Genomic DNA, 122,077 nt, shown 5'->3' with positions numbered 1-122,077 from the left:
GAACTTCACTTGAATTTAGCATCCAAATGAAGGCATTCTTTGGTATATTTTAGACATGGCGCAATTCAATTGAGGACTTGTTTTGATGGTTGGTCGGAGATATATTCTGAGATGAATGGAGTGTCTAGGAGAAGATATTTTCAAGTACAAGGCCTAGTGGATCAGAGCATATCTGCTCTATCACCTTCCATGTTACAACTGTGAACTTCCTTGGTCAAAAACTAGATGATGTAGACCTCTGGTCAAAACCTCAGAATTAACCAGTAAATCTTAAATGAAATAACCAGACTCTGCAGATGTTAAGCCAACAGTACAGGATTTGAAAACATGAGATTTCCTGATAATGCAGACCTCTGGTCATAAACTACATGATATTTTCTAGAATGAAGGTCTGGATCAAAAGGTTATAGTTGCTTAAAGTTGACTCAATGCTCATGGACAGAATTTTGCTAATACTAGAAATGATGCCCGCGCGTTGCCGCGGGGTGATAAGTTGATGTTACTAATTTAGTACACACTTCGACGCTAGGATATCTAGAACATAGGCTGATATCTGGTACAAACTCAAAGTCAATTGATAAGTTCATCACTTGTGGAAATTATTATTCCATTGGACTACATTGTTTCAACCTTTGGGTACGGTAAACTGTTCTTGATTGAACTTCGGTGGTGTTTGTTTGGTTCATTTTCTCTTATTATTCTTCGTATGACAATCTATTTATTTCAGCAACAGTGATGATGTGTAACTCAACGTCTCCAGCGCTTGTATTCTGAATATTTGTTAGACGATGAACTGGGTAGACAACATGTAGTTTTAGATTACCATATCTGTCAAAACTAATCTCCCATATACATTGTTTTAGTATATGGTCTTGGATTTCTTGTGGCATATTATGTCGTCATTCACTCTTGTATTATGTGACTAACCCCCTCGCACTTGATTCCAAAGAGTTTTTCTACTACATCTACGGTGGGTAAGAGTTTGATTGATCTAGTGTCATCTTTAAGAGATAGCTGAAACAGATACCTATTCATCCTGACATATGAGCCAAATTAATACTTGTTTTTCTATCTAATATTTTACGTGTCATCAATATGAAGCATAATGAAGGTAGTTCTTACTTATATTGCATTTCCAACTTGTTCACCATGCACTGAACAACTCAGTTGTTGTGGAGAAAGATCTGTTGTAACTTATATACTGCATATGGTACACACGATGTAAAACCATCCCCATTGTACTCACACATTCAATTGTAGCTTTTAGACTGGATACTTTTGTCTAAGATTTAAGATTATATCAAAGTGATTAAGTCTGTATCGTATTGTAGTTGGTAATGTACAACCATAGATATGGAGCAATATTTGGGGTAGCAGACCTTAATCTATTATGGAGCAAGAGGAACATGTAGGAGAAATTAAATGGTGTATAAGTTTTTACAACAACAGTATTGTATTTGTAATTGTTTTCATTGTCATTATTTCTTTTGAGTTCTAAAATTGGAAATTACCATTGTCTTTACTCTTCTGTCTAGTCGATGGTTGGATTGATGAATAAGCAAGTGTTTGGGGTGGCATGTAGAAAAATGCTACATGACATTGTTGAATCATTTCTGTTGTTTGTTATACTCATAGGTTAAAAATACAGTTATGAGTATGTGAGTTTCTTTTTTGTTTCACCTTGATTTGATTTCACTTCCAAGCTTGTAACTACTTCTATTGGTTGTGGTTTTATTGTGACAGCATCAGATTTTTCTACCATGTCCCCATATAAGGTTATAATTATGTCATCATTCCTGTGATTTACATCAGTTGATGTATTAATATGTTTAGTCTTCACTTGATTCTTGTTTTCACTAAATATATATATATATATATTAATAAATAGACAAATTTTGTGTTCTTGATTCTGACATAACGTCTCTGAGAAAATATATGAATGTCTGAAACTTTGTGACAAAATACTATAGTCTTCATCTGATTTTTATTTTCATTCAATATTTTTATGGAAGTTTGTGAGAAAATTCAAGGAAAGTAGACATGTACACCTTTATTATTGGATCAATTTGCCATTTAACGGTTACCGTTTAATATTGTTATAGATGAGTTAAGAATACATGCGTAGCTAACTTGTCATTAATCATAAAAAGTTTAATATAATTAACGATGAGTAAGAATGTGAGTGAATGTGTGATAAAATATCATGATGAGTTGTTGAATGCTATATTAATACTATGACACCTCTACATCTTTACTTGCATGAAATGGAGAAACTTATGAATCGGGGTTGATCATGATCACAGCTCCTATTACCTTAGTTTCAATGAGTATGGACTCTGAAAATATGGTTATGACTTATTTGTACCCTACTTCGTTTGAGGTGATTTGAAAGAGTTGCACGTACATATAACCTTGAAATTCACTCTAGATAGGAAGACTCAATAACATTACAATAATGAATCAAAATAGTGGAGGATTTCAAATTCAAATTCCGATTCAGGAAAGAAACTCGATTTTCATTGTATATAACTACCTAATAAAATGACTATAGCATATCAGAATTAGAATTCCACAATTAATATGAATTATGAATTTTAATAAAATAAAGATTGACAAAACAATGAAACATTTGCGTTAAGTTATGAATCAGCAAATCAAACATTTTCGCTACCCTACAAATCAATCAAAAATCTCTACCTTTGTCTGAACAAAAACATAACCAACATAAGGATAATTCAGGTCCGGTCCAAAATAAAATATGGGCATAAATGCCGATTTGCACCCCAAATTTGGCTGAAATTGTCAATTTGCACCCTGAACTTGCATTTGAGTCAATTTACCTCCTAAACTTGGTAAAAATTGCCGATTTACACCCCGAACTTGTATTTGAGTCAATTTACCTCCTAAACTTGGTAAAAATTGCCGATTTGCACCACATCCGTTAAATTTAACTGTTTTTATCCAATTTTGCATCACATGTCATACACATGAGGGGTAATGTTGTCATTTTCTATTTATATTTTTCTTAAAAATAAATAAAAATATTCTTTAAAATGAGGATTATTTTGTTAATCAAATTATTTATTTACATCTTTTTTTCTACCTACTTAACCCTACTTTGAATTATATATTCAATATACTCACTCATTCAAATATAGTGTGTTGTATATAAATATATTTTTATATGTACACATTGTTGGAGGATGAACAAAACGAGAATAATAACGACGTAATAGAACAAAACGTAACCGTTTATTGATTGATAATGAGGTCAATATATAGGCATTACATAACCACAATCCCGTAGGATTCGGAGTCCTAATCTATTACAGAGATGTGAATCTATCTCTAACAGGAAACATAATAAGGCTAAGACACACACAATGGTAGAATAGTAATTCTCTCGGAACACACATTTATTTTTAATTTTCAATGTATTTATTTATTCATATTTTTTCTAATATCTTTTAACATACCATATCACATAAAATAATAAATATATAAATCAATAACATGTTTCAAAAAAACAAACATTGTAGCAAGTGTTCCTCTTAAGTAATTTTATTAATTTATTTCATTATTCAATATGAATAAATATATAATGACAATACTACCTCTTAAATGCATGACATGTGACGCAAAATTGGATAGAAACAGTTAAATTTAACGGATGGGGTGCAAATCGGCAATTTTTACCAAGTTTAGGAGGTAAATTGACTCAAATACAAGTTCGGGGTGCAAATTGACAATTTCAGCCAACTTTAAGGTGCAAATCGGCAACAAAAGAATATATTTTCTCTTATATACTTTCTCTTTACCTCAAAGGCAACAAAAGAATATAGTTTTTTTTAATAAAGATACAATCAAAACCCGTGCCCAAATATAAGATAACATGTCTTATTTCCAGTTGATTACCATTAAAATTTCTATGGTCAGGATATAATTTTTACAGCATGATAAACTCTGTGATTCTCTTTGTATTATACACGTCGAACAAAAATAACATACCAAAGCCAAGTGAGAACATAAGTTATGTAGTGAACAAACATCCAAGATACTGCAAGATATTAAATAAGCGCAGTGTAAGATAAGCACAACAATATTCCAGTAATTATGGAATCAGAAGTTATATCCACACTGAATTGATTTATTGTTCAACAGCTGAAAATGTACATTATATTAATACACTACAAATGAAAAAGTTAAAACAAACATTGTGTGTATCAGTAGCACGCAGCTAAATTAAAAACAAAATTATATGAATGTAGAACGTTATGTGTATCAGTAGTACTCAACTGAGGTAAAATAAATTATTTGAGTGTAAAAAATTAGAATCTTCAATTGTATCCTATTGTTTGTTTTTCAATTTATTAGTTTAAAAAAAAAGATTACCTAGATGCAAATAGACACAACGACCATAAATTAGATATATAATTTCACAATTTCTAAATACTAAAATAGAATAAAGTTTATAAAGAAAACAATCATCCTCGCACTAATCTCTTTACTACTCTCCCTCTCCTCTGAATTTCATTAACTGCTCATCCACCATCATTTGATTTATAGAATGGGCTACAATGATCATATTATATCTGGATGAGGGAGAATGAGCTGCTTAGTGAAAATCAAATGACGAAATAGAAAGATACAACAGAATCAAAAAAAACTCCACCCCAACTAATAAATTTCCTTAGCTTTTGATCCCCAATGAAGACCAAGTAAGAAACCGAGAACAAAATGAAGATTAAAAAATAAAGTCCTCCCTCTCTCCCCGCACTTGAAACCGCCCATCCCCATGACACCGCAAACATAAAACACCTAACATAAAACCCAAAACAATAAAACGGTGACAACAAAGCAAACGCTGGAACCGGAGACAATGAAACGACGACACATATGCATACCACACATCAGGAATTCAAACGAACCCATGAATGAAAATAACCAAGGACAAATGAAACATAAACCAACCAGACTCCACTGCAATGCCTTAATGATGTTATTGTTTCATTTGTTGTCACTTGGATATATGGTATTCTAAAACAAAAACCGACCAGACTCCACCGCAACTAATGAATCACCTTAGCTTTTGACAACAACGAAAACCAAACTAAAACAACCAACAATCTACATTTAGAAACATAGAACAATTATAAACAAAGTCTTAACAACTACCAATGAGAATATGAGGATAAAGCAATAGGAAAAAAAAAACATAGAGAAAGAAGCAATACATACTTTGATCTTCATGACAATGCAATCGGGGCTCCACTGTAACTCTAGTGCGCTCTCCAATGCTTACAGGGAGAAGAAGAACACCCCATATCAAAATTAATGAGAAACTAACACACAAAATAATAAATATATATATATATATATACATGTATATGAAAAGGCTAGACACAACATAGATTTCCTGCATGACACCCCTATTAGCATAAACAAATCAAAATTCAACATGTATATCACACCTCAACTTAAATTCATCACAATCAATATCATATTTTTCAAGGACCTCCATGTACTTAAAAAAGAAGCGAGAGATAAATTTATCCAAGACAAAAATAATGCTAGATATATTTCAAGAGCTATTACCTTTTGCGAATTTGTTATTTAGCGGTGAATAGGCTAACAATCTCTACTCTTGTTACAAAACTGTTTTTTGTGCACTCATGTCAAGAGCAAGATTCAGGTATATAAAACCTATTATCAACAGTGAAAATAGAACATGAGATTAAACACATCAATAAAGACGCAACATTTTATTATTAATCTTCCATACATGCCACTTTAAAATAACATTAATAATAATAATTGAAAAAACAAACAAAACAAAATTTAGAAGTGATGAATTCCTTAAGGACACACCAAACGATATACTCTAGAATAGATCAGTAAGAGACCTACGACAGATTTCTTCCAAAACCCTTGCTAGCGTCTTCAAATCAATTGTAGCGAAATACATTTGTAGTAGATAGAAGAATATAGTTACAAATAAAATTCCAAGGTTCCTCCTTATGGGTGCATAAATTCACAAATCCCTCTAAATCTATTTCTTTTGAATTACTGTAATCCCACACATTTCACCACATGCAACACAAAACTGTGAAAGTCGAAGATCTGACTGAGAGGAGAATACATGCAGTATTTGATAACAAAAAAATTGATTATAGAATAAAGAGCCATAAAACAACCATCAAAACCAATGTCCTGCTTTTTCGATAACTGAATAATCCTAAACCAAGGATCAAATTCTTTTAAGTTATTGCCTTACTGGCTAACAGTTTACCTCGTGCTAATAGTGATTTACCAAAATATAGATTTCTTTGTATAAGAACATAAATCAGTTACAAAATATGAACACCTGAAAATAATATCCCAAGTAAAATCCAATATTTACCCAGATCAATCATCATTCTTATATGAATCCTAAGGCTGTGTATAACATGGTGTCACTACAATGTTACAATAACATTCTTACACTAAAGCACACAAATTTCTTTATTTTTAATACAAAGTCAAAGTAAAATCGATAGCAGTTGAATGCACCACCTCAAACAGTAGATTAAGAATAGATAAGAATCTATGCACTCTTGTTCCCTTCATAACAATGAGGCACACCATCCTCACTCAAAACCTCCGAAAAGATCAAACTCCACAAATCACTCATAAGGTAAGACTCTCACTGGTGCAATCTGCGCAAGCTATATGGCACTAACTGGTTTAATTCAATTAGCTAGAACGCGTTGACATTATTGCGACTTTTTAAAAGTGGATTCTCAAATCTAAGATAAAACAAAAATATTTACTTAGATCAATAATGGTTGTAATTGTTGGAGTGAAACAATCATCAAATTTTTTTTTTGGCTTCATGTTTTTAATTTAGAGAAAAGCATAACCGTTTAATACACTATCGAATGATAGAGTTAACATAACACATTGATATATCATTGCCAGATAGACATACCATTGTTTACTTTTCTAGAACTGGATTGATTTGTTACATCCCAATGTTGGGATCCAGACAATTAAAAGAACAATAAACATATATACCATTACATGCAGTTTTGAGTAACGGCTTTCAAATTCCTGCTCCATGATTAATCCTCCAGCCACTAAATCATGCTTGTGGAACTTTTCAACCAACCTTTTTAGCATTACCCTTTATTGTGATCATTCCTCTTGTAACCATTCAATCCCTGTCAACTATTAACATCATTTTTTGCTTGTCCAACAAAAGAAGGCATCACAATGGATGTCTTAAAGCACCTTTTCTTAATGACCACATGTTGTCTCACTTTCTTTTATGTACACTCAGTCCTAACTCGATTTAATCTGGAATCTCTTTAGCCTATATATGTCTTTTTACGGAACAACTCAAAACACTTGGGATACTTTTATGAATTCAATACTTCTCAATTCATCCAAATGGGGAGTTATGGCAAAACATAATCAAGAATTACATTCCACCGTAAGCATTCAACAAATTCAAATTTTCCAGAACAAAAAAAAAAGACCAACTCCAACTAATTAAATGAGATCCCAACTCTGGACACGTACAATCACTTGAGAAGAAGGGGAGAACAACATTTGGCACAAAAATATCAAATTAAAACCTAAAAATAGAATTGGAAGAAAAAAAAACCATGGGATCCATACTCTTTCCATCATTTCTCCCTCTTTTCATCTCCTCCTCATTTCTCTTCCTCTTCTTCCTCCTCCTCTAACTTTTTCTCTTTTCCCCCTTTTCCTCCTCATGTTCCTCTCCCTCTACCTTCTCCCCCTCCCCCCTCCCTCTCACTCTCCTTCTTGCTCTCTTTAGCTTAGAAGCGTGTGTTGTGCTGCACATACTTTTTTCTGTTAACTAAGATGAGCCCAAAAATGCATAATATTGCATTTACAAATCTGTATTTCATTGTGCATTATGTGTCACATTGAATGGACTGAGTATTAATGTGTCCTCCACAAACCAATGAAGCTGCACATATGCTTATAACTTCTATAAGTACTCAGTTGATCATGACCCATCACCAAAGAACATGTTCATATTCAAGTATCCAATGTATAGTCTAGGCTTTGAACACTGATGGGAAAGAGTTGAAGCCAGCATGCACGTGAGAGCAAGACAATCATCCACTCCGACTTGAAAATCAGCATCCCACTTCACAATTGCAGTATTGAAGAAACTTTTATGTTTTGGCTGACACCTTATGACGACTTAAACATGTTTCTGCCGAACCAAATAGACAAAAAATAAATTTATAGTATATGTTTCGTGGATAGTCTTAAGTCAGCTCTTTTACCAACATGAGGAAATAAAGAAGCATTTACTTACTTTAAATCAAAAAATGATATCCATCATTATTGAACAAATTTTATAGTATTGAGTTTTAAGTTCAAGGAGTTATCCAAAAAGTGAGGCACCTCTGAATGAAATATATACCTAAATCCAAGTTGGTAGCAGTAAATAAGTTATGCTTCAGTTTGAAAGAGTTGCACAATATGTGATGGCTCTCTCTTAGTAGAACCTGCAAAAAGCCGAAATTCATTAAATAAGTTGATGACATGAAGATGGTGAAAAAACTTTTCTATATAGAAAACAAATCTATCAGTTTCTTTAATTGTTATCATTTTGTTTGTTAGTGTAACCAAACATGAAATTGATCAAACATTGTTCTCAGTGCACCATTATCATCAACATGGTCCTCAACACTGGATCTTTTTGCAACCAACTGGCATAAAGATTGGTGACTACTAAAACCTTAAACCCAAAAAAAATTGATCATGAATGGGTTTGTGGGTATTACTTTGTAACTATGTTTAAGTTCATAAATATTGGTTATTGCTTCATTTCACCATATATTGTAATCATTAAAAGCTGCAACTTTTATGGATACTAAGAACTTTACACCTACCAAAAACAAATTCATACACCATGTATCATACAACACATCCAATTTCCATTTTGTTCATACCCCTGTCATGACAGTGCAAGCAGCGTTATGTCAGACCAAACATTTATAACCCACCCCTCATGTTGTAAGAAGGTCTACAACAAAGAACTGGCATACCAACACAATAAGTATAACATAGCAGGTTAACATGTTATCAGTGGCAAAAAGAGCCAACCTCATAAATACAATGGAAGTAAAATAAAAGGAAACAAAACCAAACATTAAACACGTAAGAATAAAGACTAATTCACAGATTCACTCTGGAGTGGAGGCAAGTCTAGTACTACTCAATATTACTGCTCTAACCAACCATCCTCAACAGTTGAGGTCACATTAACAATTGAAGGTATTGAATCAGTCTTAAATTTTGAGCAGTAGACTGCCTTCTCACTCTGTACTATAACAATGAATTAAAAGTGATAAATGAGAATGCCATGTTTTTTTTGTTTGACATATCCCACCGACTTTAACTTTGTATAATATAGAAATAAATGACATGCATTTTAGTTTGCATGCTTGATATCAATGTTAGAACAAACAGTGACAGTAAATAGTTAATCACATTTTTTGTTTACTAACATGATCATATCTATCACTTCATTTCCCATCCCAAAATAATGTAGTCATGCCACACGGATTTGATCTACCTGTATTAAACTTTTGCATTGATCATTATACATTCTAGTTATATTTATATCATAGTACAAATCTCATTTCACATTTCTACAAACAAAAGAACTTAGGCATCAAAAGCACTAACCTTAAAGTGGTTTGCCATTTTATGCCAAACTGATGCAAAAGATATGAATTCTTATATATAATCGGTCAATGCCAGAAGCAGTGGCAAAGGATAATTTATCAGCTTTTTAATGCTTAAGACGATACCGTCATTATATATATAAGGAAGAAGTAGTATATAGGATATTACCAATAAGTAAGAACAGTTATATAAGTATCATGGCTAAAAGGGAAGCAGTAGCAAAGCTTCAAACCTCCTTCGTATATCATCAAACCAATTTATCCCAAATACTGAATGCTCCATAAATACCAAATGCCAAAGTTTTAAAAATTCAAACATCAAATAAACGTTACATTTGAGTGGAACAACATTCTTTACACATAAATCAACCCCTTATCACTATGAATAAAAAAATCTATAATTAGGCCCCGAGTCAAGTTATATACTCTTTAATATATAGTTAGTGAGTATCATTAATATATAGTTAATACATACTCATTCAAAAAGATATAATTAGGTCCTGAACTATGCTTGCTCATTCCTTTCGATAACATTTTTTAATCACCATCATGACACTTACAGTTTCCATCAATATATAACATAATCACTATGTTGTGAAGACATCAAGAGTAACAGTTACTCTCATCTGGTGTAATGACAACTCTAATTAGGATCTAGAGTTTACTTATAAGGCATCATCAAATCAACTTTGATTATTAATCAATTAGAAAAGACAACCATAAAAAATATAGATTCTTAAACTGAACAACAGAAAGGTCTTCAAATTAAACAGTAGAAAACAAAAAAACAAAATAAAAGAATAATGAATATCCCAAAACCAAATTCAAAAACAATGACGATAGAAACTAAAAAAAAAGAGTAATGAATAAGCATACATTCTTCCTATTAAAAAAAACATACATGTGCTTCCTTAGTAACCCAGAAAACCAGAATCGAAGTCCTCCTTCTACATTCTTGAAATCATAAACCCCAACATCACCAAAATGATAAACCTGATATCTCAATTTAAAGAGAAATTTTTTTTCCTAAAAGAGTAAAAGAAGACGATCAGAAGCCACCCATAATAAAGCACTAACATTAGACCTTAAATCCCAAATCAAACCACATTTCATACCAAATGGTCCAAGCAACACAGATACCCAAGGAAGAAGAAAAAAATACAAACAGTATAAATAGCAAATTGATAAAAAAAATACACCACCATGAGGAAACCCAAATCAAAATTGAAATCTGAATTCAAAAATATTAAAACCCAAAGTTGATAATCTCATCTGAAATAATTGGAATTTCAGGCAAAAGTCATTACCAGTACCCATAAGAGGGAGGGAGAGAGGAAGAAAAGATGGCATCATTGATCAAAAGCCCCAATACAATTGCGCCTAAAATTAACATGGAGAAACCATAAACGAAATTAACAACAGATGAAGAAGAAGGGTGAATTCCATCACCACATGACGATTAGCAGAGCCTCCAAAATTGGTTTTATTTGACAGTGACATCTTATGAGTTATAATAATGGCTGATTTTTTTTAAATGTCCTGATAAAGTTTCTTATGAATTATAAGCCGGTAATCATGAAAAAGTTGCTTACTTTTAATCATCTCAATGATACTAACATATACATGAATCCATAACTACATGATAACAAAAAAATTCAGAACAACTATAATTTAATAAAAAAATGTAACCCATATTGAAACTTAAAGCAAAGAAGATATAATATAAAAAAATACTCTCAATGGCATTTAATCGAATACCTTTGTTGCAACACCTCCAATTCAAACTACTTTTTGGTCCACCATGCAAAAAAAACCCTCAGCGGCATTATGTCGAACACCTTATATTCATCATTCACACCCCTGCAAAAGACCAGATAATGTTTAGGCAGAGGAAGAGGAGGTGACAATCATTTCATATTGATAGAGACTACTCTGCGATAATTCAAATTTGATAAGAAAGATACGAAAATGGTCCCAACAAATGTAATGATTACAATTTCGAACCGCAATCATTCAACGCCATTCAAAATTTACAGTGGTATTTCACCAAACACATGAGTTTTCACAAAATTCACTTTGAAACCAAAGTCGGAGGAGGGTAAATCTGAGGCAGGAGAAACAAAATGAGAATCTCACCGTAACCCAAAAACCCATAATCACCTTATGGAATATCCGATATTTGGCAATGCATAGTACGATACCAAGTTGCAAAAATGGAGGTGACGAAGAGCGAGGGGAGAGGAAAGAGAAGATGACCGAGTAGAGTCTGATTCGTGGAGAAATACATGCATGTATGGTTTCTGGGTGGGATTAGTTAAACGAATCTCTTTTAGGCTACGCCCGCTGGCCGCATCAGATAAAATACGACGAGATCTTCTTCTGAATTTGGGGCTAATACCTCGTCTCTGTATCCCCTCCATCTAAACCAAAAGAATTGATCTCAAAAACAACCCCCAACAGAAGACACGTTGTGCCTTCATGGAGACACGGGAAGCAACCACGCGACAATTAAATGCACACGCGTCAGTACCCCAACAGTGATAGACTTGCCATTATTTGTAAATAGAAGAAGATTAGGGGGCAGAGAGGGCCAAAAACCGCAATATGAGGGCACACATGTATTTAAACCAAATTAATGAAGAAGTGTTGTGGTTTAGTATATAGAATATATTATCTCATTTCCTACCAAGTATAAGGTTTCTGATCAGTTTTATGGTTGTGTGTGCAAATGATGCACAGAGGTTGGTTCATCACTCTAATCTTCTGTTGTCAAAACAAAACAAGAATTAGAACCTAACATCAACCTAATGATTACTGAGGACACCTAGCAGAATTAAATCTGCATAGAAATAAACAAGTCCTAAGTCCTATCTCTGACTAGAAATTAAACATTCAAAAGTAAGCATTGTAGCACAGAAACAAACAAGTCCTAGCAGAATTAAATCTGCATCAAGTTAAACAAGCCCTAGCAGAATATGCATTTATTCTTAGCCATCACTTTATGTGACTCGGTTACCAAGCATTCAACAAGTCCCATCTCTGAATAGAAATTGACATTCACAAGAAAGCATTGTAGAGACATGTATGAGAGTTTGTATCCCTATTCCTTAAAGACCATGCTTATATGTAGAACATATATGAAGATCATTAATCTTGGTTTTTATAATCTGGGGTGTCAAAATGATAACTTGATCATATACACCTCAAGCTAATTGGTGTGACACCAAGTGACTACAGTAAATTAGAAATGTTATGATGGATTAAAGGTTATGGTTAGGCTATATGATGAATTGATATAGCTTAAGCTACGAACTGAGTGGTGCTAAATTTATTAATATGTAGCCAGCTACTAGCTAGCTTAAGTTACATATCCATAAACATCTGTGATTCCCAACTTTGCCTGGTAACCCAAATAGAATGGTTACCAACACTGGTAAAAGGATGACTATAAAGTAGAACTATAAAAAGGATGTCTTAACATTGTCCCCTTCCCTAGTTGGATGTACACCTCCAGACAATATACCACTAATCTTGGAACCCTAGCTTGCTCCAATCTAACATGTTTCATAGACCTAATAACAATAGTATACACATTCAATGCATAGAGAACATGTAGCGAGTATGCAAACAAAATATCCCACCTGACCCTACCTACATTACCATTCTGCAATGTTTCAAGAGTTTTATGACCCAAAGTTCTTTTAATATTAATCATCCTGTCAGGGTACGAAATAATCATAAAGGAAAGAGCAAGATGACTACATGAAGGCAAGGGTTAGGGTTCAAATATAATAACTTCCAGCATCATTCAGTGCCTTAACTTCCCTGCTTTTTCTTCAGCACTGCCGAAAGTTGCAATCAATTCTAGAAAATCTGATATGCTCCAAATTTTCACAGTGAGCTGAAAATATGGAATACGTTTAGTATTTCCCTCGAACAACAAATGTTAAATGATCGTGAGGGATTCACAAAGCTTTTGGATCCTTAAACTTATCTACATTATGCAGAGCTGGTCTATTTAATTACTCTGGAATGGTATAAATAGTACCCTGATTGGTGCATCCTCATAGAAAGTTCAGAATGCTTTTATATATATGAAATGCACAAAGATAGTCTGCCTCTGCTAAAACCTTGTCTCTTTCTAGTACTAAGAGAGAGTAAAGCAACTGCTCTTTAATTATACACCCATTGCAACAATTCTCCACCAGAAAAAAGAAAATCTCATACAGCTGTCAAAAAACGGCTAAGGAATGACAATATCTGATGAAGCTAAATGGCACAAGGTGCAAATAGAAGATATGGTGGTGGAGATATGAGAAAATCTCATGACGCATACAAAAATGGCTAATTGTTCAGACTAAAAATGACAGTTTCTGATGAAGCCAAATAGAACAAGGTCAGGACTCATAATATCACCTGTGAACAGTGAAGTGTGAACTATTGACTTGAATCAATGTCTGGTGAAAACATTGATCAATACCTCATAATCAGATCATGCATTTGATACTAGCTTGTGACATAGGCTGATGTATGAGTCACAAAATTAACTCTAATTAACAACAACTACCATTCTAGCAACCACAATATGTAGCGAACCGACCAGTTATTTAAAACAGTAGGAACAAAATCTACCATGTCATGAAGTTGAATAACTTCAAAAAAAGATTTGCAATTATGGAAAAGAAAACTTCACAACAATCAAAGCATGACCTGAGGCGCCACTAGGAAAAATATTTCCCCAATTAGTAAAAAAACGTAATCACTGCTCATCGACAAGCACCTTGTCCAGGATTATAGAAATACAGTTGTTCTCTTGTTGATTGCTCTGAGAATAAAAAACCCCGAAAAATAAATATCACCAAGCTCTGAAGGAGATACAGATTAATCCAGACTTAAGTATAGCGGTTGGAACCACCAAAAGTTTTACCACATTTTCTAGCTAGTAATCAGTTAGAGTTGACCACAGTTATGACCAATAACTTCATTATTAAAGACTACGCTAGATCCACCAAGGAAAATTTACAATGAACAACCTGACTTGCAGACAATCCAGACAATTTTAGCAAATTTTAGCAAGGTTTCATTAAATCCAGACAATCATGTAGTCATGACTGCAGTAATTCTCAATGAGACTCCACCTACTGATCGAATATAAAATTAAAACAAAAGCAGCAGTAACCTCCTTATTCTCAACCAAGCAACCAAGATAAAAACAATGAAGGGACACCGTTTTTAAACTCAAGATGCTTTATTGAGTCATGAAGGCAACAAATATTCCAACATCTAATATTTAACATTAGGATTAGAGGCCTACAAAGTAACATTCTCTTTCGACTACAATTTGATATGTCTTTTCTTTTATTGTCAACTTGTATGCCTACTGCTGATCACTGATCATTGTAATTCATACATGCAGAACTTGAATTACCAACAGGGCAACAATATCAAAAGCATATGGCATGGTCTCAATGGTTAAATACCAATTTAGTTGAAACTTACAACCACAGTACATAACAAAACTGAGATTCATCTTTAGATCTTATTAATATGAACATATAGGCAACAATCTCATTAGTATGGAATAGTTTCATACCAACTGCAATTTCATACCTTGCTAAACATGAACTTTTAGGGGGGAACAATCCCATCAGTTTGCAATGGTATGAGTGGTTCAATGTCAATAGCAGTTTGAATTTGTAGAACATGAACGTAAAAATGCAACAATCTAATTATTTGGGACATGGACCACATCATAGGAAGAATACAATTAACTCCTTGGTTTTTCAACCATTTAATTTCTTAAGACAAAGACAACATAATTGGAAAAATACAATGAGCTCTTTGGTGTTTCCACTTAAGCATATTTCAACTATTCAATTTTCGAGACATGAACAACATAAACAAAAAAAAATACAACCAACTCTTTGGTGTTTCCACAATTTAATTCTTTAGGACAAGGACAACGTATTTAGAAAAGCATAATGAGCTCTACCGAGTTTCCACCGTTTCATTCTTATTGGAACATGAACAATATATCCAGAAAACACAATCAGGTTTGCAGTGTAATTACACCAAATGATTTCTTTGGGACATGGACAACATAATTGGAAAAGCAAATAACATCTATGGTGTTTCCACCATTTAATTCTCAGGACATGGACATCATAATCGGAAATATAGAATCAGCTCTATGGTTTTTAACCTTTCAATTATGTAGTGGGACAGGGACAACATAACTAGAAACATACAACCAGCTATATGGTGTATCAACCATTTGGATCCTCGGAACAAGGACAACATAACTAGAAATATGCCTCATCATTTAGCCCGCGGACCCGAAAAACCCGCGGAGGCCCGCAAGCCCGACGGGCTTTTACTCGGCCCGGCCCGTGAGAAAGCCCGCCAAAGCCCGCTTCCGTTGGTAGAGGGCCGGGCTTAAATTAGAGGTGTGAAACCCGGCCCGCCCCGCCAAAAGCCTGTAAGGCCCGTGAGGTAGGCCCGGCCCGTAAAAGCCCGTCAAATAATAAAATATTATACATACATATTTTATTAGGTTTAGAATAAAACTATTGCATTATGAAGCAACTATATTAAATAAACTTTTTGGGATCGATCGACACCAGTAGATATGATCAGTATATATATTTAGTGACCCTGTAAAAATTTCATCCAATTCGGAACTCGTTTGACCGTCGAAATTTCCGGTAAACCGAAAACAACACTAATATGTCATAATGGAAGACCCATTACCAAAGTGCGAACACCAAAAGTCGTTTGCATATCTGAAATCACCTAATTTTTGTCACCGATTGTATGTGGTCGCACCAAGGAAACCAATTTGGCAAAACCCCGGTCAATGAGGATTTTAATATGTCAAAATGCCTTTTTTGTTGTTGACCGTAGGTGCGGACGGTCAAACAATATCCAAAACTGACGAAATTTTTACGGGTTCCCTAAATATATATACCGATCACATCTACTGGTGTCGATCGACCATATTTCGAACTAGAGTTATTGATCGCCGAAGCGTCTACTAACGTATCATAACCTTTTATATTAGGTTTATATTAAAACTAACACATTATGAAGCGACTATATGAAAGAAACTTGTCGGGATCGATCGACACCAGCCGATGTGATTAGTATATATATTTAGTGACCCTGTAAAAATTTCATCCAATTCGGACTTCGTTTGACCGTCGGAACATTTGGTAAATCGAAAACACCACTATTATGCCCTAAGAGAGGACCTATTACAAATATGCGAATGCTGAAAGACGTTTGCATATATGAAATCACCTAATTTTTGTCACCGATTGTGTGTGGTCGCACCAAGGAAACCAATTTGGCAAAGCCCCGGTCAATGAGGATTTTAATATGTCAAAAACGCATTTTTTTGTTGACCGTTGGTACAAACGGTCAAATCATGTCCAAAACGGATGAAATTTTTACGGGTTCCCTAAATATATATACCGATCACATCTACTGGTGTCGATCGACCATATTTTGAATTTGAGTTGTCGATCGCCGAAGTGTCCACTAATGTATTATAACCTTATATTAGGTTTATAATAAAACTATCACATTATGAAGCGACTATACGAAGGAAACTTCTCGGAATCAATCGACACCATCCGATGTGATCAATATAATGATCATTTTAAAATTTCATCTAATTCGGACCTCGTTTAACCGTCAGAATTTCCGATAAACAAAAAACAACACTAATATGCCCTAAGGGGGGACCAATTACCAAAATGCGAATGTGGAAATTTGTTTACATATTTGAAATCACCTAATTTTTTTTACCTATCATGCGCGGTCGAACTGAAGAAATATATTTGGCAAAGCCCCGGTCAATGAGGTTTAAATATGTCAAAACACCTCTTTTTTAGTTGACCGTTGGTACGAACGGTCAAACCATGTCTAAAACGGACGAAATTTTTACGGGTTCCCTAAATATATATACCGATCATATCTACTGGTATCGATCGACTATATTTTGAATTTGAGTTGTCGATCGCCGAAGTGCCCACTAATGTATTATAACCTTATATTAGGTTTATAATAAAACTATCACATTATGAAGCGATTATATGAAAGAAACTTCTCGAAATCGATCGACACCATCCGATGTGATCAATATAATGATCATTTTAAAATTTCATCTAATTCGGACCTCGTTTAACCGTCAGAATTCCCAGTAAACCAAAAACAACACTAATATGCCCTAAGGAGGGGACCAATTACCAAGATGCGAATGTGGAAATTTGTTTACATATTTGAAATCACCTAAATTTTGTTACCTATCGTGCGCGGTCGAATTGAAGAAATCTATTTGGCAAAGCCCCGGTCAATGAGGTTTAAATATGTCAAAACGCCTCTTTTTTAGTTGACCGTTGGTACGAACGATCAAACCATGTCCAAAACGGACGAAATTTTTACGGGTTCCCTAAATATATATACTGATCACATCTACTGGTGTCGATCGACCATATTTTGAATTGGAGTTGTCGATCGCCGAAGTGTCCACTAATGTATTATAACCTTTTATATTAGGTTTATAATAAAACTATCACATTATGAAGCGACTATACGAAGGAAACTTCTCGGAATCGATCGACACCATGCGATGTGATCAATATAATGATCATTTTATAATTTCATGCAATTCGGACCTCGTTTAACCGTCGGAATTTCCGGTAAACCAAAAACAACACTAATATGCCCTAAGGGGGGACCAATTACCAAGATGCGAATGTGGAAATTTGTTTACATATTTGAAATCACATAATATTTTTCACCGATCGTGCGTTGTCGCAACGAGAAAACCATTTGGTAAAGCCCCGGTCAATGAGATTTTATTATGTAAAAACGCCTCTTTTTTTTATTGACCGAAAATTCCGACGGTTAAACGAGGTTCGAATTGGATGAAATTTTTACACGGTCTCTAAATATATATATCGATCACATCTATTGGTGTCGATCAACAATATTTCGAAACTAGAATTTATTTGTGACTTTTGTTTTAGAATGTTTTCTAATAATTCTTTTATTGTTTCAAACCCTTAAATTAGAGTATTATATTGTTTTTCTAATACAAGCCCATAAGGCCCGGCCCGCAAAAGCCCGCAAGGCCCGCCTTAGGTGGGCGGGCTTAGATCTTCGTATTTTTGAAAATACCCGGCCCGGTCCGCCACTTATTTAAATTTATTAAAGCCCGGCCCGTTGACGAGCCCTAAACTGGGTGTCACGAGTCGTAATTTTAAAGAAAAATAGGGGTAACAATTTAAGAAATTTAATTGGATGATTTTTTTTTTCTAATTTCATACAACAATTGACTTTTTTTTATAAGAAAGCCCTTTAATCAGTTAACCCGTACACCAATCGGTTCAGTAGACCCGTACCCGCCCCGCCCAATTAGTTAGGCACTTCTTTTGCCCCATTTAACGTTCTGGTCCAGACGCGAAGTCATAAAACTTGACTGAAGCGCCATTTCTAAACTCCGATCGATTTCTCAATTCCGGAGATCGGAGCATCATGAAGCATTTCCTCTGCGATTTTCGCTTCCTCCTACTTCTCGCTGCTGTGGCCTTCATCTACATCCAGGTCTCCCTAATCCTCTCTCTCTCTTTTAATAACTTTAATTCTCAAATACTTGAAACACCCCAGCTCAAAATGACTCAATCGAATTCGTGTTTCTGTTAGATTCGGCTTTTCACGACGCAATCGCAGTATGCTGATCGCCTCGCCGACGCTGTAAGTGTTTCCGATCAGTCCTGCTTCGATTTTGCTCGCTATTAATTTTGTTTATAAATTAGAATTGAGAATTGGCCGCTTTATTTTAGCTCAGTGTTTATTTCCTAGCTGAAATTTTGAGGATGCGAGTAGGAATTCGTAAGCAGGATCGAAAACTGAGGATTTCGGCTTAGTTAATGGCTTATTTGACTAAAAATTGTGCTTAGTTAGATGTAGTCATCAGAATATAACTATTTATTGCTTTGAGATATACATGTTGGAGTCATTTTTATCCCTCGATGAAGTTTCGGAACGATTTGTGTGCCCTTCTGGTCACTGCTGCCACTTGTAACCTTGATTTGTAACTCGTTTGATGCAATGGAAGCTTCAATGTCGTTTGCTTTTGTTTGTTTAGTTCTTCAATTTTTTGGGATTGTGTTTCTTTTAAGAGTATGTTCAATCAAACATCTGTTGTTATGTGATAGATAGAGTCAGAGAACCAGTGTACATCTCAGTTGAGGTCTCTAATTGATCAAATAAGCTTGCAACAAGGCCAAATAGAATCCATGAAAGGTATTATGTATTTCTATCGCATGGGGACTTTGATATGTTTGTTTCAGACATATTTTTCTTTTATAAGTATTCATTTACCACAAGAAAAAACGAAAAGGTGTCTAAATGAACTTTTTTATTCCTGCACTAATGACTGTTTAAAAATTTATCAAACTTTGTGCTGGCAATATTCCGACACGTTTCACCATTTTTTCTTTTTCATTTAGTGGGTTAAAAGCAAAGAGTGAGATGCTTAGCTACTTATTGGCTTCTTTGTCTATAAATTTCTGACACTAGATTCAATTGTAGAACAAAAGGTACAGCTAGAGGAGGAATGTGGACAACTGAAGGCCCTTGTTCAACAACTTGAAAGTGAGTCCTTGAACTTTAAATCAGCATCTTTTTCTTATATGTTGTACAGAAAGTACTTTCATTTTCTTACTTGTATTCTTGGATACTCTGATATGCTTCCATGGAATGCACGTAGTCATATTTATGGTGTTTGGTAATTTCAGGGGAAGTAAAACCTAATAAGTGGGATATATGAAAGAAATAAATAAATAACCTTCTATGCACAAGTATAAGGATCACAAGTCATCAATTATCTAGAATCAAGGATGGGAAATATTCATCTACCAAGATTTCTATTATTTGAGTTGCCATGATTAACTTCTATTGTCTCTCCATCTTCCAGCTGGAGAGATGCCAAGTGGAAGATATTTTGGAAAGTTTTTGTTTGTTTTGTTTTTGATATGACACCGGCCACTCATTGTTTCCAAGTGCACTAAATTGAAAACAAATCTTCTACAAGTTCATGCTTTATTATTGTCTTGTGCTGGAACTGCAAGTTCTTGGTTGTGTGCCTTACTGTTGTGGCCATGCTTTATTACTCATCTGTAATCTACCAAAATGTTGTCCTCCATAAAAATTTAATTGTTCTGCTCCGTAGTCAATTTACTCTGTGTTTCACTTTCTTACAGTCTGCTTGATTTATTTAATAAGTTAGTATTAGTTAGTATAAGAGACTCATATACCATGATCTATAATGTATTATTTTTGCTGCAGTGTTTTTCATAGTTAGCTGCCAGGCACACTCCACAATATTCACCTTTTTTGGCTACATGTACCTTAAAAACTTAGGATATTCCTTTTGTTTATTTTTCAGGGAAAGATGTTGAAAGGTTGATTAACAAAGAACAGGTAGGCATAGATGTGTCGTTTCCAGTTTTTGTTCTTATATATTGTGACTTGTAATATACTTACTGTTATTTGGAAGAACATGTCAGGTGCCAGTGGCAGCAGTTGTTATTATGGCATGCAATCGTGCTGATTATTTGGAAAGGACCATTAAGTCTATTTTGAAGTAAGTTTCTTGTTCTTGTGTAAAAGAAAAAGAAAAATCTTCATTTCAATCTGTTTCCATACCTTCTTTAATTTGTTCACCATTCATCTGACTACTGGCCCAATCCTATTATTTAGATACCAGAGTTCTGTTGCCACAAAGTTTCCTCTATTTGTCTCACAGGTACTGATGTATTTTTCTGTATAAACACATTTTTATGATAGACTTATGATTCTTTAGCTAGGAGGGAATCACTAGCTAACCACAGAAACTTTGTTTTTCTCAGGATGGATCACATCCGGGTGTCAAAGATAAGGCTTTGAGCTACGACCAGCTCACATATATGCAGGTAAATTGTACTTGCCGCATTGCATGTCATTGAAAAACATCCTTCACTATTTGAAACACGCCGCAGTAATCTTTTGTCAATTTATGGCAGCATTTGGATTATAAACCAGTTGAAACTGAAAGACCAGGGGAATTGATTGCATACTACAAAATTGCACGTAAGGATTCTTTGATTTGTCTATTTTTCATGTATTAGCTTCATTGCTACATCCCTGTTTGTTTAGGTCATTACAAATGGGCACTGGATGGATTATTCTACAAGCATAAATTCAACCGAGTAATCATACTCGAAGGTGAACACCGTGTTTGTTAGGTTATCTTGCTAATTTTTCTTTCTGCCCCATTTTATAACAAAACTGTAAGTGTTCAATGCTAATACACTCCATCAAAATTATGCTCAGATGATATGGAAATTGCTCCGGATTTTTTTGATTACTTTGAAGCTGCTGCAGATTTGCTTGAAAAGGATAAGTATGTCTTTCAGATGAATTTAACTATTAGCTTGAATTCTTATATCTAGAAGGCTGGAACTCTGACTCTTCCATCACTTTGTTAATATCAAAATTGTGGTAGATCTATCATGGCCGTTTCCTCATGGAATGACAATGGACAAAGACAGTTTGTGTATGATCCGGGTGAGCTATCTTCAACCTTTTTGGTTAATCTTTCTAATATTGAATTCTAGCTTAATGAAGCTTTAGTGTCAAACATCTGGATTAATTTAATATTACGATATCTGCCTGACAACTCCACCCCTTTCGTTGTGTTCTTACACTGGAAACTGCGTTAAATATTTTGTCGTGTTTTGTTTTCTGTGGGCTGTTTGGGTGAACAACTGGTTTACTTATGTGCCTGGGCCAGGTTGGTTTAAAAATATATAGGTACCTTTGGGCCATGATTTTTATGTCTAGTTCTAATCAGTTTATGATTTATCAATCAGTTACTTTCTGGCTATATGTTTACAATCCCCAACGTAGGTATGAAACACAAGCATCACAAACAATATCCGCAAATACTTGGACACAAGATATTAAAACTTTCAGGCGTTGAATTTATGAGAGATGATCTCTAATCTATTATTCCATTTGATGTGCAGAAGCACTTTATAGATCTGATTTCTTTCCTGGACTTGGGTGGATGCTGACTAGATCGACATGGGATGAGCTATCACCAAAGTGGCCAAAGGCATATCCTTGTTATTCTAGTTAATGTTGTTTTGTTAAGCTTTTCCTTGTCTTTCACAGTTTTCCAAATTGATTTCTTTCACAATGGTTCACTTACTGGGATGACTGGTTGAGATTACAAGAGAATCACAAAGGTCGACAATTTCTTCGTCCAGAAGTGTGCAGAACTTATAACTTTGGGGAACATGTATGCGTTCTTACCTTCTCTTTCTCATCTTACCTCCTGATCTCTGGTTATAATTAGTTTCTCAACAAATTAGTGAACAAGTGTATTTTACTGGTAAAATTTTAGTTCAGTGTATCGATTGATATGCAATTCTACTTTGAATTTACTTTATATGCATCAGTGATTCCAGTAAATCTGGTACTAAACTGGTTTTTTGTTCCTTTAAACTGCAAATATGATTAGAGGATTAACTTCTCAAACCAACTCTGAGTTATAAACTTACAATAGATTTCATCTTATTTGAGTAGTAGCAGTTTATTAAAATGAGAAAAAGAATTCCAACTTTTATACTCCAGTCAATTCAATTCGAATAATATTATCAAGTTAATGGCAATTGAAGTTGAGTGTTCAGCATATAGCACTAGGTAAGATATCTAAAAAATTTCATGTCTCAGTTCTAACTTTTTTGTGGTTTTCTGCAGGGTTCTAGTCTGGGGCAGTTTTACAAACAATATCTTGAGCCAATCAAGCTGAATGATGTCCCTGTAATACCAGTCTCTCTTCTGTATTATTTCATCTAATTAAGGTTTTCCCTGTTTTTAATTCCACGTTCTCATATTGGATTTTGTTTTTTCTGCATTTTCCTTCCCAAAGGTTGACTGGAAAGCAATGGATTTGAGCTACCTGATCAAGGTGTGTATGCCTTAATTCATTTGGATGGAGAGCTGCTTTATTATATCTATAGTCACTATATCTTTTCTATGTGTGTGTAGGACAAGTATATAAAGCACTTTGCTGAGATTTTGAAAAAGGCTAAACTGGTCCAGGGAGCTGATCTTGTACTGAAGGCACGAAATATTGCTGGTGATGTTCGTATACAGTACAATAACCAGCCAGACTTTGAACGCATTGCCAATGAATTTGGAATCTTTGAAGAGTGGAAGGTCATTTCTGTTATTAGTTGGCGAATTTGGGATGATTTTCCTCAATTTTACAAGTAGCTCTAGAGATAATAATAAATCAAAGGCATAATTTTAAACCTAGATGTTAAATTTTTTTCATTCAGGATGGGATACCAAGGACAGCCTATAAAGGAGTAGTTGTTTTCCGACACCAAAACCCACAGCGTATATTCCTTGTTGGTCCAGGTTCTCTCAAGCAGCTTGGAATTGATGAATCTTGATGCAAAGGTTAGTTTTATTTAAGATGCTCCCATTTGCTTCAAAAAAAATGCAGAGGTGTTGGTCCAAGTTCATATTTTGGATCGCATAAATAGCTTCTCTTATGTAACGATCAAAGTTGAACTAATATCTGAGAGTTTCCTCTTTTTTGTAATTACAGGTTTTATGAGGCAAAAATGTTTTTTCAAGGCTTCAACATTGGGGTTTTTTTTTACAAAGACGACTCAGTACAAATAGATGACTGATATAAGGTAAACCTAGAGGAGCTGTATACATTTTTGTGTGAGTTGAGTTTCGCTGCTGGCAATATCTACTGTAATTGAGAAGCTTAAACGAGATAGCACATCCACCAAGTAGTAGGTTTCACATACATGCCATCTTTAAGGTTGGTGGTCTTCATTGTGTACAATGTGTTGTCTTCGAAAGTTGTATGCATGCTTGTTGATCTTCACAAACAAGAAAGAAGATGCTCTGATTCTTGATAATTTTGGAAGATTCCATTGTAATTTTGTTTCTTCTGTAGAAAACATGTAACTCTAATCCTTGTAAGGTATCTTGATATATGATATAGATACACCAAAAGCGTAGGAAATATTCGAATGTGAAATGAAACTTTAGTATTTTGCAGGCTGCTTTCTTAGTTCACCATTTTTATCTTGTACACTCCTGTTATGTACAAAAGGAAAGACACTTTCCAAGACTGCGTTCTCGTGTGCCGCTTTGATTATTTGATTATGTTTGAGGTGGAGGTAGTCAATTTTAGGGGTAAATGGCTTAGGCTATGCTCAATTAGTGATCACATCTAGAGGTAATCCTATGCTCACGCCGTGTTGCATTGCATGTTTACCTACACGAAAATGGAGAAGTGAGATATTTAGTTACTTTTGGGTTAAGATAAAAAAATCATGTACCGAAATCATTTCTCCTTATCCTTCTTTAAACGAAAATATCATCAAGTTTGGTTGAGTTTTGGAGACCTTGTGAGTGTAGAGTAATTTCTGTAGGGGTTAAATGAATATATATATATATGATATATATTTTTTTTTTCTTGTTACAAAATGGTGGCTGAGTGAGCTACCACTCCGGGGCTGTTAAGCAATATAGGTATGACCCCTCTCCAAGAAGAGTTTTTCACAAGTTGGGGTTCGAACCATAAACCTTGTGGTTAAATGAATATATTTTAATTGACTCTGCTAGGTTAATGCAATTGCAAGGGATACAGCCGTACAAGCCATTGAAGCCAACTTCAATTGGCGCTCAAGAAGGCTCACGGCCTAGACTTGCCGCTTCCATTGCACTAAGAATGGGTGCTCCTCTATGATATAGGAGAGCTTTTTGCGCAACCTCGGCATTTTAAGTAAAATAAATAAATAAATTATCAACTTTAGCGTAATCTGAGAACATGTCCTACGAAGTTAATATTGCAACCCACCAACCCTTTCTGAAATTTGAACTAAAACTTGTCACCCTCTCTCTCTCTCTCTCTCTCTCTCTCTCTCTCTCTCCAAACTCAAACGGCTTTGCAGAGAAATCCACCCAAACTTAGGGTTTATTTTATCCATTGTCCGAGAAACAAAGGGTGGAAATACCATAGGGTTAGTTGTATATTTTCGGATATAATGTCCATGTCCCAAATATTTAAATGGCGAAAACACCAATAAGATGATTAGTGTGTTTCTGGTTATTTTGTCCATTGTCCCGAGAATCAAATGGTGGAAATACCATAGAGTTGGTTGTATATTTCCAGATATAATGTCACTGTCCCAAAAAGGTGAAAACACTAATCAGGTGATTAGTGTGTTTCTGGTTATTTTGTATTTTGTCCCGAGAATCAAATTGTGGAAACACCATAGAGTTGGTTGTATATATCCAGATACAATGTCCATGTCCCAAAGATTTAAAAGGCGAAAACACCAATCAGTTGATTGGTGTATTTCTGGTTATTTTATCCCTTGTCCCGAGAATCAAATGATGGAAGCAACATAGAGCTGGTTGTATATTTCTGGATATGTTGTCCTTGTCCCAAAGATTTAAAAGGTGAAAACACCAATCAACAAATTGATGTGTTTCTAGTTAGGGCTCGTCAACGGCCCGTGTCTTAATAAATTTAAATAAGTGGCGGGCCGGGCCGGGCCGGGTATTTTCAAAAATACGAAGATCCAAGCCCGCCCACCTAAAGCGGGCCTTACGGGCTTTTGCGGGCCGGGCCTTGCGGACTTTTACGGGCCGGGCCTTACGGGCTTGTATTAGAAAAACAATATAATACTCTAATTTAAGGGTTTGAAACAATAAAAGAATTATTAGAAAACATTCTAAAACAAAAGTCACAAATAAATTCTAGTTTCGAAATATTGTCAATCGACACCAATAGATGTGATCAATATATATATTTAGAGACCGTGTAAAAATTTCATCCAATTCGGACCTCGTTTAACCGTCGGAATTTTCGGTCAACAAAAAAAAAGAGGCGTTTTCACATAATAAAATCTCATTGACCGGGGCTTTGCCAAATGGTTTTCTCGTTCCAACAACGCACAATCGGTGAAAAAAATTAAGTGATTTCAAATATGTAAACAAATTTTCACATTCGCATCTTGGTAATTGGTCCCCCCTTAGAGCATATTAATGTTGTTTTTGGTTTACCGGAAATTCCGACGGTTAAACGAGGTCCGACTTGGATGAACTTTTAAAATGATCATTAAATATATATATTGATCACATCGGATGGTGTCGATCGATTCCGAGAAGTTTCTTTCATATCGTCGCTTCATAATGTGATAGTTTTATTATAAACCAAATATAAGGTTATAATACATTAGTGGACACTTCGGCGATCGACAACTCAAATTCAAAATATGGTCGATCGACACCAGTATATGTGATCGGTATATATATTTAGGGAACCCGTAAAAATTTCATCCGTTTTGGACATGGTTTGATCGTTCGTACCTACGGTCAACAAAAAAAATGCGTTTTGACCTATTAAAATCCTTATTGACCGGGGCTTTGCCAAATTGGTTTCCTTGGTGCGACCACACACAATCGGTGACAAAAATTAGGTGATTTCATATATGCAAACGGCTTTCAGCATTCGCGTATTTGTAATAGGTCCTCCCTTAGGGCATAATAGTGGTGTTTTCGATTTACCAAATATTCTGACGGTCAAACGAAGTCCGAATTGGATGAAATTTTTACAGGGTCACTAAATATATATACCAATCACATCGGCTGGTGTCGATTGATCCCGACAAGTTTTTTTCATATAGTCGCTTCATAATGCGTTAGTTTTAATATAAACCTAATATAAAGGTTATGATACATTAGTAGACGCTTCGGCGATCAATAACTCTAGTTCGAAATATGGTCGATCGACACCAGTAGATGTGATCGGTATATATATTTAGGGAACCCGTAAAAATTTCGTCCGTTTTGGATATTGTTTGACCGTCCGTACTTACGATCAACAAAGAAAAAGACGTTTTGACATATTAAAATCCTTATTGACCGGGGCTTTGCCAAATTGGTTTCCTTGGTGCGACCACACAAAATCGGTGACAAAAATTAAGTGATTTCAGATATGCAAACGACTTTTGGTGTTCGCATTTTGGTAATGGGTCTTCCATTATGACATATTAGTGTTGTTTTCGGTTTACCGGAAATTCCGACAGTCAAACGAGTTCCGAATTGGATGAAATTTTTACAGGGTCACTAAATATATATACTGATCATATCTACTGGTGTCGATCGATCCCAAGAAGTTTCCTTAATATAGTTGCTTCATAATGCAATAGTTTTATTCTAAACCTAATAAAATATGTATGTATAAGATTTTATCATTTGGCGGGCTTTTACGGGCCGGGCCTTGCGGGCTTTTGGCGAGCCGGGCCCACGGGCCGGGCCGGGTTTTACACCTCTAATTTAAGCCCGGCCCTCTACCCACGGAAGCGGGCTTTGGCGGGCTTTCTCGCGGGCCGGGCCGGGTAAAAACCCGTCGGGCTTGCGGGCCTCCGTGGGCTTTTCGGGTCCGCGGGCTAAATGATGAGGCATAACCCAGCTTTTCCGCGTCTCAGTTTCGCCTTCAACGACTCTGCCTCTTCTAAAATCAACCTTCATCTCCAATGACCACAACCTCGATGACGTCAATGGCCACGACGTTGATCTCCAACAGCCAAAACCTAGACCAATGCCTGCAATCTTATCAGTCCTTCTCTTCTCCAATGGCAATACCATTGCCGTCTAATCCTTCCTCACATTCGTTTTCCGCAAGATCCATGAAGCCCCTCCATCAAAGTCACCAATCTCCGCTCCCTAATCCCCAACACTACCATAACAGCTTGTCACCAACGCACCGTTCAGCTCCATAACCACATCGACGTCTCCACTCCTCTATCGGTATTCATGTTGTGCTCCGCCAACACAAATCCAAAGCCAAGGATGTCCTTGCCACGCAGCTCTGTCCACCACTTCATCACCCAGCCTAGGTGAGCCTCAAGTCATGGATCATTGAGTAACTGGGTTTAGGGCGTGGACCGTATCAATGGCTGAGGAGGGGACGACTGTTGCTAATGTATGGCTTGCCGGAAAACATAGATATGGAGAAGATTGTGACATGGGGTGCCCAAAGCAGCTTTTGGGTGCCCACATCAAAAATCCATCGCTAGAATTGTGATTGTTACATAAAAGCAAGATTTTGGATGCATAGTTCATATTATCCGTCACACTACCCGTCACAAAATAACGTTAGTGTGACAAGTAGTGTGAGTATCAATTTATCTATCACATTATCCATCATAAAAAAAATGTTTGTGTGACTGGTAATGTTGCTGGTAGTGTGATATTTGGATTGTATGAGTTTATTTGAGAAGTTCAAGATCACATAACAGTAGATAAAGATTCATTATTTCTAGTCATTCTTCTTCTTCTTCCTCTTCTTCTTCTTCTTCTTCTTATTCTTCTTGTCACAATATAGTCACAGAAAACAATGTGATAATTAGTGTGATAATGTGTGACATGTAATGTGACAAGTAATTTGGCATAAACCCTAAATCTTAAACGCTAAACATAGTCATAGAAAACAATGTGGCAGTTAGTGTGATAGATAATGTGACAGGTGGTGTGCCAGGTAGTTTAACGCTAAACGCTAAACCCAAGAAGCTAACCCTAAATGCTAAACATTGGTCTACGCCAAGTAGTGTGACATGTAATGTGACTAGCAGTGTGACAGGTAGTGTGCTGACAGTGTGACAAGTAGTGTAACATATAGTATGACAGTTAGTGTGATAGATATTGTGACAGTTAGTGTAACATGCCGAGAGAAATGTCTAAATAAGAAAAATTATGTTAAAATTCAAAGGATATAGGTATGAGTATGCTTCAAATGAAAAGAATAATTAGAATTAGGGAGCCTTGAGCTCCAGTTTCGCCGGAATAGCTTGGAGTACCACCGTAGACGGTGACAGCCCCTTGTGAGGGTTGTTGTGCCTTGTACGGTGGTCAATTCGGTATGAGTATGGTATCAAATGAAAGAGAGGAGATATATATTTTCAATGGTACAAACCACGCTTAATCCATTACTAGATGACAAAGTTATGGCCAGAATTAGAAGAAAAAAAAAGTGTAAGAAAAGGCAAAATAGTTCGGAAAATATAAAAGAAATTATTATTTTCTAATTTTGTTTAAATTTTGTTTGACTATTTTATAATTTCAATTAAAATGAGATTTTTCTAATATGGAAATAAGTAGGGACATTAATCTAATTTATAATGTGAGATTATACTATTTCTAATTTTCCCTTGATTAAACTCTAACTTTCTTATTATTATTATTATTATTATTTTTTAAAAGAGACTGTTTTTTCTTCAAAACATTGTTCTTTACTTCTTCTTTTTTCAATAAAGGAAGAGAGATTATTCTCAAAAAAAAAAGGAAGAGTTATCTCACTACAGAAGTACAGATCCACATGACCACATCTTAGGGACATGGGGCATTTTTGTAGATGGTATATTGTAAGGTTATCCTATTTTGTACCCTGTAAATCCGTAATTGTCAAAGTCTATGACTTGGGTAAGGATTCAGCTCAATGGATATTTTTGGCATAAACGAATGATGTTGGTTTTAGTATCACTTGCGATTTGTGTCAACTGTCAAGTTAGTATCACTTGAAAAATTATCGTAATAGACTGCGTCTTTAAATTGAAAGTTTGAAACACTTGCTGGATTAAGATGGTAAGTAATTCTGCTTATAACCGGGAATTTTCTACTACTAATAAGCATAATTACTTACCAATCCTTTCCTCGTTAGTTTGATGGACCCTCATAATTAGACAAATTAGTGTTTTTGGCTTCTTACCCTTGTTGGCTTCTTTGTATATGCAAAGTCGTACAACGACAGAACTCTTGATGAGTTCCACTTTCACCACTAGTTAAATATCATTGGGTACACATGATAAGATCAACTCCATCTCACAATCGATTATCATCATCCATTTTAGCTTTCAAGAAGGGACAAGTTCAGCCAATCAAAATAATAATCCTTTTGCTGCCCATAAAAGGTTCCCTTCCAAATGTATCAATCAATCTCCCTGGCACAAAATATCAAATTCAGGTGTCAAATTCATACAAGCAAACATTAAGCGTGTATCATATAAAGCCGTGCTTATAAAACTTTCTGACATTAATGTCAATTCAAACTCTCCCACCCTCTTCTCATTTTTCTCAACTACACGAGAAATCTCATCCACCCCTTTCCACCATCTCACTCAAATCTTCCCAAATCAAAGCCAAACCAGATCACTCGAAAGCCCTGTTCTTTTCATCTTGTTCATCTCAAACCTCTCTGTTCTTGTTCTTCTAGTTCCTTTCAGAGTTTCAGGGTCTAGGATATTAATATAATAATAATATTCCACCCAGAAACCAATAATCCAAAAATGGTGTTTGAGAAAGAAGCAGACTCGTCCTCCAAGCGCCTCCGATCACCGCCGGCGACGGAGGAGACTCCTCTTATCGGGAAGCCGAAGCCACTCTCGTCCCAATCCAAGATGTTCGCCAATGTCTTCATCGCCATCGTCGGCGCCGGCGTTCTCGGCATGCCCTACTCGTTCAAACGCACCGGCTGGATCATGAGCCTCCTTACCTTATTCTTCGTCGCGTTTCTGACCCACCATTGCATGATGCTGTTGGTCTACACGCGCCGAAAGCTCGAGTCGTCCGACGCGGCGACGAATATTCCGTCGTTCGGGGACTTGGGATTCAGCGTGTGTGGCTCTGCAGGGAGGTTAGTCGTTGATGTTCTCATCATTCTTTCCCAGACTTGTTTTTGCGTTGGTTATCTTTTGTTTATTGGTAATACAATGGCCAATTTGATCAATCCACCGACCTCAACCGATTTGAGCCCCAGGATCATGGGTTTGGTTCCAAAAAGCTTTTATATTTGGGGTTGTTTCCCGTTTCAACTTGGATTAAATTCGATTCAGACGCTGACCCATTTGGCTCCTTTGAGTATTTTTGCTGATGTGGTTGATCTTGGGTCAATGGGTGTGGTGATCATTGAGGATTTGTTGATTATGATGAAAGGTGTGGATTTTGGTGGATTGAAGACTTTTGGGGATGTGTCCTTGTTCTTTTATGCTTTGGGGGTCTCTGTGTATTCATTTGAAGGGGCTGGGATGGTTCTGCCTTTGGAGTCGGAGGCGAAAGATAAGGACAAGTTTGGGAGAGTGTTGGGTTTCACAATGGTGTTTATTGCTTTGATGTATGGGAGCTTTGGAGCGTTTGGTTACTTTGCTTTTGGGGAACAGACTAAGGATTTGATCACGGCTAACCTTGGGAGAGGGGTGGTTTCGACTCTGGTGAAGCTTGGTCTTGTGATCAATCTGTTCTTCACAGTGCCGATAATGATGAACCCGGTTTATGAAATCGTGGAGAGGCGGCTGTGGGGTGGGAGGTTCTGCTTGTATTTGAGATGGCTGCTTGTGTTGGCAGTGTGTTTGGTGGCTTTGTTGGTTCCTAACTTTGCTGATTTCATGGCTTTGGTTGGGAGTGGTGTCTGCTGTGTTCTGGGGTTTGTTTTGCCTACTTTGTTTCATCTCTTGGTCTTCAAGGGAGAGATGGGGTGGAAGCAATGGCTCTCAGATGTTAGCATAATGGCACTGGGAATTATTCTTGGGGTTTCAGGAACATGGTTTGCTCTGCAAGAAATTTTCGCTGCCAAAGTATAGGATGTTATTTGAGCAATGAGCATCAGCTATGAACTTCTCAGTATAGTAGCATGAAACTTTTCTTAATGTGCTGCCAAAAGATCCTTATTATCTTTCTTTCGGTTGCAATGGAATTATGAATCATTTACTATAATGATGTTTTTGAAGTTGGTTCTTATAGTTTAGAAAGATTTACGATTGTACTCCTATCAGATTGTTTTTCTCTAAGATAGGTTCTGCTGGTTTTTGTAATAATTTGATCTATGTCCAATTAAGGAATAAAAAACGTTTAGTGTTGCTTGCTTCTTTTGCTATAAATCACAGGGAAGATGGTATTGGATTTGAAGTGTTGGGAACATGGAATTTGCTTGAGAACTTATCAATCACCTTCCGAAATTGATATACTAATTACCAAGTGTACTTGTATTGATAATTAGTGAGGTGCGTGGCACCAAAAGCTTAGGAGTGCTAGTTCCGACTCTCCTTAAAGCTTTGCCCAGTCGAAGTAGACTTTCAAGTGGTGTCATCCCTCGGAGCATGAATGGCGTATAAAACTCTTGTCATCCCTCCCTTTGTATATCCAGCCCTGAATACAAATAATCTTTGAGTTTTAGCATTCCTCACTGGAGGTCCTCTTACATTCCGTAAGAGAGGAGAAAATAGCTACCCTCGTATAGAAACAAGAGGAGCGCAGTAAACCGAACGCTATATGTTATAAAAGATGTTTCTATGCAATTGAGAACTTTCTTGCATGTTTTCTTTCGTTTGATGTTGAAGAAACCAAGTGGCGTGCACTTCAGATTAATATATTCGAAAGGCGTTCATATATATGGCTTATATTTGGTAGAATCAACTGAGGGAAATCTTTTATGTCTTAATAGATTTGTGGAAGATATTGATTATGATAGGAGGGAGACGACGAGCGTCAAGGTGATGACGAAAGACTTGAATGGAATTCTCAAGAGAATTGAGCACGCCATTTGATGAGCGCTGGCCTATTTACAAATGAGAAATTTACACGATACTGGAACTTCAATCAAGTTCTGTTTATTGTTGTGGTAACGGAACTGAAATGACCCAAAACATGGCAGAAAATTCGAAAATTCTTTAGTGCTCTGAGTATCAATAGTCTGTCACGTCATCATTAATTGGAGACCATTGATTACATCTTGTGGTTCTCAGGCATTTCATCTCATCTCATTTTTAAAACAAAAATGTCACATAGAAAAGTGCATAGTAGGTGTCAGGTTACCAGTGTCATCCACTTGGGTTATTCAAATTATACCCCGAAGGTTAATTTTTTTGTACTAATATAGTAAGTAGATGAGGGTTAAAATTTTATATTTTTCATCTTTAAAACTATTCCATTATTTTTTGGGGTTCTTACAAAAAAGTCACATTTGATATATGTAATTATAAAAAAGTCAAGTAAGATTTGAAAATTATAAAAAAAAATCACCTAATTGAATTTCTTATAGCGTTGCCCATAATATTAAACATATTTACGATTTGTGCCATTATTCTCAACCATAACCGATTTGTTAAAAAAAATCAAAACCAATTTCAAATTGGTGGCTGCAGAAAATCCACAATCTACTGAGGCAACTTCGGAGGTGCGGGGATCGTCGCCTGAGGTTCGGTGACTGGATGACTTCAGAGGTGTAGTGACAGAAAGATGTCGAGGCGCGAGGATATGCAACGACAGAGGCATAGTGACTGGAGATGCGGGGATAGGCGACGATGGAGGAGGGGGGATGGCGTTGGAGGCGAGGTGACAGAACAAGGTTGGAGGTGCGGGGATGACGTAGGTGCGGGGATAGGGACGAGGTCGAGGCACAGTACTCTTGCTTGGGCTCAGTGAGTGGATTCGATGTGGTTGCCTGATCTTGTTCAATTTGGTTATATTGGGTTTACCAACATGCCGCAAGATGGAAGCTTTGGTTGGTTCAATTCAGGTTGATTAGTAGCTCAGATTGAAGCATTTGTTAGCTTGAATTAGGATACCATAATGATTAATCAAAGGACTCGCCGACAATTCCATGCGCCGAGCCTAATTCTTATTGTAAAAGGGAGAGTGGGAATGGGTGAGGCACTGGCTGTGTGGAAGGAGGATTAAATTTGTCCAAGTGTTGACAACAGGTGTGACAACGTCTGTGATAGCGGGCGTGACAACGGGTGTGACGGGGGCGTGCCAGATAATGTGATAGGAAGTGTGACAGTGGGTGTGACAGTGGGTGTGACAGTGGGTGTGACAGCGGGTGTGATAGGTAGTGTGACAACGCTTGTGATAGGTAGTGTGATAGCGTATGTGACATGGGCACCTCACAAATCCAAGTGCTGACAGCAGGTGTGACAGTGTCTGTGATAATATCTGTGACAGCGTCTGTGACAGCAGATTTGAAAAAACCACATGAATTACAAGTGAAGATCGAGACTATTGCAGTTTCTAAGGTCAAACATGATGTCGTAAGGCAATGTTGTAGTTGCTAGAGATATGGCAGAAGGAAGGCATATGGGAAATTAACATGAAGTCGGCGATAGTGTGACAGCATGTGTGACAGCGCCTGTGATAGGTAGTGTGACAGCGTCTGTGACATGGGCACCTCACAAATCCAAGTGCTGACAGTAGGTGTGACAGTGACTGTGACAGCGTCTGTGACAGTGTCTGTGACATCAGATTTGAAAAAGCCACATGAATTACAAGTGAAGATCGAGACTATTGCAGCTTCCAAGGTCAAACATGATGTCGTAAGGCAATGTTGTAGTTGCTAGAGATATGGCAGAAGGAAGACATGTGGGAAATTAACATGAAGTCGGCGATAGTGTGACAGCAGGTGTGACATCGTCTGTGACAACGTCTGACCGATCTACCCGTCACATTACCTGTCACATTACTTGTCACACTACCAGCCACATTATCAGTCACACTAACTTTGTACTGTGACAGGTAGTGTGACAGGTACTGTGATAGGTAATATGATAGGCAGTGTGACAGATAAACAAAAGGTTCGTTATTTATAGTATTCTTCTTCTTCTTCTTAAAAAAAGTGTAAGAGGTAGTGTGACAGTGTCTGTGACAGTAGGTGTGACATGCCGAGAGGAAATGTGGAAATATGCGAAATTTTGTTAAAATTCAAATGAGATTGGTATAAGCATGCTCAGAATGAAGAAAATAGCTATAATTAGGGAACCTTAAGCTTCGGTTTCGCCGGAATTGCTTGGAGCACCGCCATTCATGGCGGCAACCCTTTGCGATGGTGGTTGCGCCTTGTATGGTTGGTCGATTCGGAGTGGGTAGTATATCAAATGAAAGAGAGGAGCGAGATCTTTCTAACGGTACCAATTTCGTCAAAATCTATCACCGGACGGGAAAGTTATGGTCGAAATTAGAAAAAGAAGAAAAAAAAAAGAAAAAAAGTGAGAAAGGGCAAAACAGTCCAGAAAATATTTTTAAAGTGACTTTTTTTCTAATTTTGTTGACATTTTTCTAATTTTCACTTAAATATGATGACCATTTTATAATTAATTCATAAGTAGTGACTTTTTTCTAATATAAATTGGGAGATGGTACCGTTTTATAATTTGCCCTTATTTTTTTACTCTTTAAAGAAAATATTTTATTATTTTGACATCATATATATTTAATGAATATTGATAAATCAACGGTTAGAGTTGGACCACATGAACAATTTTGAATTTGTAACAAAATTTTAAATATTAAGATCTAAAAAATTATAATTAATACTTTAGGTATTAAAAAAATTCCACAAAAATACATACGCGTTGCTAGTATCGCGCTACCAACTCATGCAAAACATTTTGGATAATTATGTTTGTTTAACATAGCTCTCCTTAAGTTGGTATGGGGTATAAAGAGCTAAACATGTGGAACCAAACGTTACCAAAAATTAGTGATTATCTACAACGGTCATAGTACTTTAGCAACGATTTCATACGGTCGATTGTGTCAAATTGTTATTTCTCAGTATAGTTAGTTTATAAATAAACGCATTTACATATAACTTAGTATGAATGTTATGCAACATTAATAGGCACATCATGATTCACGTGACTAAAATTTATAAAATAAAACGTTGACTGTTGGATGTGATCAAAGAAAATTACAGAGATATTGATATGGTATGAAATTCACCAAATTTCGTAATCATTTGGGTCTCGATCTACGCGATCAACTCTAATTTAAACACTACCTACTTAAAGGATCGAGAAACAAGCGGCTAGGATCGAGAACCAAACGTTACGTAAAATTAGTGAATTTTCTACCACAATCATAGCACACTATAGAGACGGTATCCTATGGTTGATTTTTTAAACAAATGCATTTACATATAACCTAATATGAATGTTATGCAACATTTGTAGGCACGTTGTGATTTACGTTACTAAATTTCACAAAATAAAACTCCGACTGTTGGATGTGATCAAATTACTAAGATATTGATACGGTACGAAATTCACCAAATTTCGTAATCGTTTGTCTCAATCTATGCGGTCGAGCATAATTAACACACTACCTCCCTAAGAGCAATCGTATCGCGCAATCAAAATTATTTTAAAACTTTTACATGTGTAAATAGAGTTAAGTATCCTGATTGCGTGGTAATGTTTGGTAAATTTTTAAAGTGTTTGAACTATTTTTTTGCGATTTTTAGAAAATGTTAGATCCTTTAAAATAAAAATTAAATAATAGATATGCGGCGCAATTCTGGCCACTTGTTTGTCCATGCCCTTGTGTTGATTAATTTAAAATTTTAAAAAATATTTTATATGTCATGTGGTCCTCTCCTCATGTGGTCTTCAGTCTTCACCTCTTCTAATGTTGAAGGGTCAAGCTCTCATCAGGTATTAAATCACACACATAATATATTTATTAGGATCTTATGGTTGACAATGAATGTGATGTGTTACTCTGAGTACTAAAGACGTTGCCCAGACCATAATGTCTGGAAGGTCCTCTCAGAAACACAAAAGGAAACAGTTCTCCGTAGTAAAAGACTGCTCCACAAGCATCCAAACAAACCACCATACAAGCGTTCGACTTCACCAAAACAAGCAACTTGAAAGTTGAAACCACCGAATGGAACCGTGAATATGGCGAAGCGAAACGTGTTTGAGGTATAGAAAAATCAACTATAAGTTTTATTCCAGAGAAGTATATGGCGAAGCCAAAAAAAAATACATCTCAATCAATAATACAATCATCAAGTGTAAAGAGGTGGAAAGAGATGACTAATTGGCAATTTGGCATCAGCTTCAACATGATTTAGGAAAATTCAGAATTAAAAAAAATAGAAAACTCATACAGCCAGCTGAACATGAACAAAAAAATTATAAAGAAAGAGGCATACACAAGATGAATACAAAAATACAATACAAGCTCTCAGTAATTTCGAAGCGTCGGAAACAAGGGCAACCAACCAGTCCATGAATATCATGCATTTGAAAACTTCCCACTTGCTGAAACGCACTCCAATATCGGAGTCCAACTCTCCATTGATAATTTAAAGACCCTGAAGACCTGAAAGGACCCGAATCGCTTCTTCGAGTGTGATTGTCCATTGACGGCCTGAATGGAACCGAAAATCCAAAAGATTTTATAGAGAAAACAAGGGAAAACAAACTAGTACAAGAATATCCCGCACTAACAAAGCTTCCCAGAGCTAAAATGCACTCCAATTATCGGAATCTCTTCTTGGAGTCTGGCTCTCCATTGATAGTTTAAACGGCCCTGTGGACCCAAAAGGGTCTGAATCCCTTCTAGGAGTTTGACTGTCAAATGATGTCCTGAATGGTCCTGAAGATCCATAAGGGTCAGAGTCTGCTCTCGGAGTACCATCGAATGATGACCTAAATGGAGCTGAAGACCCATAAGAGTCTGAGTCTCTTCTAGGAGTTTGACCGTCAAATGATGTCCTAAATGATGCTGAAGAACCAAATGCGTCAGAGTCTCTTCTTGGCGTTTGACTGTCAAAGGTTGTCCTAAATGGATCTGAAGAGCCGTAAGGGTCTGATTCTCTTCTTGGAGTTTGACTGTCAAATGATATCCTAAATGACGAGGAAAAACCAAAAGGATCTGCGTCTCTTCTTGGAGTTTCACTATCCAGTGATGTCCTAAATGGTGCTGAAGACCCAAAGGGGTCTGGGATATCATCAAACGATGGCAACCCATGACCCTGATCAAAGTCTCTACTACTGCGCATAGAATCAAATCTTCCAAACCTTTCTTGAGGGAAAAATCCACTATCATGTGATCTGAAGGAATCAAACCTCGAGAAGCTGTCAAATGAGGGTTCTGCACTATCTTTGAACCTTGGAGGAGAGAATCCTGAATTTAGTGGTGTACTAGGAACAGAATCATCGAAAGTAAATGGGCGGCTCTTCTGGGAAAAGCCACTTGTTTGAGATGACCCTGTCTTTATAGGGTTGAGGCCAAACTCCCCAGACCCACCATAGTAGTAGTTGTCTATATTACTGTCATGATCCGCATCCTACACCATAAATGATCAAGAGTGTCAATGGCACCATTAAGAAAAAAGAGGAAAAAAAACATTTTTCCAAAAAATATGCAACACCATGCACTTTCAGTCCTTCACTATGAATAATACATAACATCACACAAGATGATCTTGATACGTAATTACTTTCCAATGCCAGATTTAGAGTACCCTATTGAGATTTTAATTGAACCAATTCCAATAGCAATCCCGTAACTCCTAATATATGTACAACAAGCCAATACAAAATCTGAAGCTCAATTTGAATGTGTGATTGGGAAACTCTTGTTGCTACTACAGGGTTTTACATAAATATACTAAAATATCACTGAAGAGAATAGCAATACGAAGATTACCAATGCTTATAATGACCTAAAACTTGCACAACAGAACCAATTAATTCAGATTTCTTAGGTCCCCAGAGGCAATCCTTGTAGTAGAACAAAGAAACAATAAATGATCACCCCACCTCCACAAATAACTAGATAGTAGAAGATAAATCATCCATCCAGTAACCACACGAAGTCAACTTATTTCCATTAAATTAATATTGCTACAAAATGCAAAAGAATTGGTTTACCTTGGTGGTACTAACTGCATTAAATCCCCACACTGAGTCAACATCATCATTGGCATCAAATGTACCCCATGCTGATTCGTCGAAACTCTTGTCACCAGAAAACACAGACCCAGCACCCCCGTGATCACTGCACATGAAAAGTATGTGACTGCAACAATTATACACATAGAAGATGGGCACTTCTCCACCAACCCACCAATATGACCTAGATTTGGAGGGTAAACATATTTTTTGTGAGGACGGAACTTTCTGTGTATTAACTTTTAAGCAGACAGTGTTTTTTGGCAATAACAAAACCTCCTCTCTTAAGTGCAACACACCAACAAACAGTAATTAAGCAGATCTTACATATGTGGACAGTTAACATATTAAAAACATACCTTTGTGTTTCCTTGTCACGGGGTGAGACTGTAGTCTTCCCAAAGTTAGAATCTGGAAAGTCTCTAGACGGGCTTCCAACAGTACTCCTAGCTAATGGACTATTTGGAACACTTTTTCCTGATCCATTTTCATTCTTATCATAAGCTGCTCCATTTTCAACAACATTTTCATCTGTACTTTGTGGCTTTTCTGACTCATCATCAACCTTCTTCTGAGATGCAGCTGTTGGACTCTCAGTTTTAGAAGCTTTATCTTTCTTAGTTGATGAGGAATTCTGTCTTGGGGGAGCTAAGACATTTTGTACATCAAGAGTAAGCTCCTTGACAAACGTGAATCCTGAATAGCAAAATTATGTGTTAGCCACCTTCAATAATTAGAAACCAATCTTCAACTTAGCAAATTTATTAATGGAACTAAAAACACTAGTAAAATACTACATTCACCATGCAGAAAGGAAAATTATATCTAAATGCCTACCACAACAACCTCTTTAGCAAAGGATGCATGGAAACAAGTGCACTACTCTTCTGAACCGAGTGAACAACATATCAGATATTATGAAATGCGCAAGAGTATACATATGCATTGGACTATTTATTCGATAAGAGACATGCATTAGATGAAAGAGTAAAACTCTGAGGACAGGACTGTTCTCCCTGACATGATGTAGCAATGCATCTGGTAGATTAGGTATGAATTGCTTATAATCACACTTATAAGAGTTTGGCATCTTCATGTTCTATTTCTAGTCTAACACTAATGATGATTGATGAAACAACCGACTTAAAAATATACCTTCATCTTCGAACTTATCCCAATCTTCATCCCAGTCGGCTGCTCCTTCTTGGATGCCCACTTGCCAGCCTTATTTGGAAAACCAAAATTCAAATCATGAGCCAGATGTAACATAATCAATAATTATGGAGTGAAGAACAAAAAGGAAAATATGGCAAATTCATGAAACCCTTTCAGTTACATCACAAATTTAATAACATTTAACTCCCAAGAATTATATGACACTGATTTTATTTTATTAAGTTTATTATTACCTACCATTTCTATTAGTTAGATTTTAATCCCCAGCACTGTCATACTTACATATGATTCTGAAATTCCCAACAAACAAGAGGAGGAGACCAACTTACCAAAGGGAAGCTCAGTTAACGTTGTAGGTTTTGCACGTAATCCATACTTTTTGCAGCGGTCATTGAGAGTTTTCACAAGCTCATCAAGGTCAGATTGAATGTGATCAACACGATCCTGAAATTTTAGCAAAAAAATTAGCCATATTCTGGAACGTTAATACATTATTTATAATGTAATTTATATTTGTAAATATACCTGAAGAGTGCCATCTCCACTACCTTCTTGTTCCATCTTGACAATTGCCCGGTACAGGTCCATTTTCTTCTCCTGCACATACATCCATAAGTAATTAAAATCTATTACAGTAGATGGAACCATACGCAATTCATGAGACAGAATGCGTCTGACAGCTATTGTAAGCCAAAATAGGGTAATTAAGCTGAACTTTGCTGATATCTTCACCGTTAGCTGTTTTGTTTTTTCATCTTTTTTGGATCAGATACATCCTTTTATTAAAACCGAAACAGAAACGAGATTACCGACTACAACATACTTTTTCTGTTATTTTTGGAAAAAAAAAATTAATAAAGAAGGAAATATCTAACTTTCGATTCAATGTTGGTTGTACATAATCTCTTTATTACAGAACAACTATGATGAATATCCCACTAGTAATCACCCTTTAACTATATTCCTCTTTTCATCCTATTTTCTCTCTCTACTCTTTACCATCCACCCCCTCTATCTTTCTACTTCTAATAGTTAAAACTTTATCTGCTAAAAATACAAAGTCCTAATTGTATTTTCAAGATCCAGTTATCTAAACCGAAACACTAAAGGGAACCACCTCCACATGTACACAGTAGCATATGCCCTTTTTTTTAAGAGCAAGATACCATAACATGAGCCCGCTCTATGAAAAATTACGGAACAGGTACCTGTAGATCACGAAAGGTGGCTTCTTCAATAGTCAACTTGGAAGCTACATCTCCAGTTTGTTTGTATTTCTCTTCATATTTCTTGGCTAGGGACTCCGCCTATTGTAATATTCAATATGTCAGTGTGCAACTAAAGATGATTGTGAACATTTGCATAGCCTCAAGCATACCAGAATATACCTCACGTTTATCCAACGATGCCCTTTCTGTAATCTCATTGAGACGATTGTCACATCTGCTCTTGTACAAAACCTTACGGAGTAGGGTAAGATAGGTTAGAGAAAATTTATCAAAGAAAAGAATGTGAAACTTAGATGTACGTGTAAGGATTCTTCCTTATCAACAGTTCACAGTTGACAGAAAGAAGCATAATTTCTACAGATTAAGCAGTAGATATATATTCAGATATATATGATGACATGCCAAAACTATCGTGGCCTAATAGATTAGTATAGTGAGGCCACCTTGAAATGCAGCAAAGTCTGAATATAATCAGAACACACATGATCTAAGATCATATACTCTTCTTCAGAGTTTACTTCGTCAAAGTTTAAGTGAATATGAAAAATTAATTCCTTAACCCCAGCGGTAAATCTGAAAAGAAAAACTAAATTAGATCTTTATTTCATCATTATTGTGTTTCATATGAATGAATCTTCTCATCCTCCAACTGACACGTGTTTCTTTTTTTTTATAAACCAGAAATCCTCCGACCCCATTGTGGATACAATTTCTAAGAGACAGGAAACTTGGCAGGTAGCTGGGCAAGTGCCATGAGAGAAATTCAAGCCCCAAGACCACAAGAAACACATAACACTTTGTTTCTTAAGCTGCTCTACTGTAAGAATCCTCATCAAACTATGGATCAAATGAACAACAAAACTATCCATATCTGTATATTTCAAAAGGAGAAGAGCTTTGTGAATCTCTCTAACAAGTCCAACCTTCCAACCTAGATGGATACTAATAATATAATGATATCCAAGTAATGACATATTATCTATATTCTCTTTCCCTGCAGTAACATCCCTGGAACTTATTTCACTCCCTTATATCAAATGAATGACATGCAAGAAATTTCTAGTTTTCAGAGGAGATAGTAACAAGAACAGGACTAACCATAACTCAAAAGAACAAACGTTTGGACATCCAAAATAGTTTATATCTCATGTGACAAATAAATGCACACCAATTACAACAAACAAAGAAGGTTAAACACTCACAAGTTCCTGCATTTTGACGCGAAAGTACTCGATTTTCTCTCTTGATTCCAAAATTTCTTTCTCCAAATCTTGTACCTTCAGGGGAATAGAATAGCGTCAAAGGGCATGGAAAACCACGCAGCAAGGACAAAATTTTTCACTGACGTCCAATAAATGACAAACCCCAAAGTAGGTAGAAATAATAACTTCAAGAAAACTAATCTCCTCCTTAAATTGAGTGTTGTAAGCCTGTAACGAACTTCTAAATAAAACTCACTGGAAAAGTTCTCCAAGAAAACTTGATCAAAACCAAGAAAAAGATATTCAAAAACAAACAACAGCTCGCCGAACTTGCTATATATCTGAGCTATTTAATGATTGTGTCAGAAAGCAAAATTAAGAAATAAAAACTATGCCAAAACGTAGAACGTGCAAGAGCAAATGAAATACTGGTGGTATCCACAATGAGTATCAACGTATTTAGACATGCATTGAACATAAGAACTTTAAAAAGTAAAACAGGCAAAGCTCAATCACGCCATCTGACATGGTAAACATCTTGCTGAAAATTGGGAAGACAAGGTATAAATTAATACACTAAGCACCTTTTTATCAGCTTCTGTTGCTTCATTGAACTTTGAATTTAGTGACTTAATCTCCTCTTCACTCAGTTGATCTACAAGATGTTTCTCCAACTCTGGCACTCTTGGTTTCTGCTGATTGATCTGCGGCCTTTCCTCAAAATGAGAAGCAGGAACTGGTTTTGGTGGCCTTCCTCCAACTGGGGGCCGGCCACCAGGACCAGGCATCCCTCCAACTGGGAGACGACCGCCAGTACCAGACATTCCTCCAACTGGGGGTCGAGCGCCAGCACCAGGTGTTCCACCAACTGGGGGTGTCATGTGTGGAGGAATACCAGATGTAGGTCTCCAAGCTACATTGCCAGCATTGGTGTAATTATTGGCAGGTGGAATAATACCAGATAAATCAAACAAAACACTGCTTGGAAGAGCTGCTGGGAGAGGACGGCCCTCCCTATACCGCTCCATCAAGTATAGTGCAATACAGAACTCCTTGAGAGAAAGCATGCTATCGTTATCTTGGTCCGATAAGTCCCACACCTGCTGTAAAACCTCTGCCAGATGTAAACAATAGCATATTATGTAAACATGTAAACATGTTTATATTCATCGTCATATTAGAAATATAGAAAAGCTAAACAAGTCTAGGTAAGCCTACAAGGTGCACACAAATGTGAAGTAGTATGCTATATGACTTGCAAAAACAAAAAGTAACAAGAAACAAGATTTCACATTTTAGAATAGTAATTGTTATCTTGCCCTACATTCTGAAGTGCTATAATTCAGAATACCATATTAAGACATCCAATTACAATGGTCATCAGTATCATTAGTAACAGTTGCTCAACATGTTAAATTGGCTGGCAAGAAAAACTGCTTCCAAAATTCAAACTGAGATTTCTATCTGTAATACATCTATGCCACGAAAAGAGTTTTTAAAATAGCATGTGCACATGGAGGCAGTAACCAACAAAGGAGAGACCAAATACATCAGGAAGAAAAAAATAATAACAGCATCATAGCTGCACATGATAGAACATTATATGACCTTTTCTTTTATGGTAAAAAAAATTGAAGCTCATTGCATAAGGTAAATGCTGTCACTCAACCACCGCCTGGATATGTGGATTTAGACAAGAAAATTAATGGAGTTGCTATTAACTTAGAACTTAACATCTAACTTAAATACTGTTTTCAGGTTCAAATACACACTACAAAAGAAGCAACCAAAAGAAACAGAGTACTGTAGTAAATTTATAACATCTACTAAACTACAAGGAAACAGATAAATTAAATGCAAATAGCCCCACCTCTTGGTAATCCCCACTTCAAAAATAAGTCACGAGCTTGTTCACCAGTGATTTTCCCATCTCTGTCTGTGTCGACTTTCACAAAAATATTTGAGTACTTCTGAACATCAGTTTGGGAGATCCTCGGCCATGGCATTTGGGACTGACCAGAAGCAGAGTTCCCAGCTCCATGTGAAACTGCAGGTGTTGTAGTCAGAGTCGGGGCCTGATTGTTTGATGATGCAAATGACCGAGGCTGCTGAGGTTGGCCAGCAACAGACGGCATGGAAGAAATGTTACTTGGCCTCTCTGTAGACTGAGGCCCAGAAGCGACTGGAACTGTGGATGATGAGTATGGTACACTGCCACCCGGAAATGCATGAGCAGAAGATTGGGGTCCAACAGATGCTGGTACAATGGCAGATGAAACTGGTATGCTGCCAGATGGGAATGAATTTGTAAAAGAGTTTTGCTTTGGTTGAGATGGGATAGCAGAAAACACATCATCTCCAAAAGATGAATTGGAATCAAAGCCATTCCCAGAGACAGATAATGATTTGGAATCGTTAGCTGGTGGTCCTGATGGTATTATGCCAGCAGCTGCCTGTGGTCTAGATGGCACAGAAACTGTTGGTCCAGATGTTGCCAGCCCAAATCCATCCTGTGTGGCAGAGGGATTGAGACCTCTGTTCACGACTTGAGAGAGCATCCCTGCCGGAGCGCCACCTGCCCTTCCTCCAACCCAATCATTTGGCATACTCGAGTTCGGTGGACGTGAATTCACCACTGAAACTCCCTGAGAGAACCCTTGTGAAGAGACACCCGGCATTGGTTGAGAAGCAGCAATAGTAGATGGAGGCACTAGTGGCCTCATTGACTGACTTTGAGAAAAAAAACCTTGGTGGTTCATATTTACATTTGAAGGAATTTGCGGCCCCCTTAACCCAGGATTTTGGGAGGATGTGGGAGCAGCACTGCCTGGGGTGGAAGATACTGCAGGAGCAGAACTGAACTGAGATGCAGGTGCAGGTGTGGGCGCAGGTGCATGTGTACCCGTCAAATTTATTTGTGGTGCAGGAATTTTAGATGCAGCTGGACCATATAAAGCTGCACGAACAATATCATCAGTAAGGTCTCGCTTACTTTGTGCCACAGTAACAAGTCTAAGGGCATTGTAGAATTCTTCTCGGCCAAGAAAACCAGTAAGCTTCCGATCTGCACATGCCCATATCTGCCAGAAAGACAATAAGACAATCCATCTTGAACTAATCCAAACCGCTGTTATAAACACAAAGTAGCTTAAAATGACATTCATATTGATCTAAAGCTAACAGATGACTAATCCACACTTACTCTTCTATATATGCATCACTCCAACTATACAGATGCCAAAAACCTATCTTCATAGCATCAGTTACCAGCTAAAAACCTGTCAGTTATAGGCTTCATTTTGTACTAATTCGGCATCGTCTTATATAGTAATTCATGTCTGACCTAAACAAATGCCGCTCTACGTTTACACCACAATCTGCTAGTAACTTTTGGATTCAATTCCCCGTGTTTCATCTAAGCAAACAAGTCGAATATTACTAGCAGTGCAAATAACAATAACTAAAATGCTCCACCTAGATCAAACCGGAATCACCAGAAAGACAAATCAGTGGAGTAACAGCTACTTCCAATGTTATTTGATCTTCAAAAGTATACAAAGGTTAATTACACAATACCAAAACTCACAGTACTTAGTTCCTATCAATTGTTACCGTCGTAGCATCGAAATTTTCAACTGAATAATTCTAAATACTCCATATATAACAATGCCAGATACAAAGCTCAGCTCTGATCATAGAGCTACGATGTCCGGAGCTTAATTCAAGCACTTCAATCACAACTAGACTAGAAAAAATCCAATCAATCTGATTCAGAGCACATTTCCCGATCAAGACTATAATCACAGACATATAGAGATACGAAAGTTACCGTCGCAAGGACCGGTTTAGGGAGACCGGTGGCTTGGAAGAAAGCGACGGCTTCGGCGCCACTGATTCGACCGTCGCGGTCCAAATCGGCTCGTCGGAAATACGCATCGAATAGATCGACATTCGCCGCTTGGTTCTGCGCCGACGACATCGCCACCGTCGAATTGCGAATCGGGCTCAGATCAGGACCATGAATCAATCAAGCATCTCCCCACAAATCAAGAGGCACGCCGTGCTAGGGATACTTCACACCGGAGGAACAGAATTTCCGAGCAAGAATTGAAAGCCCTGCGGAGATATTAACAGAGATTTGTAATCGTTTTCTTCTCCGATTCGGAGGAAAAGAAGAAAGAAGACGACGACGGAGAGAGGTGCCACGAATTTAATAAATATTAAAAATAAAACGATCGTCTGCTGTATTACTTTTCTTAAGGACAAAAAAACTATTGTTTTGTTAATATATTTCAGGACTGCCACTGAGATTAGGACCAATGCCATTGGCCATACGATTCCACAAACATCTCCAGCAAACAATGCTTACAAATAGTTTTTTTTAAGAGGAAATAAATTAACACTCGAACCGTTTGGAGGAGTCAGAGTTTACACCATCAAATAAAGAGCTCTATAAGAAATAGTTGTTACTTGTCGCTGAACGAGAATTGCTAGAATCACAAACTAAATATTCTTTGCTAGAGTTACAAAATGAACAAAATTTACTACAATCACATATTAAACAAGAATTACAGTGATTATAAATTAAGAATAAACTAACTCAGTCGAGAGCGTACATACACCTTGATGCTTGGAAAAGATTGCTTAACTCTTCTATCACCCAAGTTGAAGAGTAGTTATTTTGTGTATCCAAAACACTACGTGGCACTGTTATGTAATGTATTAGTCAAACTGAACAAAATTTACTACAATCACATATTAAACAAGAATTACAGTGATTATAAATTAAGAATAAACCAACTCAGTCGAGAGCGTACATACACCTTGATGCTTGGAAAAGATTGCTTAACTCTTCTATCACCCAAGTTGAAGAGTAGTTATTTTGTGTATCCAAAACACTACGTGGCACTGTTATGTAATGTATTAGTCAATCATATTATTTCATAGTATGATAAACATGCACGTGATAAGAGAAAAAAAATTATTTAAATATAAGTAATCAATCAGAAACAAATACAGTAAAAAATATACCAATAAAATTAAAAAAATAAGCCACGTAAACTATGTACCGGATACATATAATAATTTTTCTAAGTTGAATATGTCAATTTCTCGACTCATATATGTAGGCGGATATAATCTCGAGACATAATTTGTTGCAAAACAAATACAATTTCCGTCCAAATTATTGATCTCACTTGCAGGGAGGGACAATGCAGCCGAGTTCGACAAAGACAATAAGTGATCCTCCAAGCAGCGTGCACTAACAAACTTGTTTTTCTTTGGGTGAAGCTTGTACACATAGAAAGCACTTGTACGCAAATACACATACCGGTCATGCTCTTCTTCAACAGTAGCAACATGACCCCAGTCATTCTCATTACCTTCAAAGTCGTCGTCTTCCTCATCGGCAGAATGATCATCCCAGGCTTCAACATAATCATCCTCCTCACACCATCCAGATGTTGTCTTCCTCATTCATGCCCTCAACATTACCATCCTCCTCATTCGCACCACCTTCACCTTAACCCTTAGGGTTCTCGTTAATTGTCATACATTTTCTTAAATCTATCTTGCAATTGATAGATCAAAAATATCCCACCATCTGTTGCTGACTCTACCAGATATGAGTCTACTGAGGAGTTTGATATAACTGCTTAATCCTCATACTCATGACAACTTTGAATAGGTGTGTAAATGAGCCGATCCAAACCGAATACTAGGTTGTTCTTTTTTGATTCGTTTTCATTCGACCGAGTTTGAGCCGGGCTAAAATTTAATTTTTGTGTTTTATGTTTAAGCTCGGCTCAGCTTGAAAAAGTTTGAACTAGGCCGGCTAATTTTATTATATAGGATCGAACTCGAATCAAGCCAGCTTGAATTATATGAATTTAAAATTTTAAAATTAATAAATTTAAAATATAATATCACAGCATCACACAAAAAACTTTTTTTATTTGTAATAAACTAAAAATAACAAATCAAAATTGTTATTTAACTTAAAGTTTTTAACTAATTATTATATAAAGAAAATATTCAACTCTTTCAAACAAATATAATATTTTTAATATTATTTCTCATATAAAATTATACTTTTATATATATATATATTATAAAAGTTAATAAGTCAACCTTAATTAATAAACGAACTAAGCTTTTAACAGGCTCGAACTAGGTCGCGAGCTAAACGAGTCGAACGAACTGAATACATATTGTTCAACTTTGGCTCATTTTCAAGATCGGGCTTAATATTAAACTCAAACTCGGTTCATTTAACTTTACGAGTTTGAGCCGAACGAGCTAAATTAATAATGTATTCGATTTTGCAAATGTAGCTGCTACAATACATTGTTCAGAAGTGGCATCTGAGGTAGACAACACGAGGGAATAGCTGAAAATGGGAGACACCATCTATAGCGTTTCCAATTGGTCATACGTCTGGAAAGATGGAGCCGTGATTGGATGGAAGTTGGTGACATGCTCATGAAATTGGATTTACAAGAAACATTGTAGAATCTAGATCTTTTTCCATGATCATGCATGGTTATCCAACCTTTAGAAGATCCTTGGAACCAGCCTCCTTGAACTCGTTCAGGCAGGTCCAATTTGCCAACTTTGCCTTCATAGATGTCGAAAAAGCTCAAGTTCTCACGGCAAAACCAGGGGAGTTGGTGTGGAGCACTAATGTCTGTGCGCATAGGAATTGTTTTCCAAGGCTTGCAAACACTGCTTAATCGTAAATTCAAGTTTCATTGATCTCTTCTTATCAACCTGTTTATACAAGTTCAACGTACTAGTCCTGGTTTAACATTCAAATTTTGCAACTTCTACCAGTCCTGGTTCAACTAGCCCTGTTTATACGAGTTCAAATAATGTATGAAGTTAACAACAAGGAACAATTTGAGTTCCTCACATCAGTTGTTGTATACAATTATCAGAAAAGATAAAGATTATTAGTCTAAATTGAAACACAAAATTAAGAAGTATGTTTTCGTATGCTTCTCTGCTGCAATAAAGGACCGGAACAAACAGTTGATAGATCCCATTAAATGAAACTAATAGAAACTTATAGGTCATAGATATTTCTGTTTGGTCAAATTATTCACATATAGTCACATAAATATTTACAGATGCAGATGCCGCCCAAGCAATTGTAGATATTTTCATTCAGTGAAATTATTTCTAGGTCGACGTTAATGTGAATTTGCTTAGGAGTGGTCGATCTATCTCCGGTCGTTTTCAGATTTGGTCATGCCCTCATGGGTGCCCTAGCTACCTTAGCTTAGCTTTCGAAACTGTGACGCTGCTATAAACAGCCCTCCGTTGCTCCTTAAAGAACCCAAAGAACAATTGAAACTTCTCTTGAAATTACTTCCATGCAGTTTGTAGGATATTAGAATAATAAAGCGACAAGTGTGGGGATATGTGATGAAATGTAAGATACATAATAGATCACTTAATGACAGAATAAATTATACACTTGAATTAATTGTATTTTTGTTTTCTTATGTATTGATTAAGATAGTAACTTGGGTGATTGTACTGATTAGTGAGTACAATTACAATGCTTGTTGATGTAGGAAAAATTATTAATGAGACAAATTCAACTAAATCTATCAACATCACAGTTATCTTCTTAATCCGAAAATTATTTCACGTTTTGAATTGTGTAGACATTTGAAAAACCCAAAAAACAATCATTTGATTCATTTCCATACTAAAAAATTTGAAAACTAAAGCCCCAGCTTCCCAGTTTTCCAGAACAAAACACAAAAATCAAAAGAAGAGAGACAATGACTCAAACTAAAGACTAAAGACTCTGTGCCCACATTGCCCTCACCACTCCTCTACTCGCTCTCTCATTCCCAGCTAGCTGTCTCCAGCCCATTTCCCTCCCATTCTCCCCTCCCCACCTTTATATCTCCCCCCTTGTCTCCTCCTCTCTCTCACTCCCTCACTCCCCCACCTCAGCTACCCACCACCACAATGTCACCCCTCTCCCTCCTCCTCCTCTTCCTCCTCCACTCCTCCGCCGCATCCTCCGCCCCCTCCGTCCAGACCCTCACCACAAATCCCACCCTCTTCAACCCAAAGCTCCCTCCCCCCACTCTCTCCTCCTCCAAGAAATTCGAAGGCTCCTCAGATCTAGTCCACCTCCGCTACCACATGGGCCCCGTCCTCTCCTCCGCCCCCATCAACGTCTACATCATCTGGTACGGCCGCTGGTCCCTCCCCCAGAAGCTCCTCATCAAAGACTTCCTCCTCTCCATCTCCACCTCCACCTCCGACCCCCGCGCCGCCCCCTCCCCCTCCGTCGCCGAATGGTGGCGCACCGTCTCCCTCTACACCGACCAGACCGGCGCCAACGTCTCCCGCTCCCTCGTCATCGCCGGCGAGCACGCCGACCTCAAGTACTCCCACGGCAAGAGCCTCACGCGCCTCTCCGTCCAGCAAGTCATCGCCAACGCCGTCGGATCCGCCCACTTCCCAGTCGACCACAAGCACGGGATCTACCTCATCCTCACCTCCGATGACGTCACCATGCAGGACTTCTGCCGCGCCGTCTGCGGCTTCCACTACTTCACATTCCCGTCGATGGTGGGCCACACTCTCCCCTACGCCTGGATCGGCAACTCCGCCAAGCAGTGCCCGGAGGTCTGCGCCTACCCGTTCGCCCTCCCGGCCTACATGGGCGGAGGCGGCCCCGGGGCGATGTCGCCGCCGAACAGAGACGTCGGCGTGGACGGCATGATAAGCGTGATCGGGCACGAGCTGGCGGAGCTGTCGACGAACCCGCTTGTGAATGCTTGGTACGCCGGGGAGGACCCGACGGCGCCGACGGAGATCGGGGACTTGTGCGAGGGGCTGTACGGGACAGGCGGCGGAGGAGGGTACATTGGGCAGGTGATGAAGGATAGAGAAGGGAGGACGTTCAATGTGAATGGGAGGAAAGGGAGGAAGTTCTTGCTGCAGTGGCTCTGGAGCCCTGAGCTCAAGGCATGTGCTGGGCCTAATGCTATGGATTAGATTCAAATCTTATTTGAAAATTCTAGGTTTATAGATAGAGAGTTGGAGATTAAGGGAACTTGGTGGCGGAGAAGGATAAAGTAAGCTCACCTTGAGCTTATTGTAATATTCTTTTTTGTAGGTTTATTAATTAGTGTAATCCTAGATATAAAAATTTACAGTATATTAATTGCTATGTTCATATGTTGTTTTGGCATTTTAGCTCAAGTTTTATTCGAAAAATTACCCGGTTCGTCGAATAAAACATATTTGAATTTTTTGAAGAATTTGAAATTTTGTTTTCTCGATCATGAGTGAATAACAAAATTTAAATCATTACTTTTAAAATGCATGAATGAGCCTGAGGCATGAGCTGAAACTAATTCAATCTTTCTGTGTTTCACTATTTTTGACACTCCGCACCTTTTTGGTTTGATTTGCTGCTGTTAATTAAGAAAAAGAACCCTAATTTGTAATTATGTTGTAAAATGTCCATGATCAACTCTCAAAAGAAAGTAAGACTTTAACACATAACCTAGTTTCTTTAATGGGAAAAAACAGTAGCAATGGGTTTAGTAAGAGTTTTGATCAAACAAGTGGAAAACAGAACCTAAATGTCAAATTTTGAGGGTCATCATCAATCATCATTCTGTCAAAAACTCTGTGCTGGATTTTGGAGGCACCAACTCCATCAATGGTGGGGTTTTGAGCATGTCTCACTGTAATGTGGTGGACTTTGATTAATACCTCACATCATTACCCCAATAAAGTAACCCCTTCCAAATTTTCACTAGTGTCAATTTGTAAGCAAGGGATGTATGGAATCATCCTTATATTGAATGTTAAAATTTTCAAACATTTATATATATTTTTCTGTCAAAATGTAACACGAATTTTTCCGTCCAAATATAACATGAATCATACATAATTTATATCGTTAACCTTATCATTATAATGAAAAAAAATCCAAAGTAATTTGGTATGTTTAATATCTCAATTGCATATGATTGTCAAACATATACAAGGACTTGGTGTGATCACTGTGATAGTATAAGCAACTTTCTCATTTGGTAGATTTAATCTTGAATGATGCAAGTAGAGGAGCAAGATGAAAAGTAGGGAAAGGAAAGGTTGCCTTAATTAGTAATCACTCCACTAGCTCCACCCCCTTGGAAGCATGTATCAATGTCACGTGGGTTTTGACGTTGTTCTGACTTCTGACCACTTTCTTTATTTGCACTCGTTTCTACATTTATTTTGCTCTTCTCAAAACAGGTCATGAATTTATTAATGCCGGGTTGCTAGATTTTGGTAATCTCATTAACTCATTTGAACATTATTTTGAGCATGTATAATTTTTTAATGATTTTTATGTTTAAGATTATATTGACTTTATCCTATCAATTATTTGATGGAGCTGACGAAACTAAGATTTGACTTTGTTTATTTGGCAGCGGAGAGCGGCCTACTGACTCTTATTAGACTGAGTGGTGGCTGAGCATTGATGATCTGCTCCTTAGGAGACATCGGGGTTCGGACCAAAGTGGTGCGACTTGGGAGAGCTTCGCGGCGACAAATCTCACGAGTGGTTGTGCGGATTGGGGGATTGGAGATGACCGCTTAGGGATTGGTGGTGTTATGGGCAGCAGATGCGGTCGGCGTCAGCGAGGACGTTGCTCTCCGACAGTGGAGCCGTCAAGGTTGGGCACGTCAAGTGGAGGTGATGCAACCAAGACAATAAGGTTATGACAATCGATTTAGTTGGCGAAAATCTCTCAGGAAATTTAGTGCCAGAAGTGGGACAACTTCCAACTCTACAATATATGAGTTAGCTAAAAATCATGTCGCATGAACCATTCTCTGCTTGGGAACTTGAAGAGTCTTGAGGTACTTGAATTTGAGAAACAACAAATTAACTGGGAAAATTCCCTCCCAAATTGCAGCTATTCCGCGCCTCCGATTTGTCGACTTTTCTAACAACAATAATTTGTGTTGGAATTTTTGGGCCACACTAGTGTTTAAAGGTAGTTACAATTTTATGTCAAAATAAGAAAAATTAAGTGTTATAGCCTTTCTCAAGTTGCTATGAATTTAACCAATGTTCGAAAAAACGCTAAGAAGTACTCAGGCGGACAACTACGTCCTAAAACCAGACGGCTAAGCATATTCGAATTATTAAATATTTTTTTTATACATGTATTTTCAAAATACTTATGAATGAATGGTGTATCATATGATCTTATCCCCTATTTAATTATTAAATATTAATTATGTCTAGTTATGAAAAAGTAAAGATGTGAGAGAGGTGTATTACATGATGGACACAATATTGTATTTGTTACTCTTTAAACTTTACCCCTAAAAATAGTTTTGTTCCCCGCCCTTAAAATTAAACAAATTAGTCCCTAATGTCTCAATTTTCAAAAATAAGGTCTATTTCATTACATAAGAGTCAATTAAATTAATAAAATGACTAAAAGACCCAGTTAAAATTAATGACTATATTTATTTAGTCCTTGTACTTTTGGTCGGTCGTTTATTCAATAACTGTAGTTTCAGTTCATCTAAATAGTCCTTGAAGTTGCAACTTTTAATTTGAAAAGTACATGGACTAAATAGATGACCGACCAAATGTACATAGCTTAAACAAATGTTAGTCCTTCATTTTAACTGGATATTTTAGTCATTTTATTAATTTAATTGACTCTTATGTGATGAAATATATTTTATTGTTGAGAATTGAGAGATTAAGGGCTAACTGGTTTGATTTAAAAGGCGGGGGACCAAACTATTTTTAGGGGTAAAATTTAAAGAGTAACAAGCTTTTGTCCAAAATCATAATATACAATGTTCTTGACCATAATAGATGTTTATGTATTCATTTCTTTAAGTTCCCGATATTTATATCGCTAAAACAATCAGTGCATTAGTTCATTTACAGCTATAGTTGTCTTCACTAATCACTATTTTGCGTTTTTGTACGAGTTTGTCATCATTCCTTGACACCAACTTTGAAAAATTGACTAGATTAGTTACTAAAATGGAAAAAAAAATATCGTAAACACCAAACACGTAAAAAACCAAACTTACCAAATCATAATCACAAGAACAAAAAGAACTTGACCCAAGCAATGTACCTATGTCAATTAAATCATCAAATGGGTTGCTTAATAGCTAGTTGGTAGATAGGGACTTGGGCAATAGGTTAAAAGCCAACTCCCAGTCAAAAATTCTGGATCGGGGTGTCACGCACACACACAGTATCTGATGAATGTTTCTGGTATCTTAAAACAACTAGGAACTTCTGAAGTGAAAGATTATGGAGATGATTGAGTGATCCATAACAAGGTGTAATGGTGGTATTATGAATTCCATGCTTTAAGTACAATTTTGTATTTGTTATTTTGATTAATTAATCAGGTTCTTGACGTGCTAACTAGATTTCTAATACAATATTATGTAGCTATCAAGATTTTAATATGAAGTTACTCAGGTTTAGTCTTTGAAATAAAGTAGTTGCGCAAAAAAAAAAAACGAGTATATTTTTGCACTGATTTTCGAATCATAACATGTTTGATAACGTCTATCATTCTATGAAGTAGGACTGGGCGGGATTCTGTTTTGATATTTCATTTTCAGATAAAATACATTCAAACTAAGGTTTAGACCTAAAAACGATGATGTGGCACATACATTTGATATAGGTTTTACGATATAGTTTGTAGCGTACCCGACCCACCTCTAGTCCTCTACTTCAAAACCCTAAAAACCCCTCCAACTCTCAACGCCGTCTCGCATTTCAGTCAATCCACCATGGACGGCAGCGGCGATGCGAACAAAATTAGCAAAAGGTAGGAGTTTTCTCTTCTCCTATGCGTTGTTGTTCGTTTGTATAATTCAATCGAGTCTGGACTTTTGGTTTTGATTGCTTTGTAATCTGTTCCGTGGGTTTTGACTGTTTGCAGTGCGCTAAAGAAGGAGTTGAAGGCCAAGCAGAAGGAAGAGGAGCGCCAGCGCAAAGCGGAGGAGAAAGCTCTACAGGTATTACTCCCTAATTTTCGGAATTTTCCGAGTTTAGAGCAGTGAAAAGTATCAGGAAATTGATGCATTTTTTTAGGGACTTGTTTTCGAATTGTGTTTGGGATACAATGTTGTGGACGGTTTGAATTTTGGCACAAATTGTCTTGTTTTGTTGCGCTCTGTGATTTTTATTGGTTCAGTGAAGAAAGGTTGGACAATGCAAGCTGATAGATACTGATACACGATAAGTTATAATTCATTGTGAGTGAATGAGTGATGGTGTGTGATTGATTGCTTTGCCGCATGTGATTGTGATGATGTGTTAATGAGCTATTTAAATTTTGTATACCAGGCTGCTGCAAGCGGTTCACAGCCAAAGGGGAAAAATGCAGCTGTGGACGATGAAGAAATGGACCCGACGGTATGCACAGTTTTTCCAGTTAATATTTACTCATGGTATTTGATCTCGCTTGGAAATAACTTGGTCCGTATATTTCTTTTTCTTCTATCATTGTTTGGCTTGCAGCAATATCATGAAAACAGGCTCAAGTATATTGCTTCGATAGAAAATGCATATCCTCACAAATTCCATGTTACAATGACTGACCGTGAGTACTTGGAAAAATTTGGAGGCCTAGAGAATGGGGAGCATAAGGAGGATATCACTGTTTCATTGGCAGGTAATAAGAAATAGTAAATTTTGTTGTTGATGGGTATAATTTGTCCGTTTGTCGCTTCCATTATGTTTGTTAATCTGATGAATTTCTATATATTAGGGCGAATCCTGCGCAAAAGATCGTCAGGCACAAAGCTATTGTTTTATGATTTGCATGTCACCCCTGGTGGTTGGAAGGTCCAAGTTATGGCAGATGCCAGGTATTTGCTTGTTTTATATGGAATCACCCTTGGCTTGGAAATATGTTTATCACTTTCTAATGGCTGTATTTTTGTATTGGCAAATACAATTGTAGCATGTATTAGGCTCGTGAGTAAATGACTTGTTTGGTTTAAGTGATGCTCTTTTTTCTGTGCTTCAGTTTGTAAAACTGTACTAAGTGGATTAATTTTATTTCTGACCCAAGTTGTTTAATTGAAATACAACTCACTTAAGGAAAGGTCTAGCTAGTGAGAGAGAGAACTACCCACTAGCATTTTAGGCTCTCTTTCTTTCTCCCGTAGTGAAGAAAAGGAAAGGCAAAAATGCAAAATGGTAATGGGGTACCATGGAAATGGGGGTGGCCTTTTGTTAAAATGATGTGAATCTGTGAACTTTTGTCATGCTTTTTTTCTTCATTCACTTTTGGAGAAGGGAGGTGGAGCTATGTGATTGTGAAGATGTTGGTTTTGTTGCTGTAACTGGAATGGCTTTTATCAAGTTTTCTCAGTTCACAATTTATTAAGCAACTATACTGTGAATAGAAATGTTTTGGTCTATACGAGTGAAGTGAGAGTCTTGTATATCAGAGTTAGACTCCTAATTGTTTTAAAGTTTTGTTATCAACTCCAATGTTCCCAGAAGTGATTGGATGTGTCTATTTCTGAGCCAAACTCGTATATGCATAAGTACTGCATGTCTTCAGATTTTATTTCCTTTTGATATCAATCTTGCTAAAAGATATGTAATATAATACATGCAGGATATCAGAGTTGGATGAATCTGAATTTTCTAGGTTCCATTCCAGTGTCAAGCGTGGTGATCTTGTTGGTATTAGTGGGTTTCCAGGTTTGTGATAAATGTCAATTTACTCTCCAGTGCATGATGTTATATACAAACTGTTATGCAGTTTTCTCTGGGACCTGGACAGAAAGGATTGATTAGTACTTCATTTTTTTACTTGCAGGGAAAACTAAGAGGGGGGAGCTTAGTATTTTCCCAAGATCATTTACGGTGCTATCACATTGCTTGCATATGTTGCCAAGGCCGAAACCAGAGCGTGCTGGTGTTCCTGATAATGCCAATCTGGAGGTGAGGACAGTTTATCTTATGATGATTTAGGAAAATGTGAAAGTTATTGTTGGTTGTAGTGGAAGTTTAGGGTAATTGACACTTGAAAATAATAAAGTTGAAATAAGACTGATGCCATGATATTGTTATGAATTTATAATGATATGTGATGCTGTACAATTCTGCAGATAGCTAGTGGATGGGTCCCAGGAACTCCTAGGAATCCTGAAACATACACTCTGTTTCAGGTATTGGCTGATGAAGCTAAACTTTTTGTTTTTCTCCACCAGTAATGTGAACAGCAGTTCTGCAAGTTCAATTTTTATGCAGTTGTCTTGTTAACTTGTCATCTTTATTTTCTTTTTAGGAAACTCGTTATCGACAACGTTACCTGGATTTAATAATGACTAGTGAGGTACGACAAGTATTCAAGACCAGATCCAAGGTTGTCAAGTACATCAGAAAGTTCCTTGACGATCTTGATTTCCTGGAGGTAAGTTTCAGCAGCCTGCTTCTCAGGTTTCTGTGTTCTTATGGCATCTTGATAGCGCCTCACCTTGGGGTCGTCTTATTTTGTGTCATGTTCTTATATTTTCTCCCACCTCTAGGTTGAGACTCCGATGATGAACATGATTGCTGGTGGTGCAGCTGCCCGACCGTTTGTCACTTATCATAATGATCTCAACATGAAGCTTTTCATGCGCATTGCACCCGAGCTCTATCTCAAGCAGCTTGTTGTGGGTGGACTGGATCGTGTATATGAGATTGGAAAGCAATTCAGAAATGAGGGTATTGATTTAACACACAATCCGGAGTTCACCACGTGTGAATTTTACATGGCCTATGCTGATTACAATGATTTGATGACGATGACTGAGGAAATGCTTAGTGGTAAGTTTTGATCGATCCATATCTGACTCGTGCTTCCCTGCATCTTTCGCATGTCCTTGAAATCACTTGGTTACTTTTACTTCTGATATTTTGAATTTAAAACAGGGATGGTTAAGGAAATAACAGGAGGATATAAAGTAATGTACCACTCAAATGGGCTTGACAAGGAACCCATTGAGATAGACTTCACTCCCCCTTTCCGAAGGATTGACATGGTCGAAGAACTAAACAAGATTGCAAATCTGAACATAAACCCAAAGGATCTTTCCAGTGCAGAAGTTAACACTTATCTCAAGGAGGCGTGCAAGAAATTTGAGATCCAGTGTTCCCCTCCTGAAACAACCACACGTTTATTAGACAAGGTAATGAGTTTTTTATAGTTGAAATAAACTCCTGGTTCAGTGGTTATGGTATAGAAAATTGACTAATGCTTTAAAAATTTATGATTATCTTTGCAGCTTGTGGGACACTTTTTAGAGGAGACTTGTGTAAATCCGGCATTTATAATTAACCATCCAGAGATCATGAGTCCGTTGGCCAAGTGGCACAGATCGAAGCCTGGCCTTACTGAACGGTTCGAGTTGTTTATCAATAAACATGAAGTATGCTCACCAACTTAAAAGACTCTACTATTCTATATCTGATTAGGCACCTTTTTGTCCCCTTTCATTACACTCACAAATTTTATTACTGCCCAGGTTTGCAACGCATACACTGAATTGAATGACCCTGTGGTACAACGGCAAAGGTTCGCTGATCAACTGAAGGTACACTTCGGTTAAGATTGTTATCTTATAAGAAAGTGTTTCATCATCTTTTTCCTGATGATATGTGATGTGAGTTTCAGGACCGACAGTCAGGTGATGATGAGGCCATGGCTTTGGACGAAACATTTTGTACTGCGCTCGAGTATGGTTTACCTCCTACTGGTGGCTGGGGTTTGGGTGTTGATCGCCTATGTATGTTACTAACGGACTCGCAGAATATCAAAGAAGTGCTTCTATTCCCAGCCATGAAACCACAAGATGATCAACCTCCTACAGAACAAAAAACTGCAGGTGCTTAGCTGTTGGACTGTTAGTAGCATTGGTTTCGCTACAATCAATTTTCCTTTTGTGCTTTGATTAAACTTGAAGCAGTTGTGGGCTTACTTTTCTAGTTTTCTTACTACTGTTCTGAAGTTATTGCTGAAGTGCGGATGGTTAATTTCTTTTTTGAGAAACATCTAAAATGTACGCATATTAATGCGGTAGATACCTCAGTCTCAATATCAAAGTACTTTTTGAAGTTGGGTCCAATTATTTGTCGGATCAAATTTGTGAACCTTTTCCTTGTGCTGTATGAAGAAGATATAATGTGCCTCAATTATTGAATGAATCATACTATCTATTTTGTCCATCATATCGTTACTTTTCATCAATTTTTTTTCATCAAATGCAATGACTGGATGAAAATATCAAGATATTTCTTCGATCAGTGGCCAAAAGTCCCAAACCTAGAGACATTCGTTCAGTGAGATATAGTAACAGTGGACCCTTATTTCTGCTGGCATAAATTGATCACTTCACAAGAAAACATCCTTAAACAACGCATAGGATATATGTCTTCTTTCCTAGGTCAATTTTTTTTTGATAAAAAAATAATAAAACTAAACCAAACAAACAAAGACTTTTTTTTCTCATAATAAATATAATGAGCTGCTATATAAGCCGTCTACTGTCATGGACTACTGGCAAGATTCAATAAAAATTTAGAGATGTGGACTTGGACATTTGGTCGTATATGCATGTAATAATCTAATTGTTTTTTTTATGCGATAATAATCTAATTGTTCGATCAGTATTGTTTAGTTCGTTAAAACAACCAATAGGAATGTAAAAAACTGGGGATCAGAAACAGTAGTTGTTTACAACGAATCGGTGATGCAAAATTAAAAAAATCTGTGTAAAGATTAGTTGAAACACCAGGATTGAGATATACATAAGAAAATATTGAAAACTGATATTAGGGTGGTAAATTGGTAAAGGAAATTGATTGGCCAGAAATGCGAACCGGAAAAAATCTGCGTATAACGCCATTGGAAGTTTATAACATTACTTAAACCCTTTCGGTATCAGATTGGCATTTTTATGTGTCATTTGGCTTTTTTGACTTGTCAGTTCATATCCGCTGTTTGAGATCCAATCAATAAAGTACTACAGAACAGAGCTGTAATTATCAAGAACATCCTTCGATCTTACTTCTTAAACCCTTTCTCTTATCCACATAGCGCATGTCATTGAACTGAACCTAGTCTTTCGACATCGGGCACTTACCGAATCGGTCATATGATCGAGATCAACATTGTTTGTGAAAGTTTATCTGAATACATACAGATCGAGATCAACTAGCTTTGGCTACGTGGTGAAAGCTATAAGAGATGCATGAAAAGATATTGCCAGCTCCACAAACCCTAAGACTACTTAATTATGCCATTTGGCATCACACATGCATATATATAAGACTTTCGTACTCTTACGTACGTACTATATATATCTAAATTGAAACAGTATATTAGCTCAACTCTTTCAGTGAAGAACTTTGAAGCAGCAGCAATGGCGGAAACAGCTGGTGGTGTGAAGATGTCGTGCAACGAGAGCTGTGGTTGCCCTGTTCCGTGCCCCGGCGACGTCTCCTGCAGGTAATATATTCAAACGTCACTGCCTCACGCACTGTGCTTGGGTCGAGTATAGTTCTGAATCTGACATATGAAGCCCTCGCCCGAAAAGGAAATAACCTTAAATATCTTCAAATTCTTCAGTTAAGCTAATTTGAGTAGAGTTTCAACTTTCAACATTAGTATATATGTATAAATTGGATAAATGGATCAGTTTATTAGAACTTTAGAGTTTCTTGAAACCCTATTGTTTAACTGTTAAGGGTTTACCCCTCCATTTCCGAGCAATCAGCTCTATATTTGCGAGTTAAAATACCCAAAGAAACTAGAATCTCCCAGTTAGGAAACAACCACTGGCTTGTTCGGTTTAGTTCCGAGCCATTGATGGAGTTGGAATCGATCTGTTTATGAAGGAAGATACTCCCACCTCTTTCTTCAAAGTTTATTTGTGTCTCCTTGGGTCTCTTGTATGTTAGTAGTTCAGGAAATTTAACACATTCTGTACTTGTTTATGACGAACAGGTGCGCAACCAGCACTGAGACCACGAGTGGGGATGGACACATGAAGTGCTCGTGCGGAGACCACTGTGGCTGCAACCCGTGCACTTGTAATATTAAGAGCGTCGTCTCCACCGGGGTAGGCAAGGCCTACTGCAAGTGCGGATCTGGTTGTACCTGTGTTACGTGCTCTACCTAATCAAGAATATCCGATCGATCACAGCTGCTAGTGTGTACTACTGCCATGTAAAGTGACATCTTCCTTTTCGAGGTCTAGTGTTGTTTATTAATAGACTAGCTGTAAATAAACGAGCCAGTTTCAGTGTTTGTATCAATCTTGTATGATCGACGTTCCTACGCGTTAGCTATTACTATAGCTGATCGAGAGCTGAGCTATACAAATTTGTATGTAGGGTCGTCATAATCGAAGAGCACTGGAGTTGAATCTTTCTAAGGAAAGATTTTGTGCATAGCACCAACGTTTGCACGGTAAAACCTCTATAAATAAATAATGTCGGGAGAATAAATTATTATTTTAACGAAATTATTATATTATCGATAAATAAATAAAATAAATAAATAATTAATTTATAGAGAGTTTTGCTGTTATTCTAACTGAATGATGATAATTGTTTAACTACTATGTTTATTTTTAATTAAAATTTTATATTTATTCACTTTCTAAATTTGATATAATTTCAACCTAAAAGTAATTTTAAAATGATAAAATTTAATAATTATTTTTGTAATTTATATTATGAATTTTTTTTATATTTGGTCAATTATTAATTATTTTAACTGATTTTTTAAATTTTTTTAAATTAATTATTATTTTATATATTTAATGGGGCCTATAAATATTTTTAAAAAATATTATTTTATAACGAAGTTCCTAGTAATATACATTGAGATTTGAGACCAGTGAAAATTATCACTTAAATGAGATTATTAATTTATTGAATATTTATTTATCAAGATTATTAATTTATTGAATATTCATTATCGAGGTTAGACCGTAGTAGTTTTAAACTGGATGCCATTGATATGATCTAATTTAATTTTCACTTAAATGAGAATATTAATTTATTGAACATTTATTTATTGAGATTATTAATTTATTGAATATTTATTATCGAGGTTAGACCGTAGTAGTTTTAAACTGCCATTGATATGATATAATTCCAAATGTATCCGATGTACGTGGTGTGGCAAAGCATGCGTGGTTTAGATGATAGGAATTAACGAACATTATTACCTCGAAAACATGTTTACGATTTTCTTTTAGGTCTTGCACTTGTGTTCATGAGAATATAACCCTATACTGTCATCGAATGCAGCCTATATTAGCAGTCTTCATTCGGATCGAATCTTGCAATCCAAGAATTTTAAACATAAGAACATATGGATCTCAGCTGGTTGTATGTGGCATGGAACATTTTGCTCTAAATCTGCTCTACAATAATCTACGATGTCATAACAATATGAACATCATGGCACTCGCTAAATGAATTTATGTAGTGATTATATGATAAATACGGTGTTCGTAGCTGCCAATCTATCCGGAGTTCCGGACCATAAAAATTTCAGTGCAACACCGAAGATTAGACAGCTTGGTATGACATATTATTCAGTCGATCAGTCGGCCTGCTACTCCTTTGTTCATGTTCCGATGTGATCCTTATTGTTCAATAACAAGTTTCGGAGCCTTTCCAGTAACTTCGACACATTACTAGTATCTCTGCTGGTCCTCTCCAATGTACTTGAACTGCATGTCTTTGCCTTTCTCTTCATCAGAACCCCACTTACTAGCTCATCGCTCTCCGGCCAGTCGTAACTCTCTAGTTGTACATCGAGAATGCTACGGCTGGCCACCTTCTCCATATATACTTATCATCTCTTGTTGCACTGAAAAGGATATGGGATTACGGTAAGTATACGCTAACTTATGTAACTAACATCCGCTACAAAATTTGCTTCACAAAAATTGCATCTACTCATTGAGAACAAAATAATTACACATACAAAAATAGGACATTAGAAAATTTGTTGTGCGATTAAATTTGGGAATGCGCATAAGCATTGCTGTAGAACTTTCTGATCTGGAAAACACATAAAATCAAGAAAGAAAGAAAGATCTACTAAATACCTAGCTACGTGGAGCGACATTAGAAAATGCATGAAAATATTTTGCCACCGTGACTACACACATGAGAACTTCATTCACCACCATATTATTACTCTCTTGGTTGTCTATACTAACACCGCTTGTGCCATTTGGCTTCACAAATGCATGATCATAAGACCAGTACTAGACTACTAGTACTATAAATATGAATGAACACTGCTCGGCAAGCTCTCACAATCAAAGAAACTAAGAACTAGGAAGAAGAAGAAGAAGAAATGGCTACACTGGGAGGTGCCAGACTCACCTCCTGTAACGATAACTGCGGCTGCCCTACTCCATGCCCTGGCGGCCAGTCTTGCAAGTAAATCCCTATCATTAGCTCAAGTCTTCAAACATTAATCGATACAGTACCGTATATTCATTCTTATAACTTTAACTATGTATATCCTAGGGGATTCCTAGCTCCCTTTAAACCTGAGTGTTCTGATTAAGGTAACAAGGTTCTATAAGTTGAGCTGGAAACTATTTCAAGGGATGTAGAAAAAGTTGGGTTCTCATATTTGTCTAATGGTAGTTTTACAACCTGAATGACAGGTGCGCAGCCAGGACGTCGGACCCTGCGACTGCCGCCGACCACAAGAAATGCCCATGCGGGGCGCATTGTGGCTGCAATCCGTGTACTTGTTCTGGCAAAGTTGTGACCACTGGGGTTGGCAAGGCCTACTGCAAGTGTGGCTCTACTTGCAACTGTGTCTCATGCGCTGCTTAAAGAAGTTCAATAGTATCTTCATTACTGGGATGTGAAGTTCATGCCATAAAGTTGTTAATAGACTTCACCTGTACTGTGTCTTAGAAATAAAAAGAATCCACTGTTTCTGTCACTGTGATTCTCCATCTTTAGTCCTACTCTACCTAGCTATTTGAGTTCTGTAAATCGACTTCGACATCTCACTCAATGCCTTAAATCAGTCATCAATTTAAGAAGTGTGTACTTGGCTGGGTGTCACCAGTATTCCCAGTTTCAAATCTTTAAGCACCCTAAAGTAGTAAACACATGGATCTAATTTCGGGTCTGACATTATGGAAAATATTAATATTTTCAGGGGTGATCCGAGTTCTCACGCTGAAAACAACCCCTTTATACTCGAGCATGGATCTTTATACATTCTACCAAAAGATACAAAGAAAGAATTTAAGTTTCTGAACTAAGGTTAGTATATTACGGTCAGTTATGTCATTTGATACCTATCTCTATCCCATATATAGGACCTAATGTACTGAACACAATTCAAGGAAGTTCTGTTGGCGGTAGTTCTTCATCATCTTCGTCGATGCCGAGGCCACCCACCAAGATCTCGGCTTGTGGTTCCTAGACCAATCCCACCTCGGCTCTCTTCGCGGTCCCACCAACATGGACGATGACTTCACGGAGCTCAACACCATCAACAGCTCCGACAGCTTTCTCGTCGTCTCCCCTGATAAGCTCTCCGCTAGGTACACCAACGTCGTTCAGGCCAACAAGCTGGCGCCGGTGAAGCGGCTCTTCTACTGCTTCGAGATTTATGTCAAGGATGCCGGATTTCCATTGGATTCACTAATGAGAATTTTAAGATGCGCAAGCAGCCAAAATGAGGAGATGCAAGTCAACTTTGGGCAACAACCTTTTGCATTTCGAAGCACAAGAGCGAAGCATCAAATGATAAGAGCGAAATTTGATAGATTGGTGATTGAATTTGTTGCTCCGGTTGTGTATGATCTTGCCTCTTCTCCCGTGCAGCGCCGTAATTGTCCATTTGTAGGCAGTTTCAACAAGGTGACGAGGTCGGTTCTTCCAACAAATTGGGTAATATCTCTCTGGTTTTTCATTTCTGCCACCTGAATCATGGCAAGCTCGACAAAACATGACTATTGTTCTTCATATATGATCAATTTTGCTTGCAATTGCTCCTTATCATCTGGATTGTCAAGTCACTTTGTTTGGATTATGCTATCTGGAACATTATCATCTCTGTTGTTTACGGTTTGATCATACTATGGTTTTGGTAATTCTGATAGTGTTGTTCTGCATTTGCTTAACTGGAATTTGGTGGTATAAGGATGTGTTACTCATATGTTGATGATTATGATTCCATTCATCTCTCTGCCTCTTTACAGCTTATGATAGTGGTTGGTTGGTGATATTTGGTGTTATAAGGTTGGTATATTGTTATGACGTACTCTGGTGAACTATGTTCTTATGATGCTTGAAGATTACAATTGTCCTATGCCACAGCCTTTCCAGTCTCTTGATTTCCTTGAGTTTTTCCTTTAATTTTGAATCTCTAATTACCAGTACAATTACCATTGAAATCAATATGTACAATTATCAAGTTCCTTCTTGTTTCTTTATGCTTTTCCTTTCTTAGGCTTTCTTTTTTGCTTCTCTTTCATTTTAAAATCGGTATAATTACCAGTGCGTACAATTACCAGATGAATCAAAATTTGTTCAATTACCAAGTTTCTTCTTATTTTTCTTTCTGCTTTTCCTTTCTTAGGCTTCATTTTCTGCTTCTCTTTCATTTTATAATCTGTACAATTACCAGTACAATTACCAAATGAATCAAAATTTGTTCAATTACCAATCAAAACTAAATTCTGTACAATTACCAATCAATCTTCTTTTATATTCTACTTTATTTCCTATTTCTTCCGGGCTGTGGCTGTAGGGATTTCCTAAGATTGTACTATCATAAGATTCTGAAGAGTATTGACAATGAGAAGAGGCATTTTGGATGAATTGGTGCTATAATAGAGATATTTGGCGACTTGTGAACAATGATTGTATATCTTTTGTGGCATATTGTGTATTGTCTTTGAAATATATGGTGGTATGAATATTACACTGAAGCACAAATTTTCTCTTGCGGATGATGTTTTTCATGAATGATTATGAAGAGTGGGATAGCTTTGGCTTTTGTGAAGATTAAATGATATGGAGATCATATTTCTAGTTGGTGGAGATATCCCTCATGGTCTTACTCGGGCTCAGATGCGAGCTGTAGTATCTCAAGCTTCACAGCCTCCAGCTAATTTGGTTGATGGGGAGGATCGTAGTAGCAGTGATAGTTCTAATGGTATAAAAGGTCTGAAAATAGTGTCAGAATTGATAATGATGATGTTGGCAATGGTGATGGAGAAGGGAATCGTGTGACTGAAAAAGATGGTAATGGTGATAGAGAAGATAACAGTGAAAATGTGAATATAGGTAATGAAAATGAAGATGGTTGTGTTAACAATGAGTATGTTGACAATGAGGGTCTACCTCAAGAGTTGATGTTTGTGCAGGATGAAGCTCAAGGGTACAATCGTCACTCAATGTTGACCCGAGCAAAGAATGGAATAGTTAAAAAGAAGACTTTTACTGATTTTTGTGCTTTCTCTAGTATTGCTCATCTGAGTGTTATTGAGGAATTACCATTTTTAGTGGTTTTTCTGCTGTCTTGGATATTGCTGATCCTATTGAGCCTAAATCTTTTAAAGCAGCTACTGGACTAAAGGAATGGGATGATGCAATGAAAGAGGAAATTGATGCTTTGCAAAACCAAGGTACTTGGGAGTTAGTACCTTTGCCTAAAGGGAAAAATATTGTTGGAAGTAAATGGATTTATAAAGTGAAGAAGAATTCAAATGGTTCCATTCAGAGGTACAAAGCTCGTTTAGTTGCACAAGGATACAGTCAAGAGAAGGGATTAGATTATGATGAAACATTTAGTCCAGTGGTGAGACATAGTACTGTCAGACTTGTTCTTTCTCTTGCTGCAATGTTTAAATGGGATCTCAGACAGCTAGATGTGAAAAATGCTTTCCTTCATGGTGATTTAAAGAAGAAGTCTATATGCATCAGCCTCAAGGGTTTGTTGATTCTGTGCATTCAGATTATGTTTGCTTGTTGAAAAAGTCATTATATGGACTGAAGCAAGCTCCTAGAGCTTGGCATGAGAAGTTCACTAATTTTCTCCCTGGACTAGGCTTTAAATTCACTCATTCTGATCCGAGTTTGTTTATGAGACATTCTGATCATGGCATCATTATATTGTTATTGTATGTGGATGATATAGTCATGACCGGTTCAGACAAGCAGGGTATAAATGAGGTCATTTTGGAACTCGGTTCTTTGTTTGACATGAAAGATATGGGTGTTCTGTCATACTTTCTTGGAATTAATGTACAGTATCATAAGAAAGGCTTGTTTCTGTCTCAAGACAAATATGCTAAAGATCTCATCTCTAGAGCAGGAATGAGTACATGTACAGGATGCAACTCTCCTTGTTTGCCTCATGTTCATCTTTTGAAAAATGAAGGTACTCCTCTCTCAAATCCTTCTCTCTATAGAAGTCTTGTTGGTGCACTGCAGTACTTGACTTTCACTAGACCGGACATAGCTTATGCTGTTAGTACTTGACTTTCACTAGACCGGACATAGCTTAATCTCTCTCAAGACAAATATGCTAAAGATCTCATCTCTAGAGCAGGAATGAGTACATGTACAAGATGCAACTCTCCTTGTTTGCCTCATGTTCATCTTTTGAAAAATGAAGGTACTCCTCTCTCAAATCCTTCTCTCTATAGAAGTCTTGTTGGTGCACTGCAGTACTTGACTTTCACTAGACCGGACATAGCTTATGCTGTTAATACTGTTTGCCAATTCATGTCTGCTCCAACTGACATACATTTTGCTTCAGTAAAGAGAATTTTGAGATATCTTCAGAAAACAATGCACAAGGGATTATTTTATAAATTTGGTGAAAATAATCCTTACATAACAGTATATTGTGATGCTGACTGGTCTGGTGAAATAAATCAAAGAAGATCAACTACTAGTTTTGTTGTTTTTCTTGGTAATTGTCCTATCTCTTGGCAGTCTAAAAAGCAAGGTTCTGTATCTAGGAGTTCAACAGAAGCTGAATACAAGGCACTTGCTAATACTGCAGCTGAAATTTCTTGGTTAAGACAAGTATTATGTGATATGAGAATAAGAGTTCCTGCTCCACCTTTGTTGAAGTGTGACAGCCTTTCTGCTCTTGCTCTAAGTACCAATCCAGTGTTTCATTCTAGAATCAAACATCTTGACAATGATTTTCATTTTGTCCGGGAAAGAGTTCAGAAACGTGATCTTCTTCTTGAATATGTTCCAACTGAAAATCAGACTGCAGACATTTTCACAAAAGGTTTGCACAGTCCTATATTTCGAAATCATGCAGGCAATCTCAACCTGGTCACTCTTGCTGAGATTGAGGGGGAGTGTTAGTGATAGTTCCATCATGAATAATTGAGCTTGGTTTTCAGTGTGATACAGTTGTCCTCTTGTGTGTGGCTGACGTGGTTTTTAGGGAATAAAGATATTTTCACTTGTAATAATTGTAATAGCTATAAATAGCTGTAGTTGTATCAGTTGTTGTGTGTAAAAGAAAAACGTTTCTGCAATTGCTAAGAAAATGATCTCCAGGTTCAACTTCTTCTTCTTCTCTCTGTTTCTCAGTATTTCGTATCCTGATGTGTGTGAATGAGCTAGGGTTTAGTGTTATGATAGCTATGTTATCAAACTACAATAAATCATCATTAGTATGTCAAACCATGTCATGTTCAGCAACGCAGATTTGCATAAATAGTTTATACTTCATGACAATATCATGAACTTATTAACTTAGAATGCATGTAAACACCAAAATACACAGTATGTTAACAACAAGCTGAGTCAACAATTCACTTCCCTAGGCAAGTAACTGAAGTAAACAACGCAATACTTGCTTGGATAGATTGAGAAAGTTAGGAACATGGAAATGCCTGATCTCAGAACAAGTAGCAAATTCATATATCTGAACTGTATGTGGTACAAACTTTGATTAAAAATTCACACACGCAGTCACATAACAGATAACAGTGTAAACTTGGGCTTTCAATCAAACACATAACATAAGCAAAAATGGAACAGAAGCAACAGACCGACAAGAAACGAGAAGGGAGTTCTCCTCTGCTCTTGCATTCGCCAAGTCTCTTGAGCTCCCCGACATTAGTGAGAGAGGCCACCTTACCATCCTTGGAACAAGCCAGCCATGTCCCACCTGCCACCGAATCTCTTCCACCCAAAACCCCGCAGCTATACACATTTACCCGAAAGCATAAATTCGTTGTTACTTTTACGGTTTTACCTGTACAGGCAGTTGAATGACAAATGCACCAGTGCAAGAACAATGAATTTGAACTTTTTATAACAGAAGAACAGAGTTGTACATGTAAAAGTTAGCTGCATATGATTAAGTAATGAGTCAGTAACGGGCACAATTTACTTGTTTGAAGTGATATGTGTTTACCATTCATTATAACTAGCCTTCCGAGAAATGACGCGTGTTAGAATTTATTTCATTTTAGATTATGTCGATATCAGTCAGTATCAGACAGAGTTTAGTACATTTTTTAAGTGATATGTGTTTACCACTCATTATAACTAGCCTTCATGCATGTTCTATTCATGTGGAGAGTTCATGCAAGTGCAGGAAACTACTTGGAGATATGCATTTTCCCATCATTTTGGGGGAGTTGGAATTGGACGTGATAACATTTGGAGAGTTCATGCAAGTGAAGGAAACTACTTCATAGTGGAAACTGTTTTAATCCTCTTACTCTTTTAGGCTCCTTATAAAATTTTCTTTAATATAAGCAATCTTATAAAAGAAGGGCATAGTAGAGAATATGCAATTGGCAGTTCCATAAGGCTTATTTCTTTAATTAATACTGACTAGCAACCACCACCCATTACGTGTATGCACAGACAATGAGCAGTTTTAGGGGAAAATTATTTGCATAGAAATTTTTTTTTATTTCTATTCTGATTTTAAATTTTATCTTCTTGTCCCTGAATTATATAATTTCATTTAAAGATAACATATGATGGAAGAGTGTTCATGTATTGGTTGACAAACTCTCTTCTGGTTATTATAGTAAGCCACTAATGCATGGATTCAATTTTGGAATGAAACTGATTATCATTACGTTCCTTATTTTTCTCAATTATAATCTCATATATTTTTGTGTTTGTTTTATCATAATACCTTCCAACATATTTGTTCCATGGACTAATTTATTCATAACAAATATGGTTTTTCAAAAATTTTGAAAAATGGGTAAATTTGTTGACACCAAAAGAGAAAGGCCTTCCAGTAGTGAAGATTTGCTCTAATATAAGTGGGACTTTTTATGTGAAGCAGTGGTGGAAGTGCTTGGTGGCAATGTCAATGGGAGTGGTAGGGCCGGTAAGATGAAGAAGGGCGAGAGACATAACCAATATGATTCTTAGACACAACGAAGATGATTGTTAGAGCATCTGCACCGACGAGCATCTACAAGCGGTGTGCTCGAGTAGGAGAAGATGAAGCTCGCACCGGCGACAGGAGGAGGTAAGCTGCTCGCCCAGTCAACCGAGCTGATTTGCTCGCCCGATCGCTCGAGCAAGTTTTGATCCGGCGTTTGCTCGTCCGCATGGCGGAGCCCACCGCCCGTGGGTGACGTCAGGCATGGGTCAAAATTTTTTTCTGTTAGGCGCGTGCAATGCACGCACTAGTTAAAAAAAAATTGCGAGCTAATGAATAGCTGACACGTGTCTCACCGAATGGGCCAACGGTTTAATAGATATGGGCCTTCCATTTTGAATCAGAAATTTCGATCAAACAACCAGAATTAATTCGCAACGGCTACTATTTGATCATAACGGAAATAAACCCAAAAAATTGTAAACAAATCCCAAAAATTTCAAAACTCTCCCAAAAAATTGCCTATAAATACTACTTCAATTTGTTATGAACTCACACCAATTTGTGGACAACAAATTTCACATCTTCCTCCATCTCCTCTCTCATTTCGTTTAGCATTTTTTTCCAAAATAATGGGCACCAATTGGCTTCCTTCCGAAGATTTACAAATGTGCATTTCTTTTGTCCGTCATAGCATTGATGAATATGACGGTAACAAACAAAAGAGGGACAAATTGTGGGAGACAATTCATGGCGATTATATGCAAAATTGGGTGCTAGCACCGGGTGAGAAACCTCCGAAGGAGCCGAGGACCCGAATCACGCTTGCTTCTCACTACAACAAGTTCAAGCTATTCTTGCAAAAATGGGGCGAATGTTTGGCGGCATCATGACAACGTATAGCTAGCGGCACTTCGCTAATGGACGAAATAAGTACATTGTTTTATCATATATTATAATTTTTATTTGATTATATGAATTAAATTATGTAATTTATATCTAATTTGTTTAAATATGTAGCACTGTTTACATATTTAATTATTTTAATATATCTAATTTTTTTACATTATTTTATTTTATTTTATTTGTTTAAATATGTAGCATTGTTTATATTATTTGTTTTAATATATCTAATTTGTTACATTATTTATTTTATCTAATTTATTTAAATTATGTAATTAAATAAGTACCTAACATAAGTTTTTTACATCATGAATTACAAGCTCAATCATGTTACTATAATGTCAAGAAGAAAAAGTTTACACACTTTGAATGTTGGGAAGTGGTTAAAGATCATCCATCTTTCGTTGCGGTGCTACCTACTACTTCATCTCCATATGCAAGTAGTTACTACGGTACTCCTTTCGCAACTGAATCATCTCTAACTATCAATTTGGATGACGACCAATTGAATGAGACACCTCAAAGCAACACGGCAGCTCCATCGAGTCCACCTAGACTAATGGGAACCAAGGCGGCAAAGAAAGCTAGGCGCCAAAAGAAACAGGGTAAGACTCCTATTGAGAACGGGTGGAGGTTTTGCATACCATTGCAAGTGACTAAGCATCATGGCATACCAAGAGGCTAGTCCATAATGAAAGTGAGCTTAATTTTTATGCGGAGTACATAGACATTCAAAAGCGGAAAGAAGCAAGGGCGGAAGAAGAGTTACGATTGAAGAAACAAGAGAATGACACAAGGATCATGACAATGGATTTGGAGGCTATGACCCAATCTCGAAAAGTATTTTGATGATTGCTCGATTACTCGACATCAATATTTAACCCTGTAAGCATCGTTAGTAGTATAAAGCAAGAGGGTATCGTTCATAAACCGGGGATCCAACCAGGGCTTAGAATCACATACATTTAACAACGAATTCATAAATATATAAAAGGTTTGATATATAGGATCATATTGAAAGATAAAAACAGAAAATAAAACCTAAACTAATATATACATGTGATCAACCAACCAACACATAAACAATCACCAAAACAATTCATACAAAGCTAACGAAAACAAGTTCTAGTCCTCCTTTAAGAGTCATGCCGAGACACTATCATGAATAACTAAGGTTGGATCATGCAATTAGGGTCCTAAGCAGTAACCTAAACACATAGACACTTAACACATTCGATTCATTCCAAGCGGTCTTAATCGAAATCTAACATGCTTATCTTACCATACAACTCCAAAGCCATGCATATTGAATTCATTAAGCATGTCACCTACTTAACCAACAATCATGCAATTTCGAAAATCACATAGGAAAGATAATGTTCATGGCATAAGTCTTTAATCCAACAACCTAAATATCATGCTACAAGCGTATACATAACACATAGATACTTTCGAAATCATGCAAGAACAAAGCACGGCAGAAACTAAAATCATAGAACTAAAAACCTAAAATCGCAACTTTATATAATTTGAATCAAGTAGCTATTTCATAGACAAAATCAAAACAAGATTACTCTACACAAATTGCAAGCTCATCCAAGAACAAGAAAAACCAAAAACCGAAATAGAAATAGAGAGAATCATGGTTACACTTTATCAATCAAGCGATCTCACAAAGTATAGCCGTGGCTTTCTAAGGGGATGGAACTTCTTCACAAGCGTGCTTCGAAGCTATAGATTGGTGGGGAATGGTGGAATCGATTTTAGGATTTCTTGGAAGGGTGAGGGACTGAGTCGGCAGAGCTAGGCTTGTGCTTGTGTCCAAGGTTGATGATGATCTGAATGGGGAGGCCGAGCCTCTATATATAGGAGTCTAGGAAGCCCTCTTTGCCGTCCCTTGTAGGAGATAGAATCCAATTGGGAAGCTGAAATCTTCTTTGATATGGATTTTGATTCATGTACTCCAAATCCAACTTGATGTAGGAAACCAAATCCAATAGGGAGACCACATAAGGGCTGCACGGCATCTCTCCATGTCCAACTAGGAATAGCTAGGCCGGCCTCTTCTTCTCCTTCTTCCACTCGGACATGATTTCCTTATCTCACTAGGAATGCATCACAGCATCTCTACTCCTTATCCAAGTATGATTTGTCTTTCCTGAAAAGAAATCGACGATTAAGGAATATGAAAGAATGACAATAGGAAAGTAGAGTCCTAGTCGAGTAAGGAATCCTAGCTCAATAAGGATTTCTGACACTTAGCACAATTTCATCATCAATTCATCTAAATTCGGCATAGCTCTCCTTAGAACATACAAATATCAAATATGAACCTAAAACAACTAAATAAGAAGTAACAAAGCATAAGAATAGGGCATATAAACATTAAGAACGTCACACTTTGTGCTCCTATCATATTTTACCAAGAGGAAACTAGCAATCCTTAATGAAGGAGAAGCTAGTCAAGATCAACCTACCGATGAAACATATTTGGATTGTTATCACCCAAGTCGCGTGCTTTTTCCATAGTAGTTATAGTATTGTACTAAGAATAAATCTGGGCTTGGCTCTCATTTTATATAATTTAAATTTTTCGAGAAATAAAATGTAATTTATTTATTAAGTTGAAATTGAAATACACATTAAATTAAAACACATAATGAAATTAAACACAAGCTTAGTAATTAAACACAAACATCATGAAAACACACAATAAAACATATTTAAAGTATTTCACCGGTTTCCACTCTCCAAATGTGTTTCACCAAGTCTCTCTGGAGCTCTCGATGGATGTAAGCGGATTCGAGATCGGCAACACGGTCGTGAAACCGTTGTATATTAGCTCCATATCTACTGATTGGCTGAAAAAGAACTCGATTCCCTTATGCATTCACCGGCCCATCATAAACCCAGAAACCCCTCGATGGGTTTTGCAAGTCTTCTTCTTCTTCCTCATTATCATCCTCAACAATCATGTTATGCAATATAATACAAGCTAACATGATGGTAGTTATTACCGATTTGTGGTGCAATGTACAACTATGACGTATAATTGCCCATCGAGATTGCAAGATGCCAAATGCCCTTTCCACATCTTTCCGGTATGCTTCTTGTTTCTTTGCGAATAGCTTATCTTGCGGTGTCTAGGGATTGGAAATTGTTTTGACATATGTAGAGTACCTTGGATATATTCCGTCAGCCAGATAATAAGCTGTGGTGTACCTCTGTCCGTGGACTTCGTAGACGACAGTTAGGCCTCTTCCGGCAAGGATCTCTGAGAACACATTCGATAGGTGGAGCACATTAATGTCATTTTTAGCTCCAGGACACCCAAAAAAACTGTGCTATATCCACGTATCATACGAGGCCACTGCCTCTAGGATAACCGTTGGGCGACCCTTTCGCCCCGAGTATGCCCCTTGATAGGCGGTTGGGCAGTTCTTCCACTCCCAATGCATGCAGTCGATGCTTCCAATCATACCTGGAAAACCTTGGCGTTCGCCTTTAGCTAGTAGTCGCGTGAGGTCTGCCGGTGTTGGACTGCGGAGGTATCTTGGACCATAGAGATGAACCACTCGGCTGCAAAACTCCTTCATACATTCCAGGGTAGTCGATTCCCCCATCCTTGTAATTTCAGTACACTGATCTGCGGCTGACCCGTACGCTAGCATTCGTAGAGCCCCGGTCATCTTTTGTTCGGGAAGTAGCCCTAGCAAACCAGTGGCTTCTTCTCTTTGATGCCAAGACATGTTGTGGTTACAGAGGTCCGTCATGCTAATGTTGAATCGGTCTCTGCTCATCTTGTACCTCCGGCGAAAGTCTTGAGCGTTGAAAATTGGACGTTCGATGAAGTTATCTTCCATGAGATTGCGTCCCCTAGATAGCCTCTGACGTGGCTTATTCGGTTTTTTACCCAAACGTGAACCGCTTGGTCGTGTTGATTCATCGTGTTGTGCTTGCGCCATGACCACCTGATTCACAAATGATTGCTCCATATCGTCATCTCTTCTTGTTGATGTTGTCTCCGCCTGAAAAAATTGTGGAAGCTGAAAGGATTCCTCAGAGTGATGAACAATGAAATGTTGCTAAGTGTTTAGATTGAAGGATGAGTTATATGCTCGGATTCTTCACAATGGTGTGAGTATAGAATGAGTGATATTAGACGTTTTATAGCAAATTGGTCGAAAATCTTATCAGAAATTTGGTCCAATTATTTTGCCGACAGAGACACGTGTCAATTTTCTACTAGTCGAAAATCTTTTTCGGAAATCTGCTCCAATTATTTTGCCGACAATGACACGTGGCAGTGACACCTGTCAATTATCTATTAATCGAAAATCTTATCGGAAATTTTGGATAATATCGAGTCGATAATGACACGTGGCACATTATTATTGGTTGTTAATATATCTGGTAAAAAAAATTAATCATTTCACAACAAGACAAAATTGAATTGCTCAAGCAAATTGTAAATGGGTGTGTGAAAAAATCAATTTGCTTGAGCAAAATATGAAATCGATTTGCTTGAAGCAAATTTTGCTTCTGGCCATACCATTTGCTTGAGCAAATTCAATTTATGGGTGTGGATGCTCTTATAAATTTACAGTTTGTGCGTTTAAGACAGTTTCTTGAAAATGTACATATGTATTATGAGTTCGTACATTTTATAATCAATTCATCCGATCACTAACCAATTAAGGAATTAAGACAATTCTTTTTTTATTATAAACTCAAATGTGGATGAGTTAAAATTATTTAGCTTTAGATCGGTCTAAATATGTACACACTCAAAACTTGAGTTGAATACACTTCAATCTGGATATTTTCCAATGAAAACCATCTTATTAAGGATAAGTTGAGGATTTTTTAAATAATTTTTAATTAGTCCTATTTTTCGATTTTTTTAATTTCAACCGTTTATGTATTAAGTAAGTATATATATATATTAGATATACAATTTTTTAGCCAATTTATTAATCGTTAAGGTATCGAAGTAGCTCAAATTTATGAACGAACTAAAACCGTTAAACATGAACCGTTTGAGTTCATAATAAATTAATCATATTTATAAATATTTTACCGATTGCTAATTTGTAAATTAGATGGTTTATTTATATATATCTACAAACTAAAAAGTAGAAATATAAATATGAGATTGAAAACTTAATGAATCAAAGAAGTTTTTAACTAATTCTTAATAAGATGATCTTTATTAAAAAAAAAAATCTAATCCTTAACAAATAGTCCTGGTTAAAAGAATTAACGCGCAATCACATGAGAACGTCCGTCAAAATAAAGTTTGTTGCCTTCCTGTACGGGGAGCACAAAAACAACACGACCTCGTTTTGGCATCTCCCTGCCACGTGTCCCCACTCCACCACGCGAACCCGTGTGAGCATCACGTGCCACGCACGCAAGAACTATAAGTGCTCAAATAAACCAAATCTTAACCAATTGTTTTTTTTAAATTGCAATACAGAAAATAAGACCCCGTTTGTTTGGTTTGTGTTGGGTAAGAGAAACAAAAGAGGAGAGAGAGAGAGAGAGAGAGAGAGAGAGAGAGAAGGGTGGCAAAGCCCAAAAGAAAAGAGAATGGGTAAGGTAGTGGAGACGAAGAAGAAGAAGAAGAAAGGACGCCCTTCTCTTTTAGATCTCCAAAAACGCAACATCAAAGAGCAGCAGCAGCAGCTCCAGCTCCTCCAAAACCGCAACAATAATCACAATTCCAAACCTGCCCCTCGCTCCAACCCTAATTACACCCCTGCCCCCGCCTCCCACCTCCGCCGGTCCACCCGCCGCAACCCCAACCCCGAAGACGACGACTACGACTACGACGACGATTCCGAGCGCCGCGACAAGAAACTCAAGCTCGTCGTCAAATTGCCCAAATCCTCCGCGAATTCCGGCGAGTCGGAGAATGACGACGACGGCGCGTCGGAGAGCGGCAAAAAGCGCAAGATCAATGCTATTACCAACGGATCTGGCCCTCGTCACCCTCAAAAGGTGTTGGGTTTTTTGTTTTGTTTTGGGATTGAATAAAAATCAGTTGGGATTTTATTTGGGGCTTTTTTATTTTCGCGGCAAAAATTTTTTTGAGCCTTGTTTTATTCCAGTGGGACTGAAATTTATATACACGTTGACATGAAAATTCAAATCTCCTTGAATTTCGCACCGCACTGTTTTTTTGGTTTTTACCAGAATCTATAGTAAAATGGAGTTGACTAATGACTTGGTCCGGCCTGCAAAAATTGAGTATGTTTAAATTTAATTGATCATAATTTTTAGCTTAATTGTGTGTCTATATATGTACTGAGCACTAATAATGATTCTCCCTGTCATGTCTGATGAAAAAAGCACAAGTCTTGTCTTTTCTTCTTTTTGTAATTAATAACTATTATACCGGAATTTGCCACTGTAACTTCCCCTTTTGGTACTCTGAATGCTGGGTTTACTTTGCCTTATTCCGACCTGGTTTTTGCTAGTGGTGCTTTACCCAGAATGGAAACATATGCTGTGTGTACATTTATTTCAAACTACCTTAGTTACTGAGTTTAATTTTACTTTTTGTCAGGGTGAGAAGTCGGTACCTGTTTCCAATCCCTCCTCAAGCACCCACCAAGGTTGGCTGATAACCCGCATTGTTGATTTGTTGTCGTGTTTGATTACAGGGTTGGATTGGAAGTTTTAATATAAGTTGTGATAATGTGCAGGTGGGGTGAAGTCGGAACCTGGACCCTTTACTCCTCTACCGGATACACAGCTGCTACTGTTTGTTCTTGAGAGGCTTCAAAAGTATGTTTCAGGGTGTTTTGGTGTATCATGGTCTGCTGTTGCACATTCAGTTTGTTGATTTGATTTTTTATTTTTTTGGATATTTATTCCAGGAAGGACACATATGGGGTGTTTTCTGAACCTGTGGACCCCGAAGAGGTTAGTTTGTAGGAGATGCATTTACTTCCTGGACTTTGTTTGATGTTTCTCCTTGTATACTAATTTTTTTTTTCTGTATGCTACACAGCTTCCAGACTACCATGAAGTAATAGACAATCCTATGGATTTTGGGACGGTGAAGGATAAACTTCTTAGTGAAGTGTATGCCAGCTTGGAGCAGTTTGAGGTCAGCTTATACGGATTTGAGTTCCTTTCAATCCTCATTGCCACCTTATGTTTTTATTTGAATCTTCCATTCATCACTATTTCTGCTAACCTGGTTGAATGGGTTGTGAATTTGTGAAAGAAATGATCTTATTTGGAATTAGTTTTACTTTCAATTAACTTGCTACTGTGACAATCATCGTCTTGGCATATCCGACATCTATGACAAATTGTACAGTCACACACTGAGATATAAGAGGATTAGGCCATTCCATTATTTTTACCTCAAGTTTTAATTTCTATTGGGATTTCACTGAACACATTCATTTTTGTGATGTGTGTACAAGTTCTGATAAGAGCAGTGATTAATCTGGTTTGAAAACCCTGACATTACTATTTTCTGTTACTGAGATTGATACCTAGTGATTGTTATTAGTTAACCGATAAAGACCGTACTTGATAGCCATTTCACCTTCTCATTGGTCGGTTTTACTTCTGATACAGTTTTAGTATTGCTGGGAACCATTGGCTCATTAAGTTCTAAAGGTTAATTGACTTGTATTTTTGCTCATTGGTAACATTTTAACTTGTGGAGTTTCGCTCCGTGGGATAAAATGTGAATTGTATCCCTAAGCGTCATTGCATAAGCATACAAGGCCTTGTTAGATAATTCTAACTAGAAAGGTAATGCCGTCTGGAGTGATTTCAATTTTATGGCCCACCCCACCAAAATTAATAAACAAATAAATAATCAGAGAATGCTGCATGCAGTCCAATGTATTTTGTATCATTTATGCAGCAATCTCTCATTCATGCAGCATTTTCTCATTCTTTCTAGTGTGTTGTTTTTCTTGCTGATATTCAAATTGTTTATATCCCATGGTTTTAATATGTGTATATTTGTATTAATGCATTGTATTCTTCTTTGATTTGGGTGTTTTTTTTTTCTTATTTTTCTTTTCAGTATAAACCCATTATGTGACCTTAACATTACTCACTTATTGCACAGGGAGGCAATGTATTACTGTGTCCTTTAAATTTAAAGTCGCAGTACTCTCTGTTTATGGTTCTATTCAGCAACTTGGTGTGCTTGGGCTATCTATTATTGTATACAGATTTTTAATTTTAAAGTTAGTCAATCATGTGGTTCCCATTATTGCATATTGTTATGCCCCTTTTTTTTTGTTGAATCATTTGAAGATTTGGTATTTCTTTCTTATGCAATTTTTTGACAGATATTAAATTTGATTTAATGATGTTGCAGGATGACATTTTCTTAATCTGCTCGAATGCGATGCAATACAATGCCCCAGATACCATATATTTCCGACAGGTACTGTTATATCCAGCTCCTTCTTTATGTAGGTTGAAAATGTGTTGTTTTAACTCCGGTGATTTATTCTAGGCGCGCTCCATCCATGAGCTTGCGAAAAAGAATTTTGAAAACTTGAGGCAAGATAGTGATGATAACGAACCAGAACCCAAGGTCGTAAGAAGGGGTAGACCACCGACCAAAAATTTGAAAAAACCACTTGGGAGGCCTCCCTTGGATCGTGCTGGTTCAGAGTTTTCAGACGCCACGCTTGCTACTGGGACAGAAAATGCCATATTGTCCAATCATGATCGTTCACAAAATAATGATGTGTATACTACTTGGTTGGCTGATAACAAATTCGAGAGGAATGATGACTCAACAGGTTTGAGTCACTTTTGACTTCGCCTCAATTTTCAATTATTTTGCTTCATATATTCATCTGTTTGCTATCAAATATCTATTATTGATTTCAATTGAAATGTTTCTTTCGCATCATTTTAGGTAGCATGTTGAGAGGTAATTCCAAGACTGGACAAAAGCAGTTTGTGTTCGACGAGACCAGGCGTAGTACATATCTACAATCTAATCGTTCAGCTAATGGAAGAGAGTCAACTGTGTTGGCTACATTTGATAGAGAAAGAAAACAGCTAATGCCTGTATGTATTCTACTGTTTTCCTGTTCTCTAAGGTTTTATGTAGATGAATACGTAACAAGTATGTGGAGCATGTAGATTGGATATTGGATAGATATATTGTGGTTAATGAATAGTTATGGTGCTACCGAAGTTTACTAGGCATTTATAAAGGGAAAATGGAATCAGATTGAACTTTACATCACAACTGCCTACTGTTTCTTGCCTTTTGGTTGGCAATGGGCTAGTTCTTATGCAATACTAGCTTGCCTAGAGTTTACATGTGTCGTATGTTGTGAATCAGGTAGGGCTTCAGTCAGATGGTTACGCGAGAAGCTTGGCTCGGTTTGCAGCAAATCTTGGACCTGTGGCTTGGAGAATTGCTGCACATAGGATCCGAAGATCATTGCCTGCTGGTGTTAAATTCGGCCCTGGGTGGGTTGGTGAAAATGATGTTGCTCCTCATAGGCCACTGATAGTAGACTCATCCTTGAAAGAGCAGCAATTTTCTCCACAGTCCTTGCCCCTTCGTGCGAATTCGTCGTCTGCTGCGACATCTTGCTCTACTGAATCAAATAAAAATAAGTTATTGGAGAAACCTTCTGGGCATAAATTGTCAGAGGAACACCCAAGCAGTCCTCCCCCACTGTCCGCTGCCACCTCTTCAGATCCCTTAGTTGCTATCAAATCTCCTGAACTGCAAACAGGAAAAGGAGAAACTGCTGAAGGATCAAATTCTCGTGGTGTAATAAATATGATGAATAGTAATCTTGGTGGATTCCGGCCAAGGCCTCCTTTTCAGATTCAGCAGACTCCTGAAATACAACCTGGGATGAATGGAGTGAATGGAACATATGGATTACAGCATCCTGCCCAGATAGGGAAACAAGTTGGTGTGACCAGGTCTGGTAGCTTCAGCTTCCAATCTTCTCAAATGCCTGACCAAGTCACCAGAACTAATACTAACTTGACTCATCTAGGGACTTCAAACAGCTTAAATTCAGAAGAAACCAAGCCCTCTGAAAATCCAGGTACAATGCAGTCCTCTGTTTCATATTCAAATTCAGTGAATGAGACACTGCCAGCCCGAACCTCAGGGGTTCGTACCCGATCATCTAGGCAAGGGTCATTACAAGAAACTAAACCTAGTTCAGGATTCTCACCCCAACAGAAGTCTGACTCAATTCCACCCGATCTGAACGTCAGATTTCAGTCCCCAGGGTCCCCTATTTCTAGCCGGGCTGATTCAACGCAGCCGGATTTAGCATTGCAGCTCTAAGAATAATTGATTGTCCCCTCTTTTCAGTCTTCCGTTAATTTTTAGTTAACCATAGAGTGGTGTGGGTGATGAGATCATAGGGATTGCTTTAAGGCACAGCCAAGCCGCACCTAATTGTATTGCAAAGGAGTAGGCTGTTCTTGTATAGATTACTGTATCATTCCTAATTTGTAGGTCTAGAAGTAATAGAAAGGCTTAATTTGTAACACCAGGGACCATGATTTAGCTGAGTATGCGTTCCTGGTGATGTATTCATGTTTATCATACCTGTAAACTCCTTGTTCAATCCAAGGAGATACCCTTGTTCCAGATGATGTAATGTTACTCTTATATTAAATTGTATCAGTTTACAGAAATAAATTTTGTATAAAATCCAAGAAATTGTTGATAGCAATATGATGACGAGCATGTATTCTGTTGAAGTAGAAATAGTTATACATATAAAATGACTACAGACTGAAGACAAGCTTGAACATGACTCTTGACTTTGAATCAAGTCCTGGGTTGGAAGCCTATCTAGTTCGTTTGGTTAGAGATGCAAACCACAGTGTATATATATGAGGCCGGATCAGAAGCGGACGTTTGCGCAGTGTGGATTTGCCTGTTCTGGTGACGCGCAGTGACGACGCGGATGGTGCCGGTCATGCTCCCTCTCTCGGCGCTCCTGTTTGTGCCGAGCTCTATTGACGGTTCACGGTGGCCGGAATCTGTAAATTTCCCATAAACTTGAAATTTCTAGAAATTTGCAGATTCCTGCTGCCGTGAGCCGACGATGTAGCTCTGGCCGGCATATATAGGAGTGCCGAGAGGGGGAGCACGAGCGGCACCATCCGCGCCGTCGTTGAGCATCACGGTCGCCGGAATCGCCGACGTCCACAATTTTGGTGCAGTGTAGACATATATAGAGATAGTAAGAATTACTCTGTTTCTTTCCTAGATTAATGGTGATAAGTCTAATCAAGAATCATAAGACCAATGACGGCAATGAGAACTTCTGTGTGAGTTGTCAATCGACTTGAGCAGGGTGGATCTAGCGTCTGGCTTGCATGGGCTGGAGCCTTTGCAAGTTTTTCATATATAGGTAGTTACCCTAGCAAGTAAGCATAATTTAGTGATTGGTTCAGTTGGTTTTAGTGCACCCATCTTTTCCAATTCCTTAGTTCGAATCCCAGAGATTTGTGCTATTTATTTTTTTTAATGTTTTTTTCAAGTTTTTTTTCTCCTTATTTTTCTTTTTTGGTTCTTTTGTTACCCATTTGTTTTTTTTCTCCATTTTTGTCTCATTATTTTATATTTTCTAACATTATTCATTAGTTTTTCTCAAAAATTTCCAAAGGTTTTTGCTCTCTCTCATTTTGTTCTCCATTATTCCTTTTAGTACAATATTTAGAATTACATTCTAAGGGGGTGTGTAATGTGTATGAATTAGTGGATTTTTTTAAGAAATCAATGAAATTCAAGAGTCTAGGTGTATTCAATTGAGATTTTTAAAAGTTATTATGAAATTCATGAAAGTTTGAGTGTATTCAATTATGACTTTTTTAAATGAATAGAAGTATGTGGGTATCCAAAATATCATTCATACTTACGGAATTATAAACTCATGGATTTTCTAGTGTTAATTGTACATACCACAATCTAAAAATTGTCTAGCCTCTAAACCAAAGATTTTCATAGACTTTTTCATGGACTTTTTCATTATATTTAAAGATGTTCATTCTCCACCATTTTTCTTTATTTTCTTTTTGCCTTTGTTTTATCAATTATTTTTCCTACAACCCAACATGTTTATGCAAACTATGATTCCATGATTGTTCTCTTATTCTTTATGTTATGTTTTTACCTTGTATCTTTATATATATATATATTTAAACTTCATTTTCATATGTGGACACATGTCTAATGTTAATAATAAGACGAATGACGATGAAAAAAGTTCATTAAAAGAAATGAGAATAATGATCATATTAATATCATGAACACCGAATTCTTTAGCTTGAAACTTCTTGAACAATTTATTACTTTCATTTATTTGGTACATATTGGTCGATTAATTAAATATTAAAGATTTCTTTTATTTTCTTATAAATAATTGAGATTCTCTAATTTCTTTATAATAGACACGACCAATAAATTTGCTTAGAACAAAAGTTGTTCCGTAAACAAACTTCTTAGCTAGCATGCATAAAATCCCCATTCAATAGCACCCACGAGGCGTCAGTTGTCAGAGAACCCATAAGGCAAACCTAGATGCTTTAGGTGCACCTGGGAGTAAAACAAATTATCACCGAACCTTGGGTTTATAATTGACTAAATTGAAAAACATTATATGCACATTATTCAGTTACTATGCATTACTTTCTTAACTAACAAAAACGTAGCTTCAATTTTTATGATTACTGAAAAATCTATAAAAGTCAATCAATATGAATTTATGGATTTCATGAATCAGTAAAAGTCTGTAGAAATCAGCCAAAAGTTTGTGATTAAAATAAGTGATTTTAACAATTATGTGAAAGTCTGTATACTTTTTAAAGAGTCGATGATATTTCTAAAAAGTCTTTCAATTAAAATAAGTCTACACAAATCTAAATATAATACACCCCCTAAATCTTAAAGAACAAAATTACCTGCAATTTGTTTTTCGAGGAAGCCCTACCACATTATACATTCTAAATCCGCCACTGGGCTCGAGTCATGTGGATCCTCAGATACCCACAAATGGGTCGGGTCCATCACTTTTAAAGCGTTCCTCAAAGTCTCCGTGGCCTACCTGAATTAGAGCTTGAAGATGAGGATGAAGATGAAGATGAAGATGAAGATGAAGATGAAGATGAAGATGTATGGTACTTTGAGGTGACGACTCGAGGCAGTCAAGATTCATGATTAGGGTTGTCTCACATTTCACCGAAATTTCATTGTCAGTTCAGAACAGTCAACAAAATGAGATGGCCTAATTAGGTAAATTATAGCTGAATTTATATAACTGCTTTTAGAGATCTTCCTCCAATTGATTGCTTGAAATTCTTGTCTGAGCATCCTCACTTCACCAAGAACTAGCTCATCCATACTTTAGAGCTAACAATGACATTGGTCATAGTCACTGCATCTGATTCCACGGACTCAATCATTTTAAAATCATTCATTATATAGTATCTCGCTCGTACCACAAAGAACAGCCCCCTCACTCGAGTGATCCGAGAGCTTAATATTATGAACCATTGCTCCTTTCTATCTTCCCTGATCATCCCTAATAACCGCGCTCATAGTACCTTTTCCCCATTCTGATCACAAGCTAGCTTAATGTCACGGACCTAGCCATTCGGCTGCCACACTTGGTCCATGCGGCGCTCCATCCCCATGGAACCAGCCTTATCTAACGGGGCAATACACTGGTTTCGCCCTGCCTTGGGCTCATCAGGGGATCGGCTCCAGACCCCTACCTGTGTGTAGGGTGGCCAACTCGCCTCTTTGACGTTAATTCCTTGACCAGCAACAAGCTCTCCGAATTTAACCGGGTCGGCATGCTTGAACCCCTCGGAAGGAGCAACCATATATCTCCCACACATTGAATCTTGGAGCAAATCCCGTATATGCATGAAGTTCTTTCAACCAGCAGTCCACGATCGACACTCCCAAAAATAGGGACATGACATCCTCCCCCACCAAACTTGGTGTACGTCCTCGTACACAGCATCCTCCCTTGCGGCCGCGCATCCCTTGTGCGCCTGCGCAACCCTTGTGCGTCCGCGATGCTTAGAGCGACAAAAAAGAGTTCCCAAAGATCTTCTACCCAACAATGACTTCGCGCCGGATCTCTCTTGTCCTGGACATTGCCACAGATCTTCTCGTCCGGTCCTCCCCCTAGAGGCGACCCTGCCTACTCGACTCCCCCGCGGAGTCCCCCGTAACTTGGGGACACGGCGACACGTGTGAGCGCTTGGCGAACACAACGACAGAGATGTTGAGGTGGCTATGATACCACTTGTCACGGACCTAGCCATTCGGCTATCACACTTGGTCCATGCGACGCTCCATCCCCATGGAGCCAGTCTTATCCAACGGGGCAATACACTGGTTTCGCCATGCCTTAGGCTCATCAGGGGATCGGCTCCAGACCCCTACCTGTGTGTAGGGCGGCCAAGTCGCCTCTTTGACATTAAGTCCTCGACTAGCGACAAGCTCTCCGAATCTAACCGGGTCGGCATGCCTAAACCCATCGGAAGGAGCAGCCATATATCTCCCACACATTGAATCTTGGAGCAAATCCCACATATCCTTGATGTTCTTTCAACCAGCAGCACACGATCGACACTCCCAAAAATAGGGACGTGACATTAAGCAAGCTATAAGCAGCCGCCCTCCATTTTTTTTTTTGTAAAATGGATGAATAAATGAGTTGACTTTAGCTTTTAAAAAATACGAATATGAAAAGGCCTGTTCCTTTTGCTAGGAAAATTATAGGAGAAATCACAAACAAACTCGTAACATTCCAAAGGTCTACAATGCAGCTAAAAGCCACATTCATACATAACTTGTTCCTCTAATTCTATATATATGGAGATTACTCGTCTGTACATATATATTGTTTGTTATCAAATAGTTAACTACTACTCTAGAAAGGCATAACGTAGTGTGTGGGGGTTGATTACCCAGTCAAAACGAAAGAAAAATAATTCTACACCGAAGAGTTGTTGCGTCAAGATTGTGCGGCAACGGAAGTAGTATGAGTATATATGGTCATCAAAAATTGTTACCCTCTTCGATCTTTCTCATCTTTTAATTGTGTTTTTAAGTTCAAGATTGATCTAGGTCTACACGCATGATAGTAAAGCCATGCATGCATGTACACATTGACATGAGTATCAAGATGCCGAGAAGATAAATCTGCATTGATATCAAGATGTGTGTGAAGAAATATTCAAGATTTGTTTTACCAAAGAAGAAAATACTTGTCTAAAGTCTAAACCCAGAAAATACTTGCAACACAAGTTACACAACTATCCTCATTCCCACAGATGAAATCACATAACCTATAAAAACAGTGTACCTGTTGTTCAGAAAGTACTATTGACCATCAAAAATTCGCAGATGCCAATTCTAAATTATTTTCTTCTCAATTCTTGGTTGCTTTCTTTGAATAGAAATAAATCAAATTATTTATGTTTGACACTTTGACTAACTAACACGCAAGCCGCGGCAGTTGACTCAGAAACCACGTTTGTAATTGCCTGCAATCTTTGCAGTAACCAGGAAAAGTGAGAAGCTTGCGTTTTGTTTGGTGGACTCAGTCTTGAGTAGTAAAGGGTCTTTTTGTTTTAACCGTAGTTTGGGTTGCTGAAATGGGTCAAGCACAATAAAGCTCAGACATAAACAAAGTCAGAGGCTTTAATAGTGGAGATTGAGACCCAGTTTAGTTGTTGAAGCAGAATGGAAGACATCATTGCTCAGAGCTAAAAGGAATAGTTGAAGAGCAACTTTCTACACCAATATCAAGAAAACAAGAGCCTTTTCCTCTGTAACTTCCACAAGTTTGTATCTTATTGTTTCTTTTAAACCTGGGAAGAACAAACCCAGTGTCAGGAGGCAGGTCAAGTTGTTTGTGTATATAGAGATCTCATCAGGTTGAGAATTGAGAGAGACAGAGATGGGCAATTGCTGGTTTTCTTCAAAAGCTGAAGACTCAACACCAACTACTACTGGTCAGCTGAGTACAGGTATCCAAAAAGTCAAATGTTTGATTCTGTTCCTCACAAAGTTGAATGAATTCTTCATCTTTCCATTTGGGTTTGTTGAATTCTACTGGTTGTTGAGCAATGCCTTATCTTTAATTGAAATCTGAACTTGGTTATATGACTTGTATCTCATCACTGTGTGTGTTAATCAAGTTCATGCAACAATTTTTCATATGGTAGTTGTTCAACTTCAAGTCACTAGATTTTGCGTCTCTTGGATTGTATTCTTTTTCTTTAGGATTTGATAAGGGAAGTTGAGTTCATGTAATTTGCTGCATGAAGGGGATCTAAATCTAATGAAACAGATTTGAGTATAAATGTTGAGGTAATATGAGCATTCAATCAAAAAAGAGAGGCTAATAATATAAAATGCTAATCAAAGACTTGCATTTTCTTTGTGGCTTGTACTACACACGATTTCTAACTCTAATATTATTGTTACAGTGCCGAGTAATACATCTCAATCAACCAGTGCTACCATATCTACATCTTCTGGGGGAAGCACTGTATCCAGGAATAGCCAGTTTTCGGCTAGAAGTGGCGACGAGACCTGTCCAGATGGGCAGATTCTACCGGATGCAAACTTGAGGATCTTCAGTTACCTAGAATTGAAAAGTGCAACTAGAAACTTCAGATCAGATACGGTGCTTGGGGAAGGAGGTTTTGGAAAAGTCTATAAAGGTTGGCTTGAGGAGAGGCCAGCCACCAAATCTGGAAGGACATCTGTAATTGCTGTAAAGAAATTGAATTCGGAGAGTTTGCAAGGCTTTGAGGAATGGCAGGTAAATCTTGCATATGCTTTTTGGAGAAGCATATAATTTGTGATGTTTATTTATGTATGATCTTTCAGGTAGCAGTAGAACTTATAGACCTCTCACCTTTTTTTTTCCGGACTTCTCACCTTGAACTAGTTTTCCCATGTTCCATTCACTTTCATACTTTAAGCACTTGAGATTGCTAATGTTGCACTTGTGTTTTGATGCATCATAAAGTGGAAAGTACTGCATACCGTTGTTAAACATTGAGCATTGTTAGTTAATTGAATTTGAGGTTCGGCCACTGTAGTATCACTGGTCATTTTCAGGGAAGGTAGTGCACCTTGTGGCCTCTGTCTGTAGTTAAAGAATTACATATAGAGCTATACATATGCTAAACAATCTTATGACATGCAAATTTCTCAAAAATAGATTAGGTCAAATAGTGAACCCAGTTGTTATGAAAGGGCAAAATTTCAAAGGGTCAAATAGTTTACAGAAAACTAATTTCTGTAAGTGTATCAAGGTAGTCTGGTTCATGCGTTGTATTCTTATCTGCTTGTTCTTTGTTTCTGCAGTCAGAGGTGAATTTCTTGGGGAGACTTTCTCATCCTCATCTTGTAAAGCTATTGGGATACTGTTGGGAGGAGAAAGAACTGCTGCTTGTCTACGAGTTCATGCAAAAAGGAAGCTTGGAAAACCATCTTTTTGGAAGTAAGCAAAAGATCATTCATAAAATTTGGCATAACTATTTTATGCCATATAAATACAAAAATTTTCATCATCCATTTTTCAAATACATTAAGTTTGCTTTTCACTGAACACTTCATTCTTATTCTTGCAGGGGGTTCAGTTGTTCAGCCACTTCCATGGGATATACGGCTCAAAGTTGCAATAGGAGCAGCTCGAGGGCTGGCATTTTTGCATACATCAGAGAAGCAAGTAATCTATAGAGATTTCAAAGCATCTAATATACTACTTGACGGGGTAAAGTTCTATTCCCTTTGGGAACAGATCTCAGAAACTATTTAAGCATATTATCAAGAATACTGAGATCTTCTAGTGACTAGTGCTCATATGTGTGGCTCTCATTCTCATTATTTGTTTGCATTGCAGTCCTTTAATGCCAAGATATCCGACTTTGGCTTGGCAAAATTGGGTCCTTCAGAGAGTCAATCTCACGTGACAACCCGGGTCATGGGCACATATGGTTATGCTGCTCCTGAGTATGTTGCCACAGGTAATCCTTTATCCTTATAGCCTACTGAATTTGTGAGCTGATAATGTCCAAGCGTTTGCCTTTGCTTGTCAATCAAGGTCACTTATAAAAACATTCTCAAGTTTATGCCTTGACAGTCTTCATATGTTGTTTGATTAAACAGGGCATCTCTATGTAAAGAGTGATGTGTACGGTTTTGGTGTTGTGTTGGTCGAGATCTTAACAGGTTTACGGGCACTTGATACAAATCGTCCAAGAGGAAAACATAGTCTTGTGGATTGGATAAAACCATTTTTATCAGATAAAAGAAAATTGAAAGGCATTATGGACCCTCGACTGGAGGCAAAGTATCCTGCCAAAGCTGCATTTCGAATTTCTCAGCTTGCACTAAAATGCATTGAATCTGAGCACAAACACCGGCCATCGATGAATGATGTTGTGGATACTTTGGTAAGAATCCAGTCAGTGAATGAACTTATAAGGGAGCCTAGGATCCGTTCCACTCGGTCTACTCATCCTATGGCTCATCGCCAAGGTCAGGGGCCATTGCACCATCGTTCTCCACTTCACCCCAGGCCAGATGGAAATCAAAACTACCAACAGTCACCTAAAATGAGGTAATGCTGATACTGCAGCTGTCAGGCTGTCAGCAATTAGACCCTTTGTGGCCGATAACATAATGTCATAGAGTTGCTATTTCTCCATTTGTTTATCTGTTGGTGATTAGAATGAGCCTACTGTTGTTGTACTGAAGTTGGTACATAAGCTATGTAACTGTAATTATTTTGGTAGCCTGGTAAACAGAAAACTTGTTAGCAAAGTCATTAGTCATGACTCTGGTAGACTGGTAGGAAAATTTATAGTTTATATATAGTACTCAACTCTTCCATTTATTTTGTTGTTGAATTGAAGTACCTTGATATTCTTTTGGGACTCAGAAGGTGTTAGTTGTGACTGGTGAAGCATGTAAGTCCCAACCTGTCAGTTTACCATTTAGCTTGTAGTTCGTTCTGAAAATCATAATACTAATACAGGAATAATTATACATTCTGAATTGTGTCATTTCCAAAAATTATTTTTAGACTCGTTAATTACTTATCACCGAGTTTGAGCGTGCACGAGATCAAGTAAATTGAGACTGAGGGTGCATAGTGACTATAGTTCATTTTTGATCGCTAAACCAGCTAAAATCGTGAGCCCGTGAGTTCGAGTAGAATCTTATAGTGTAATTTTTCGTGTGGGAAATTTTCTTCAAAGAACTAAACACCAAATCAGTGATCTCAATTCTTAATATACTTGTAATAAATAATAATAATAATAAATCGTAACGTTATTAACCAATCGTCTAATATTCACGTCGGCATAAATACATATATATATTTGGTGCTATGATCCTTCTACACTTGCCGGACAAACAAACCCAAAAAAAAAAAAAACAAACAGGCAGAACGACATGGCATAGCAGAGCTCTCTCTCTCTCTCTCTCTGTACATTTGGCTATGGAAGTCGTTCCTACTTCTCCGTCAACCTTCCATTCCCTGCTCTGCATCTCATTGGTAAACCCCTCCAATTCCCTTCACTCTTTTTTCATTCTGCAAACTTGTTATTCCAGTTAGATCACGCGCTTTCTTTCCATCACCCAATTTGCTGATTTCCACCCTTGCACTTTGGGCATTTCTACGACGAGATCACTCAGATCTCTCTCTACTGTTCAAATTAGTCTCCGGTGAAACCGAGGATTCTGTAGCTTGTTTTAGCAGAATTGATTTAGTCAGTTTGTTTTGGTTCAGTGATTAGTTTACCTGTGTTGTTTGATCATCCAATTTGCTCTAGCTGTTTTGATTCGGTTTCGATTAATTTCTGCATTTGGTGTTTGAATTAATGCAGTTTGTTTTTCACTTTGTGCTTGTTGGAGCTGATGTTTCCTCAATGTAAGGCATTTTTTGTTCTTCATTTTCGGGCTGTTTTGTTGTGTTCAGTTTTATCTAATTCTTGACTGTAATGATTATTATTTCTTTTATATGAACTTGTATCAGTCAGAGAGACATCAGTAGGTACCAGACATTGTGCGACTGCGAGCGATGCCGCTATATAGAGGTTTATATCTCATGTCACTTATTTTCAATTTTATATGTGTGCTATTTATAATGGGGTTTCGGGTGACTTCGAGTTTAGTACACAGTTTTTTTCAGTTGATTTACGTTTGCTGTAAGTTGAGCAAAGAATCAGGCTGCTTTTCACTTGCATTGTATAAGGTAGATTCGGCTGTTGTGCTTGTTGTGGTTACGAGAACTGTTTTATTTGATGGTGCTGTAGCTTTTCATTTGACATTTATGGGGATTGTGGCCAAATTTTGGTGCTCTAGTTGTTGATGATGATTCCGATAAAGAATATGCATACACATTTGATCAAATATAGATAGGAAAAAAAGGTGTATACTGAAGAGAATATTCCAATAAAATTGTATGTTGACCTGCAATCTTCCTAACTGTGCCACTATATGAGGGAGGAAAAAAAAAGGAGAAAGGAGAGAGAGTCTGAGCTGAGGAGGAGAAGAGGACAACATGCACTTTCAAGCTGTAATGGCTGAAGTTATATGTATCTGTAACAGTCACATTAAACCCTTCATACATGTGTTATCTTTATCTTTAGTTGTGAATGCCAGATTTGGATAAACATATAAATATTGGAAAACTTACTATGTTAAATTGCTGGCTGAGCAGGAAGAAGGTGAATCTTCTGCTGGAACCAACAAACTTTTGGATGAAAAGGTATAGGGAACTAGCATTTTTCTTTATTTTCAGTGTAGATATCAGTGGTGCTCATGTTTATCTATTTCACACAGAATATTGATATAATTGCGACATACAGCAACCATTATGGAGCTGTTCAAAGTAGTAGGGTTAAAATCGGGGACCTGTCTGCTTCTTGGGTCCTGGAAAATCCCATTGATGGAAGGCATGGCCATCCAAAGAGTTTGCAGGTATCATATATTTAGTTTACAGTAGTATGGGTGTGGAAACAACTGAAAAGTTTGATACAATACAGGATTTATTTTTTAGATGTAAATTTGCTTAGTATGTTACTTTCCAGATAGCGGAGAATTCATTTCAATCTGGATTGAGAGTCGAAGAGAAGGCTGAGCATTCAACAGATGATCCTCAATCTGGAGAAGGTGAACTGCCATCTTCCCGTCCGTCATTAATCAGCCCAGTGAAGCACAAACGACGGGTATATTGTCAAATTCTTTTCTTTGGTGTACTTTATTCTTTTGAACAGTAAAGTTAAATATCTAATTATGACTCTGGCCCTTCAGTTAATGCGTGAAGAAAGGAGGAAACTTCGGACTGCAGAGCTAATGGGAAAGGATAAAGAAGCAAATGACCAGATGGCTGCGGCAGCAATCGAACGATCAAAATCCTTTGAGACCACTGTCTCAGGAAAGTACAGCATATGGAGGAAAGATTATGAAAACCCAAATTCTGATTCAACCTTGAAACTTATGAGAGACCAGATCATAATGGCCATTGCTTATGCCAACATTGCGAAGTCTAAGAATGAAACTGTTCTTTATAATTCCCTTATGAAGAACTCTAAACTTAGTCAGAATGCTATTGGAGAAGCAAGTTCAGATGCTGAACTTCCTTCAAGGTTCTCCCACTCTCTATCTATTTACAGGCTTACCAGCGTCTATTCTTGGTTTTTAATGAAACTTTATTATATTATATTATATTTTTATTTTTCTTACCAGTGTGCTTAATCGAGCAAAATCAATGGGTCGTGCTCTCTCTGTTGCCAAGGACAAATTATATGACTGTCATACAATGGAAACAAAGTTAAGAGCCATGCTTCAGTCAACAGAAGATAATTTAAATGGTCTGAAGAAAAAGAGTGCATTTTTGATCCAGCTTGCAGCAAAAACAGTACCCAAACCACTGCATTGCCTTCCGTTACAACTTGCGTCAGACTATTTCTTGTTGGGATATAATAATAGGGAGGATGTTAACAAAGAAAAGCTTGAGGATCCTTCTCTATACCACTATGCTATATTTTCTGACAATGTTCTAGCCACATCAGTGGTTGTTAATTCTACTGTGCTACATGCAAAGGAACCCAATAAGCATGTTTTCCATCTGGTCACTGATAAATTGAATTATGCTGCTATGAAAATGTGGTTTCTTGTTAACCCTCCTGCTGGAGCAGCTGTGCAGGTCGAAAATATTGATGATTTTAAGTGGTTAAATTCGTCTTCTTGTTCTGTTTTACGTCAACTAGAGTCTGCCAGGCTTCAAGAGTATTATTTCAAGGCAAACCATCCGTCTTCATTATCACTGGGGGCAGATCAGCTCAAATATCGGAATCCAAAGTATTTGTCGCTACTGAATCATCTGAGATTTTACCTTCCTGATGTCTACCCAAAGTTGGACAAGATCTTATTTTTGGATGATGACATTGTAGTTCAGAAGGACTTGACACCGCTATGGTCTGTTGATCTTCAAGGGATGGTAAATGGTGCAGTGGAGACTTGTAAAGAAAGCTTCCATAGGTATGATAAATACCTCAACTTCTCTAATCCAATAATATCTGCGAATTTTGATCCAAATGCTTGTGGCTGGGCATACGGCATGAACATGTTCGACTTGAAGGAGTGGAGGAAGCGAAACATGACTGGGGTATATCATAAGTGGCAAGATATGGTACTATTTCTTTACTTTTCTTCTTTTTTTCAGTCTCCACTGATCTCTCTCGTCGTTTTAGCCTTCTAATGTAATAGTCATTTATCTGTTATTGTGTTTAAGCTTATTTTATTACATAAACTGGATGTGCTCAACTGATATGGTGGCTCTGACATCTGCACTGTTCTTCACCTTTTCTGACAAACTTACATCTATTCCATACGCATATGGTCATGATCTACAACGAAACTGATCCCTATGCAGGGCTGCCTGACTTGATTTGTTAGAAATCAATCATGCTCTAATAGTACATTGTTGTAATAAACTCTACTTCAGTTTACCTCATTTTTTTTCTTAATGTTTTGATATGTTTTTCAACCAGATTTTTTAAATAAATTTATTTAGTGTTTATAATTGCCTATTTGTGTTCTATGCCCCCCCCCCCCCCCCCCCCACAACATCCCTCTTTGAAGCCTAGGCAGAACTACGATACTAATTTTTTTATTTTTGTAGTTGAAAGCCTTGCAAGATGTTCTGAATGTGATCATTTTTCATGTGCTTTAGGCTGAAGATTATGTAATGATTCGTTACTTGCCATATCAGTAGTGTATAGAGGGTAGTGGAACTGTTTAACATGTACTCTACTCAGTTCTCTGAAAACCTTTACAAAGATATTGTCAGGTTATGCTTTTATGTAACTGTAACTGATAGAAGATCTGTTTTGCAGAATGAGGAGCGAACTCTGTGGAAACTTGGTACATTGCCACCAGGACTTATTACCTTCTATAACCTGACCTATCCGCTGGATCGCGGATGGCATTCTTTGGGACTTGGCTATGATCCAGCCCTCAACCAAACGGCAATAGAGAATGCAGCAGTCATTCATTACAATGGAAACTACAAGCCATGGTTAGATTTGGCTATTTCTAAGTACAAGAATTACTGGTCAAAATATGTAATGTATGACGACCCATATCTTCGGATTTGTAACATCAATCCATAAACTACGCCGTTTTGTTCAGACACACCTCCACACAAAAGTACATACATGATACACCTTTGTATTATTCTTTTTCCCCAAGGAAAGAAAAAATCAGTTTTTTTTTTGTTTCTCTCAGACATCTTATAATTATCATTTGTTGTTTGATCGATTTCATTCAGATAATAACACCATTTTATAATTTGCAAATATAGAAGGGATCATGCTCTCCAGTTCTCCAACAGAGAAAAAAAGAAAAAGTCATTGGTGCAAGTTTGCTGACGTAATTAAACGGCCGCTACTTACCACCACAACAAAACGCTGCGTTTTACGCAGGAAGAAAATATCAGAGCAAGCTTAATTAATGTGAGTCACCCAAATTAATATCGCGTGTCGGTTTCTCATAAATTCTCCCACAAAATCCATGGTCCCTACCTTTCTTGTTTTGACCAACTTCCTCTCTTTTCTCACTTGCTCCTACATATTCCAACTCCCAAGGGGCTCTCTCACTCTCTTCTTCTCTCCTCTAATCGCACCTACCCCTAATGACGTCATCTCCGGGCTTCCTCACCGCTCCGTTCTTCTTACAGGCACCAACACCTCCTCCTCCTCCTCCTCTCTTTGAATTTGATTGTTTGAATTTCATGAGTGATTACTACTACTTGTACTCAAATCATTAATCACTACGCTTAGATTCAACTCACTGATTTTGAATTCTGCTGCAGCTCCTCTTCTTTGGCTCTTTGATCAGCTGCTCTTCTTCTGACGTCACTTCTCCGTAAGCCTCGACTCTTGCTCTCCCCGTGTTTCTACTTGTTTGATTTTGATTCGGTGAATTTGGAGCTCTTAATTTCCTTATTGCCTTGGTTTATCGTCTGGTTATACTCTTAAGTCGTAACGAATCCAACTGTTAATTGAGGAATTAAGTTAGTTATGGTGTTTTGTTTGGTTTAGGGAAATACACTCGGAAGAGTACTGTGCAATGTATGATATATGTGGAGAACGCAGTGACGGCAAAGTGTTGAATTGCCCTTATGGCTCCCCCTCTGTTGAGGTATATGTTTCCTTCCGATGGTTTATGTCGTTCCCTGTCCATTTTTTCTTATTGCTTTCGATGTTGAACTATTGATGATCGATGAGATTGTGTGTTGTTTTTTGTAGCCTGATGAGCTGTTTTCTGCCAAAATCCAAAGTTTGTGTCCGACTATAAGTGGAAATGTTTGCTGCACTGAGTTTCAGTTTGAGACGTTGCGGGGACAGGTTCAGCAAGTAAGTCTTTTTTCTACTTTCTAGCTCATTTTTTCATAGCCAATCTGAGTTGTGAAGGTTGCGTTAATGGCTCTGTTTCATACTGATGTGGCTTTACCTTTTGCGGTTAGTCTCATAGATTGTTTGTCTTCGACAGTGTTTTTTTACTGCTCTATGAGTATGTTGGGGTGATTTATTCGGTTGATTGGATCATTTCCGTGGAGCATCTGTCAACTAGTTACCTTATTTGACAAATACTTGGTTATAAGAATTGACTTATGATGGTTTCCAACTGTCTGTGTTGTTAAATGGTTTGAACTACTAAAACTTAATGGCTTGGTAGTATTTAGAAACATCACTGCCTGCCACTTCAACTGTTGTGTATTGTGTTTGGTTTTCAGATTGCCATTCACTTGAAAGTATCTTTGCTTCTTTAACAATCGGTTATCAGGTTGTTCATCTACATATTTCAGGCAGATGCTAGTTCCTAAATACAATTTACTTTTTCTTAATGGAAACATAAGTCTTACAAATGAGTGTTGGTAACAGTACATAAGAGTGGGCAAGAATTGGCTATTCCTAAAACTGCATAGGACTCTTGTACTCTTGTTCAGCCCAAATTAGAATCCCCAATATCCTAGCTTGTGCTAGATAAAATGTAGCTTCAGCTAAGCAATGAATGCGATATTACAGTAATTCTTAAATTCTGCCTCATTAGTCAATTCTGGAATTTTCTTTTGTTATACCTCAACTTATTGAATGTAATCCATTGCAGGCTATTCCATTTCTCGTAGGCTGTCCAGCATGCTTGCGGAATTTCCTGAATCTTTTCTGTGAGCTATCTTGCTCTCCAAGGCAGAGTCTGTTTATCAATGTGACTTCTATCTCTGAGGTCAGACTTGATGTTAATAGTATTGATCCTGTTAACAAGAAAATGTATAGCTTTCTTATGTTAATCTTCTTTCTGCTTTTTCCTTTCTTTTCTGGCACTTTATCTTGTAGCAAGGTGTTAATGGTCATTAGATCCAACTAGTTGAATGTGAGGATTACCAAGTGTAATTATTGGTTCATTGTTTTCAATATTTATCATCTTCTAGTTGTTAACAGTCAACTTAGCTAAAACATCTGCCAATGAGTTGTGCTTGTAGATCAATAATTTTCGTTTGAATTGTCTAGTTTATGCAACTTTAAGTGAAAAACTGCAGTGTTGTAAACTAGGAAAAAAAATGTCAATCAAGCAAACATATCTATTATTGTGGGTTTACACAACTTGCGCTATCGGTTGTATTTACTCAATAATATGTACCAACATATCTGGTTCACTGTTTATGTTTTTACGAGGTCATGCCATTTCTAAGTTTATTATACTTTATATCTAAGAACCTTGACATGAGAATTCTCCTTTTATCAATCTGTTGGTTTCATAACTCTAAATTACTTTGTCTGTCTTTCCAGGTTAGCGGCAACATGACTGTGGATGGTATTAACTATTACATATCTGACACTTTTGGGAAAGGACTGTACAACTCGTGTAAGGATGTTAAATTTGGCACTATGAACACACGGGCCATTGAATTTATTGGTGCTGGTGCTAGAAATTTTGAAGGTCATATTCCAACGTGTGAGATTATAATGTTAAACCCTATTTTGATCTTACATATTTCTACAAGTTCTAATATATTCATTTGCATCTGTGCAGAATGGTTTGATTTCCTAGGTCAGAAAGCACCCCTTGGGTTTCCTGGTTCACCATATGCGATTGACTTCAAGTTAACCGTTCCCAAGTCATCTAATATGGAGCTCATGAACGTGTCAGTTTATTCATGTGCTGACACGTCACTAGGATGCTCTTGTGGTGATTGCCCTTCATCTCCCGAGTGTTCTAATTCTGAACCACCTCCGCACAAAAAAGAGCTATGCTCCATAAATATTCTGTCTATTGAGGTTGGAATCAATGCCATCCATATACATATTTTGCTTAAATTTCTCGATTACATTCTTTTCGAATATGTAGGCATGATCTTAGTAGTTCACTGAAGTAGTACACATAGTATTTTTGTTGATAGGTCTGTGTCTGGTAAATTGAAGTGACCTGAGTACCAGTTCTTGATGTTTCCAGGTCAAATGCCTTGATTTCTCAGTTTCCATTGCGTATATTCTATTAGTTTCTGCATTCTTTGGTTGGGGCTTGTTTCATCGGAAAAGAGAAAGGAGGAGAACTGGATCTACTAAGGAACCATTGTTGAGTGCCATCGATGATGATGATATAAACCCTGATAACTTACAAAATGATGAAAGTTTTGCCAGAAAGGTAATTCTGATTTCGTTTTGCTATTCAATATCTGCTGAAATCTATTCCTATTAGATATGACAAATCTTCTTTGGTGTCATTATTTATTGAAATATTATTGTTGATTGTCCCTTTTTCTGTTTTGAGAAGATACTTTTATTAGTAGAATGCAAAGTTTACATAGTAGTGTTCATGATATCTACCTCTCCTTTACATTGCCAATGTTACAACAGAATTACACACGACCCACTGTTAGGTTTGCCTTTGGCCTTAAAGCAATGCTTCTTAGTTTATAATTTGGTTGCTATCTCCTCCTTATCCTCTATTTTGCTGCAGTCAAGTGTAAGCTGGCCCTTTCTAGTTTCGCGAAGCTATTACTTCTTTTTAAGTAAAGTTCTTTTTTAATTTTCAGGGGCATGATGATCCTCAAGTTACAGAAGAGGCCGAACTATCTCTTATTCAGGAATACATGTCACGCTTTTTCAGGTCCGGAACTATACTATATCTTATATCATATGGAATTTGTACTGAATTATATCTATGCTATCCAGGACATATGGAATTTGGGTTTCTAAAAATCCAACTCTAGTGCTCTTTTCGTCGATGGGGATTGTTCTTATACTCTGTATAGGTTTAGTTCGTTTCCAGGTGGAGACACGGCCAGAAAAGGTATCTTGTCAACATCTATGTCTTTGTGAACCAATATATAAAAGAAACTAATATCTTTTCCCAAAGAGTAAGAAAGCTTGGTCTTTAGCGTCTCATTTCGTGAAATGTGTGACTGATACTTGTACAAGCCGTTTATCCATACCTTTTGCTTATTAAAAAGGTATAGGAGTTAGATAAGTTTAATCCTTATATTATTCTTTGTTATGCCTTTTATATGGCACATAGTGCATACATGCCTATCAGTTGTTTTGGTTCCAGAAAGATATTTTTGGTCCCTGTTGTTGAGCTAAACTTTGTAATTAATTATATAAGTTGCTATCTATTCTTCAATCTTCAGTCTTCAATCTCCAAGGTTTTATTTTTATTTTTCATGAGTCTCTAAAACAGGTTTCTTTACAGCAAGTAATTCCAAAAGTCTACTATAACGGAAATATGAATATGCAAACTGTACATACATGTAATGCTGCCTATCCAGTATCCACACAGACTGGGCTGAATGGCACACAAAAAACTCAAAACTTTTGTTCTGTCTGTTGCTTGACTTTCATAGTGAGGATGAGATGGTAGCGGTCATAAAGTACCTTGTTTGTGAACTGCAACTTCTATACAATTCTCAACCTACTAAGTTTTAAAAACTGTATTGTGTGAATTTGGAACTCCTACCGTTCTAATTCTCGTATACAGTTTATTTTTTCATTTTTTTAAACTTGGTTATGTGGTTGTTTGTGCGTTATAACAGTTGTAATCAATATTGGTCAAGAAGTCTTGTTATTATTGGAAACAGAATAATCACTGGAGGTATTGACATTTGAAAGCATTGCAGCTGTGGGTTGGTCCTGGTAGCAAGGCAGCTGAAGAGAAACAATTTTTTGACAGACATCTTGCCCCCTTCTACAGAATTGAGCAGGTTATAGTCTTTGATATATTTTTTTAGTAATTGTGTTATTCTTCCCATTATATGTAATATACAGATTTGCTGTATCTTTAAGGCTATTTTTCAGACCCAAATGTACTACAGTCCAGGTAGTGCTCATAGACAATATGAACGGAATGTTCTTATCAAAATAAACATAACAGTGTTCTTATTCAAACCGCCTTGTAATTAAGTTCAAGTTGCTGCAACTGTCAATTTCTAGTTGATATAAGTATCTATATCATAGCCTAGTAGCCTTGTTATATGTAGCTAGCAATGCTTTAAGTTTTGTGATCATATACAATTGTCTCTATTTTGAAAATTTTACTTATTTTCTTTATGTAGTTTATTTGCATGGGCTCTCTTGAAAGCCTTTTTGTAGTTGTGTAGAAAAACTGATGTCATAATATGTCTCTGTCTTGTACAGCTGATTATAGCAACTGTCCCAGTTTCAAAACATGGAAAATCACCCAGTATTGTCACAGATGATAATATTCAGTTACTTTTTGACATACAAGACAAGGTTATGCACATACTATGTGCTCTTTCGTGTCTTTTGTATATATATATATATTTCTCACGTTAATGTAATATTTAAAATTAGTTAATTTCCTACAGGTTGATAGAATTCGTGCTAATTATTCTGGCTTGACGGTAGCGCTAAATGAGATCTGCTTGAAGCCCATTGGCCAAGATTGTGCCACTCAAAGCATTTTGCAGGTTTCATTACATAAGATTGTTTCTGCCTTTTTACACAATCAGTTTCTTTTTAATTTTATAGTTTTGAAAGAAACACAATGATATTGATGAATATGAAATGCAGTACATATTGTGGACAAGAGGCCCACCTCAACAGTAGAGCCAGAAAATAGAAGTACTATTAAAGTATTACAAGACCATTAACCTTATAGAAACTGAACCAATCATCGGAATAGTATAGCAGAAATCAACCATTATGAGGGGATGATGCCAAAGAGATGCTAGAATTATGGTTCCTCTAAAGCTCCTTCAGACCAATTTCCTTATACTCTTTGAGCATCTTAATGTTCCTTTCTGTTTCAAATAACGAAATCACTGTGAAAAAGCCGGACAGAAAATTAAACTTCTTCCCACATGCTAACATGTAACACCTTATACTTGCACAATAATGTGTAACATCCTGCTGTAACATGACGACTAAACCTGTCTAAATTTTAGCCACTAACTTACTACATGATGATTTAGAATCACTTGACAGAAACATTCCGTCTCCTCAATCTTCCAAGTTCCAATCCCTGTCAAAATCATTCCCTTTTCTATCCAGATATTCCACAATCTGTCTCTCTAAAACAACCATCATCTGACAAAACAACTGTATTACTGTTGAGAATATCTGCAGTGGGAAAGACACTGGATTGCTTCCTTTATATTGATGCTGCTATTGTGATATTGGAGATTAATATTTGAAGTTCCTAATGATTAAGACAATTAGCATAGTTACCCCTGTACTTTACAGTGTTATTTAATTTAACTTTTCTCATTTTGGGCAGTATTTTAAGATGGACCCCGAAAACTTTGACATCTATGGGGGAGTTGTACATGCCGAATATTGCTTTCAGGTAACCCTGGTGACACCTTTCTTTTTTTGCAATGATGTTTATTCCAAGAACTGTGTGTTTTTATATCCCTGACTTCTAGCACACCTGCTGATTCAAATGATATATAAAATCACCTCTGGGAGGTTTTTGTATAAGATATAGTAATTGGCTAACTGCATATGGTGGCTAAGGCATCAAATACTTAATAGAGATTTATGCATGAATTTTGGCTATAAAGGGGAGTGATAATATCCTTAAGTAGGTAGTTAGTCTTCTTAAAAATAACTGTTTCCTTACTTTCTTGCACATTTGGCGCAGCTTTCTTGTGGCTTTTGATTTATTATTTGATTATTCTCTACTTAGTAAGCTCGTCGTTGCTTTCATCTGCAGCATTATTCTTCTGCAGAGACATGTTTAAGTGCCTTTCAGGCTCCACTTGATCCAAGCACTGCCTTGGGAGGATACTCTGGAAACAACTTTTCAGAGGTAATAGTCATCCTTTTTTGGAAGAAAGATTTATATATAAAAGAAACAATTACAAAGTTGGGAGAGGCGAGATCTTGCAAATTCCGCTACTTTTGAGCAAACCCAGATATCTGCTATTCTGTATATAGTCCATCCTTATCTCAGATATCTGTCTATATGCTAAGTCTATGGTGATCTTCAAATTTCAGGCTTCGGCATTTGTGGTCACCTACCCAGTTAATAATGCCATTGATGATGTAGGAAATGAAAATGGGAAGGCATTGGCCTGGGAGAAGGCTTTTATTCAGCTAGCAAAGGTTTGAACACTGTGCAGTGCACATCCTCCATTGCATTGTTGCTGCTGCATGTGGGCATTTCAGATTTGTTTTTTGGAAGGAGGGCATTTCGGATTTTATTGAATGAGGAAGTATATTGATTCTCTTAGACATTTATACTAATGATATTGGATATTGAAACCTGGAGCAAATATGTTGACAGGAAGAACTGCTGCCAATGGTGCTGTCTCAGAATCTGACTCTCTCGTTTTCAGCTGAAAGCTCAATTGAGGAAGAGTTGAAAAGAGAAAGTACTGCAGATGTTATAACCATAATAGTAAGTCCCAGACTTTGATTTGAGCAACTTGGATCATGTTATCTTGACCTTTTGCTGTAATCGGCAATTCTAATCTATCTTGTTCTATATCATATCAGGTAAGCTATCTAGTAATGTTCCTCTATATATCACTGACATTGGGAGATGCACCTCAAATATCTTCCTTTTACCTCTCATCCAAGGTATGATCTTAATCTTCACTTCTATATTTCTATTCCTTGTGAATATTCATCAAGTGGTTATATTGTAGTTGGTGTGACTGTGCAATCATGTCATCAGTATACGTTTCTTGTAAACACTTCACCACCCTCGAGTGTTGGAAAGGGTGTAGGTGACCAGTAGGAACTGAAAACATAAACTTACAAAGCCCTATATATGAATTTGAGGAGTCTTGAGCTTTGATGGATCACTTATTTTGGCAACAATTTCACTAGAAAATAAATTTAAAGAAGTATCATAGGAACACCATGTATTGTCCGCCTGGTACATGTAGATGCAGCATCCACGTATATGCCATGTAGACATCTTTAACTTTTGATGAAGTTCTGTGCTCTGCTAATCATGATTTGGATCTCATTTGTAGGTCCTGCTTGGTTTGTCAGGAGTATTGCTTGTTATGCTTTCTGTCCTTGGATCTGTTGGATTTTTCAGTGCTTTGGGAGTTAAATCTACATTAATCATAATGGAAGTCATTCCTTTCCTTGTTCTGGCTGTAAGTTTCTTGTTTACAAACTTTAAGTCACTAAAATCCAATTATGGCATTTATGTTCTCTTGGAGACTACTCCTGGTGATCTTCTGGTGGGTAAAACTGTCACTGCACCAGTTGACATGCCCAAGGAATCCTCGTTACATTGTTCTAATAAAAGAGAATAGTAGTTCTTTTACCGGTGAGAGTGATCAACTAATAGAATGATACTAAGAAAACTGTGAGCATATCTACAGTACAAATACTACTGGACTACTGAAAAACACAGAAGTTACTTTTTGATGGAATCAGTCACCAGTTAAAAGTATATATATAAAAAAACAATACTTCTCGGCCTTGTACATTTGGGACTGCAAATTATGCTTTCTATTATCTTGGCTGGTTGAGATAACTTCTTTGTTCATGTTTCTTTTATCTTAGACGACTTTATAATTTCCCCCTTCTCAGAGCTGTTCATTTTTGCCAAGTGTCAATATTTCTTCTCTTTTTCATTCATGGTACCGAATGGTTCCTACACCTCCAAACCCTCCTTTCCTTACTCATCTTCATTCAAAATTTGTTTTCAAATGGATGCATGTTTTGTTCTGGTTCCAGAAACTCTTGTTGTTTCTGTAAGAACTTTTGTCCTCGTGACCTGACTACTTTTATATGTCATTCTTTGTATGATAATTTGGTTCTCTTCATCAGGTTGGTGTAGATAACATGTGTATATTGGTACATGCCGTGAAACGGCAATCACAAGAGTTTCACTTAGAAAGAAGAATAAGTAATGCTCTGGTTGAAGTCGGCCCATCCATAACACTGGCTAGTATGTCTGAAGTTTTGGCATTTGCAGTGGGAAGCTTCATTCCTATGCCTGCGTGCCGAGTATTCTCCATGTTTGCAGGTGACTAATATATGCTCTTGTATGTCATAGAACGTCTTATTTGGAGAAATTTTATATAGTACCCATCTTAATATACCTTTCTTTTGTAGCCCTTGCTGTGTTGCTCGACTTCTTTCTGCAAGTTACTGCATTCGTTGCCTTGATATACTTTGACTTTTTGAGAGCTGAGGATGGCAGGGTTGATTGTTTTCCATGCATAAAAGTCTCTTCATCCTCTGTGGAATCCACTCAAGGTATATCCGTGTGCCATGATAGTTTCTGGATGTTGCTTTGCCTTCAGTGTTAGTGTAAGTTCTAACTAAGTCATCATTATCATGTAATGTGTAGAAAGAACTGGATTGTTGGCTCGTTACATGAAGGTAACGTTTCCTTGAGCTTATTGTTTCCTATATTCCTGGGTCTTTCTACAGGATCGTACTATTCATATTCATAAAAAATTTATAATTACACAATTACTGGGCTTTTTCAAGTGAAATTTCTGTTATGTCCTATTTGGAGATGCAACAATGGCGATTTATTTTTGTTACAAAAATAAAGTCATCTCATGTCTTCTCCTTTTGTTTACTGATCATGGCTTTGCTGTAGGAAGTGCATGCACGCATTCTTGAGTCATGGGTGGTCAAGATGGTTCTTGTTGCCGTCTTTGCTGGTTTTACTTTGGCAAGCATTGTAAGTTGCTTATCATTAATGTTGCACATTTGTTAATTTAATCCTTTTAATTTAGTGAATTTCTAACAATGTTTTACTTTCTTTTGGTCCATGTAGGCATTATGTTCTAGGATTGAAACAGGTTTGGAACAGCAGATTGTCCTTCCCCGGGACTCTTACCTACAGGTCACCTTTAGTTTAATGGAATCTTCTTACCTAAATTCTAACTTCCTGGAATGTTGAATCATTTTATTTTCTCTGTCAGGGTTATTTCAGTAGTATCTCAGAGTATCTCAGGGTTGGACCACCACTATACTTTGTTGTTAAAGATTACAACTACAGGTATTGGTTCAGTATATTTTCTAGTTTCATTTCAAAATGTCATTTCTGTGTTATGTTACATGATCTTTTTTTTTTCCCTTCTTTTTTTCAAAGATATCATAGGAAACTGAATAATTCTGTCAAAACTAGGACGGGTGAGCATTTAATAATGTGCCCCAGTTGAATTATGAATATTTCTCTGCCATATAGTGATTATGGGCATTAATTTATAATTTTGCATTGATAAACATCAGGAAATTTGATTTGGTTCTATTTATACTGTCTTTCTATGACTGCTGTATATGAAGAAGTGGCTTCAGTATGAATCTGTCATGCCGATATATTTTCTCAGCTATAATAGACCAGTAAGAATTTATGTCAACAATTATTGACAATCGAGTGTCATTTGGTTATCTCAGCTCAGAATCAAGACACACGAACCAATTATGTTCCATTAGCCAATGTGAATCGAACTCTCTTCTGAATGAGGTACTACAATCAGCAGGTTTTGATTCTAAATTGGATGTCAAGTATGCCTTTCTACAGTTCAGTACGTCCAATACACATCTGCATTAGTATCAATAAGAATTGCAACAGTAAACACTGTCCAAAATCACATTAAATGCAAAATTGAGGTGGAAGGTTGAATTGTCCTGTTTAGGAAGAACATAGTCGTTTTGTGGCTGCATCTCTTTCCCACGGTTTCTAATCTGTACGACTTCAATCATTTTCCTATGTTTCTTTTTTCCTTTTTTTATTTTAGGTTTGCTTAGCTTATATTCGTATTTGCTGCCGTTTTCTCTCTTTTAATTGGTACAATGAAGTCTCAGAGTACCTATATTTTCCTCTGCCAGAATTTAATTTCATTTTATCTTTCATATCTTTCCGTAATATGGTGCAGATATCAAGAGCTTCTTTAACACCAGAATCAAGCTACATTGCTAAGCCAGCTGCCTCGTGGCTTGATGATTTTCTTGTATGGATATCCCCTGAGGCTTTTGGTTGCTGCCGGAAATTTTTAAATGCTTCTTATTGTCCACCTGATGACCAGGTTGGCGATTTACTACATGTCTTTTCTGAAAAGTGATTTAAGATTCTGCTATTTCATCTCTGGACTTCACTGCTGCATCTTACTATCAGAGCATTGCTACCTTTTGTTACATGTTTTTTCTGCACCATTAGCCCCTTTTTTTTTTTTTTTTTTTTGCATTTTAGGTTTATCATGGATGGCATTTTAATTGGTGATGCCATTGTGTACGCTAAAGTATGGTTGATACTGCTTCATTTTTTCATCTATGTTATTTGTTTACTGATCCATTGACCAGCATGTGGTAAATCTAACTTCGGTATCTGTGATTTAATTATTGTTTATTAAACCGTAATATACTGAAGAATTCTATCTTTATCTTCCAGCCACCTTGCTGCTCCCCTGACGATGGACCTTGTGGCCTTGGTGGAGTGTGTAAAGATTGTACAACTGTAATGCCCATCTTATTTCTAGCTGAGCTTTAACTGTAGCTAAGCACCAGGGTTAAGAACTAACATTTAAATTGATTCCAGTGCTTTCGCCACTCGGATTTGGTTGATGATCGTCCATCTACAGCACAGTTTAGGGAGAAGCTTCCTTGGTTCCTCAATGCACTGCCATCTGCTGATTGCGCAAAGGGTGGCCATGGTGCTTACACTAATAGTGTGGATCTCAATGGTGTGTAAGATCATTTCTCTGTATATGTTGATACATATGATAGTGTGTTAGAGAAAAAAAATCTATTGTCCATTTGAGGTGATGAAAAATGCCTGACGCCATAATCTCTTGATTGCATTAGTAATGAAAAACCATTTTAATTTTTTTTCAGGATATGAAAGTGGCATTATAAGAGCCTCTGAGTTTCGCACCTATCATACGCCACTTAATAAACAAGTATGGTGGTTTTGTCTTAAACCGATAATAGGAATCATGGTGATATGATCAGCATTACTACTATTGAATACCCTCATTTGATCTTCAGGGCGATTACGTAAATTCCTTGAGAGCAGCACGGGAGTTCAGCTCAAGAATGTCAGATTCGTTAAAGGTATTAACTTCCAGCAAGCAGCATGGTTCCATAAACTGATTTCACTTGCTCACCATTCTATTAGGTTCCATGAACTGCAGGCATATTAAAAGGATGTAGAAAAATGACATTACATGTTTTCATGACTAGCTGGTCCTATCAGTTTTTTTTTTTTGGAAATTAGCTGGTCCTATCAGTTGATTACATTAAAGTTGCATTGTGATTTCTTATAAGAGAGACTATCAATATATCAGTCTTTTTTCTTTATTTATTGTGTTCCATGTCTTCTGACTTTAGTTCTACTTAGGTGACAATAAATAGTTATCTTCCATATGCATGGAAATCGCCAAAAAACAAAACTCTCAGAAGTATTTTGTTGAGCTCATTGAACTATATATGGTATCCTACTTATTTTAAAGGTCCTATGAACTTTGAAATGCTATGAACTTGATATAGTTGGAGATGATGTATGTGACAGGACAAACTTCTCGTTTGCTACATCTGCTCCTTTTTGTAGCCAGTTTACCATTTATTTCTGGCAGCATTAGGTCCTCAGGTCGATGTGTTCTGATTACATATGCTCACACTGCTTTTTTGATGCAGATGGAAATCTTTCCCTACTCAGTGTTCTACATCTTCTTCGAGCAATATCTGGATATATGGAGGATAGCTTTGATCAACATTGCTATAGCTCTTGGTAGGTATTTGTAGAACATCATAAGGAGTCATATAAATCTCCTTAGTCTTTGTTCATTTTATCCTTTGTAGCTTACTTAGCTGTCTGGTTTTGGTATCGTTCTCTTGTGGAGCATGCTTTGTGCTCAAGGCACATATACCTAATATGGAATAGAGATTGGTTTGTAATCAATACTTTAGTGGATAATTGCATTTTATAATTTAAGGGAAATGCTTTTAGCATTTAGAACTCAGAGACCTTGCATCTAAAATTTTATCTGTGACTTTACTCTAGGATAGTTATTTTTCTTGAGGTTTAGACACTCAACATCTTCATTTTACCTAATATCTCATATATATGACCAGGTGCAATCTTCATTTTCTGTCTGCTTATCACTTCCAGGTTTGTTTCCTCTGAGAGCTTATTACATCTACCTGTTTGAGTCATGATCTACTGAAAGCAGTGTTTGTCTTTCTCTGTGACTTACAATTTTTCCGTTTATTTCCATCTGGCTTAATTACAGCTTATGGAGTTCAGCAATTCTCATACTTGTCTTGGCAATGATTGTGGTGGACCTAATGGTATAATTTTCCTTAATACCATTAATACAACTTCCTCTTTTGTAGCTATTTTTTAATTCGGTAGCATCAGATTTTACCTCTCTTTCAGCCATCTTCCGATTTTGTCTAATTCTTTAAAAGATTTGACAAGCTTAATTGAACTTTCAGGGAGTGATGGCCATTTTGAACATCCAACTAAATGCGGTTTCTGTAGTAAATCTCATAATGTCGATCGGAATTGCTGTGGAGTTCTGCGTGCATATAACACATGCTTACTTGGTAAGTTCAACCCTAATCATGCTCTTGGTATCACACTTCATTAAGTTGGTTAGACTTGGATGGTGTATCATCTTTCTCTACCGTATAAATTTCCCTCATGCCAATTCAGTTATGATATGCTACAATCTAACCAAGAATCACCCTTGACGCCTTGCAGGTGAGCCATGGAGATCGAAACCAACGAGCAAAGAAAGCTTTAATTAAAGTTGGACCTTCTGTATTCAGGTAAATGGTGTTCCTCTTTTGTTCCTTAAAAGCTGGTACTGGGTAGAATTTGCTGGCTGAGTTCACTTGCAAGTATTGCTTTCTTTAGCATAAATTGGAGTAAATGAATACAAAATATAAATAATGAAGTATCTCGATCCTATCATATGCAAGAAAGTATTTGGTTTTGTTTGGATATATACAATAACTTTATGACAAACGTATCGAGCAGATATACATGCAGAATTTGACCAAATATATTGGAAAAACCTTACTCGTCATCCCTTTCAACAGAGTTCACTGTCCTACTGAACTCAATATCCCTCTCTGTTGTTCAGAATCCTTAGGAGTCCTTTACTCAGATTTTGCTGGCCTCATTAATTTTTCATATTAACTTGTTTTGACAGTGGAATCACACTTACAAAGCTAGTTGGAGTAATTGTCCTTTGCTTCTCAAGATCAGAGATTTTTGTGGTGTTTATCTCTCCCTCTCAGCTTCAGTTTCCTTTAGCGTTTCTCAATAGCCGTAAACGAGCTTGCTGTTTTTGCAGGTTTATTATTTCCAAATGTACCTGGCATTGGTGATTATTGGTTTCTTGCATGGGCTGGTACTTTTACCGGTAAGTTTGGTAATTCTTCTTTCATCGATACTAATCTGGGGCTGATTTGAGTTCTTGCACCACTGGGAATACTTTTACTGTTTTCACAAAAGGAAAGACATGGACTTGTAAAATATGGAAGTCCCTATCTCTTGTTCTCCATATTGTGCCTCAAACCAGAATCAACAGGCAATCCCCGTCCTCCTGATTATAACTGAGCTGCTCTTTATGGTTTGCAGGTAATGTTGAGCATGTTTGGTCCATTGAAGACGTTCACAAATATTGAGATTCAAGAAGTTCTTGAATCTTCATCAATCTAAAGGTGATACTGTGATAATTGTGGAAGTGCAGCTTCCCTATTTGAGGCCAAGGTTCTGCTCTTGTGCTTGCAATACCGAGGATATATGTTGTTCCGAATTTTACCCTAGGTGGAAATGCTGTTAGCATGACCAATACGTAGACAAAAGGGAAACAATTTTTAGTCCTGATGTGTATAGGATGCATCACTGATCCACTGACACGTATTTGTAGAAAAATCATAGATATTCGACTGTTGAACCAAAAAACTCACCTAGGAATTCGAACATCCAGAAGTTTTACAATGTAGTAAAGAATGCATTAACGCAGCACCTTCAAAAGAAAGAGATCCCCTAAGTAATCTTTAGATGCTTTGTAACAGCATACCATTGAAGGAAAATGTCAAAATTATTTGTGATAATGCTAAAAGTTTTGTAAAAATTACTAACAGCCGACGGTCATTATAATATATTATAATAATTTAAGTGGTTCAAATATGCGTACACTAATAGGATAGGATGTAAAAAAATTACCACACTAGTAAAGTAATAATAAAAAGAAAACGAAAATTAAAAGAAAACAAAGCCCCATGATATAAAGTAGTCTGTGTCCCGCCAAATACACAAAACAAACAACAAGCAAGAGGAAAATGGAGGCAGCAGCCTCCTCACTCACCAAAGCTCTATACAAGAACACCAACAACCCCAAACTCGCATGGCACCTCTTCCACCGCATCCTCTCCTCCTCCTCCTCCCACCTCTCCCTCCCCATCATCACCCGCATCCTCATCTCCGCCCAAATGCTCCCCGAAATCGACGCCCTCCACCGCCTCCTCCTCCACTCGCTCCGCCCTTCCCTCCTCTCCCTCGGCCGTCTCTTCGCCAAATCAAACCTCCCCGACAAGGCCCTTTCCCACTTCAACTCTCTCCGAACCCGCTTCCCCGATCACCCTCCTCCTCCTTGTCTCTACAATCTCCTCCTCCAGTCTTCTCTTCGAAACAACGGCGTCGACTACGTATTGTGGTTGTATAAGGACATGATCGATCCTCGCCGGGGTTAAGCCCCAAACGTACACTTTTAATCTCCTGATCACCGCTCTCTGCGATTGCGGCTGTTTGGGAGACGCACGACAGGGGTTTGATAAAATGCGTGACAAGGGTTGTGACCCGAATGAGTACAGCGTCGGCATTTTAGTTCGCGGGTATTGTAAAGCTCGGTTAAGCGGTGCAGGGCTGGAGGTTTTGGATGAGATGAGGAGTTGTGGCGTTGGGGTTAATAGGGTTGTGTTTAATACTTTGGTTTCGAGTTTTTGTAAAGAAGGGAAGACTGATGAGGCTGAGAGACTGGTGGAGAGGATGAGGGAGGAGGGTATGTTTCCGGATGTCATTACTTTTAATTCTCGGATATCGGCTCTGTGTAATGCAGGGAAGATTCTTGAAGCGTCTAGAATATTTAGAGATATGCATATGGATCAGGCTCTGGAGCTGCCACAGCCGAATGTTGTGACGTATAATTTGATGTTGCAAGGGTTTTGCAAGGAAGGGATGTTGGAGGACGCAGAGAGCTTGTTTGAGTCTTTGGAAAAGGGTGTGATTAATTTGGAGAGGTATAATACATGGTTGTTGGGTTTGGTCAGGAATAAGAAGCTCTTGGAAGCGCGAGTGGTTCTGAAAGAGATGGTAGATAAGGGAATGGAACCTAATATTTACTCGTATAACATTGTGATAAATGGGTTGTGCAAAAATGGGATGCTGCGTGATGCAAGAATCGTGATGAATCTAATGGCAAGAAACAATATTTCACCAGATACGGTCACCTACAGTACTTTATTACATGGATACTGCAGTAAGGGGAAGGTATCTGAAGCTAGCAATGTGTTGCAACTTGCAAGAGATGATAATGAAGAATTGCTTCCCAAATACTCATACTTGCAACATTCTGCTGCACAGCTTATGGAAAGAGGGAAGAACATCGGAAGTGGAGGAACTGCTGCGGAAGATGAATGAGAAAGGTTATGGATTAGATACTGTGACCTGCAATATTGTGATTGATGGTCTATGCAATGATGGGAAATTGGACAAAGCAATTGAAATTGTAAGTGCGGCTCTTGGAAGCTTGGGGAATTCCTTTGTTGGCCTGGTTGATGATAGTAATGATGGGAATAAATGCCTTCCAGATTTGATCTCATATTCAACTATAATTAATGGATTATGCAAAGCTGGGAGGTTTGATGAAGCTAAGAAGAAGTTCATGGAGATGATGGGGAGAAAATTGCATCATGATTCAATGATTTATGATACTTTCATACGTAACTTTTGTAAAGAAGGAAAGATATCGTCTGCATTTCGGGTGTTGAAGGACATGGAGAAGAAAGGTTGCAACAAGAGCCTTCAAACTTACAATTCACTAATCCTGGGCTTAGGGAGGAAAAAGCAAGTATTTGAAATTATGGGCTGATAAATGAAATGAAAGAAAGAGGAGTCCTTCCTGACGTCCATACTTACAATAATATGATTACCTGTAACCTGTCTCTGTGAAGCAGAGAGAGAGAGTCAAAGATGCAACTTTTCTTTTAGATGAAATGCTGCAAAAGGGCATACCCCCGACTATTTCTACCTTCAGCATATTAATTAAAGCTTTCTGCGAGGGTTGTGATTTTGGAGTTGCACGAGAGGTATTTGACTTTGCTTTAAGTGTATGTTGCCACAAGGAAGTCTTATATAGTATGATGTTTAATGAGTTACTTGCTGGAGGGAAGTCACAAAAGCTACAGAACTTTTTAGAGAAGCACTGGAGAAGTACCTTTATCTGGGAAATTTCCTTTATAAAGACCTCATTGATTGACTCTGCAAGGACGAAAAGTTAGAGGATGCCTGTAGCATTCTTCACAATATGATGACTAAGGGATATGGGTTTGATTCAGCATCCTTTCTGCCAGTAATTGATGGCTTGGTAAAAAGGGGAATAAGTATGAAGCTGATGAACTCGCTGAGAGAATGATGGAAATGACATCAGAAGGTAGGATAGCGAATAAGGTTCACCGAAGTCAGAGAAATGTAATTTGTGAAAAACCAAACTCTCAAAGTGATTGGCAGACCATAGTGAACAGGTGTGATAGAGGAGAATTATTTACAATTCCGTTATAGTTGCTCGAGCATTTTTTCCCTGCTGGTCAAATTGCTAAACATAACAGCTGCATTTGAGGTGACGGTAGTCATTTGGATGAAAAACCATAATAGGAGATAGGTGTGCTCTTTTGCCTATGCCTCTAAGTTGGAAGACACATGCTTGGATAAAATCCCACATCAAGGCTTGGTGATATTTGAACTTCCTTCTTTGATGTGGGGTTTAGGGGGTATGAACAAAGCTTAAGTATTGTAATTCTTTCAAACCAGATACAAGGCGGTTTGAAGAATTGAATCCAAGAATTTACTGTTTTCTAAGGTTGAAGCCACTTGGGTTTATTGGTGACTATATCTTTTCTTAATATCATCATTACTTTTTCAGTCGACAATGTCTTCTCACTTGGTGAATTTGGATTTCTTCTTTGATGTGGGGTTAAGGGATCACTAACAATTTTAAAGTATTGTAATTCTTTCAAACCAGGTATACATATGTTTTAAGAATCGAGTTAAAAAAAATCTACTGTTTTCTGGGCTTGAAGCCCCTTAGATTTTTGGTGCACCATATTCTTTCTTAATATCATTATTAGATTTTCATTCGACAATAATGTTTCTCACTTATACTTTTCTTTTTCCTAATTCAGAGATGATGGCAGTGGAATCATATTAAAAACTCGTAAGAGGGTGCAGAAAGGCTGGGGCCGAGCAAATCTAACGAGTTTGCAAACCCAGAAAGATGAATTTTTGAGTATTGAAAGTCAAGTACCCGCTTATTTTTTTGCCAGTGTGTTGGAGACAGTGGATCCTTATAATATTTTTCCAGTAGGACCTCAGGTAATTTTCACTGTTTTTGCTGCTTCTACTTTCAAATGGAATTCGTTTCTTATTTAGATGGTTTATCTGCTTAAATCCTATGCGAATATCTCAAGCAGCTCACTTTCTCTCGCTCTTTTAGCTTGATATTTCATCTAAGATTTTGTTTTTTGTTCTTTTTTCTTTTTCACCACATGAGGGTCAAGTCTTTACTGATTTGTACCCTTTTGTGCTCGGCATATATCGAGTGAACATGATAGGGGTTGAAATGTTAAAAATAGGCTGCTCCACCTAATATATTTGGCATCAGCTATCTAAGTTGACTAAGTAGACAGTGTGTAAACGTGACTTTGAAATATATGCAGACCTATCGTGTATATTCAACTTACGTTTTTCTTAGTTGCTGGTCTAATCATGTGTTTAACCCATAAACTATTTTGTCCCTTATAATTCCCAAGAAGTGTCTCTTAAATTTTCCAGAATCATTAATTAGAAGTGTCCTATTGTATTGTGTCTTCAGAATAATTTGCTTGCATTTCAATAAAGTTTTTCTCTATTCTGTTGACTGGAACTTTGAAGCAAATTTACCGCGCAGGTCATTATCTTGAATCACCCTGGCCAGATTGGAAACGGTTATGCTCCTGTGCTTGATGGCCACACCTCTCACATTGCTGTCAAGTTCAATGAAGTTTTGACCAAGATTGACAAACGTACTGGCAAGGAGCTCGAGAAGGAGACCAAGTTTTTGAAGAATGTTGATGCCAATTTTGTTGATATGATTCCCACCAAGCCCATGGTTGTTAAAACTTTCTCCGAGTGCCCCCAACATGGTCTTTTTGCTGTGAGGGACATGCGCCAGACTATTGATGTGGGAGTCATCAAGACTGGAGAAGAAGGATTCCTGCAGAGCCAAGGTTACCAAGTCTGCAGCCAAGAGGAAAGGAATTATGCGCTTTGCAGATGCAAGTGCAGAATTGGGTGTTCGATAGATGGTGGCGAGCTTGCTTGCGTTTTTCTAGTTCTGATTTGTATAGCTAAGTCATGTGCTCTTCTTAAGCAGGTTTCTCTTGGTGCCTGGATACAATTTACTTCTATATCCTGTGGAGTTAATGAACAAACAAAAAAAAACGTTTTTCAGCCAAGTCAAAGGAAGCTAGAATCCAGTTATCTCCCGCGTTTAGAATCGTGCACATGCATACTCGAAAACTAGAAAAAAACCTTATCCGAACTCAAATTAAATCCGAAGAAAAAAAAAACTGAAAACCGAAAAAAAACTTAACTAAGAATAAAATAACCAAACCGAACTTATTATATTTAGGTTGAGTTTTGAGTTTAGTCTTTCATAAACCGAACCGACTCAAATAATTCGAAGTCAACGGTCAACGTCATCATTTTAATATATTTTTACTTTTCTTATTTAGAAAAAAAATAACACTAAAACTAGCGTAAACTTAATTGACTTAATCAATCTTATGGTCTCTCTCGTTTCTCATATAAAAAAAACTTACGACCCTCTCTATCTTTTTAAATTTTCACTCCTTGGTTCAAACATTACTACAAATTCACTTCAATCCACAAAACTAGTCCATGTAGCTCCCCCTTGCTCCTCTCTCCTCCCTCGACCTCCATCTCCAATCGCCTCTCTTTATATCATAATTCTAGAATTGAATTCTTTTATCAATGATTCTATATATATTTCCTATCTTGTAAGTTCCTCTCTGAATTAAATCAGACATATTTTTTTGTACTTGAACTAAATATGGATTGTGGAGATGTTAAAATTAATTAGGTTTGTAATAATCAATTGGACCTTATATTTTTCATTATGATGTTAAACTTTGTACCCTTAAATTAATGTCTAATATTATATATTTTACGTATGGGTAAAACTAAAAAAAAAAACTCAAACTGTGCGGGTTGGGTTGGGTTGTGGGACATAGTCTTTAGAAAGAAAAAAATGAACTAAATTTAAAATTTGTGTTGGATCATTAGTTTTGCCCAAAATCGAACCGTAGTGACCCGTGTCCTTCCCTAGTTCAGATCAATTGTCATTCGTGAACATGGTGCCCCAAGTTATAATTCTGCTTCCACTCCTTCATTAGACATCTAGCTCCAGCAAACATTTCATAGTCTGACGCTTCTCAATATCACGTCTTGAAGGGAAATTTATCTGCAACAATCTCTCACATCTAGCAGATCATCTTACCAATTCATTACCCCTAGCATGCAGGTAAGTGGCATCGTACTATTATGGGTATCATTGAGTACAATTGGGTAGCAAATGAGCGATGCCTATGCGAGGACCTATAGGTGTATCCATGTATATATGATATATCCAAGTCCTTGAAATATACCACTAATTATGTGATTAAAGTAAAAATAAAAAAAAGTTGTAGAGCTGAACAATAATCCTATCACACAAGAAAAGGGATTTTACACAACCCCACATGGTTTCATAAAACCGTACGATTTTCCCGATTAATTATAATTGTACATTAATTTAATTTACAATTTCATTTATATAATTTTAATTGTTTTCTCGTTTGGAAGAGTTGTATCTGTATCAAATAAAAAATTGATAAGAATATCAGGTATATGGCAAGGAACAATAATGATAACTTCATTGAATATGTAGTTGCTAGAGCCATTTTAAATAGATAGGGTTACCCCTAATTGGGAACAGTTTCGTTTAGATGTATCATATATACTAGTGTCAAGGCCGCGCTATGCGTCGGCTTGGTGTATTGTGTCATGTATTAAACTTTTACAATTAAATACATCTTGATATTTTCATTTTGTTATTTCTTTCTCTCAGTAATATACTAATTTATAATTAATTAAATGTTTATTGCAAGGCAGGAAGAAATTGGTATATTGTAAGTACTGGAAAGAGGTTGTAAAATAATAATTTTGATTAAATATTCCGATAGAAAGAATCATCACACAAATATTCCAAGTTTATAAGAGATGAGGCAATTTAGTTTTAATCAAAGATAATCAAAATACTTGAGAAGCCACAACTTGATAATAATGTGTCCTCAAATTTCCAGAGAGAAGTTGTACTTCTGATTTGTTTCTTTCAGTTCTGTTGTAATTTCTCGGTAAGCAGAGCCAAATATATCTCGCCCACATCTCGATCCAAGTCTAGCTTCTTTTGCAGAACATAATCTAGATGGTGACTCAGAGCAACTTCATTATGTAAATCTGAATATCCTCTTTTGTTTCTGTCAAGTCTGAAAGGTAAAGAGAAGAAGAAAGTGGGAAAAAAAAGAGTGCAAAATTGTTTACTGACCAGCTCCCATGATTTCTTAGTCATCTGTTTTGTGTTAAGCAACATGGCTACCTCCATCCTTGCTGTTCTTATTTCTAAAACTAAGCACAAAAAGATAGGGAACATAGTTTAACACTCTTGTCTCAGGATTTACAGCATGATATAGTATACAATGTCGTAGTAATATCACCACCAACACATATGCTACAATATTTAAGACTAAATTCACAACTGCAGTTGGAACTGCTAGCAAAAATATATATTAATAACATGGTCACAAACACTTTTCAGACATGACCTACTTCATAAACATTTACATAATAAAGAGCTCAACCAAAATAATATCAGTTGGTATCAAATTCAATCCTACAAATGATAACTGCCTTTTGGTAGTATTACAGCTTGGATTAGTGGTCAAATCCAATCTGAAATATATCTTTTTATCACACTGACATGTAGAAACTTTTGGAGTAGTTTTGGTAGTATTACAGCTCAACATAGTTGGCCCTGCATAAGCCCATATTATTAGAAGAGGGACACAAAAAGATAATCAAGTAAACTTGATTATAAAACAAAAATCAATCCACAAAAAATAGTTGCATTTATTCTTGTTTATCTCGGCTCAAAATCTTGAGCACATTTATGGTCCATTGATTAATCTAAAAATCATCAGTTATTTTTCAGCCTTACTTGATGTTGAAAGAGCAATTAAGAGATGTGTAAATTGGAAAATGGGATAAGAAGAAGACATGCATGGAGTCTTAATTTTTACCTTGAAGATGGAAAAGAACATATGAACATTTTAAGAAGTACATCAGCATATACAACATATGACAAATAAAGATATTAAACTGGAATTTCATCATCAAGGATAAAGAAAGATCCCATTAATTAGTTTTTATCAATCTCAATCTTGATATTAACAGACGATACCTTATCAAACTTATATCCTTTATCCTTTACATCCTAACCTCTCCAATTTCTATGCTTTTTTATTTTACATCCAATTAATACAACATCCCTCAATATCATCATTAAACAGAAGAATTTGATTAATAAAAATTGAGTAACAGTTAAATGATAAAAGGATAGAAATTGGAGAGGCTAGATGTATAAGATATTAGGATAAAAAACGGGAGAGGTTAATATTAAATGATATAAGTTGAGAAGGTAACATATATCTGTTATTATGAAGTCGGACATACACAACTTACTTAATTCTCAAATTAATATTGAGTAGCTCATCTATTTATTCCTATATCGTAACCTAGTTTTTGGGTATCATTTACTTGGCATCTTGTTTAGATTTCTTACTTTTGTGGATCAAGACTAATATGACTGCATCATTTTAAAGTCTAATTATCTAAATATGTAGCTAGAGTTCTCAAGTGGCTGCATGCATTTACTGGTCTCATAACATTTCAGAGTTTATAAATGCTGATGTGTATTAAGATTGCATTCCAGCGATCACTCTCAACAATAAAATCTACAAACCAAATGACTGAAAGAATAAAAACTACGAATAAATAATTAGTAGAAAGTACCTATCACACTGCCATCTAAGCTGTTTCCATGAACTGTTGTCCCCCTAGCTGGAAGTGAGATTTGTTGGTGGGGAAGAACTTCGTAGCTGCAAAATTGAAAACCCAAAATAAAGTAAGCATCGATAGAATATAAATTCTACCCCTGAGCTAAAATAACCGACTATTAGAAGTCATTAAAAGCATTTAGATTGAGAATACTAAGGTACTTATAAGTAAAAGTTTAGAAGAAGAGTCCTAGCGATAACTGAATCCTGGTAATCCTAAAAGGAACAAACTTCAAATTGAAAATGCAAGTCACATGTAAAAACAAACTCCTATCAATATATGTCTGCTCCTCCAAAACTCACATAAAAAACATAGGGCATGCACCTCTCTCTCTCTCTCTCACATATAATAACATACCTGTGCAGGCAAAAGAATCTCTTGAAACTACCTCCAAAACACAATTTCAAGCATGATAGAAAAATTTAATGAAGAAAGTAACTACAATTCGACAGGAATTGAACACAACACACAATCACCCAAAAAAAACAACTTAAATGGAGAACCAACTCCACATAAACCCACATGCGTACTCATCTCTTTCTTTTTTTCTCATCCACTGATTTTTCAAACCCAAGTAGAACAAAGAATAATAAATAATAGAGGGACTTACACCGATACATACTGATCTCCCTACCTCAAAAACAAATGAATCCTCAAAGGTAATCACAACAAACAACCCAACCAGCTTCGATTCCATTCAATCCAACAGAACTTAGATAAATGAACAATATTAACACTGGAAATCCATCAATTTATAAAGAATAATTAGAGTATTAGACAGAAGAAAACAAACTCAATCCCCACAACCAAACAACAACAAATTAATCTCACTACCCAACAAACCCAATCAACAAATGTAAAAAATGCATAACCTGATGGCCTCAAACTGAAGCGCAATTTCTCGAAATCAAACACCCGGCTAATCACCTACTGATGATAGCCAACACACAACAAAGAAAATGATGAAAACGAAGCAGGAGCCCGACTTCGATCTGCAAATCAATTATCACTGATCCGAAAAAAGACCACAGCTCGAGTGCTCGATAAATGATGGAAGTCGTTGGGAAAGGATTTCATAAGAAGAAAGGAAGTGAGAGAAGGGGAGAGACGTGGAGGAACAGAAAACAACACAGTTAACACACGTCAACTGAAACCAAATCACGCCGAATGGCAAAACTGTAAATAAGACAAAAACTTTGTGAACAGTGCCACTTTCACGACGCTTAATATTTAGTAAACTAGAGTAAGTACCCGCGCGTTGCAGCGGGTTTTCTAATTGTAGGCAAAAATGGACGTCTCACTTCTAAATCTCCACAAACATAGATGTGGCAAAGTATTTGAAAGAAAGAATATCCTAGTTATACAGTCTAGCTTGCTTACAACTGCTGCCCAAACAGCTTTTCAAAAATACATGATTTGTATTATTAGAATGAAATGTGAGCACATGTTGAAAGCTGTTAACCCACTAATGGGAGGTTGTTCAAATGCATATGTGTACTGTGTGCACCAAATGTCTGGTGCATGATACTTCAGCTGTTTCACTTTGATAGTCTCCGCTAATGTTGTTGATGGTTTAGTGTTGATTTCCTATCATAATGAGTGAGAAATTATGGTGTACATTATTAATTAATATATATATTTGTCAAATTGAAAGTTAATACAGGGTAGTAATATAGATATTTGTTTATTGTGCTCTTGTAACATATGTACATGGCAAGTGATGATCATAATTATATATTGTAAAAAAATGTCAAAATTTTAAGTTCATGCAAGCAATCTTTAAACAGGTAATAGAATCGACGACCTAATATCTCTTCAATTGCGTTGTCAAAGGCTGTCGAATCAATTTCATCTTCCCTTATAACCCACGCACCTGCCAAGCTGCCTACAAAGAAGTATTTCTAAATTTGAGTCATTCATCAACGTGGTAACTGAATCTACAAATTTGAAAAGTAACAATGAGAATTCCCTTATGTAGAAACATACAAAAAACTACGGACATAAGGAACATGATCAAACATTGGTTGATACTGGGCATGTAAGATAATGTCATTGAACATGGAAACTGAAAAAACTACATTATATTGAAATCTAAATGCATAAAAGGTTACAGTGGGAGA

At 37.1% G+C, this 122,077-nt stretch overlaps 11 protein-coding genes across 20 annotated transcripts; 10 read left to right on the top strand and 1 right to left on the bottom strand.

Moving 5' to 3' along the window:
• Window positions 1–19,175: 19,175 nt before the first annotated feature.
• Window positions 19,176–24,855, top strand: LOC126785336 (alpha-1,3-mannosyl-glycoprotein 2-beta-N-acetylglucosaminyltransferase). Of its 2 annotated transcripts, none has more exons than XM_050510990.1 (19): window positions 19,176–19,322; window positions 19,422–19,472; window positions 19,937–20,024; window positions 20,313–20,375; window positions 21,169–21,203; window positions 21,290–21,366; window positions 21,483–21,528; window positions 21,632–21,694; window positions 21,785–21,851; window positions 21,918–21,986; window positions 22,095–22,164; window positions 22,267–22,328; window positions 22,790–22,880; window positions 22,971–23,064; window positions 23,526–23,588; window positions 23,698–23,736; window positions 23,817–23,987; window positions 24,110–24,233; window positions 24,385–24,855. In XM_050510990.1, exons 1-18 carry the CDS (start codon window positions 19,254–19,256, stop codon window positions 24,224–24,226), a joined length of 1,335 nt encoding a protein of 444 aa, XP_050366947.1. In that variant the 5' UTR covers window positions 19,176–19,253; the 3' UTR covers window positions 24,227–24,233; window positions 24,385–24,855. The 2 variants fall into 2 exon arrangements, with proteins under 2 accessions (XP_050366947.1, XP_050366948.1); XM_050510991.1 differs by having other exon boundaries at window positions 19,230–19,322; window positions 19,941–20,024.
• A 5,939-nt stretch (window positions 24,856–30,794) lies between these two features.
• On the top strand, window positions 30,795–32,716 carry LOC126782933 (amino acid transporter AVT3B-like). The gene has a single exon (XM_050508290.1). The coding sequence runs from the start codon at window positions 31,151–31,153 to the stop codon at window positions 32,438–32,440; it is 1,290 nt and encodes a 429-aa protein (XP_050364247.1). The 5' UTR covers window positions 30,795–31,150; the 3' UTR covers window positions 32,441–32,716.
• A 4,840-nt stretch (window positions 32,717–37,556) lies between these two features.
• Window positions 37,557–47,327, bottom strand: LOC126782417 (uncharacterized). Its single transcript, XM_050507658.1, has 12 exons — window positions 46,972–47,327; window positions 45,013–46,222; window positions 43,727–44,256; window positions 43,143–43,217; window positions 42,100–42,171; window positions 41,920–42,018; window positions 41,237–41,308; window positions 41,041–41,155; window positions 40,691–40,759; window positions 39,895–40,231; window positions 39,515–39,641; window positions 37,557–38,928 (listed from the first exon to the last, which is right to left on the bottom strand). The coding sequence occupies exons 1-12, from the start codon at window positions 47,119–47,121 to the stop codon at window positions 38,101–38,103; spliced, it is 3,684 nt and encodes a 1,227-aa protein (XP_050363615.1). The 5' UTR covers window positions 47,122–47,327; the 3' UTR covers window positions 37,557–38,100.
• A 3,787-nt stretch (window positions 47,328–51,114) lies between these two features.
• On the top strand, window positions 51,115–52,344 carry LOC126783158 (protein EXORDIUM-like 5). The gene has a single exon (XM_050508570.1). It carries the CDS (start codon window positions 51,129–51,131, stop codon window positions 52,167–52,169), a length of 1,041 nt encoding a protein of 346 aa, XP_050364527.1. The 5' UTR covers window positions 51,115–51,128; the 3' UTR covers window positions 52,170–52,344.
• Window positions 52,345–55,850: 3,506 nt separating this feature from the next.
• On the top strand, window positions 55,851–60,402 carry LOC126782481 (lysine--tRNA ligase-like). Of its 2 annotated transcripts, XM_050507740.1 has the most exons (15): window positions 55,952–55,999; window positions 56,114–56,189; window positions 56,369–56,429; window positions 56,521–56,589; window positions 56,695–56,848; window positions 56,945–57,044; window positions 57,806–57,891; window positions 58,010–58,134; window positions 58,302–58,361; window positions 58,481–58,606; window positions 58,722–59,004; window positions 59,110–59,366; window positions 59,463–59,606; window positions 59,703–59,771; window positions 59,852–60,402. In XM_050507740.1, the coding sequence occupies exons 4-15, from the start codon at window positions 56,578–56,580 to the stop codon at window positions 60,068–60,070; spliced, it is 1,635 nt and encodes a 544-aa protein (XP_050363697.1). In that variant the 5' UTR covers window positions 55,952–55,999; window positions 56,114–56,189; window positions 56,369–56,429; window positions 56,521–56,577; the 3' UTR covers window positions 60,071–60,402. The 2 variants fall into 2 exon arrangements, with proteins under 2 accessions (XP_050363696.1, XP_050363697.1); XM_050507739.1 differs by lacking the exon at window positions 56,369–56,429 and having other exon boundaries at window positions 55,851–55,999.
• A 1,196-nt stretch (window positions 60,403–61,598) lies between these two features.
• On the top strand, window positions 61,599–62,357 carry LOC126784905 (metallothionein-like protein 4A). Its single transcript, XM_050510452.1, has 2 exons — window positions 61,599–61,684; window positions 62,183–62,357. The coding sequence occupies exons 1-2, from the start codon at window positions 61,599–61,601 to the stop codon at window positions 62,355–62,357; spliced, it is 261 nt and encodes an 86-aa protein (XP_050366409.1).
• A 15,655-nt stretch (window positions 62,358–78,012) lies between these two features.
• On the top strand, window positions 78,013–83,138 carry LOC126782529 (uncharacterized). The gene is made up of 9 exons (XM_050507784.1): window positions 78,013–78,475; window positions 79,044–79,092; window positions 79,183–79,264; window positions 79,357–79,402; window positions 79,491–79,589; window positions 80,832–80,900; window positions 80,973–81,264; window positions 81,384–81,538; window positions 81,819–83,138. Exons 1-9 carry the CDS (start codon window positions 78,065–78,067, stop codon window positions 82,791–82,793), a joined length of 2,178 nt encoding a protein of 725 aa, XP_050363741.1. The 5' UTR covers window positions 78,013–78,064; the 3' UTR covers window positions 82,794–83,138.
• A 5,024-nt stretch (window positions 83,139–88,162) lies between these two features.
• Window positions 88,163–91,435, top strand: LOC126784901 (probable serine/threonine-protein kinase PIX13). The gene is made up of 6 exons (XM_050510445.1): window positions 88,163–88,510; window positions 88,973–89,310; window positions 89,862–89,997; window positions 90,128–90,270; window positions 90,400–90,523; window positions 90,666–91,435. Exons 1-6 carry the CDS (start codon window positions 88,441–88,443, stop codon window positions 91,121–91,123), a joined length of 1,269 nt encoding a protein of 422 aa, XP_050366402.1. The 5' UTR covers window positions 88,163–88,440; the 3' UTR covers window positions 91,124–91,435.
• Window positions 91,436–91,933: 498 nt separating this feature from the next.
• LOC126784900 (probable galacturonosyltransferase 3) lies at window positions 91,934–96,245 on the top strand. Of its 6 annotated transcripts, XM_050510443.1 has the most exons (10): window positions 91,934–92,058; window positions 92,390–92,433; window positions 92,539–92,599; window positions 93,226–93,273; window positions 93,348–93,485; window positions 93,596–93,733; window positions 93,819–94,153; window positions 94,254–95,048; window positions 95,149–95,199; window positions 95,906–96,054. In XM_050510443.1, exons 1-9 carry the CDS (start codon window positions 92,002–92,004, stop codon window positions 95,168–95,170), a joined length of 1,638 nt encoding a protein of 545 aa, XP_050366400.1. In that variant the 5' UTR covers window positions 91,934–92,001; the 3' UTR covers window positions 95,171–95,199; window positions 95,906–96,054. The 6 variants fall into 6 exon arrangements, with proteins under 6 accessions (XP_050366400.1, XP_050366395.1, XP_050366401.1 ...); XM_050510438.1 differs by having other exon boundaries at window positions 94,254–95,199; window positions 95,906–96,245; XM_050510444.1 differs by having other exon boundaries at window positions 92,539–92,610; window positions 93,198–93,273; window positions 94,254–95,199; window positions 95,906–96,245.
• A 389-nt stretch (window positions 96,246–96,634) lies between these two features.
• LOC126784899 (uncharacterized) lies at window positions 96,635–111,558 on the top strand. 3 transcript variants are annotated; one of them, XM_050510437.1, is made up of 39 exons: window positions 96,635–96,747; window positions 96,883–96,935; window positions 97,112–97,211; window positions 97,319–97,426; window positions 98,181–98,297; window positions 98,861–99,011; window positions 99,105–99,349; window positions 99,525–99,716; window positions 100,108–100,181; window positions 100,247–100,364; window positions 101,188–101,271; window positions 101,705–101,800; window positions 101,896–101,997; window positions 102,807–102,875; window positions 103,245–103,340; window positions 103,529–103,636; window positions 103,818–103,931; window positions 104,030–104,113; window positions 104,515–104,643; window positions 105,326–105,524; window positions 105,614–105,757; window positions 105,852–105,883; window positions 106,110–106,193; window positions 106,290–106,358; window positions 106,438–106,514; window positions 106,913–106,982; window positions 107,395–107,469; window positions 107,907–107,972; window positions 108,054–108,198; window positions 108,350–108,414; window positions 108,503–108,568; window positions 109,151–109,244; window positions 109,589–109,625; window positions 109,747–109,804; window positions 109,952–110,062; window positions 110,220–110,287; window positions 110,674–110,740; window positions 110,818–110,886; window positions 111,105–111,558. In XM_050510437.1, exons 1-39 carry the CDS (start codon window positions 96,703–96,705, stop codon window positions 111,183–111,185), a joined length of 3,762 nt encoding a protein of 1,253 aa, XP_050366394.1. In that variant the 5' UTR covers window positions 96,635–96,702; the 3' UTR covers window positions 111,186–111,558. The 3 variants fall into 3 exon arrangements, 2 of the variants coding, with proteins under 2 accessions (XP_050366394.1, XP_050366393.1); XM_050510436.1 differs by having other exon boundaries at window positions 96,636–96,747; window positions 107,395–107,544; window positions 111,105–111,557; XR_007670995.1 differs by lacking the exons at window positions 109,589–109,625; window positions 110,674–110,740; window positions 110,818–110,886; window positions 111,105–111,558 and having other exon boundaries at window positions 107,395–107,544; window positions 110,220–110,257.
• Window positions 111,559–111,811: 253 nt separating this feature from the next.
• LOC126784046 (pentatricopeptide repeat-containing protein At2g17140-like) lies at window positions 111,812–116,086 on the top strand. Its single transcript, XM_050509550.1, is given in 10 exon segments — window positions 111,812–112,204; window positions 112,206–113,045; window positions 113,047–113,605; window positions 113,608–113,693; window positions 113,696–113,918; window positions 113,921–114,109; window positions 114,112–114,271; window positions 114,929–115,118; window positions 115,693–115,979; window positions 115,981–116,086. Coding segments are annotated over 10 exon segments (3,033 nt in total).
• Window positions 116,087–122,077: the final 5,991 nt, after the last annotated feature.

The sequence above is a fragment of the Argentina anserina genome, chromosome 2 (assembly GCF_933775445.1).
Source record: "Argentina anserina chromosome 2, drPotAnse1.1, whole genome shotgun sequence".
NCBI lineage: Eukaryota > Viridiplantae > Streptophyta > Magnoliopsida > Rosales > Rosaceae > Argentina > Argentina anserina.
The sequence above is the reverse complement of the archived record's forward strand: the minus strand, read 5'-3'. Positions and strand labels throughout refer to the sequence as shown.

Excerpts from the sequence above, each read along its gene's own strand:
- LOC126785336 (XM_050510990.1), top strand. The coding sequence starts at position 19,254 with ATGAAGCATTTCCTCTGCGATTTTCGCTTCCTCCTACTTCTCGCTGCT. Across the intron at positions 20,376-21,168 it reads CCTTGTTCAACAACTTGAAA|GGAAAGATGTTGAAAGGTTG; the intron begins GTGAGTCCTTGA and ends TTTATTTTTCAG. Across the intron at positions 22,165-22,266 it reads GATTTGCTTGAAAAGGATAA|ATCTATCATGGCCGTTTCCT; the intron begins GTATGTCTTTCA and ends AAATTGTGGTAG.
- LOC126782933 (XM_050508290.1), top strand. The coding sequence starts at position 31,151 with ATGGTGTTTGAGAAAGAAGCAGACTCGTCCTCCAAGCGCCTCCGATCA.
- LOC126782417 (XM_050507658.1), bottom strand. The coding sequence starts at position 47,121 with ATGTCGTCGGCGCAGAACCAAGCGGCGAATGTCGATCTATTCGATGCG. Across the intron at positions 40,760-41,040 it reads GTTAACTGAGCTTCCCTTTG|GCTGGCAAGTGGGCATCCAA; the intron begins GTAAGTTGGTCT and ends TTTCCAAATAAG. Across the intron at positions 39,642-39,894 it reads CGTGACAAGGAAACACAAAG|TGATCACGGGGGTGCTGGGT; the intron begins GTATGTTTTTAA and ends TTTCATGTGCAG.
- LOC126783158 (XM_050508570.1), top strand. The coding sequence starts at position 51,129 with ATGTCACCCCTCTCCCTCCTCCTCCTCTTCCTCCTCCACTCCTCCGCC.
- LOC126782481 (XM_050507739.1), top strand. The coding sequence starts at position 55,962 with ATGGACGGCAGCGGCGATGCGAACAAAATTAGCAAAAG. Across the intron at positions 56,590-56,694 it reads ATGAAGAAATGGACCCGACG|CAATATCATGAAAACAGGCT; the intron begins GTATGCACAGTT and ends TTTGGCTTGCAG. Across the intron at positions 59,005-59,109 it reads GACTGAGGAAATGCTTAGTG|GGATGGTTAAGGAAATAACA; the intron begins GTAAGTTTTGAT and ends AATTTAAAACAG.
- LOC126784905 (XM_050510452.1), top strand. The coding sequence starts at position 61,599 with ATGGCGGAAACAGCTGGTGGTGTGAAGATGTCGTGCAACGAGAGCTGT. Across the intron at positions 61,685-62,182 it reads CCCGGCGACGTCTCCTGCAG|GTGCGCAACCAGCACTGAGA; the intron begins GTAATATATTCA and ends TATGACGAACAG.
- LOC126782529 (XM_050507784.1), top strand. The coding sequence starts at position 78,065 with ATGGGTAAGGTAGTGGAGACGAAGAAGAAGAAGAAGAAAGGACGCCCT. Across the intron at positions 78,476-79,043 it reads GCCCTCGTCACCCTCAAAAG|GGTGAGAAGTCGGTACCTGT; the intron begins GTGTTGGGTTTT and ends ACTTTTTGTCAG. Across the intron at positions 81,539-81,818 it reads AAAGAAAACAGCTAATGCCT|GTAGGGCTTCAGTCAGATGG; the intron begins GTATGTATTCTA and ends GTTGTGAATCAG.
- LOC126784901 (XM_050510445.1), top strand. The coding sequence starts at position 88,441 with ATGGGCAATTGCTGGTTTTCTTCAAAAGCTGAAGACTCAACACCAACT. Across the intron at positions 88,511-88,972 it reads TACTGGTCAGCTGAGTACAG|TGCCGAGTAATACATCTCAA; the intron begins GTATCCAAAAAG and ends TTATTGTTACAG. Across the intron at positions 89,998-90,127 it reads GGAAAACCATCTTTTTGGAA|GGGGTTCAGTTGTTCAGCCA; the intron begins GTAAGCAAAAGA and ends TTATTCTTGCAG.
- LOC126784900 (XM_050510444.1), top strand. The coding sequence starts at position 92,002 with ATGGAAGTCGTTCCTACTTCTCCGTCAACCTTCCATTCCCTGCTCTGC. Across the intron at positions 94,154-94,253 it reads GATGCTGAACTTCCTTCAAG|TGTGCTTAATCGAGCAAAAT; the intron begins GTTCTCCCACTC and ends TTTTCTTACCAG. Across the intron at positions 95,200-95,905 it reads ATCATAAGTGGCAAGATATG|AATGAGGAGCGAACTCTGTG; the intron begins GTACTATTTCTT and ends TCTGTTTTGCAG.
- LOC126784899 (XM_050510436.1), top strand. The coding sequence starts at position 96,703 with ATGACGTCATCTCCGGGCTTCCTCACCGCTCCGTTCTTCTTACAG. Across the intron at positions 99,350-99,524 it reads TAAATATTCTGTCTATTGAG|GTCAAATGCCTTGATTTCTC; the intron begins GTTGGAATCAAT and ends TGATGTTTCCAG. Across the intron at positions 110,288-110,673 it reads GTTGGACCTTCTGTATTCAG|TGGAATCACACTTACAAAGC; the intron begins GTAAATGGTGTT and ends TTGTTTTGACAG.